Source organism: Aotus nancymaae, unplaced genomic scaffold, assembly GCF_030222135.1.
Source record: "Aotus nancymaae isolate 86718 unplaced genomic scaffold, 86718_ANA_hifiasm-v0.15.2.pri h1tg000008l, whole genome shotgun sequence".
Classification (NCBI taxonomy): Eukaryota; Metazoa; Chordata; class Mammalia; order Primates; family Aotidae; genus Aotus; species Aotus nancymaae.
Window position 1 is genome coordinate 17,633,076 of NW_026988419.1, and position 144,179 is coordinate 17,777,254.

At 42.4% G+C, this 144,179-nt stretch overlaps 4 protein-coding genes across 10 annotated transcripts in view; 2 read left to right on the forward strand and 2 right to left on the reverse strand.

Moving 5' to 3' along the window:
• Nucleotides 1-1,390: 1,390 nt before the first annotated feature.
• TMEM169 (transmembrane protein 169) lies at nt 1,391-18,814 on the reverse strand. Of its 2 annotated transcripts, none has more exons than XM_021666898.2 (3): nt 18,749-18,814; nt 8,532-8,928; nt 1,391-4,453 (listed from the first exon to the last, which is right to left on the reverse strand). In XM_021666898.2, exons 2-3 carry the CDS (start codon nt 8,800-8,802, stop codon nt 3,831-3,833), a joined length of 894 nt encoding a protein of 297 aa, XP_021522573.2. In that variant the 5' UTR covers nt 8,803-8,928; nt 18,749-18,814; the 3' UTR covers nt 1,391-3,830. The 2 variants fall into 2 exon arrangements, with proteins under 2 accessions (XP_021522573.2, XP_021522579.2); XM_021666904.2 differs by lacking the exon at nt 18,749-18,814 and adding an exon at nt 18,158-18,657.
• A 101-nt stretch (nt 18,815-18,915) lies between these two features.
• PECR (peroxisomal trans-2-enoyl-CoA reductase) lies at nt 18,916-81,337 on the forward strand. Of its 4 annotated transcripts, none has more exons than XM_064373010.1 (8): nt 18,916-19,079; nt 26,852-26,985; nt 34,121-34,286; nt 45,213-45,294; nt 54,145-54,241; nt 56,587-56,697; nt 64,106-64,217; nt 80,331-81,331. In XM_064373010.1, the coding sequence occupies exons 1-8, from the start codon at nt 18,956-18,958 to the stop codon at nt 80,396-80,398; spliced, it is 894 nt and encodes a 297-aa protein (XP_064229080.1). In that variant the 5' UTR covers nt 18,916-18,955; the 3' UTR covers nt 80,399-81,331. The 4 variants fall into 4 exon arrangements, with proteins under 4 accessions (XP_064229080.1, XP_021522587.2, XP_064229082.1 ...); XM_021666912.2 differs by lacking the exon at nt 80,331-81,331 and adding an exon at nt 69,377-70,078; XM_064373012.1 differs by lacking the exon at nt 54,145-54,241 and having other exon boundaries at nt 80,331-81,337.
• A 9,516-nt stretch (nt 81,338-90,853) lies between these two features.
• Nucleotides 90,854-144,179, forward strand: part of MREG (melanoregulin) — a 73,358-nt gene continuing 20,032 nt past the window's right edge. Inside the window, exons 1-2 of one of the 3 annotated variants that reach the window (XM_064373014.1) lie at nt 90,854-91,090; nt 117,713-117,872. In XM_064373014.1, the coding sequence (XP_064229084.1) occupies nt 117,780-117,872 (93 nt within the window). In that variant the 5' untranslated portion in view covers nt 90,854-91,090; nt 117,713-117,779. Of the gene's footprint in view, nt 91,091-95,968; nt 96,092-117,712; nt 117,873-135,396; nt 139,899-144,179 lie in introns of those variants that run through there. The other 2 variants (XM_012446342.3, XM_064373013.1) reach the window with 2 other exon arrangements.
• Nucleotides 108,085-108,547, reverse strand: LOC105708345 (coiled-coil-helix-coiled-coil-helix domain-containing protein 2-like). The gene has a single exon (XM_064372812.1). The coding sequence runs from the start codon at nt 108,545-108,547 to the stop codon at nt 108,092-108,094; it is 456 nt and encodes a 151-aa protein (XP_064228882.1). The 3' UTR covers nt 108,085-108,091.

A 144,179-nucleotide genomic window follows, 5' to 3' on the forward strand; every position in this document is an offset into this window, starting at 1 on the left:
AGAGCTGTTACAATGGTTATATGGGTAACTGAGAAAATAGGTAGGATATTAACAGGGGACAGATATGAAATAAAAGCTTATATCCCTGCCAGGTACGGTGGCTCATGCCTGTAATACCAGAACTTTGGAAGGCTGTGGCAGGCGGATCACCTGAGGTCAGGAATTCTAGAGCAGCCTGGTCAACATGGTGAAACCCCGTCTCTACTAAAAATACAAAGATTAGCTGAGCATGGTGGTGGCATGCCTGTAATCCCAGCTATTCAGGAGGCTGAGGCTGGAGAATCGCTTGAATCCAGGAGGTGGAGGTTACAGTGAGTGGAAATTGTGCCATTACACTCCAGCCTGGGTAACAAAAGCAAAACTCCATCTCAGAAAAAAAAAAAGTTTATGTCCCAAACAGATGTGAGTAGTGATGGTACACCACATTCCACCACTTCCATCAAATATCATTTTTTAAAACCCACATAACATTGAAAGGCTTATGTTAGTAATTAAATTAATTGAGGTGAAGAAGAGAAGTCTTTGATGTTGTCCACTAATCTTTTTCAACACTGCACAAATTAAGCTCTGGGTGGCCATTCCAAAACAGCAGAATGAAACTTTCACATCATCTGAAATTAGGTCTTTTTAAGATTTAGAATCTTGTTTTATAGGAAATCATGGGTTTTATTCCCCTTGGATATGAAGTGAAATGAAGGGTGCTACCTAATGTCAATAGACAAGATGGCTTAGAAACATCAGTATCACCCTATGGGCCAGATAATGGTTTATCCAGCTCAGCACATTATGCCTGCTAAGCAAATGGAAAATATAGTAACTGTGAGCCAAAAGAATTGTTCAAATATGGTATTGAACTCTCCAGTTTCTCCTCTCATGCTCTCTAGGTGTTTGCTGAGAGCAAAGATGAGACTGCTTTGGTTCTGTTTTTCCTTCCTCTAGTCTAGGCTTTTACATACCTCTATAGAATCTCTTTGAAATGATTTTAATTTACAAGCCTATTTCTTCCACTAGATGATGAGCCCAACTAGAGTGAAGGCCATGTCAACTTAATCTAGTGTCTCTCAGGTATGAGCTCATCATCATCCCACACTCTTCCCTTGTACCACAGCCACTCCACCTGTGTCCTAATCATGACTTTTGGACTTTTCCCATTGGTTTCCCAACCCTAGAAAAATGGGACAAATGTGGTTGCAAGTTTCTAATGTGGTTTGTGAAAACAGTCTACATAAATAGAATCCCCCCAAATTAGTGGAACATAGAAAGAACGCAGACATAAGGATTCATATTAAGTTCATTACATATATATAGAACAGCCACCATGCTCACCCTTTTTCTGCAAGCCATAGCATTCAAAGCAATTTTGAAGATCCTTAAAGACAAAATAAGCAAGTGTTAGTCAGACTTTATTTTTATTTTCCTTGTCTTCATTTTAGTTGCTAGTATCTCTGCAAATGCACCACAGAGCACCAAGGTTAACTTTAAAACTAATGGGCACTTTTTTCCTTGCAAGCTAATAATAGTTATTTAAAAAAAAAAAAAAGAGTTCCTCTGAAGGTGGAGCTCAGCACCATACATTAGGCAAATGTCCCAGGCTCTCTGGTGGAGCATGGCCAGCTCCTCAGGTTTGATTCATTGCAGCAGTTTTTTTCAACAGCTTTGTTCTTCGACATGAACAAGAAAAGAGCACCAGCTATTCTCATAAGGACCCAAGTCTCCAAATTCTTCTGACCTCTTAGGAGTTGATCTTTTAAAATTAGGACACCCTTAGGAATGATTGTTTTTTAAGTTCAGAGTCTATTAATCTGGATTAATCTGGTTTGCACTCCCTACAGGCCAGGAAGACACAAGTTTCTCAACAGAGCAAAGATCATGTCTGTTGTTAAACTCAGAATGGTCTGAGGGATTAAAGTTCTGAGTGAGGTTTTGCCAAACAACAGAAGGCAAAATCTGGCATCTTTGTCCTTAGGGCTACTGATCCCTGTTGGAGGAAACTTTGGCAGATGCAATCCCTCCCTTCCTGATCTTTAATCTAGGTTAAATATCACCACCCCTGTCCCACCTACACCACCAGGACAAAGAGTTATGCTACTATTACACACTGTACTCTCCTGTCCACTATTCCTTTCCAAAAAAAAAAAAAATCACATGACATTAAGGAAGTTTAATTGTCAAATACATGAGGTGCTAATATCTATGTATAGCATATATGAAGTATATGTAGCTAATATATATATATAAATTATCTGTGTAAGATTCAGGCCCAAATAAATGAATGAACAAACGAATGAATAAATAAATAAATAAATAAAACTATATTAGCAGTTTGGAGTCTGAATGTATTTAAATGATCTTTGTGAGGCCGAGGCAGGTAGATTACTTAAGGTCAGAAGTTCAAGACCAGCCGGGGCAACATGGTGAAAACCCATCTCTACTAAAAAAAATATAAAAGTTAGCCAGGCATGGTGGCACACGCCTGCAATCCTAGCTACTTGGGAGGCTGAGGCTAGAGAATTGCCTAAACCCAGGAGGCAAAGGTTGCAGTGAGCCGAGATAGTGCCACTGCACTCCAGCCTCAGCAAGAGAGTTGAGACTCCACCTCAAAACAAAAAACAAAAAACAAATAACCATTCTTCCTTTTTCTCTCCAATTAGTGCCAACCCAATATTTAGCTGAGCATATAGCTACCCAGCCAAACAACTACATTTCCAGCCTCTTGCTTGTGAGATCAGGTGATTGAGGTCTTGCCAATGAGACATAAGAAGGATTTAGTGGGACTTCTGGGAAGTCTTCTTGAACAGGAAGGGTGTGAGCTTTCTCTGCCCCTTCCTCTATTTTATCAGAAACATGGATGTGATGGCTGAAGATGTAATCAGCCCTGGGATGTTGCAGATAAGGGTGAGAAGGGTCACATCCTACTAATGGTAGAGAAATAAAAGAAGCCTGGGACCTGAATTACTTCATAGGGTCCTAGGATGGTCTGCCTCTGGGCTTCTTCTCTACAAGAAAGAAATACACTTCTTTAATTTTAATTTTTTTTTTTTTTGATACAGAGTCTTGCTCTGTCACCAGGCTGGACAGTAGTGGCACAATCTCGGCTCACTATAACCTCCGCCTCCCTGGTTTAAGCGATTCTCCTGCCTCAGACTCCCAAGTAGCTGGGACTATAGGCACGTGCCACCAGGCCCAGCTAATTTTTGTCCCTTTAGTGGAAATGGGGTTTCACCATATTGGCCGGGACCTTGTGATCAAGAGGTCCTGCCTTGGCCTCCCAAGGTGCTGGGATTATAGGCATGAGCCACCGCACCTGTCTAGAAATACACTTCTATCTTGTTTAAACCACTGATATTTTAGGGTTTTAATTCTATGCAGCTAAATCTAAATGATACACACAGATCTTTACCTTCTGATACACTGTAATAGCCCAGCTTCCTAAATGTCTCACTCCATCCCTATTATCTTGGTGGATGTGGTTACCCCTGAGGTTCCTTATTCTCCCTGACACATTTAGTCACATACTCCCCTCAGTTCCAGGCACCAGTAACATCTTCAGGCTCCCAAAAATGACATACAACAGAGTTCCTTGTCCTAGATACATGGTGATTTTAGGGCAGGGACTCAAGAAGAGTTTGTCTATTGCATGAACTGCTTTGGTGCAATTGCTCTTCCGCTCCCTGCCCTCCTGGAACCCTCAAGATGGTAAACTGATCAGTATGGACTACAGTTTCCCAGAAGAACTGAGGAAAGTTGGGGGTAATTTAAAGAAAGAATCTGCTGAAATTATAAGATTATATATAGGCTACTGGAGCCAGAGAAGGAAGTAAGTTGGGAGTTTAGACCGTGGAGGTTTCTACTTCTTGGATGGGATCCTTGTTGGAGAGAGTGCTTGAGATATTGTCGGATTCAAGTAGCTCCACAATGCTGTAGGGAGAACAGTCCTCCAGACCCAGCTTGCTGCAGAGCCAGCCACAGAAGCCTTTCTCCATGTCCCGGGCAGCTTGCCACCATGCTTCCCAGGACCACGAGAGCTGGACCACAGCGGCATAGAGGCCCAGGGAAGACGCCATGGCCATGATGAGCACTGGATAGAAGAGAATGAGGCAGGGGCAATATGAGATCTTGTGCCAGAAGGTCCTCTCCTCATTATACACGAGGAAGATGTTGTACCAGGTGATAGTGCCGTAGTAGAAAGAGACAACGAAAGAGAGGATGAAGACCACAGGCAGGCAGACCAGCGTCCAGAGGACCACATGGGGCCCACGGTCGGCTCCCATCTGGCAGGCCATTCTTCCTTCAGGTGTCGTTTCCCTTGATGACTCTTTAGGCTTGGTCAGTTCCTGCAGCTCCTTCTCTGTCAATGTGACATGGATGTCTACCATCTGACCTTTTTTCTTCCCTCGTGTGATGGTCCCAGTTAAGGTGACATAGCGGCTGTCCAGAGGCAGGTTCCACATATCTGCAGGATACAAAGAAGGTGAGAGTCAAGATCGGAAGAGTGGGCATTGCATCTCCGTGTCGCACCCCCGAGGCTGGGGATGAGGACAAGAGTAGCCTTTTTTACAGCACTGGCACGGTCCTGAGTCGGTGATTCAATGGTGGACTGAGTAGGTCTCCCTAGGGAGGGCGACCGCTGGTGTTATTGCTCCCACATGAACTCTCACTCCTTGTTCCTGGGTTCTGATAAAATTGTGAGGCAGGTTAAGCTTGTTTTTCATGTATCTCTACACTTTTTGGGGCCTCAATCTTGGCACGATCTCTGTGGCATTGAGGAGTGTGAAGAACTTTGCTACAGCCATGATGCTAATGATGATCTTATTTCTAGGTAATAAGTGCTGTGAAGATACTGCTCATGTGTGTCAGCTACTGTGTCAAGATTGCATGTGTACGTGCTGGGCTGATGGACGGTCGCTACCTTCCCTTCTCATGCCTGGTTCTGTGCTTCCCAAGGGGGGGCCAGGCACATGCCTGATCCAGCCCTCACATCCAGAGGCTGCACACATAATACACACATGCATGACATATATGCCACACACATACACCCTCTCACATACTACACACACACACAAGCCATCTCCCACACACATGCCACAAACACACACTACACTATCCCATACACACACCACACACCATGCACATCACATACACACACCACACACATCCCCCACCCACACATACCACATACAACACATACATACATGTATCATATACATACCACACACCCATACATACCACACATACATGCACCACACATACCACACACACTCCACACACATACACATCACACATACCACACATACATATACCACACATGCACACACATGCTATCCCCCACACATGCCACATATACACACTACACATACCTGCCCACATGCCATATGCATACGCCACATATGTACATATTCTACACACACACCACATACCCATACATACCACCCCACACATACCACACCCATACCCACATCACATACACACCACACACACACATACATACACCATATACTCCCCCATACCACACCACCTGCACTCACCCCCACACACAACACACCACACATTACACGCACATATCGTACAACACACAAAAACAGCCCACACGCTCCCACATACACCACACTGACACTGCATACCACATACCACACATACACACACACATACACACAACGCACCCACATAGAACCAATAGCTATCTTCTGGCCACCCTAGAAGTGTGGGTGGGGATGGGAAAGTACCAACTTTAGGCAGGCATGGCCCTTGGGCCCTGTGGCCTCCTTGCCCGACGCTGAGAGGTAAGATGAAGCCACCTAAAGAGCAGAGCCCTGGATAGTGGCAGGGACTCTGCTTACCCAGAAAAAAGGAATGTGCAGTCCCCAAACCCCATCTTTTCAGTCTTCATCTCAGTGAACAACACCACCATCTATCCTCCCCATCGCTTCTGTCAATCACCCAGAAGTCATTATTGATTCCTCTCTTTCCCTCACTTCCTGCCTCTGATCAATCAGCAAGTTCAGATTGCATCCTGAATCCAGCTTCCCTTCTCCAGCTATCTCCTGCTATCACCCGAACTTCTCCATTAGTGCTAACGTGGCTTCAGGGACACAATAATTTCCCATCAGCATCCAGTCTTAACCTTTGTAATCCATTCTTTATAGAGAAGCCAGAGTGATCTTATACAAATATAAATGAGATGATGTCTCTGCGTAAAAGTCCTCCATTGACTTCCTCTTTCACTTGGAACAAATCCCAAACTCTTTACTGAGACCTGCAAGGGCCACCACAACCCAGCCCCTGCCAACCTTCCTGTCCTCTTCTCACCATCCTCCCTCTTACTCTCTATACTCCCTGCACTGAAATAATGCCTTTCTAGAAACCAGCCAAAGCTGCTCTCACCTCAGGGGCTTTGCCCTTGCTCTGGGTGACAGAGAAAGACTGTCTCTAAATAAATAAAAGACAATAATATTCCAAGAAGAAATGTATCACCTGCTCTAAAAGCTCTGCCCTAGAACTTTTCAGGGTGGCTCCCTCATGTCATTTGGATCAGTTCAAATGTCACCTCCTCAGAGAACCCTTTCACAACATGCAATCTCTGCCCCACCACCTTCCAGCCTCCACCAGTACTCATCTTCTCATCAGTGTGGTTTTGTCATCTCTGGAACTCGTACCACTACCTGAAAGTATCTCTTATTTGTTGACTTGTTCACTGTCTGTCTTTCCTTGCAGGTCAACTGCAGGAGAGCAGGGAGACAGCTTATCTTGTTTACTGTGAGCGAATGTCTTACAGATCTATCCATCTCCACAAATAGATCTGCCTCATCTCTCTACAGCTGCACCATAATCACAATTATTATGTTTTTGAGATGGAGTCTTGCTCTGTCACCCAGGCTGGAGTGCAGTGACGGGATTTCAGCTTGCTGCAACCTCCATCTCCCAGGTTGAAGCAATTCTCCTGCCTTGACCTTTCAAGTAGCTGGGACCTCAGGCACACCCCACCACACCCAGCTAATTTTTGTATTTTTAGTAGAGATGGCGTTTTACCATGCTGGCCAGTCTCAAACTCCTGTTGTTGGTGTCAAACTCCTGACCCCAAGTGATCTGCCTGCTTGGGCCTCCCAAAGTGCTGGGATTATGGGTGTGAGCCACCATGCCCAGCCTGCAAAATAATTCTTAATGCAAACACATCATAGTTTCTTTTTTTTTTTTTTTTTTTGAGACGGAGTTTTGCTCTTGTTACCCAGGCTGGAGTGCAATGGTGCGATCTCGGCTCACTGCAACCTCCGCCTCCTGGGTTCAAGCAATGCTCCTGCCTCAGCCTCCTGAGTAGCTGGGATTACAGGCACGCACCACCATGCCCAGCTAATTTTTTTGTATTTTTAGTAGAGACGGGGTTTCACCATGTTGACCAGGATCGTCTCGATCTCTTGACCTCGTGATCCACCCGCCTCGGCCTCCCAAAGTGCTGGGATTACAGGCGTGAGCCACCACGCCCGCCCCCGTAGTTTCTTAATACAAACATATTTCTTAATACAAACACAAAATAATTCTTAATACAAACACATCATAGTTTCTTAATGCAAACATATTTCTTAATACAAACACAAAATAATTCTTAATACAAACACACAATACTTGTTTTGCAACAAGTATTCTTATACATGCCTCTTTATACCAGGATAACATGGGCATAAGTTTCATGAGGTAGATACTGAAAATTTCTGGATCATGGAGTATGCATGTTTTAAACTGTGACTTTTACTAAATATTTAATAAATGTTGACAAATTTCTTCCACAAAGTGGTTGAAGCAGCTTCCACTTCCACTAAGGAGTACGAAGTATATCCATTTGCTCATATTGATGTAATCATATTTTACCCAAGTTTTGGCAAGCCTGCATGTGAAGGAATACTATATCTCATTGTTGTTATAAGTTCCATGTTTTTATTCATATGAAAGTCAACAATTATTTTTTATTTTACATACATTAAGTAGTTAGCATAGTCTGCTTGTGTTACCAATTTTTGTGTATAAATCAGCCTCTTCCATTACATTAGGAATTCTGAAAGGGTGGAGATTTCTGTATCATCTAGAAAAGAATATAATAGGTGCTCAGTAAATACTGATCATTTGTTGAATGAAGACTGTAATATTGCACCAGGCACAGTGGCTCAGGCGTATAATCCCGCACTTTGGGAGGCTGATTACTTGAGGTCAAGAGTTCAAGACCAGCCTGGCCAAATACAAAAATTAGCTGGGTGTGGTGGCGCGCCTGTAGTCCCAGCTACTCGGGAGGCTGAGGCAGGAGAATCACTTGAACCCAGGAGGTGGAAGTTGCAGTGAGCTGAGATCACACCACTGCACTCCAGCCTGGGTGACAGAGCAAGACTCTGTCTCAAATAAATAAATAAATAAATAGCGATGATATTGCAAGAAGAAATGTATTACCAAGAAGAAATAGGTCAATAAGCATATGCCTGTCTGTTCTGGAAGATCCTCTTTTGGTTTCCTTCCCATGGCTTTAAACAAGTGGCCCTAGAGAGACTCACCATCATCCACCGGATAGTCTAGGAAATCGTCTCCCTCCTCCTCTTTAGGCCGATCTCCACCTTCTGATTCCCCGGGTTCGTCATCTGTTTTCTCATTGTCTGAGCGGTAGATGATGATTGATTCTGGGCGAGACTCTTTCCTCTTCTTTTTCCTGCGCCCCATTGTGGATTCCCCATCCAGGGCCAGGGCAGCAGCCACAGCCTTCCTGAGAGGACCCTGGTGGGGGCTTGGGAGCTGACCCTGGCCTTCTACTGCTGCTGGCTCTTCCATCCCAGCCCTGACATCTACCTATGCCTTATAAAGAGTCAGACTTGTTTGAGCAAACTCACAATTCACACATCACAGAGCTTCTTCCTAGATGGGGCTATGCAAAGATGTCCCAAGGATGCATTCCACCTGAAAGACAGGAAAGCAAAGCAAATGAGGTGAAATGGACAGGGATGTGCGAAAGGATCCTCAACTTGGCAGAAGCCTTCCTCTCCCTTTACTTCTAGCAATACTTTATTTTGGGAGTGCAATAGAAATCTCTTATAAGAATAGATAGTGAATAAACTTTTGCTACAGTAATATTTTTGTCATTTATACAAACATACAATATTAGGCAAAACCCATGTGAAGGAATACTATATCTCACTGTTGTCATAATTTGCATTTTCCTTATTCATATGAAAGTCAACAATTACTGTTTATTTTACATACATTAAGTAGTTAGTATAGTCTGCTTATGTTACCAGTTTTCATGTATAAATCAGCCTCCAGTTGGAGCGTTTAGAGTATAAGGAAGTTGGGTGAGGAAGCCTTACCAGAAGATGAGAGTTAAGAACCATAGGTAGGCTGGAAATGGTGGCTCAAGGCTGTAATCTCAGCACTTTGAAAGGCCAAGGCAGGTGGATCACCTGAGATCAGGAGTTTGAGACCAGCCTGGCCAACATGGTGAAACCCCATCTCTACTAAAAATAAAAAAAATTTAAAAAATAATAATTAGCTGGGTGTGGCAGTGGGTTCCTACAATCCCAGCTATTGGGAGGCTGGGGCAGGAGAACAGCTTGAACCTGGGAGGCAGAGGTTGCGGTGAGCTGAAATTGCTCTGTCTCAAAAATAAAATAAAGGGCCAGGCACAGTGGCTCATGCCTGTAATTCCAGCACTTTGGGAGACTGAGGCAGGAGGATCATGAGGTTGGGAGATTGAGACCATCCTGGCCAACATGGTGAAACTCTGTCTCTACTAAAAATACAAAAATTAGCTGGACGTGGTGGCGCGTGCCTGTAATCCCAGGTACTCGGGAGGCTGAGGCAGGAGAATCGCTTGAACCAGGGAGGCGGAGGTTGCAGTGAGCCAAGATCATGCTATTGCACTTTAGCCTGGTGACAGAGCAAGACTCCATCTCAAAAAACTAAATTAATTAATTAATTAAAATAAAATAAATAAAATAAAGATAATTAAGCCAAATTAAAAAATAGAAGAAGTCAAGTGTTAGTAGCTGCAGTGAACAGCTGATGGTTTTTGGTTTTTGAGTTTTGTTGTTTGCTGTCTAAGACCCTATTTCTCCTTCATTTGATGACAGATCCACTCATTTCAGTGAGAAACAGTCTTGAAAGTGCCTTATGTGATCACAGTGACCTCTTCACCATTCTTATTCTCCTTGTCACACCAGAGCTGTTGAATCCACTAATTTCCAAATCTTTCTTGAACCTTTCCTCACCTCCTTTAACTTTCTACTCTTATTCTCTTTTACTGCTCAAACCTTCCTTCTGTTTCTTTTGCTCCCTTATCTGTCTTCTCCAGCCCATAATTGCCAGTGTTTTCTAGGCCCAATTCTTATTTCATTGTCCTCCGTTCTCAACAGCACATTCTGTTCCTCTTGTGAAATATACAGCCTTCCTGTCCACAGCTGCAGGACCACTTCTGTGCCAAGAACACCCAAATCTAGATCTCAAGATCATATCACCAGTAGTGTGGGGATCACTCCAGCGTTGAGACCCCTAAGTGTCTCCACCGTAATGGAGTTTGAGCCCAGACACATTTCTCCCCCCTGGAAGCAGTCGAGCTGAGGGAAAGAAGGAACTGAAAGGAGTTTGATATTGCAAAAGTCTATTTTTGATCGGCCGGGCGCGGTGGCTCAAGCCTGTAATCCCAGCACTTTGGGAGGCCGAGGCGGGTGGATCACGAGGTCAAGAGATCGAGACCATCCTGGTCGACATGGTGAAACCCCGTCTCTACTAATACAAAAAATTAGCTGGGCACGGTGGCGCGTGCCTGTAATCCCAGCTACTCAGGAGGCTGAGGCAGGAGAATTGCCTGAACCCAGGAGGCGGAGGTTGCGGTGAGCCGAGATCGCGCCATTGCACTCCAGCCTGGGTATCAAGAGCGAAACTCCGTCTCAAAAAAAAAAAAAAAAAAAAAAGTCTATTTTTGGTTCACTGACCTAATATTATGGCTGGGTGAAGGCTGTGTGGTTTTATTAGACATTGTGTTTCTTGAAGTTTTTGTACTGGGCTAGTTTTATCACTTTGTTTACCAAGTATTCACTGAAGCTTGTGACTATTCGCATGCCATTTGAAATTGTTGTCCTCAAGATTTATCGCTTGCTTTGACAGTTGTAAAATGTTATCTTATTCCTGTAAGTAGAAAAGGTCATCTGTTTGTTTTATGATTTTTTGGATCAATCTTTATGTACTAGTTTTATCTTGATCCCCAGGCTTGCAATGTTCTGTTCCCCTTTGTTGTAATGATTTACTGATTGTGTAATTTGGTAGGTTTTGTGTTAATTGATTACATAGGCTGGGTGCGGTGGCTCACGCCTATAATCCCAGTACTTTGGGAGGCCGAGGCGGGTGGATCACGAGGTCAAGAGATCGAGACCATCTTGGTTAACAAGGTGAAACCCCGTCTCTACTAAAAATACAAAAATTAGCTGGGCATGGTGGCATGCGCCTGTAGTCCCAGCTACTCGGAAGGCTGAGGCAGGAGAATTGCTTGAACCCAGGAGGTGGAGGTTGCGGTGAGCTGAGATTGAGCCATTGCACTCCAGTCTGGGTAATAACAGCAAAACTCAGTCTCAAAAAAAAAAAATTGATTACATAGACAATATATATAATAAATTATATATATAATCTCACTTAATTACACATTCAAAAAATATTTATCTATTCATTTATTTTTAGAGACGGGGTCTTTCTATGTTGCCCGGGCTTGACTTGAACTCCTAGGCTCAAGCAATCCTCCCACCTCAGCCACCCGAATAGCTGGGTCTACAGTCATGTGCCACTGTGCCCAGCTTCAGTAAATATTTATTAGGCAAAAGTATGTGCTGGATATTGCACAGTTATTCTAGGTACAACAATTTTTTTTTTTTTTGTGACAGAGTCTCTCTTGGTCACCCAGGCTGGAGTGCAGTTGCACAATCTCAGCTCACTGCAACCTCCGCCTCCCAGGTTCAAGTGATTTTCATGCCTCAGCCTCCTGAGTAGCTGGGACTACAGGTATGCGCCACCCGCCCAACTAATTTTTGTATTTTTAGTAGAGACAAGGTTTCACCATGTTGGCCAGGCTAGTCTTGAACTTCTGACCTCAAGTGATCCATCTGCCTTAGCCTCCCAAAGTTCTTGGATTACAGGTGTGAGCCACTGTGTCCAGCCTAGGTACAACAATTTTATGAAGCAAGTATTTGTAAGGTTTGTTCTTGGGTTCTTGCCGAGTTTAAAAGGAAGAAACAGGCCAACACAAGAAGATCCAATGTGAAGGAATTTATTCAGCCTCCCGGGCGAGGTTCTGCGGTCCGACAGGAGGGGCCGGAGAAGTCGCATGGACTCCTCTCAGACGTGGGGTTTTCTAGGGGGTGAAGGAGCTCGATTGGTTGTGAGAGAGCAGGACTACTATTGGGTAAGGTTACAAGCCTTTGTTTGCATACAGGACTTGGCTGCTATTGGTTAGAATTACTCAGCTGCTATTGGCTAGAAATACTTGGCTGCTATTAGCTAGAATCACAAGACCCCGCTTGCATACTGGGTTCTTTAAGGGAAATCCAGGCTGTGTGAGAAGGAGAAAAGGGAACAACCTGAGCATGTCCCAGCTTTCGGACAAAAAGAAGAGGGGGGTGGTGTGCGTCTGAACTCCTGGCGAGGCAGCCGGCCTTACAGTATTATTTTGCATAAGAGGACATTTGGACTTAATAGTAACAACTGAAACTTACTGGATGTTAATTGTATGCCAAGTGCTGCTCTAAGTACTTTACAATAATCATATTGTTCAATATTCACAACAAACCAATGAAGTAGGTGCTTTTATTATTCCCACTGAGAGGAGAACACATACAAGCTTATAAACAAGCATACAAGAATACTTACTAGTTTACATAGCTATTAAGTTTCAGTGGGGCTGAAACTCACACCCAGGTTTGCTAATTTCAAAACCCATGTTATTTTCACTGTGCCATACTACTTGCCAACATTTACCCAAAGATCTATAACTTAAATTTCTAGAATGTTCTTTGATGAACTCATTTCCTATATTAAGGATGTATTCCCATATACCTAATAATAATCAGTTTCTAAGTCCTGCTAGTCATTCCTATGAAATCTTTTTGTTAATTTGAATTTCTACTATCACCATATGCCAGAATACAGCCTTCATACTACTTCCTATAAACTGGAAGACAGTCTGAAATGGAAGACATTCCTCTACCATTTTTACCATATTAATGGTGATTAATAAGCAAAACAAAACAATATTTTTATTTCTTCTTGCCATTACTGACTAAAATATATCTGACAACCTGTCTGATATTTGAGCCTCTCCATATTTGTGCCCCACCCCAGGATTCAGTAGCAATTTTCCCCCTTCCCTTTCCCACATGACTACTCAGCATCTGCTTATGTTGGTTTCTTCATCTTTGTCACGTTTCTCCATCTCTTTCAAGCTTGGCTCAAGACAGACTCACTCACTCACATCCCCTTCTGTGACCACCCCAGCCCCCATGTCTTCTCCTCCCACCATAACCCTATTGTTATAGGAATATGGTGAGAATTCAATGAATGGCCCAGTGTAAAATGCCTAATATGCGAGTGATACTTCATAAATACTAGTTTCTATTCCCTTTCTTTTGCGTCCTTCTATTTGTAATTTAATAGCATTTGTCATCTGAACCATACTCTTAATACTTAATTATGTGGCATTTCATATCATTGTATTGATTATAGATGGCATCATGAGTTTTCATTCATCTTTCCAGGTAGATAACAAATTTCTAGAGATCAGGAACTGTCTTACTCTTCTTCACCACCAATGGGAAAATCCCAGGGCTGGACATGTAGTACAAAGTCAGTATGTACTTGTTGACTTGATGGGACAGAAATATGATACAAACAAGTGTTAAGAAAGAAAGGCTAATTCTCTTCCCCATTTTAATACACTTTATTATGCTGTTAATATTGGATCTGAGAAGCAGGTTCTAAACATCTCTCCTTCCTTCTAGATTTCACAAGAGAGAGGGTAAAAGAAAATTTTACCCAATCTCTAAGGCTTTAATCCATAGACTTGAGAGAAGAGGGAGGACTTTGTTTTTTTCTCTGGAAGTTAAGCTGTGCCCATCTTCCACTTCCACTCCCAGTCTAAAGATTATTAACAGGCTGGTCAAGGCGGTTCATGCCTGTAATCCCAGCACTTCGGGAGGCCAAGGCAGGCGGATCACCTGAGGTCAGGAGTTTGAGACCAGCTTGGCCAACATGGTGAAACCCCCTCTACTAAAATTACAAAAATTAGCTGGGCATAGTGGCACACACCTGTAATCCCAGCTACTCGGGAGGCTGAGGCAAGAGAATCGCTTGAATTTGGGAGGCAGAGGTTACAATGAGCCAAAATCTCACCACTGCACTCCAGCCTGGGTGGCAGAGCGAGAATCTGTCTCAAAAAAAAAAAAAATTATTAACAAATGTGATATGGTAGAGTATTAACTTCAATCAATCATTAGTTCTGGACTGTTGGTCATTGTACTGCGGAAAATAGGTTTTAAAGAACATACTCATTCTCTGGAACGCTTAGAATAACTGGTTTTAAGCCACTCTTGAAGAAAATTCTCCAGATAATTCTTTTTTTTTCTTTTTAAAAAAAAACTAGTGGGCCTATTTGGACAGATAATTCTTTTTTTTTTTTTGAGACAGAGTTTCGCTCTTGTTACCCAGGCTGGAGTGCAATGGCGTGATCTCCGCTCACTGCAACCTCCGCCTCCGGGGTTCAAGCAATTCTCCTGCCTCAGCCTCCTGAGCAGCTGGGACTACAGGCATGTGCCACCATACCCGGCTAATTTTTTTGTTTTTTTTGTTTTTTTTTTTTGAGAAGGAATTTCGCTATTGTTACCCAGGCTGGAGTGCAATGGCACGATCTTGGCTCACTGCAACCTCCACCTCCTGGGTTCAGGCAATTCTCCTGTCTCAGTCTCCTGAGTAGCTGGGATTACAGGCACGCGCCACTATGCCCAGCTAATTTTTTGTATTTTTAGTAGAGACGGGGTTTCCCCTTGTTGACCAGGATGGTCTCGATCTCTTGACCTCGTGATCCACCTGCCTCGGCCTCCCAAAGTGCTGGGATTACAGGCTTGAGCCACCGCGCCCGGCCCATTTTTTTGTATTTTTATTAGAGACGGAGTTTCACCATGTTGACCAGGATGGTCTCGATCTTTTGACCTCGTGATCCACCCGCCTCGGCCTCCCAAAGTGCTGGGATTACAAGCGTGAGCCACCGTGCCCGGCTGGACAGATAATTCTTAAATTCATCCACCCAGCTTTCCCATCTCCACTGCTTCCACTCTGGTCTAAGAGGCCATTGTCTCTTAACTGGGGTTATAAAAAAAATTCTCCTACCTTCCAGCTTCCACTGTTGCTGCCTTTCAATCAATTCCTCACTGAACAGTAAGAAAAATCTTATTTAAAAATTTTTTTTAAAAAATTTTTTGAGACAGAGTGTGGCTCTGTCATCCAGGCTGGAGTGCAGTGGCATGATCCTGGCTCACTGCAACCCCCGCCTCCTGGGTTCAAATGATTTTCCTGTCTCAGTCTCCCGAGTAGATGGGATTACAGGCACGTGCCACCACGCCCAGTTAATTTTTGTATTTTCAGTAGAGATGGGATTTCACCATGTTGGCCAGGCTGGTCTTGAACTCCTGACCTCCAATGATCTGCCCTCCCTCCTCAGCCTCCCAAAGTGCTAGGATTCCAGGCGTGAGACACTGCACCTGGCCAGAAACATCTTTTGAAAACATAAAGAAAATCAGGCTGTTTGCTGCTTAAAATCCTCCTGTAACTTCCTACTGTTATACATGTGGAAGGCCACGTGGCCTAAGGACCTCCCCATCCCGCTATCCCATCTATACCACCATAGCAGATATACTGTGCTCCAATCACACTGGCTGTGTATTTATTCCTCAAGAGCACCAAATGCTTTCAAATGCTTGGGATCTTCTCAAGTACTGTCCACCTTGCTGCTCTGCTTCTCCACCCCTGCCCCTTCCTATGCCTGTCTTTGTTTTCTAGAGTCCTTGTTCAAATGTTTCCTCCTCTGAGCCATTCTTGACACACCCGAACTAAAAACTTGACTCCCTGCTCTACCTTTCATTATTCTTTATCATAACAGCTTGTTTCCTGTATAAGACTTATCAACATTTGTAAGTAAGTATTTTTCTTTTACTTATTTATTGCATATCTCTTCTACTAGACTCTAAGCTCTATGAAGTGGTACCATAGACGTAGGCCAACAAGTAGACGTTCAATAAATCTAATGGCAGCAACTCAGGACTGGCTTACTTTTGTCAAAGACTGAGACTAAGGAGAAGTTTAATAAAAAGACATTAATCAGCTCCTTGATATGCTTCGTTATGGTACAATTGCTAGGTAGTTTTGCTTCAAGGTGGGGGCAGGACCAGATGCCTCACTGACATTCCTTCAACAGTGAGATTCCGGGAGTTGAAATGTTGAGAATCCCACAAGCCCCTGTCAGTCTGAGCTAGCAGCTGCTTTGCAGAGGGGAGAAAATAAAGTTACCAGGCAGATGGGGTGGGGGAGGGGTGGGAAGATGAAGGCAGTCATTGCTAATGGGGTATGACAGAGCTGGGGGGAGCAGTTTGGGGGTGTGGGAAGACCTTGGCCACAGGAATGCCTTTTTCCCCAGGACAAAGGGGACAGTGACGCAGAGCACAGGGAAGAGCGGCATTTGATTCAACCAAAGGAGAGGTCAATGCAGCCAGGCGTGGTTGCCCTGGGAAGAGATGCCTCAACCTGAGGCAGAATTAAAATATGAAAACAAAGAGCAGAACTATTGCTGTGTCTCCAGGCCTTTTGGGGTTAGCTGACTTTGAAACCCTGACTGAAGTCAGAGGCAGAGGCAAAGAGATAATGTCTCCTAATTTTAATCAAAAGATCACTTAAAGAGACCCTAAAGTTGTCTTAATTGCAGATTCTGCCTGGATCATGAAAAATCGCTTTTCTGCATGAAAAATACTGCTCATCCTGCAACTTCCTTGCAGCTGAGGGGTGGCACCTTATCCTCCTCAGTGGGCATAACTGGCTTGCAGCCCCCAGTGCCTGTTTCACTGGAAGACATCAGAATTCCGCTCTCGGTCTACTCAGCAGCCACATGGAAGCTGCGGCACACCCAGATTCCCACTGAGCCACCCTGGCATACCTCTGTGAATCTACAGGTCCAGACCAGGGCATAAATCATGTTAAGTTATATCTTCAATAAAGTTATCATTTAGAAGAATTTAAAGTGTCCTCACCCACAAGAAAGAAAGCCTGGACTTTTCTTGAACAAGATACCCCTCAGAACTGAATCAGTATTTCTTTTTCTTAAAAAATACTTTGTCATTGGGATCAAACCAAAAGGAGTTATATTTTTCTGCAACAGTACTTTGAGCTTTCCTGTTTGAATTTGCTTTGTTTCAAAGGAGGTGATGGTGTTGTAATCTTAAAAATTTGGTCCTAACTACAGAATTGACTTAAGTAGTAGAGGTAAGTGATTTCTGGATAAACCATCCAGCAAATGGTAACCAGAAGAAATTTATTCCTTTCTTTAATGAGTGTGGATTTCAATCTATCGGCAACAAAGATAGAGGGAGAAGGAGATCAGAGAAGGGCAAGAGGATGGAGGAACAGGGAAGTGTAGCTGTCCAACAAGAACTGCAGCCTTGCTGGTGGGTGGGACCTGGTGGAGGAAGTGATGTCCGATTCCTCTGTCAACCAGACCCATTTCCAATTGGCTTTGTGAATCTTAGGTGGTAGCCCAAACAAAAGGATGATGGCATTTACTTGCCTTTACATTATTTTAATACCTGGCAGGGGAAAATGCAACACTCTGAAAACAACCTTAGAAATAGCATACTGCCTGGATTGTTAAGACCACAGCAACTGACACATTCGGCCAAGTTCTTAAGGTGAAGTCCCAGTAGGCCAGTCCAGGTGTAATCTCACTCTGGTGAGTTAACAGCAGGAAATAAGATGAAAAATAAGGAGCAGATCTGAATAATAAATCACTGTTACTGGTCACCATAACACAGATAAGAAAATTTCCCCATCCCGTGCGGGCTCGCCCTCCTGCGCAAGGAACGAACTACAGGACAGGATCCCAAACACACACCTATAGATGCATCTTGCAGGAAGCGTGCACCCTTCAATGAAAGATCCTCTTCTGCACTTGCTATGCAGCCCGGCTGAAATGGATCTGGTCTCAAATCTGGTAAAGACGGTATTTCCCCTTGATTCTCGGGTGGAGAGTGGGAACTGAGACAGAGGTGGGCCCGAGTTTATTTTTTAAATCATTTATTTTCTTGGTTTTGTGGATAACTGCAATCGTATCTCCTTTTCCCCTTCACTCTCTGTCCTGGGCTTCCTCCCGAAGGATGAAAGGATCTGGAAGCCGCATTTCTTCCCCTCAGCTAAGCCTGCCTCTTCTCCCCTTCCCAGACAGCGGCACACAGCACCTGGAGCCCCAGCATCGCCGACGTTCGACCCCAGAAGGCGGGCGCAGCGAGGGGGCCGAGCTGCAGCCTTTCTTTTTCCAGCTGCACAGGAGATTTAATTTTAATTAATCGTGAGAGCTACAGCACTGAGGATAGAATTTTCGAAACAGAGCACACCCTGCTGTTTCTTTCTTTCTTTTTTTTTTCATTTCCCTTCCATCCTTTTCCCAATGGCATCGAAATTTAAAGAAACGAACGAGAAGTCTCACCTACACCTGCCCAGGGACCGGCGCTGGCGGAGGATGCGGACAGCCGGCGGGTAGCAGTCCTGGTCCGGAAGGATGCAGGTCTGCAGCGGCGCGCGGGCGGGGTCCCTGCGGTCACGTGGGCTCGGGCACCGCCCCGCCCTCCAGCCTCCAGTTGTCCTGCAAACCCGAGGGGCCAGCGCACGCGTGCTCTGGCACTCCAGTGCAGGGATGGCGGGCTGGGCTAAGGGCAAGAGCTTCCTGGCGCCTGGTTTGCTGCAGGGCCAAGTGGCCATCGTCACTGGCGGGGCCACCGGCATCGGAAAGGCCATCGTGAAAGAGCTCTTGGAACTGGGTACGTGAGCGGGCAGCTGTTGCAGAGACGTGGCTGGGGTGACCTGGGGTAACCCGGGGTCGGGAGCCAGGGGCTCTCGGCGGGGCTTGGGGAGTGTGGAGCTGCAGAGCAGAGCGGGGGCAGGTGAGCGCGAAATTACGACCACTAGGGGTACAGAAGAGAGCAGCTCTTCCTAAGAGCTAGTTTTTTTTTGTTTTTGTTTTTGTTTTTGTTTTGAGACGGAGTTTCGCTCTTGTTACCCAGGCTGGAGTGCAATGGCGCGATCTTGGCTCACTGCAACCTCCGCCTCCAGTGTTCAGGCAATTCTCCTGCCTCAGCCTCCCGAGTAGCTGGGATTACAGGCACGCGCCACCATGCCCAGCTAATTTTTTTTTTTTTTTTGTATTTTTTTTTTTTTTTTTTTTGAGACGGAGTTTCACTCTTGATACCCAGGCTGGAGCGCAATGGCGCGATCTCGGCTCACCGCAATCTCCGCTTCCTGGGTTCAGGCAATTCTCCTGCCTCAGCCTCCTGAGTAGCTGGGATTACAGGCACGCGCCACTGTGCCCAGCTAATTTTTTGTATTAGTAGAGACGGGGTTTCACCATGTTGACCAGGATGGTCTCGATCTCTTGACCTCGTGATCCACCCGCCTCGGCCTCCCAAAGTGCTGGGATTACAGGCGTGAGCCACCGCGCCCGGCCCTAATTTTTTGTATTTTTAGTAGAGACAGGGTTTCACCATGTTGACCAGGATGGTCTCGATCTCTTGACCTCGTGATCCACCCGCCTCGGCCTCCCAAAGTGCTGGGATTACAGGCGTGAGCCACCGCGCCCGGCCCTAATTTTTTGTATTTTTTAGTAGAGACGGGGTTTCACCATGTTGACCAGGATGGTCTCGATCTCTTGACCTCATGATCCAGCCGCCTCGGCCTCCCAAAGTGCTGGGATTACAGGCGTGAGCCACCGCGCCTGGCAAGAGCTAGTTTTTAGCCACTGGTTAAAAACTAAAGGGAACACTGAGGCCAAAGAGATTACTGAGGCCAAAGAGACTGTGCCCGAGGTAGGCAATGAGAAGACCAGTGAGAAACATGCTGTACAATTACTTTTATATTCAGATTTAAATAAATCCATTCTATATGTTTAATTTGAGTGATTGGGAAACGTGGGAAGACTTCATTTAACTGGAAAAAGTTGTAAACGTACTGGGAGTCTCTCACAGTATCTTCTCACATCTCTTAACATAACCCCAGCAAGGAAATATACTGAATATTTACCTTAACTTGGGTGAAGGCCTTTGTAAACACACAAATGAGAGAATAAACCACAAAGGGGAACATAAATAAATCTACCTATATGAAGATATAAATCCTCATTGAATTAAATAAAAATATAAAGTTTAAGGGCATATGAAGAAAAATGTTTACAACATCAGATAAATTGTTGTTGTTGGTTTTGAGATAGGGTCTCACTCTGTTGCCCAGGCTGGTCTCGAACTCCTGGGCTCAAGGGATCCTCCTACCTTGCCTCTGACTCCCAAAGTGTTGGGATTACAGGCTGCACCACTATACTCGGTCAACAGTCTTATATATAAAGAGCTCTTACAAATAAAGAGAAAAAGCAAACACACTGATAGAAAAATTAGACTAATGATGTGGACTAAGTGTTCTAAAAGAAGAACTACAGACAGGCAAGAAACATATGAAAAAATAATCAACTTCATTGGTAATAAAATATAAAATACTGTCAGTAAGATGTTATTTTTCTAACAAAATTTTGAAACACTGGGAAAAATTAAAGTGTTGATACAGGAGTGACAAGGCAGGCAGGAATGTAAATTATTACAAACCTTCTGGAGGGCAATGTTCACAATGTTCATGCTCTTTGACAGTAATTCCTTTCTCAGTTATTTAAGGAAACAGAAACAAGTAAAGATTTTCATGCAAGGAAAATCGTATTTGAGTAGTGAAAAAATGGAAATTACCTGAAAGTCCAATATGAGGGAAATATTTAAATCAATAACAACGAAATATAATGTTACCATTTAAATATCTTGCTATTGGTTCTGGCACAGTGGCTCATGCCTGTAATTTCAGCACTTTGGGAGGTCGATGCAGGCAGATAACCTGAGGTCAGGAGTTTGAGACCAGCTTGGCCAACATGGTAAAACCCCATATCTACTAAAAATACAAAAGTTAGCCTGGCATGGTGGTGCACACCTGTAGATCCAGCTACTTGGGAGGCTGAGGCATGAGAATCACTCGAACCTGGGAGGCAGAGGTTGCAGTGAGCTGATATCATGCCACTGCACTCCAGCCTGGGCAACAGAGCGAGACACCATCTCATTAAATAAATAAATGTCTTGCTATTGAAGACTTATTTGGAGAAATGAATACCATATATTGGGAAAAGCAGGATTCTAAACTTAATAGCATTCCAATTTTACTTTTAATAAGAAATATATAGGCTGGGTGCGGTGGCTCATGCCTTTAATCTTAGCACTTTGGGAGGCCAAGGCATGTGGATTACGATGTCAGGAGTTCAAGACTCAGCCTGGCCAAGATGGTGAAACCCTGTCTCTACTAAAAATACAGAAATTAGCTGGGTGTGGTGATGGGTGCCTGTAATCCCACTACTTGTGAGACTGAGGCAGAGAATTGCTTGAACTCGGGAGGCGGAGGTTGCAGTGAGCAGAGATTGCACCACTGCACTCCAGCCTGGGCAACAGAGCAAGACCCCGTCTCAAAAAAAAAAAAGAAAAAAAGAAAGAAAGAAATATATATGCAGGGCTGGGTGTGTTGGCTCATGCCTGTAATCCCAGCATTTTGGGAGGCTAAGGATCACGAGTCATTTTGGGAGGCCAAGGATCACGAGATCAAGAGTTTGAGACCAGCCTGGTCAATATGGTGAAACCCCATCTCTACTAAGAATACAAAAATTAGCCGGGTGTGGTAGCACGTGGCTATAATCCCAGCTACTAGGAAGGCTGAGGCAGGAGAATCACTTGAACCTGGGTGGCTGAGGTTGCAGTGAGCCGAGATCATGCCACTGTACTACAGCCTGGGCGACAGAGCAAGACTCCATCTCAAAAACAAACAAATAAACAAACAAACAAACATATACAATCGTGAGCCATTGCACCCGGCCATAAAAGTCATTTTTATAATGACTTTCTCCTCTTCATTTTTTAATGCCAGAGTTAATGGCTATTTCCACAACATTGTTATATACACCCAAATTGAGCAAAAAAGAAAATGTTAACCGTTTTTTTTTTTTTTTTTTTTTTTTTAGACGGAGTTTCGCTCTTGATACCCAGGCTGGAGCGCAATGGCGCGATCTCGGCTCACCGCAATCTCCGCCTCCTGGGTTCAGGCAATTCTCCTGCCTCAGCCTCCTGAGTAGCTGGGATTACAGGTACGCGCCACCGTGCCCAGCTAATTTTTTTTTTTTTTTGTATTAGTAGAGACGGGGTTTCACCATGTTGACCAGGATGGTCTCGATCTCTTGACCTCGTGATCCACCCGCCTCGGCCTCCCAAAGTGCTGGGATTACAGGCTTGAGCCACCGCGCCCGGCCTTTTTTTTTTTTTTTTTGAGATGGAATCTTGCTTTGTTACCCAGGCTGGAGTGCAGTGTCGTGATCTCATCTGACTGCAACCTCCACCTCTGAGTTCAAGTGAGTCTCATGTCAGCCTCCCAAGTAGCTGGGACCACAAGCATGCACCACCATGCCTGGCTAATTTTTATATTTTTAGAAGAGATGGGATTTTCCCATGTTGGCCAGGCTGGTCTCAAACTCCAGACCTCAAGTTATCTGCCTGCCTCGGCTTCCCTAAGTGCTAGGATTACAGGTATGAGCCACTGCACCTGGCCTCTAGTTAGAAGGCCACTGGTTTTTGTTTTTTTTGGTTTTTTTTGGTGTGAATTACATTTTTTTGGCATGAATTTTGAGGCATGACTTTTTTTTTTTTTTTTTTTTTTTTTTTGAGACGGAGTTTTGCTCTTGTTACCCAGGCTGGAGTGCAATGGCATGATCTCGGCTCACCGCAACCTCCGCCTCCTGGGTTCAGGCAATTCTCCTGCCTCAGCCTCCTGAGTAGCTGGGATTACAGGCACGCACCACCATGCCCAGCTAATTTTTTGTATTTTTAGTAGAGACGGGGTTTCACCATGTTGACCAGGATGGTCTCGATCTCTTGACCTTGTGATCCACCTGCCTCGGCCTCCCAAAGTGCTGGGATTACTGGCCTGAGCTACCGCGCCCGGCCCGGCATGACTTTTTAAATGATGATTACTGTATTGTCTTTCACATTCATAGGGTTTTGACTTTTCATTTTGCTAAGAGGACACAGACAGCTTTAGCTCACAAAAGCAGGATATTGTGGGCAGAATTGGATCTCCTTCGTACCTTTGAGAGGTGCTGTTAGGTGGAGAGAAACCTGATTTCATCAAGGAAAACCTAAGACATCAAGTTGAACTCATATCAGGTCCTTTTTTTTTTTTTTTAATCTTCAAGTTAATCATTCACTTTCTGTTACCACAGTAGAACATAAAGTAGGTCTAGTAGATAAAATGAAATTAGGAAATGCAAGTGGAAATTAGGAGCCACAACAGCACTTTTTCTTGATCTAGTCTAGTCCAACTAGTCTGTTACCAACACCAGGGACCAAGAAGGTGCTTAATAAAAATACTATTCTGAGTTGAAGATGGAAAGGGATCAGTATTAGCCTAAGCAGGAACACAGCATACTGGGCTACAAGCCTCTGATGCTGAAACAACTCCTTATCCAAATGATTTAGCGTGAGAGGTAAGGATGATATCTAATAATTTTCTAGTTTATTATAAGGTAGCATAAGAGGTTTGTAATACATTAAAATAGTATAGAAGTATATAAAAGAAAAAATGAGCTTTACCCATTCTTCCCTTTTTCTAAATTCTCTTCTTGGTGATTTTCTATAAATCTAATATGCACATGTATACACACACACACACACACACACATACATGTCTGTTTTGTTTGTTTGTGAATGGATCGGACTGTTAACAGGTAATTATGATACAGTGAAGGTCTAAATGCTGTATTAGGATGAGAACAGTCTATAACTATACTGCCTCACATAGAATTTAAGACTGCAAAGCCACTGCAATCCAGCTTGGGCACCACAGGGAGACCTCATCTCTAAAAATATATATGTAAAAGAACCACTTAACAGTTCATAGGTAGTCTTTGCTTTTGCATGGCATTGTAGCATTGTAACAATGATTGTGCAAGCTGAAACCATGCGAAGCAAAAATAGTCAATGGGAAAAAGTACACGTGTTTCATGACCGTCAAAATTTTTGTCAAAGCCTTAGAAATTCTCTTATTGTTAGTTACACATGTATAGGGAAATGAAAAAAAAATAGTAGACCTAGACCAGTTTTACTGGGGAGATATTTGTTAGAGTACAAAGTTTCATTTAGACAGGAGAAATAAGTTCTGATTATCTATTGCACAGCATGACGGCGATAGTAATGCATTGTGTATTTCAAAATAGCGAAAATAGTGGATTTTTAATGTTCTTAAAGAAATGATATAAGAGGTGATAGATACATTAGCCTGATTTCGTTATTCCACAATGTATTTATATATCACAATATCACATTTTACCCCATTAAAATGTTTGGTTAAAGTTAAAAAATTAAAGTGTTTAATTTCCATGTGAAAAGTGTGTCAAGAGTCATTTGATTAGTGCTTACTTTCTCATTGTATACCTTATGATATGGAGCAAGCATTTTTTCTATATCTTGTTGAATTGTTTTACTCCCTTCTATGTTTGGATTAGCTTTTAATATTTTATCCTTTATACTTTCAATGTCATGAAATATTTCCAAAAGTGGTGTTTTTTTTTTTTTTTTTTTTTTGAGATGGAGTCTCACTCTGTCACCCAGACTCATCTCTATTAAAAATAAAAAAATTGGCCAGGCATGGCAGTGTATGCCTGTGGTCCCAGCTACTCGGGAGGCTGAGGTGGGAGGATCAGTGCAGCTCAGAAGGTCACGGCTGCAGTGAGCCAAGACCGCCACTGCACTCCAGCCTAGGCAACGGAATAAGATCCTGTCTCAAAAACAAACACACAAATGAACATTTTTAGTTTCTTTCTTCTTTTGCATATTTTTAGATTTTTATCTGGCATCATTTTCCTTCTCCTTGAAGGACTTCCTTTCTTCTTTTTTGTAGTTCAGATCACTTTGATGAATTTTTCCGGCTTTCATAGGTGTGAAAAATGTCTTTATTTTCCCATCATTTTTGAGAGATATTTTCACAGGGTCAAGATCTCTAGGTTCACAAACTTTTTCATTGCTTTCAGTTACCGTAAAGATGTTCCACTGTCTGCTGGCTTGCATTGTTTCTGAAAGAAGTCTTTATCTCTTGTTCTATACTTAATGTGTTGTTTTTCTCTGGCTGCTTTTAAGATTTTCCTCTTCATCACTGGTCTGTTTAATTATAACATCAGTGTCATTTCTGGGTCTGCTTTTATTAATTGACTTTTCTCCTTATTATATGCTGTTATTTTCCTGCTCCTTGGCATACCTGGTAGTTTTTTTGTTGGATGCCAGATACTGAATTTGACCTTGATGGATGTTGACTATTTTTACATTCTTATAAATATTCTTGAGCTTTGTTCTGAGATACAGTTCAGTTACTTGAAAACAATTTGATACTTTAAAAGAGGTTTGATCTGAGCAGTCTTTAGTCTATGGTGAATGTTGCCTCGCTGCTGAAGCCATCCTCTTGTGCGTATTTTACCGAATGCCCCATGAAAGGTTTTTTTTCTGGTCGGCACACCGACCATTCCCAGTGCTGTGTGAGTGCCAGGATTTGATCTCCTTGCCCATTTTTGGTGGTTCTTTCCTCTTTGATTTATTCCCAAGCATTGATCAGTACTCAGGCGAAGATTCAAGAGAGACCCTTCACAACTCTGGAGTTCCTCTCTCTCTGTATATCTTTTCTCCCTATCCCTGGGCAGTCTCATGACCTTGGCTGCCGGGACGCCCAACTTCATCTCTTCCACAGGGAGACTTTGGTCTCTCTGAATGTGTTTCCTTCTTTTGCTTTAGTCTAGACCATCTCACCAGGCAGCAAACAAGGGCTCATATTTGTTTTCACTCTCCCAGAGGTGACTGTCCAGTGCTACTTGACATCCGGTGCCTGAAAACCATTGTTTCGTATATTTTGTCCATGTTTTTACTTGATTCAGGCTTGAGGGCAAGTTCAGTTCATGTTTGTTTTCACTCTCCCAGAGATGACTGTCCAGTGCTACTTGACGTCCAGTGCCTGAAAACCGTTGTTTCATATATCTTACCCAATTTTTCAGTTGATTCAGGCTTGAGGGCAAATTCAGTTCCTATTAGTCCATCTTGTCCAGAAGCAAAAGTCCTAGTTTATCTTTTTTTTTAAAAAAACCAACAACATAGGAGCACACACGACCAGGAGCAGTGACTTGTGCCTGTAGTCCCAACACTTTGGGAGGCCAGGTGGGAAGATTGCTTTATCTTGGGAGAAGTTCAAGGTTACAGTGAGCTATGTCAAGCCTCTGCACTCCAGCCTGAGTAACAGAGTGAGACCCTGATTCTAAAATAAAAAAACATTTAAAAAATGGAACACATGATATATTTTTTCAATATTATTATTGATGGAATTTGGATGACTCATGAAGTCATATTTTTTTGTTCTCTGGCTATTTACTTCTCAAGGTATGATGTGTTCTTGGTGTCCCGGTTTATTTACTTGCTCTCTGGCTGTTTCTCCTCAGGGAGTAATGTGGTCATTGCATCCCGTAAATTTGAGAGACTGAAATCTGTGGCAGATGAACTGAAGGCCAGCCTACCTCCCACAAGCCAGGAGCGAGTCATTCCCATACAATGCAACATCCGGAAAGAAGAGGAGGTAATGCAGATATATTTATATCGTTTATTCGTTCATTGTAGTTTGCAGTAGTGGTTCTTAAACCTGGCTATGCTTCAGGTTCTCCTATTATAGCTGTCTTAGATAAGGTTCACTAGAAGCAGAGGCTGTGAAGGAGATTCTCATGTTAATGATTTACTGAGCCAGTGACCCCTGGAGAAGGAGAGGAAGGGAAGCAAGAATGTGGTCTCGAGATCGATCCAAGATGGCCACTTAGGAGGAAGTCGGGATTGCAGCTCCGAGAGAAGGCGCAGAGGGTGAGTGGACGCCGCATTTCCAGACGGACTTTTACTGCCCGCAGACCAGGAGATTCACAGGAGGAAAAGCCCCACGGGTCGCCAGCACCACTGGTTTGAGCGGAGTGGCCGCTCAGCCTACGCCCTGGAGCGGGAGGCAGTGGCTTCTTGTGCAGAGCGAGAGAGACAGAGTTCCCTCTGAGCCAGAAAGGGGAGCTGAAGCAGGGAGCCAAGCCAGGAGACCCCCGGGCAAAGGAGTGCCACGAATCTCAGAGCCGCTGCTTTGGCTGACGCAGCGGCACACAGGGCAGCGGATTTTAACTGCCCACAGACCAGGAGATTCACAGGCGGAGAAGCTCCCCGGGTTCCCAGCGCCGCTGGTTGGACCGGAGCAGCCGCTCGGCCTGCACGGGGGGCGGTGGGGAGCAGCGGCTCCTTGAACAAAGTGAACGAGACTGTGTCCCCTCTGGGCCAGCAAGGGGAGCTGTGGCAAGGAGGCAAGCCAAGAGATTACTGGACAAACAGGGCCCCTCTGGAAACACGGCTGAACCCGGGATGGTCCAGCTCTGTGGGGGAGGGGCATCCTCCATCGGGAAACACCCTGCAGTTCCGGGGCAATTTTCCGTAACCAAGACAACCCGCCACTACAGAGACTCCGTCACTACAGGGGTGGGCCAGCATAGCGGAAGCAGTTCTAACTACACCCACAGGACTGCAGGGAAGCTCACACGGAAGCTGGGCGGAGCCCACAGCAGCTCAGCGAAGCCTCTGCAGGCTGAGTGTGACTAGACTGCCACCTTGTGGGCAGGGAAAACGGTAGCAACACAGCTGAAAAGCATAAAGTGCTAAACCCCTGGGCCAGAACACATGGGGAGAAGAAAAGGGGGTTTATGAGTTCAGCTGCTGCAGACTTAAAATTACCAAAATCAGAAAGACAGCAACTACAAAGTCAATAGGCGGATAAATCCACAAAGATGGGAAGAAACCAGCGCAAAAAGGATGAAAACACCCAAAACCAGAACACCTCTCCCCCTACAAGGCAGCATAACTCCTCACCAGCACGGGAACAAGACTGGATGGAGAATGAGTGTGATGAAATGACAGAATCAGCTTTCAGAAAATGGATAATAAGAAACTTCTGTGAGCTAAAAGAACATGTTCTAACCTAATGCAAAGAAACTAAGAACCTTGAAAAAAGACTTGATGAAATGCTAACGAGAATGGACAACTTAGAGAGGAATATGAGTGAATTGATGGAGCTGAAAAACACAACACGAGAACTTTGCGAAGCATGTACAAGTTTCAACAGCAGAATTGACCAAGCAGAAGAAAGGATATCAGAAGTTGAAGATCAACTCAATGAAATAAAATGAGAAGGGAAGATTAGAGAAAACAAGGTAAAAAGGAATGAACAGAGTCAAGAAGAAATATGGGACTACATGAAAAGACCTAATCTACGTTTGATAGGTGTACCTGAATGTGACGAAGAGAATGCATCCAAGCTGGAAAATACTCTTCAGGATATTATCCAGGAAAACTTCCCCAACCTAGCAAGGCAGGCCAATATTCAAGTCCAGGAAATACAGAGAACACCACAAAGATATTCCTCTACAAGAGCAACCCCAAGGCACATAATCATCAGATTCGCCAGGGTTGAAATGAAGGAGAAAATACTAAGGGCAGCCAGAGAGAAAGTCGGGTTACCCACAAAGGGAAGCCCATCAGACTCACAGCAGATCTCTCAGCAGAAACCCTACAGGCCAGAAGAGAGTGGGGGCCGATATTCAACATCCTTAAAGAAAAGAACTTTCAACCCAGAATTTCATATCCAGCCAAACTAAGCTTTATAAGTGAAGGAAAAATAAAATCCTTTGTGAACAAGCAAGTACTCACAGATTTCATCACCACCAGACCAGCTTTACAAGAGCTCCTGAAGGAGACACTACACATAGAAAAAAACAACCAGCACCAGCCACTCCAAAAACGCACGAAATGGTAAAGAGCAGCAACACAATGAAGAATCTGCATCAACCAATGGGCAAAACAGCCAGCTAGCATCAAAATGACAGGACCAAACTCACACGTAACAATATTAACCCTAAATGTAAATGGACTAAATGCCCCAATCAAAAGACACAGACTGGCAAATTGGATAAAAAGCCAAAACCCATCAGTGTGCTGTATCCAGGAAACCCACCTCACATGCAAGGATACACAAAGGCTCAAAATAAAGGGATGGAGGAAGATTTACCAAGCAAATGGAGAGCAAAAAAAAAGCAGGAGTTGCAATTCTCATCTCTGATAAAATAGACTTTAAAACAACAAAGATCAAAAGAGACAAAGAAGGACATTACATAATGGTAAAAGGATCAATGCAGCAAGAAGAGCTAACGATCCTAAATATATATGCACCTAATACAGGAGCACCCAGATACATAAGGCAAGTTCTTAAAGACTTACAAAGAGACATAGACTCCCACACATTAATACTGGGAGACTTCAACACACCATTGTCAATATTAGACAGATCAACGAGACAGAAAATTAATAAGGATATCCAGGACTTGAACTCAGACCTGGACCAAGCAAACCTAATAGACATTTACAGAACTCTCCACCCCAAATCCACAGAATATACATTCTTCTCAGCACCACATCACACCTACTCTAAAATTGACCACATAATTGGAAGTAAATCACTCCTCAGCAAATGCAAAAGAACGGAAACCATAACAAACAGTCTCTCAGACCACAGTGCAATCAAGTTAGAACTCAGAATTCAGAAGCCAACCCAGAACCGCACAGCCTCATGGAAATTGAACAACTTTCTCCTGAATGTTGACTGGATAAACACTGAAATGAAGGCAGAAATAAAGATGTTCTTTGAAACCAACAAGAACGAAGACACCACATACCAGAATCTCTGAGACACATTTAAAGCAGTCTCTAGAGGAAAATATATAGCAATAAGTGCCCACATGAGAAGAAAGGAGAGAACTAAAATTGACACCCTATCATCAAAATTGAAAGAGCTAGAGGAGCAAGATCAAAAAAACTCAAAACCTAGCAGAAGACAAGAAATAACTAAGATCAAAGCAGAAATGAAGGAGATAGAGACACGAAAAACCCTACAAAAAATCAATAAATCCAGGAGCTGGTTTTTTGAAAAGATCAACAAAATAGACAGACCACTAGCCAAACTAATAAAAAAGAAAAGAGAGAATAACCAAATAGATGCAATAAAAAATGATAAAGGGGATATCACCACAGATGCCACAGAAATTCAAACCATCATCAGAGATTATTACAAACAACTCTATGCACATAAATTAGAAAACCTGGAAGATATGGATAAATTCCTGGACAGTAGTCTCCTCCCATGCCTAAACCAGGAAGAAGTCGAAACCCTGAATAGACCAATAACAAGGGCTGAAGTCGAGGCAGCAATTAAGAGCCTACCACCCAAAAAAAGCCCAGGCCCAGATGATTTCACAGCCGAATTCTACCAGACATACAAAGAGGAACTGGTACCATTCCTACTGAAACTATTCCAAATAATCCAAAAAGAGGGAATCCTTCCCAAATCATTTTATGAGACCAACATCATCCTAATACCAAAACCCGGCAGAGACTCAACAAGAAAAGAAAACTACAGGCCAATATCCATGATGAACATAGATGCAAAAATCTTCAATAAAATACTGGCAAGCCGATTACAACAGCACATCAAAAAGCTTATCCACCATGATCAAGTAGGATTCATCCCAGGGATGCAAGGCTGGTTCAATATACGCAAGTCTATAAATGTAATTCACCACATAAACAGAACCAAAAACAAAAACCACATGATTATCTCAATTGATGCAGAGAAGGCCTTCGACAAAATTCAACAGCCCTTTATGCTATAAACTCTCAATAAACTAGGTATCGACGGAACGTATCTCAAAATAATAAAAGCTATTTATGACAAACCGACAGCCAATATCATACTGAATGGGCAAAAACTGGAAGCATTCCCTTTGAAATCTGGCACTAGACAAGGATGCCCTCTCTCACCACTCCTATTCAATATAGTACTGGAAGTTCTAGCCAGAGCAATCAGGCAAGAAAAAGAAATAAAGGGTATTCGATTAGGAAAGGAGGAAGTCAAATTGTCTCTATTTGCAGACGACATGATTGTATATCTAGAAGACCCCCTCATCTCAGCCCAAAAGCTCCTGAAACTGATAAGCAACTTCAGCAAAGTCTCAGGATACAAAATCAATGTGCAAAAATCACAAGCATTCCTATACACCAATAACAGACTTAAAGAGAGCCAAATCAAGAACGAACTGCCATTCACAATTGCTACAAAGAGAATAAAATACCTAGGAATACAACTAACAAGGAACGTAAAGGACCTCTTCAAGGAGAACTACAAATCACTGCTCAACGAAATAAGAGAGGACACAAACAGATGGAGAAACATTCCATGTTCATGGTTAGGAAGAATTAATATCGTGAAAATGGCCATACTGCCCAAAGTAATTTACAGATTCAATGCTATCCCCATCAAGCTACCAATGACCTTCCTCACAGAACTGGAAAAAACCACCTTAAACTTCATATGGAACCAAAAGAGAGCCCGCATAGCCAAGTCAATTCTAAGCAAAAAGAACAAAGCGGGAGGCATCACACTACCGGACATCAAACTCTACTACAAGGCTACAGTAATCAAAACAGCATGGTACTGGTACCAAAACAGAGATATAGACCAATGGAACAGAACAGAGGCGTCGGAGGCGACACAACATATCTACAACCACCTGATCTTTGACAAACCTGAAAAAAACAAGCAATGGGGAAAGGATTCCCTGTTCAATAAGTGGTGTTGGGAAAACTGGCTAGCAATATGCAGAAAGCAGAAACTGGACCCCTTCCTGACACCTTACACTAAAATTGACTCCAGATGGATTAAAGACTTAAACATAAGATGTAACACCATAAAAACACTAGAAGGAAACCTAGGCAAAACCATTCAGGACATAGGCGTAGGCAAGGACTTTATGACCAAAACACCAAAAGCATTGGCAACAAAAGCCAAAATAGACAAATGGGACCTAATCAAACTCCACAGCTTCTGCACGGCAAAAGAAACAGTCGATAGAGTGAATCGGCAACCAACAGAATGGGAAAAAATTTTTGCAGCCTACCCGTCTGACAAAGGGCTGATATCCAGAATTTACAATGAACTAAAACAGATTTACAAGAAAAAAACAAACAAGCCCATTCAAAAATGGGCGAAGGATATGAACAGATACTTTACAAAAGAAGACATACATGAGGCCAACAAACATATGAAAAAATGCTCATCATCACTGGTCATTAGAGAAATGCAAATCAAAACTACATTGAGATACCATCTCACGCCAGTTAGAATGGCGATCATTAAAAAATCTGGAGAAAACAGATGCTGGAGAGGATGTGGAGAAATAGGAACACTTTTACACTGTTGGTGGGAGTGTAAATTAGTTCAACCACTGTGGAAAACAGTGTGGCGATTCCTCAAGGACCTAGAAATAGAAATTCCATTTGACCCAGCAATCCCATTACTGGGCATATATCCAAAGGATTATAAATCGTTCTACTATAAGGACACATGCACACGAATGTTCATTGCAGCACAGTTTACAATAGCAAAGACCTGGAACCAGCCCAAATGCCCATCGATGATAGACTGGACAGGAAAAATGTGGCACATATACACCATGGAATATTATGCAGCCATTAAAAAGGAGGAGTTCACATCCTTCGTAGGGACATGGATGAACCTGGAAAACATCATTCTCAGCAAACTGACACAAGAACACAAAATCAAACACCACATGTTCTCACTCATAGACGGGTGTTGAACAAGGAGAACACATGGACACAGGGAGGGGAGCACTATACATGGGGGTCTGTTGGGGGGGAGGGGGGATAGTAGGGGGGTGGGGAGTTGGGGAGGGATAGCATGGGGAGAAATGCCAGATATAGGTGAAGGGGAGGGAGGCAGCAAATCATACTGCCATGTGTGCACCTGTGCAACAACCTTGCATGTTATTCACATGTACCCCAAAACCTAAAATGCAATTAAAAAAAAAAAAAAAAAAGAATGTGGTCTCAGCCAGAGACGGCCTTTCACCCTTTAAGTCTTTTTTTTTTTTTTGAGACAGAGTCTTACTCTGTTTCCCAGGCTGGAGTGCAGAGGCGCAATATGGGCTCACTGCAACCTCCATCTCCTAGGTTCAAGCGATTCTTCTGCCTCAGCCTCCTGAGTACCTGGGACTATAGGTGCGTGCCACCAGGCCCAGCTAGTTTTTGTATTTTTCGTAAAGACAGGGTTTCACAATCTTGGCCAAGCTGGTCTCAAACTCCTGACCTCAGGTGATCCACCCTCCTTGGCCTTTCAAAGTGCTAGGATTACAGGCATGAGCCACCATGCCTGGCCCTTTGAGTCTTTTTTTTTTTAATGTTCATTTTAATCTGATTTCATCACTGTTTATTCTGGGTTGGTAGCTTACAAAGTAATATATAACTGAGGCCTGCCCTACTTAAGAGTGTTCCAGGCCGTTGGATATATCTTGTCATCAAAATTACAATTTTAGTATTGTGATCTGTGGATATTGGATACTGGTACATTACTAATTGGTGTAGAATTTTTAGGTTTATTCATTGCTGCATATTCATTCATTGTGGTACTTGGAGTCACTGTACACTGTGAGAGATTGCAAACTCTGTCTAGAGCAAGAAATCAGGTGAGGTAACAAGTTAGGCTATTAATCTTTTACTTTTAATAACTTCCAATATTATTATTATTTTTTTATTGGAATGTTTCTAACACAACCAATGTTCTTCTTTAGGTGAATAATTTGGTCAAATCTACCTTAGATGTTTATGGTAAGATCAATTTCTTGGTAAACAATGGAGGAGGCCAGTTTCTTTCCCCTGCTGAACACATCAGTTCTAAGGGATGGCACGCTGTGGTTGAGACCAACCTGACGGGAACCTTCTACATGTGCAAAGCAGGTGAGTACCATCGGTATCCACAAGCCAACATATTTTTATTTAGAGATCTCAGGAATCCTGTTAGAGATCCAGAAGCCCCATGTTATTAACATTTATTGCCTAGATTTCCTCACTTACAACATAGGAATGTAAATTGGTACATTTCTGTATAGGCAATGTTTATGAAATGTGGATATCCTTCAATCACATCATTTTGTTTCTTGGAATTTATTATGAGAAAATTATTAATGATCTGTACATAAATTTAGCTATAAAGTTGTTCATAAAATTGGAAAAAACTCTAACCCTCATTTTGTTTTTAAGAAATGAATTGGCTGGGTGTGATGACTCACACTTATAATCCCAGCACTTTGGGAGGCTGAGGCAGGTGAATCATGAGGTCAGGAGTTCAAGACTAGCCTGACCAAGATGGTGAAACTGAAACCTCATCTCTACTATAAATCCAAAAAAATTAGTTGGGCGTGGTAGCAGGCACCTGTAATCCCAGGTACTCAGGAGGCTGAGGCAGAGAATTGCTTGAACCTGGGAGGCGGAGGTTGTAGCAAGCTGTGATCGCACTACTGCACTCCAGCCTGGGCAACAGAGTGAGAATCCATCTCAAAAAAAATAAATAAATGAAAAATAAAAAAAATTAAAAAATGAGTCTGTTAAATCTTTTAGCAGGACCAATTCATAAATTCGGGGAGAATACCAGAGACAGAGTCTATGTTCTCTAACAACTAATTAGCATGCATGCATAGTCTTTGGATTAAAGGTTATGTTTCATGGGTGGTTAGTACTAAACTCTTGAGTTGGGTAACTCAAGAAACTCCTTAAAAACTACCTAAGTCTTTCTTTTTTTTTTTTTTTTTTTTTTGAGACGGAGTTTCGCTCTTGTTACCCAGGCTAGAGTGCAATGGCGCGATCTCGGCTCACCGCAACCTCCGCCTCCTGGGTTCAGGCAATTCTCCTGCCTCAGCCTCCTGAGTAGCTGGGATTACAGGCATGCGCCACCGTGCCCAGCTAATTTTTTGTATTTTTAGTAGAGACGGGGTTTCACCATGTTGACCAGGATGGTCTCGATCTCTTGACCTCATGATCCACCCGCCTCGGCCTCCCAAAGTGCTGGGATTACAGGCGTGAGCCACTGCGCCCGGCAGATCCCTAAGTCTTTCTTATGATGAAAAATATAGAACAAGTACAACCCTAACTCAAAGGGTCTTCATCCCAGCATGAATTAGGCTTTATATTCTTAGTATCTGCAAGTCTTGCAGACATCTCTACCTAACTGGGAGAATCAAGCTCTGTCTAAGTTGTGATACAGGTTTGATTGCTCCAGTGGAAAAACCCAGAAACAAAAAGTTTATTTTTCTTACATAAAAAGTACGGGTAGGTAGTCTAAGGATTATACGGTGGTTTCATAATCATTACGGACTGAGGATCCTTCTTATTGCTCCACTGTTCTTGACCTGTGGTTTTTATTTTCTGATTCAAGAGGCTACTCCAGTTCCTGCTATCGAATTTGCATTCCAGACAGCAGGAATGGGGAAAAGTGTAATGGTCACCTATTCCCTTTACAGGCACCATCTGGAAGTAGCACCATGATGTTTGCTCACATTCATCAGCTAGAGTTCAGCTAAATGATCATACCTAGCTGTAAAAGAAACTAGGAAAGAGTCCTTAGGTTGGCAGCTATGTGCCTAATACAAATTCAATTTCTATGGAAGAAAGGGAGAATGAGTATTGGGAGACAACTGGTGGTCTCTAACCCAAGCTTTATAACTTGATGCTTTCATTCCTTCTAACAGGTAAATCAGCAGTTTCTTACCAATCCAAGATTCCTTGCTAACAACTGTCAATTAAAAGTCTACAGAATTGAAATTCAGCCATGACTTTTATTAGTCAAACTGAATTAAACAATACAAGGCTGGCAGGATGCGGTGGCTCATGCCTGTAATTCCAGCACTTTGAAAGGCCGAGGTGGGCAGATTGCCTGAGCTCAGGAGTTTGAGACCAGCCTGGGCAACATGGTGAAATCCCATTTCTACTAAAATACAAAAGAAAAAATTAGCTGGACATGGCGGCATGCACCTGTAGTCCCAGCTACTCGGGAGGCTGAGGCAGACTTGCTTGAACCTGGGAGGTGAAGGTTTCAGTGAGCCGAGATTGTGCCACTGCACTCTAGCCTAGGTGACAGAGGGAGACTCTGTCTCCAACAACAACAACAACAAAAACAAACAAAAAAGAATATTAGGGCTTTTAGTTTTTAGTTTTTATAAGTTATATTTTTCTAAATCATGAAAATAATCGTGAAAAACTGAAAATTATATAAATATTCTGGAGTAAAGTATTAGTTGAGTAAAGTTTTATAAATCTGTATGATAAAGAAGTATGCAGCCATTAAAAATATTGGCATAAAAATGTACTTATTGACATAAAAAATACTCCCAGATATCACTGCAAGAAAGCAAGTTATAAAATATTTTATCCAACATGTTCACAATTCTGTAAAAAAATAGTATGTATTTGGGCCAGGCGTGGTGGCTCACGCCTGTAATCCCAGCACTTTGGGAGGCTGAGGTGGGCGGATCACAAAGTCAGGAGATTGAGACCATCCTGGCTAACATGGGGAAGCCCCGTCTCGACTAAAAATACAAAAAATTAGTCAGGTGTGGTGGCACACGCCTGTAGTCCCAGCTACTCAGGAGAGGTTGAGGCAGGAGAATCGCTTGAACCTGGGAGGCGGAGGTTGCAGTGAGCTGACATCACGCCTCTGCACTCCAGCCTGGGCAATAGAGCAAGACTTTGTCTCAAAATAACCAGAAACCAACCATAGTATGTACTTATGTGTGCATATATATGAATATAAATGATTCTGGAAAAATTTATACCAAAATACAATCATGTTGTTTAACAACAGGGATTTGTTCTGAGAAATGTGTGATTAGTCAATTTCGTTGTCATATGAACATCGTGGAGTGTACCCACACAGACCTAGATGATATAGCCTACTACACACCTAGGCTACAAACTTGGATAGCATATTGCTGTACAGAATACTACAGGCAATTGTAACACATCAAGTGTTTGTTAAGTATTTGTGTATCTCGACATAGAAAGACTAGAATAAAAATGTGGTATTATAATCTTATGGGACCACTGTTATATATGCAATCTGTCTTTGACCAAAACATTATTGTGACACATGACTGTATGACATCTCTAGGAAGTAAAATTACATATTATTTTTATTTCTTTGTGCTTATCTGCCTTTTCTACTTTTGCTAATATGATCATATATTACCTATGTAATTAAAATGATTCAAAACATGACTGGCCTAAAGTCCCCAGTCTCTTTCAGCTTGTACTCTGTGACACAATATGCTATTGTTAAAGAATTGCGAAAAAAATCCACATATAAATTATTGATGATTTTGGACTTTCCTATAGACTTTTTTATTCATTTTACTGATACAGGAATTTTTACCCCAATTTATTTTTGGAAAAATGTTAAATCTGTGGGAAAGTTGAAGAAATAATACAATGGACTTCTATATACCTATCATTTAGATTCACCAAGCATTGCCAGGTGTGATGGCTCATGCCTGTAATCCCAGAACTTTGCAATGCTGAGGCAGGCGGACCACTTGAGGTCAGGAGTTTGAGATCAGCTTGGCCATCATGGTGAAACCCTGTCTCCACTAGAAATACAAAAATTAGCTGGGCGTGGTGGTGCATGTCTGTAGTTTCAGGTACTTGGGAAGCTGAGGCAAGAGAATCGCTTGAACCTGGGAGGCGGAGGTTGCAATGAGCTGAGATGGCGCCTCCAGCCTGGGTGACAGAGTAAGACTCTGTCTCAAAAAAATAAAAAAATAAAAAAAATTAAAAGATTCACCATGCACTAGCATTTCAATTTACATGATCTCTCTTTCTCATTCTCTCTACACGCATGCACGCACATGCACACACACACACTCTTTTTAAATAAACAATTTGAAAGGAAATTACAGATACTATGGTACTTTATTTATAATCTCTTAAGTATAAAGACATGTTTTCTATATAATTACAATACCATTATTATACTTAAGAAAATTAATGGTAATTCAATAAAACCACTCATTGTATAGTCCTTATTGAAATTTCCTTAATTGTTTTCCCACTTTAGAAAATCCAAGATGTTATCAAATTCATGTATTACATTTATTTATGTCTCTTTAGTTTCTTGTAATCTAAAAGAAAATCCATACTTTTTATATTTCACAACAATGACTTATAGAATGTCCCGAATTCTGGATGGATTTCTCTAATTGTTTTGTGGTGATTGTATTTATTTAAATATTTCTGGCAAGACCCCTTCATATATGGTATATATATTTCTTACTGCATTACACCTGTAAGTCTGTAGTTAAGGTGATTTTGCTATTGGTCATCTTAAATTTTTTCACTTGTCGAAGATTCTGACCACCAAAACCTTCTATTGTAAAGATATATTTTTCTATTAGTAAACATAAGTAATCTGTGGATGATACTTTGAGACCATGTGAAGATTCTGTTTTCCTGTGTACTTTTATCCAATGGGTTTAGATTCCGTTTTTTTTTTTGAGACAGAGTCTCACTCTGTCACCCAGGTTGGAGTACCGTGACATGATTGTGACTCACTGCAGCCTCAACCACCTGGGCTCAATCGATTCTCCCACCTCCTGAGTAACTGGAGGTACAGGTGCCTACTAGGCTACTAGCTACCATGCTCAGCTGATTTTTTTTTTTTTTTGTAGAGACAGGGGATAGGGTCTTCCTATGTCTCAAACTCCTGGGCTCAAGCCATCTACCCACCTCTGTCTTTCAAAGTGCTGGGATATAGGTGTGAGACACTGCTTCCAGCTGATTCCATTTTTGATCCTTGCCCAATTCAGTTTCAGAATTTGGTAGATGCAAAATGATGATTTTTTAAAAATTGTATTTATTCCTTATTTATTTATCAATTGGCATTCTTTTATAAAGATGAGTTTTTCCTTTTCTCTTCACCTCCCTAGCCCCACCTCCTAAGCATTACTATCGATGAATGGAATTTATTTTTATTCAATATTTCTAAGCCATTATTGTCATTTTCTTTCTGATGTTCTAATTGTCTGGCTAGTATGGCGTCTGTGTCTTTTTGACATGGCTCAACCAAGAAGCACTAATTCCCTTTAGTAGGGAATGATAATTATTGTTTGTTTGTTTATTTTTTGGAGACCAAGTCTTGCTGTGTCACCCAAGCTGGAGTATAGTGGTTCAAGGCTGCATAGAACTCCTGGGCTCAAGCAATCCTCTCTGCTTCAGCTTTCTTAGCAGCTGCTACTATAGGCTCATGACACCATACCTGGCTGATTTTTAAATTTTTCATAGAGGCAGAGTTTTTCTGTGTTGCCCAGGCTGGTCTTGAACTCCTGGCCTTAAATAATCCTCTCACCTTGACCTCCCAAAGTACTGGGATTACAGGTGTGAGCCACCACTCCTGGTGAAGAACGATTTTTAGAAGGCGAGACTTGGGTACTACATGTGTTCAATACTACTGGGTAATCATTACTTCTAGACATTTTCAGAAATAGGAAACAAATAAATTTATGTATATAGTGGTATTTGTCCAGAAGCAGAAAGTCTGTGTAGAATAATTTAAATAAATGGTTATTCTCCTTTATTATGCTAAAATCAAATGGTTTGATATGGTTTTCAATATTTGATATGGTAAATATTGCTTTATTTTTATTTCCAAGCTTTTCTTGGCTATTCATGACCGTTTTTTTTTTTTTTTGAGAGATGAAGCCTCTGTTGCCCAGGCTGGAGTGCAGTGGCACAATCTCGGCTCACTGCAACCTCTGCCTCCCTGGTTCAAGCAGCTCTCCTGCCTCAGCCTACTAAATAGCTGGGATTACAAGCATGAGCCACCATATCCAGCTAATTTGTGTATTTTTAGTTCAGATGGGATTTCACCATGTTGGTCAGGCTGTTAGTGAACTCTTGGCTTCAACTGATCCATCCACCTTGGCCTCCCAAAATGCTAGGAATACAGGTCTGAGCTACCACAGCAGGCCTATTTCTTCTTTATTTTTCTCTTTTTTTTTCTTCTATTCTTTGTCCCTCTAGAGAACCGTTTATTCTTCCTTTCTTTTCTTTCTTTCTTTTCTTTTTTTTTTTTTAGAAAAGATAGGAAAACAAAGATGGTTGAGAGATCTTTAAAGAATTCAAGACAAAGGAAGTTTCTTTTTTTTCTTTTTTTTTTTTAGAAAGAAAGAAAATAAAGAATGAAGAAGAGGAGGAAAAAGAAAGAGAAAAAGAGAGAGAGAATGGGAGTATTGCTTTCTTGCCCAGGCTAGAATGCAATTTAGTAATGAGTTTTGAAAACCTCTTTTATACCAATAATTATACTTAATGATGTAGTCAGGAAAAAATAAGGGAAGAAAATAACAAACAAACAGCCAACCAATATTTCATTTAACCCTATGATATGCTATGCGATTACTGAGGAGTGATTTACTTCCAATTATGTAGTCACTTTTGGAATAAGTGTGAGGTGGTAATGTATGTTTTGTGTATTTGAAGTGGAGAGTTCTATAAATGTTTATTAAGTTTACTTGTTCCGGGTCTGAGTTCAAGTCCTGAATGTCCTTGTTAATTTTCTGTCTCGTTGATCTGCAGAATCGTTAGCTCTTCTTGTTACATTAATCCTTTTGCCATTATGTAATGTCCTTCTTTGCCTCTTTTGATCTTTGTTGCTTTAAAGTCTACTTTATCAGAGGCGAGAATTCCATTTCCTGCTTTTTGTTTATTTATTTTTACTCTCTGTTTGGTTGGTAAATCTTCCTCCTTCTCTTTGTTTTGAGTCTTTGTGTATTGTTGCATGTAAGATGAGTCTGGATGCAGCATACCGATGGGTTTTGGCTTTTTATCCAATTAGAATATATATAAGTTTAATACTGGTATTTGATGCTAGCTGGCTGTTTTGCCCATTAGTTGATGTAAATTTTTCATTGTGTTAATGTTCTTGCTTTTTGATATATTTTTGGAAAGGCTGATATTGGTTGTTCCTTTATATGTATAGTGCTTCTTTCAGAAGCTCTTGTAAAGCAGGCCTGGTGGTGGTGAAGTCTCTAAGTATTTGTTTGTTCGCAAAAGATTTGATTTTTCCTTCGCTCATAAAGCTTAGTTTGGCTGGATAGGAAATTCTGGGTTGAAGGTTCTTTTCTTTAAGGATGTTAAATATTGGTCCCCACTCTTTTCTAGCTTGTAGGGTTTCTGCTGAGAGATCTGCTGTAAGTCTGATAGGTTTCCCTTTATGGGTAACCTGACCTTTCTCTCTGGCTGCCCTTAGTATTTTCTCCTTCATTTCAACCCTAATAAATCTGGCGATTATGTGCCTTGGGGTTGGTCTTCTTGAAGAATATCTTTGTGGTGTTCTCTGTATTACCTGAAGTTGAATATTACCCTGCCTTGCTAGCTTGGGAAAGTTTTCCTGAATGATATCCTGAAGAGTATTTTCCAACTTGGATTCATTCTCTTCATTACATTCAGGTACACCTATCAAACGTAAATTAGGTCTTTTCACATAGTCCCATATTTCCTGGAGGCTTTGCTCATTCCTTTTTATCCTTTTTTCTCCAATCTTGTCTTCTCGTTTCATTTCACTGAGCTGGTCCTCGACTTCTGATATCCTTTCTTCTGCTTGATCAATTCGACTGTTTAAACTTGTGCATACTTCGCAAAGTTCTCGTGTTGTGTTTTTCAGCTCCATCAATTCACTTATGTTCCTCTCTAAATTGTCCATTCTCGTTAGCATTTCATCAAACCTTTTTTCAAGGTTCTTAGTTTCTTTGCATTGGGTTAGAACAAGTTCTTTTAATTCACAGAAGTTTCTTATCACCCACATTTTGAAACCTGCTTCTGTTATTGGAACACACTCGTTCTCCATTAAGCCTTGTTCCGTTACTGATGAGGAATTGCGATCCCCTGTAGAGGCAGAGGCACTCTGATTTTGAGTATTCTCTGCCTTTTTAGGCTGCTTTCTTCCCTTCATTATATATTTATCCCTCTGTCGTCTTTGTAATTACCAATTTTCTAACTAGGTCTCTGAGCGGACGTCCAACTTTTTGATTCCCAGCGCCGAAATCTGAGCAATCCACTGCGCCAGCCATAACAGCGATGTTAAGATTGATGGTGCTTTTCTGCCCGGGAATCTCCGGACTCTGCACCAAGAACTGCTGCTCTAAGGCACCAGCTAAACCACTGCACCGGCCACAAGAGTCGCCCTGGCGACCCGTGGGGCTCCTCCGCTGGGAATCTCTTAGTCCGTGAGCAACAAATATTCGTCTGAAAATGTGGCATCCTCTCGTTCTCTGCGCTTTCACTGGGAGCTAGGTGCCCGAGCTGCTAGTGATCAGCCATCTTGGATCTCTCTCGAAAAAGGAAGTTTCTTGAACTGCCCCCCGTCTTTTTTTTTTTTTTAAAGATGGGGTTTCACCATGATGGCCAGGCTGGTCTTGAACTCCCAACCTCAGGTGATCCATCTACCTCAGCCTCCCAAAGTGCTAGGATTACAGGCGTGAGCCACTGCGCCTGGCCAAGAACCATTTATTCTTTTACAGGAATTTTATATTCAAGCTTCTTCCTCAGAAATATTGGAGAAATTTGATTGGGATTGTGTTAAATTTAATGATTTGGAAATAATTGACATGTTTAAATATTGAATCTTTCCATCATGACGTGTCTTTTCATTAATAAATTATTATGTCCTTTGGCAAAGGTTTGTGGTTTTTATCACATAGATCATTTTTTAAATAAAGATTATATGCCTAGATATATTTGATGGCTATTGCTATTTTGAATGGACTCTTTTTTTCAATTTATCTTTCAGCTGGACTATCGTTGGTTTATTGAAAACTTATTTTTTCAAATTTATCTTATAGCTTTAACTTATAATTTGCAGCTTTATTTAATAGTTTGTCAAACTACTCTTGGGTTTTCTAGGTATATGATCATACTGTCTAAAAATAACTGTTGTATTTCACTGAGCCAAAGACATAATAAATTGTGAAATGCACCATAATTTTATATACCATTAAGAAAGTAAAAACACTGCTATTTATAATGGTAAGATACCACCAAGTGTAAGGCATCCCAATTTTAGCAATGTGAAAATAATGTGAAAAAGTTGTCTTAGATTCAAAATATGTTTTATTTTATGTCTTCTTTTTACTGGTTTTACCTTATTTTTTTCTGTTACATATAATGAATTGGTAAAAACTCACAGGGAAGCAGTAAGTAATAATGGTAAGGTATTCTTATTTTTGCTTAAGCCCTTAATAGGATTGAGTATTGAATTTTCTCTGATCTTTAAATTCCAAGAATTCAGATTTCTACTGAAGAGAGACTGGAGATACATCTCTAACATTATCTTGATTTGTATGAGTGGAATTGGTACCAAATATCAAGTGGAGCTTCGAGCATAATAAAATATTTGGGCCGGGTGCGGTGGCTCACGCCTGTAATCCCAGCACTTTGGGAGGCCGAGGTGGGTGGATCACGAGGTCAAGAGATCGAGACCATCCTGATCAACATGATGAAACCCCATCTCTACTAAAAATACAAAACATTAGCTGGGTATGGTGGCGCGTGCCTGTAATCCCAGCTACTCAGGAGGCTGAGGCAGGAGAATTGCCTGAACCCAGGAGGCAGAGGTTGCGGTGAGCCGAGATCACGCCATTGCACTCCAGCCTGGGTAACAAGAGCGAAACTCTGTCTCAAAAAAAATAAATAAAATAAAATAAAATAAAATATTTAACGATGAGGTTAACAAAAGAAGTGTGTAAGACTTGTATTCTACAAACTGCCAGACATTGCTGAGAGAAATCACAGAAGATTTAAATAATGTAAAGATATTCAGTGTTGGGGTTAGAAGTTTCAATATTGTTAAGTTGCTGGTTCTTCCCAAATTGATCTGTAGATTCAATGCAATCCCTGTCAATTTTTGTAGAAATGAACAAAGTGATCTTAAACTATATATGGAGATGCAAAGGACCCAGAAGAGCCAAAACGATTTTGCAAAAGAAGAAAGTTGGAGGACTTGATGCTTCTTGATTTCAAAACTATTTCTTGATTTTTAGACAGTGTGGTACTGACATAGGATAGATGTATAAATCAACATCATTAGTTATTAGGGAAATGCAAATAAAAACTCTAGCGTGATACCACTTCACACCCACTAGAATGGCTGTTATCAAAAAATCAGACAGCAATGGTGTGTAGAAACTATACCCCCCATGCATTTCTGATAGGAATGTAAAATGGTGGGGGCACTTTGGAAAACCATTTGGCAGTTTCTTTAAAAGCTAAACAGAGTTAACATATGACCACACAAAGATTCATATTCATACTTGCCCCAAAGTGGAACTATCCAAACGTTTATCAACTGATACATGGATAAATGTGGCATATCCGTGTAATGGAATACTACTCAGCAATCAAAAAGGAACTATTAATACATGACAACATGGATGAACCTCACAAACATGATTCTAAGTGGAAGAAGTTAGACACAAAAGACCACATATTGTGTGATTCTCTTTACGTGAGATTTTCAGAAAATACAAAGGTAAATCTAGAGAAATGGAAACATGAGTGTTTGCTTGGGGATGGGCTGGGCTGCAAATGAGTGTGAAGGAACTTTTTGGGGTGATGGAAACGTTCTAAAGATGAATTGTGGTAATGGTTGCACAACTCCATATATTTATTAAAAGTCATTACATTGCACACTTAAAGTGTGTAAATTTTACTTCAGTCAAACTTTTTATAAAGAAATGTAAATGAACATGTAAAACATGTCAAACAGGCAGTGTGCTGAAAGAAGGTATCAGGAGAGTCAGGACGCTGTTTAAAAATTTAATGATTGAGTTTGTCTCTATCCTGCAGTTTACAACTCCTGGATGAAACAGCATGGAGGATCTATTGTCAATATCATTCTCGTTACTAAAACTGGATTTCCATTAGCTGCGTAAGCATTTTTGTATTGTTTTATTCCTATGTCTTTGAGTTTTCTCTTCTGAATGGGGGAAGCGGGATAGGGAACATTTCTTAGATTAAGATCATTAAGCTGGGCAAGGTGGCTCACACCTGTAATCCCAGCACTTTGGGAGGCCAAGGTGGGCGGATCACCTGAGGTAGGGAGTTCGAGACCAGCCTGACCAATGTGGAGAAACCCTGTCTCTACTAAAAATACAAAATTAGCCGGGTGTGGTGGCACATGCCTGTAATCCCAGCTACTCGGGAGGCTGAGGCAGGAGAATTGCTTGAACCTAGGAGGCGGAGGTTGTGGTGAGCCGAGATCGTGCCATTGTACTCCAGCCTGGGCAAAAAGAGCAAAACTCCATCTCAAAAAAAAAAAAAGAAAAAGAAAAAAGGAAGAGATCATTAATACCTTTAATCAGTTGTGATCCTAATAGCTAGCTAGCGTTTCCTTTTATCTGAACTTAAAACTCAAAGTATTTCTAAAACATTCCCATTCAGATTCGGACTGCTAGATTTACCAAGGAAAGGGAAAATATTACTTGTTGTTTGTCTGATATTCAGATTAAACTGGATGTCTTGTGTTTTGGTGGGCAACTCTAATCCAGATGCTACTGAACTGGCCATCACTGTCTGGGAATAGCTTATTTGTTAAAAGTGTAGAAATGAAACTAATCTATGTTAATTTAGATTTGAATACCATTAATATATGTTCTTGATTTTAGACAGGACTGCTAAGTTGTTGCTCCTAACAGATAACTCAGGATTTTTTTCCAAAAGTTTCTAAGGTTTTGTGCTTCTGATTAGCTACTCTGTATGCAGACAGCGTGTCTCCTTTATGCAAATTCTAGCACCCTGCTCATTTCTTATATTATTCAGAATTCCCACAGATGTATAGGATAGAAATAACATTCAACCTGGCTTTAGTAAAAATCTAGGGCAGTGGTTCTCCAAGAGTGGCTTCCAGACCAGCCACATCATCATCACCTGGGAGAAGTTGCACAGCAAATTATCCAGCCCCACTCCAGATCTGCTGCAAGAGAAACTCTGGTGGCAGAGTGCAGCAGCCATCTGTACAAGCCCCGAAGGGGATCCTGGTACCTGCAGAACCATTGTCCTAAGGGCATGTTAGGTTCAGCCACAATGTTAGAAGGAAGCTGCCTCTCCCTTTGGTTTTGCTTTCTTCATGTCTGCCTACATTCTTAGGCAGGCTGTCTCTAGGTGTGGCAAAAAGAGAGTACTAGCAAGAGTTAGAGGTCAACACTGTCGCTGTTTGTAACTCTCCAATGAGAGACTGCCCCTTAAGTCATGCCAGCAAAATCAATAATAATACGAGCGGTGTCAGCAGGTCCCAGAGAGGATACTCATTAGCTGACCCTGTTTGGTCATGTGTCCAGCCATTAACCAAATACCGTAGAAATGTGGTTGCTCGGCCGCGTGCGGTGGCTCACACCTGTAATCTCAGCACTTTGGGAGGCTGAGGCAGGTGAATCACGAGGTCAGGAGTTCGAGACCAGCCTGGCCAATGTGGTGAAACCCCTGTCTCTACTAAAATGCAAAAAAAAGTAGCTGGGCATGGTGGTGCATGCCTGTAGTCCCAGCTAGTCGGGAGGCTGAGGCAGGAGAATCGCATGAATCTGGGAGACGGAGATTGCGGTGAGCCGTGATTGTGCCATTGCACCCCAGCCTGGGTGACAGAGTAAGACTCTGTCTCAAAAAAAAAAAAAAAAAAGAAAGAAATGAGATTGCTCTGCTATACATGGTCAGCCTGAGGAACAAGGAACTGTGGTCTTCACCACTTGGGCATGGACTGAGAACAGACAAGAGATACTTCCTCAAGTGGAAATCAATGTGATGTTACTAAAAACAGTAAAGAAATGCTGTGCAGGCCAATAACAGCACTATACCTTCTTTTCCTGCTCATTATTCTTTATGGATTTACCTATTTCAGCATCTTGGGAGAAATAATTCAGATTGTAGGTTCTTTTTGGCATTTCCCATCTTCACAGGTAGCTACTGTTAGTTTTGGGGGCATATCTTTTTCCTACATTTTAAAAAAAAATTTAGGATACTATAAACAATATTCTGTATCTTGATGTCCTCAAATGAAGCAAATATCCTGGAGATATTTTCTTAACTGAATCTAAAAAGATTTCTTCTTATTTGTTATGGCTGTCTAACATGCCACTTTATGAACCGTAAGTAAAGTATGATTTATGGAACCATTTTCCAGTTGGTGAGCATTTGGGTTGTTTCCAACCTTTTGTTGTTACCAAAACCAAACTAAAACCAAACTAAACACCTTTTATGTACATCAGATAGCATGTGGGCTAAATTGCAAGAAGGATAGTTGCTGAGTCCAAAGCCAAATGCCTTTGTAATTTTAATAGATACTGCCAAACTGCCCCTTAGAAAAGTTGTAGTTCTTTTATAATGAGTGAAATTTATCCTCCTTCATGCATATGTAAGAAGTAATGAGAGTTTCTTTGCTTAAAATACATTTTTGACATGAAATCAGTGGCTTTTCTGATATTCAGTTGACTAGAAAAAAACCACAACTTGTCTTTGCTATGGAAAAGAAGTGTTTCAGATATTTGTTGCTTTTGTTCTCTTAAGAATCGTTTCCTTTTCCAGTGGCTTTCACACTTTTGACCAGGACTCATAGTAAGAAATAAATTTCATATCTTGACCTAGTAAACACATATATTTATATGTGTTTGTTTGTCTATAGGCAAAACAACCTTCATGAAGCAAATCTATTCTTACGATATATGGTGCACTCTGATTTTTATTTTTATTTTTTTGAGTCAGAGTTTCGCTCTTATTGCCCAGGCTGAAGTGCAGTGGTGTGATCTCAGCCCACCACAACCTCCGCCTCCCGGGTTCAAGCGATTTTCCTGCCTCAGCCTCCTGAGTAGCTAGGATTACAGGCATGCACCACCATGCCCAGCTAATTTTGTATTTAGTAGAGACAGGATTTCTCCATGTTGGTTAGGCTGGTCTCGAACTCCTGACCTCAGGTGATCTGCCCACCTCGGCCTCCCAGAGTGCTGGGATTATAGGTGTGAGCCACTGCATCGACCTACAAGTTATTTTTACGTTAAGTATCTTTGAATAACTCCAAATTCATTTTTTAGCTAATGACTAACAGCCTCTGTGACTATAGAATTTGGAATATCTTGTGAAGTTTACCATAATGGAATTTGACATATTTGACTCTTATTCTGATTTTGATTAATTTTTCCATTGGTAATAGATATTTATTTTTTCAGAAAAGAAGTCAGTGGGGCTGGGTGCAGTGACTCCTGTAATCCCAGCACTTTGGGAGGCGGAGGCGGGCTGATCACCTGAGGTTAGGAGTTTGAGACCAGCCTGGCCAACACGGTGAAACTCCATCTCTACTAAAAATACAAAAATTAGTTGAGTGTGGTAGCATACATCTGTAATTTCAGCTACTTGGGAGGCTGAGGCATGATAATCACTTGAACCCAGGAGCAGTAGATTGTAGTGAGCCAAGATTGTGCCACTACACTCCAGCCTGGGCTACAGAATGAGACCCTGTCTCCAAACAAAAAAAAAGAACTCAGTGACTTTATTTAACCTACTATCTCAATCATTTCTTTTCTTTTTTCTTTTTCTTTTTTTTGAGACTGAGTTTCACTCTTGTTGCCCAAGCTGGAGTGCAATGGTGAGATCTTGGCTCACTGCAACATCTGCCTCCCGGGTTCAAGTGACTCTCCTGCTTCAGCCTTCCAAGTAGCTGGGATTACAGGCATGCACCACTATGCCTGGCTAATTTTTTGTATTTTTAGTAGAAACGGGGTTTCACCATGTTAGCCAGGCTGGGCTTGAACTCCTGACCTCAGGTGATCTGCCCGCCTCAGCCTCCCAAAGTGCTGAGATTACAGGCTTGAGCTACTATGCCCCACCTATCTCAGTCATTTCTTTAAGAGTCTAAAGGTCATCCAAATAGAACAGGGAGAAAAACAGTATGCCAGTCATTTCTTTCATAAGAGTCTAATGGCCATCCAAATAAAACAGGGAGAAAAACAAAAAAACAGGCTGAGGCACGAGAATCACTTCAGCCTGGGAGGTGGAGGTTACAGTGAGCTGAGATTGTGCCACTGCACTCTAGCCTGTGCAACAGAGCAAGATCAGACCCTTTCTCTAAATACATACATACATACATACGTACATATTTTTTTTTTGCTGATTTCTTTAGTATATTTTCAACGTTCTGATTCCTTCCATATTTAGGGAAATGCATTTTTAAGAGGCAATAGGGAAGATCTTTTTCTACAACCTTAGATAACAGACACTGAAAATCAATTACACAAATACAGGTTGAGCATCCTGATCTGAAAACTCAAAATTCAGAATGCTTCAAAACCTCAAAAATTTTAAGTACCAATGGGATGCTCAAAGGAAATGCTCTTTGGAGCATTTCAGATTTTGGATTTTCAGATTAGGGATGCTAAACCAGGTAGTATATATAAATATTCCAAAATCTGAATGGATTTGAAACCCAAAACACTTCTGTTCCCAAGTATTTTGAATAAGGTGTACTCAACTTGTAAAATGTTCATTTGAGGCTGGGCACAGTGGGTCATGCCTGTAATCCTAGCACTTTGGGAGACCGAGGTAGGCAGATCATCTCTGAGGCCAGGAGTTCAAGACCAGCCTGGCCAACAGGGTGAAACCCACTCTCTAAACAAGTTAGCTGGGTGTGGTGGGGCATGTGTGTAGTACCAGCTACTTGGGAGGCTGAGGCACAAGAATCACTTGAGCCTGGGAGGTGGAGGTTATGGTGAGCTGAGATCGTGCCACTGCACTCTAGCCTGGGCGACAGAGCAAGACCAGACCCTTTTTCTAAATAAATAAAAACAAATAAATAAATAAAATGTTTATTTGAGAGAAGGTCAAAGATACTTATTATCAATTTTTTTTTTCTTTGTAGAGACAGGGTCTCGCTCTGTTGCTCAGTCTCCTGGCTTCAAGTGATCCTTCCAGTATTTAGTAGGTCCAGGGCTGCCTTTAGTCTAAGACTATTTTGCCCCACCATTGAAGTAAGACCTTTTTTAGTACTGGAACCAGGTTTTCCTGGCATTATTGTTCTGCGGGAGATTTCCAGTCTGCTGTTGGGAATAGGCACCATTCTCGGCCCCATGTGAATACTGGGCACTGTCCCCTCCAGTCCCTGCAGGTAGCTCTTAGCCTGGCCTCAGCTAGTTTCTTACACACTCACTCTCTTCACATCTCCAGGCTTCTCTCTTATTGCAGTGCTCTCCTCTCTGGTATTCTTCCCTGCAAACTCTGGCTGCCTGGGTATGTCTGGTCTCTTGGTGTCTTCCCTCAACTCAGGGAGACTGCCAACCTCTGCCTCACTTCCCCTATCCCAAGGCATGATTCGGAAACTTTCTCCAGGCAGTCAGTTGGAATAATCACAGAACTCATCTCATTTGTTGCCTGCTTTCAGAGATCACCATCCTTCCCTGCCTAATGTCTTAATGTCTTGAGTGCCATCAATTCACATATTTTTTTTTTGTTCTATAGCTTTTCAGGAAGGAGGTTAAATTCTGTCCTTTTTACTGCATCTTGACTTACGTTAGAAATCTTGATACATTTTGCCACAAAATTGGTTCAAAATTTAATATTAAGTTAAAAAGTTGAAGAATACTCAAAATATGATTCCACTAGTGCTTTTAAAAAGGCACATAAGCTGGGCGCGGTGGCGCATGCCTGTATTGGGAGGCCGAGGCAGGCGGATCACCTGAGGTCAGGAGTTTGAGACCAGCCTGGCCAACATGGCGAAAACCTGTCTCTACTAAAAATACAAAAATTAGTTGGGTGTGATGGTGGGCAGCTGTAATCCCAGCTACTTGGGAGGCCGAGACAGGAGAATCACTTGAACCTGGGAGGCAGAGGTTGCAGTGAGCCAAGATCGTGCCATTGCACTCCAGCCTGGGCGACAGAGTGAGACTCCATCTCAAAAAAAAAAAAAAAAGGCACATAAATATACTCATATGTCTGTCATTTCTTCAGTTTGTCCATCTTGCTTAAAATCTTTAACTTCAGAGAGTAGGATGGTATAGACCGGGTAAGGACATGGGACTTACATTTTGCATTTGTGCACTTCTTTAGTTGAACACAAAATAAGAAACATAAACACTCACAGGCTAAACTTTCTTTAAGTAGCTTCTTAGAGATTATCTCTAAGTGACAGTAGAAAGATTTTAGGTTTTAAAAATAACCAGACGCTGGGTGTGGTAGCTCACATCTGTAATCGTAGCACTTTGGGAGGCATGAAAGGCGAGGCATGAAAGCATCCTACTTTTTTCAAGTAATTTAAGTCTCCCAGAGCAAAGCTTAACAATATTTATAGGAATATCAAAATATCTGACACCCAATGAAAGATTATTAAGTGTACAGAGAAATAGGAAAAATACAACCCATGATGAAAAGAAAAGTCAATTAAAAATGACAGAGATGGTAGAATTAATAAACAAGGACATTAAAACAGTTATCATGGCCAGGTATGATGGCTCATGCCCATAATCATAGCACTTTGGGAGGCCATGGTGGGACGATTGCTGGATCCCAGGAGTTCTAGACCAGCCTGGGCAACATAGCAAAAGCTTGTCTCTACCCAAAAAAAAAAAAAAAAAAATTAGCTGGGCATGGTGGCACATACCTATAGTTCCAGCTACTTGGGAGGCTGAGGTGGGAAGAGTGCTTGAGTCCAGGAGTTTGAGGTTGCAGTGAACTTTAACGGTGCCACTGCACTCCAGTCTGGGCAACATTGAGATCCTGTGTCTGAAGCAAAACAAAACAAAACTCCCCCAAAAACATTTATGATGATTGTATCCCATGTGCTCAAGAAACTAGAGGAAAGATGGAACGTGCTAAATAAAGACAGGGAAGATATTTTTAAAAGACCCAAATCAAACTTCTAGAGATAACACTACAGTGTCTGAGATGAGAAAAACACTGGATGGGATTGAGGCAGATTAGACACTTTGTAAGAAAAGATTAGTGAACCTGACTACGTAGCAATAGAAACTATCCAAAAATGAGAAAAAAATACTGCAAAAAACAGAGCATCAGCTGGATGTGGTGGCTCACACCTGTAATCCCATCATTTTGTGAGGCTGAGGCAGGCAGATCACCTGAGGTCAGGAATTTGAGACCAGCCTGGCCAAGATGCTGAAACCCCCTCTCTACTAAAAATACAAAAATTAGCTGGGCTGATGGCACACACCTATGATCCCAGCTACTTGGGAGGCTGAGGTGGGAGAATCGCTTGAACCCAGGAGGTTGCAGTAAGCTGAGATTGCACCACTGCACTCCAACATGGGTGATAAAGCAAGACCCCGTCTCAACAACAACAACAACAAACAGCATTTGTGAACTGTGAGACAGTTGGAGTCTTTGGAGGAGAAATGAGAAACAGGGACAGAAAAAAAATTGGAGACACTGCGTGAACATTTTCCAAATTTTATAAAACTATAAACCTATAGATCCAAGAAGCTCAACAAACTCCAGTGCCAGAAATGTGAAGACAAGTGTACAAGGCACATCATAATCATATTGCTTAGAACCAGTGCTAAAGAGAAAACCTTAAAAGCAGCTGGAGGAAAAAGACATTGTACACAGAAGTAGATTTCTCATCAGCACCAATGCAAGTTAGAAGTTAGTGGTGTAACATCTTTAAAGTGCCAATAGAAAAAAACATACCAACCTGGAATTCTTTATCCATTGAAATATCTTTCAAAAACTAAGATGAAATAAAGGCTTTTTCTACATATAAAATGTGAAAGAATTATCACCAGCAGACCTATGCTAAAATAACTGTTAAAGGAAGTCCAAGAAGATTTACTAAATAATCTGTTTTTTTTTTACCAGCTGATTTCAAATGTCTTTGATTGGAAGAATTTTCCTAATTAGTTTTATACGTTACTCTTTTCACATTGAATTATCCTATATTTGGTTTTGAAGAGCTTGTAATCAGAAATTCTAAGCCATAGTGTCTATCTACACAAGACTCCATACAGATGCAGACTTAAATATTTTGAACCTCCTTATCTGGAAATGCATTCACATTTATTTAAACTTTGGTATGTCTAGAAATTGTATTGATCATATTTCTTGCCTGATATATGAATTTTATATCCTTATTTATTTATCTTTGAGATAGCTTGTTCAACAGAATGAGAATTCTGTTGCCCAGGCTGGAGTGCAGTGGTGTCATCTCAGCTCACTGTAACCTCTACCTTCTGGGTGTAAGTGATTCTCCTGCCTCAGCCTCCTGAGTAGTTGGGAATACAGGTGCTCGCCACCATGCCTGGCTAATTTTTGTTTTTTTAGTAGGGATGGGGTTTCACCATGTTGGCCAGTCTGGTCTGGATCTCCTAACCTCAGGTGATTCACCTGCCTTGGCCTCCCAATGTGCTGGGATTATAGGTGTGAGCCACTGCGCCCAGCCTCCTTTGTTATTTAAAATTGATTTTAAAAAAAACCACATGCTTGAAATCCTTAAAATTACCAATTTGTTTTCCTCTATAATCAAAGTTCTTCAAAATATTTCTCTTACATAGTGATTTGGGGAGCCTTATCTAGGTTTACGCTGTGTGGGATTTGCTTGATCATCAGCTGTGGCTTGGATTTAATATTGAAGGACATAGTTTTTTCTTTGTTGCTTAGACAGAAGCTCAACAAGACAGACTCCATAGCAAGAAGTCTGGTGGATTTCTGTCAGGTAGCTGGCATACCTGTCAGCTTAGTGAGGAAGAGAAATATTCAACACAAGCTGATTGTCCTGTTTATGTTTTATCTTTCAAAGGCACTCTGCAGCTGCAAGAGAAGGTGTTTACAGCCTCACCAAATCTTTAGCTTTGGAATGGGCCTGCAGTGGAGTAAGGATCAATTGTGTTGCCCCTGTAGGTAAATGTTCTATATTAAAATTTATTGACAAATTATGCTTTTCTAATTCCATCTGTGGTGTCGATAGAGGTGTTTGGGAATATGCAACTGTAGCATAAAAGATTGACTTTAAAAACAGATAAAATCAGAAAGTCTGATTTTCTTTTTTTTTTTTTTTTCTTGAGACGGAGTCTCACTCTGTAGCCCAAGCTGGAGTGCAGTGGCACGATCGTGGCTCACTGCAGCCTCCACCTCTGGGGCTCAAGCAATTCTCATGCCTCAGCCTCCCGAGTAGCTGGGACTACAGGTACACACCACCATGCCCTGCTAATTTTTTGTATTTTGGTAGAGACGGGGTTTCGCCGTGTTGCCCAGGGTAGTCTCACACTCCTGAGCTCAGGAGATCCGCTCACCTTGGCCTCTCAAAGTGCTGGGATTACGGGCGTGAGCCACGCCAACACTCCCAGCCCAGAAAGTCTAATTATCATTACGGAAGTTTTCTGATTTACAACCAGATTGTCAAGAATGTTAAATTAAACCAGTGATTCTCAATTCTGGCTATATATTAGAATTATCTGTGAAATGTCTAAACAATAGTGATATATGAACTTTACCCCAAACCGTAGGATCTAGGCATCTGAATTTTTTAAATAGACTAGAAAATTCAAATGCAGCGTAAAGGTTGAGAGCGACTTGAGGGAATATTTCCAGATTATTTTATTTCCTGGCATATCACTAACTCTTTTTCAAGACAAAGAAACTTAAAGTCAGAGTTCTAACAAGGAACTCCCAGTTTAAGATGGACTAGAAGTCAAAGGAAAACTTCTCTGAATAATACAGATGATAGGAGGGAAACTCACAATGTTGTCAACTTCAAAAACTATCATTTTTGTGAAATAAGAAACGTAGGTTTCTTTGTTATTACATAATGGCCATGTACTCTAAGAGGGACATTAAATGAAATACCTCACTTGTCTGGCATAACTCAACTCAAATCCCACTTCTGGGATGTTTCTTCGTCATTACTAAGGTAGTAATCACCGCTTCATCTGAAACTCTGTAATATTTTTTGATATATCTGTAGGTCTTATCTCTGTAATGTCAGTAGGTGTTATCTGTGCCACTCAGTGAAGACTAAGCATGACTGACTTCAAGCATGAAGTTAGTAATCTCATCCCTGACAAAGGCGCTCCTACTAATACTAATTCATGTTTGTCAGAGACATTTTTAGTTTAATGACTAAATTTTAATATTTCTAGATTTTATCCTCTTTAAATAAAATGCTACACATTGTTTAATTGGAAACCAATTTTTTTCCTCCAGTATCATTTGAAGTAATTAATACTGCCAGAATTTCTAATTTTATTTTAACGTATCTTTCCTCCCCTTCTCTCCGTAATCTGTGTAACAGTTTGAATTCATTACAAATAGCTGTATCCTGTGAGACACAGTTTTTTTTTTTTAATGTTTGAGACAAGGTCTCGCTCTGTTGCCCAGGCTGAAGTGCAGTGGTGCGATCACAGCTCCCTGCAGCCTCAACCTCCTGGGCTCAAGCAATCCTCCCAACTCAGCCTCCTGAGTAGCTGGAACCACAGGTGTGTACCACCATGCCCAGCTAATTATTTCTTATATTTTTGTAGACATGCAGTCTCTCTATTTTGCCCAGGCTGGTCTCAAACTCCTGGGCTCAAGCCATCCTCCTGCTTTGCCCTCGCAAAGTGCTGGGATTGCAGGCATGAACCACTGCACCTGGCCTGGGATACAGTTTTTGAGTAATTTTCCTAACTTCAGAAAGCTAGTGAGAAATACATTTAAAAATTTTTAAACAATTACAATTTTAGTTTATTGGTATTGGATTCAAATGCTTTATTTGTGATTTCAATCTAGGTGAAAAGCCAAAAAATAATTACATTTTTCTAAGCCTCACGTAGCCACTGCCCAGTCTTCTCTTGTAAAGCAGAGAGGCCAAGTGGAAGATAAAATAGACAGAGTCCCCTCGTCCATTGTTCCCAGTTAAGTGCCTCTTTCATTTATATAATTATAATTTATATAAATATATAATTATCTTTCATATATACAATTATATGTATGCCCTTCGGAAAGCAAGTTTTTGATGAAAAAATCCGGGGCATGGCCAAGAGGAAGAGGAGGTCGAAAAATAACCATTCAGATCATCCATTTGTGGATGGTGGGGCCTTTACTCCTTTGACACCATTGAGAAAAATTAATATCAGCACTGTTAACTTTTTTTTTAACTTAAGCTACTTATTGTTTGAAATGCCGGTAGACTATCTTGAAATCTTTACAATTAACATTTAATGTAATGCACTTTATTTTGTCCCTGTTTTATTTTTAAACATAGGGAGCTATTTATTCCCCCACTGCTGTGGAGAACTATGGTTCTGCCGGGCAAAGCATTTTTGAAAGTTATTTTCAGAAAATCCCCGCTAAACGAATTGGTGTTCCTGAGGAGGTAAGGTATATTCCTAGCATTGATTAGAATTGCCGTGTATGTTGTACTTTGAAATTTGTAATTCAGTGTCCTTTTTCTTCTTTCTTTCTTTCTTTCTTTTTTTTTTTTTTGCGATGTAGTCTCACTCTGTTGCCCGAGCTGGAGTGCAGTGGCATGATCTCGGCTCACTGCAACCTCAGTCTCCGAGGTTCAAGAGATTCTCCTGCCTTAGCCTCTCTTGTAGCTGGGACTACAGCTGTGCACCACCGCACCCAGCTAATTTTTGTATTTTTAGTAGAGACAGGGTTTCACCATGTTGGTCAGGCTGGTCTCAAACTCCTGACCTCAGGTGATCCACCTGCCTCAGCCTCCCAAAGTGCTGGGATTACAGGCGTGAGCCACCGTGCCTGGACTTCAGTGTCCTTTATATGTGTTCTTATTATTTCTCGCACTGCCACCAGACCATTTCCCCTGTTCTTTCTGGCTCTCAGGGATATTCTGGTTGTACTTTGATTACTGACAGCAATCTATACTCAAGAGTAGATGTGGTATACATTAATAACAGCGGGTTTTTTTTGTTTGTTTGTTTTATTGTATTTTCAGCTACGTTACTTTATTACATGGCATTTGTTGGTACAGAGGACCCTGGGACCCTAAGCAAGTCAGATGAGTATGGCTATATGAAGTTCCACATGAGATTTCAGTAAGCTTGAAGTCTGTAAAATCAGCAGCTTTCCAAAATATGGGCAGCAGCAGTCTTTTGTTTGTTTGTTTGTTTGTTTGAGACAGGGTCTCACGCTGTTATGCAGGCTGAGTACAGTGTCACTATCATAGAAGGCCCACTGAAGCCTTCTTGAACTCTCACCTTGGCCTCCCAAAGTGCTAGGATGATGATGATAATGGTGGTGGTGGTGATTTTTTTGACAGAGTCTCTCTCTGTCACCCAGGCTGGAGTGCAGTGGCTCACTGCAGCCTCCATCCCCTGGTTCAAGTGATTCTCCTGCCTCAGCCTCCCGAGTAGCTGAAATTACAGGTGTGTGCTACCATGCCCAGCTGATTTTTGTATTTTTAGTAGAAATGGGGTTTCACCATGTTGGCCAGGATGGTCTCAATCTCCTGTCCTTAAGTGATCCACCCACCTTGGCTTCCTGAAGTGCTGAGATTACAGGCGTGAGCCACCGCACCTGGCCTTGCATCAGTCTTGAAATGTAATTTTTTTATAAGAAAAGGATGTCTTTTTCACAATAACCAAAATGAAAATACCCAGTAGTAAACTTACCACTAAATGGAAAAAAAAAGTCACCTGCCTCCTTAGGGCAGTAGGCGGTGTGTCAGTTTCACAAATGAAAAAAAAATTTCTTTTTCTGAGCAGCAGCCAAAAGACCAGAATAACTAGTGGCATATAATATTTCTTGATGGGGAGAACCAATTTTATTAAAAAGTCAGGTTTCCCTAAATTATTTAAAAAATTTAATATGTTTTGGGAATTTAACATGCTGATTCTATCAAAAATATATATTTATTTACATACTGTGTATTTACATACTATGAAGCTATATTTATTTAAAGCATCTGGTGCTGGTACTGAAAAACAAAACAATAGTAGGGCAGAACAGATTCTTGCCTTGGAACCATATGTGGGAGTTTATGGCGTCAAAGTAGCATTTCAATCCGTAAGGAAGGGATGAACCACTCAGCAAAGTGTTGGGGCATTTCACTGTTTAGTAGTAAATTAGAGTCCCTATCTTGTATCACATACAAAATAATTTTCAGATTTATTAAAATGCTAAATATAAAAGCAAACCCATAAAACTCTTTAAAAGAGTTCTCATTCCTAGAACTAGCTTTTGTTATGTTTGATGAATGTCTTTCCAGAAATGTACTATGGATGCATGAAAAATTTGTATTTATTGACTTTTTTTTTGAGAAGGAGTTTCACTCTCATTGCACAGACTGGAGTGCAATGACACAATCTCAGGTCACCACAACCTCTGCTTCCCGGGTTCAAGTGATTCTCCTGCCTCAGCCTCCTGAGTAGCTGGGATTACAGGCATTCGCCACCATACCCAGCTAATTTTGTATTTTTAGTAGAGACGGGGTTTCTCCCTGTTGGTCAGGCTGGTCTTGGACTCCCGACCTCAGGTGATCCGCCCGCCTTGGTCTCCCAAAGTTCTGGGATTATAGGCGTGAGCTACCGTGCCTGGCCTATTTATTGACTTTTTTACAAAAACAGGATCTTGCTGTATGTTATTTTCTTGTTATGGATATACTGTAATATAATCAAATGCCATTATGATTTGGATTCTATTTCTATTTTTGTTCTTGGGGTAATTCTGCAGTGAACATTATGAATATAATCATGTACTCTTGTGTGATGGGATATGTTTCTAGAAACAGAGTTCCCAAACCAAAATAGACTTGCATTATATTTTTGAAGATATTGTTAAATCAAACATTTGATGAGCCATGTCAACCAAGGTGTTTGGATTTTTATTCTGAATACTAAGAGTAATTTTTAATGAATTTTAATCAAGGGAATTATATTAAATTTTTATTTTGGATAGAATACTTTGTTTACAGGGCTGGGTACTGTGGCTCATATCTGTAATCTCAGCACTTTGGGAGGCTGAGGTAGGTGGGTCACCTGAGGCCAGGCATTCAAGACTAGCCTGGCCAACATGGCGAAACCCCGTCTCTACTAAAAATACAAAAATTAGCCAGGCGTGGTGGTGCGTGCCTGTAGTCCCAGCTACTTGGGAGGCTGAGACAGAACAATTGCTTGTACTCAGGACGTGGAGGTTGCAGTGAGCTGAGATCACGCCACTGCACTTCAGCCTTGGTGACAGAGTGAGACTCCATCTCAAAAAAAAAAGAGAATACTTTGTTTGTGGTTTACATTATCTATATTTGCTGTATTAGAAATTAAAACCAAAATTTAAGAAATGTTTAATTCATTTAAAAATAGTAATAAAGCAGTACTTGTTAACATGAATAACATTTAATTAAAAATAGCTACATAAACCATTGTTTTTTGTTTTGCTTTTTGAGATTAAGTCTTGCTCTGTCACCCAGGCTGGAGTGCAATGGTACGATCTTGGCTCACTGCAACCTCTGACTTGGAGCAAGCGATTCTTTCATCTCAGCCTCCTGAGTAGCTGGAACTACAGGCACACGCCACGACGTCCAGCTGATTTTTGTATTTTTAGTAGAGACAGGGTTTCTCCATGTTGGTCAGGCTGGTCTCTAACTCCTGACCTCTGGTGATCCACCCACCTCGGCCTCCCACGGTGCTGGGATTACAGGTGTGACCTACCGAGCCCGGCTGAAAACCACTGTTCTACATTTTTACAAATCTCTTTAATGTATGACTTAATAGAACACAGCTGGATTCTCACCTCTGCATCTTATTGAGTCTATTGCAATATGTTGTTTTGGTAAAAGCCTCTAAAAAAATTTTGGCTTCATGCAGATGTAAAATTGGAAAAGGAAGAAACATTTTAATAGCATTTTTGGATAATTGTGGATTTTCTTTGATATTCAACAAATGGCAGTTTCTTAAGGATTCCTTGCAATATGGAATCTGAAACCATGCCAATGAACTTTTTGTACTCTTGCATTAAAATCTTGTTGTTTTAGTTAATTGGGAGGATGAGGAGGGAAGATCGCTTGAGCCTAGCTTGGGCAACGTAGCAAGACTCTGTCTCTTAAAAAAAAGTCCTTATTACAATTCGATGGGATCTTTCCCCCATGTATGGTTTTGTACCATCAGACATTGGTCTTTTAGAATTTATCGGTTCACTTTGTTAGGCAGATCTAAATGTTGACACAATTCATTATACAGTATCAAAAGATTACATTGTTACTGTCTCCATTAATCTGTTCTGAAAAGTCTTTTAAGTGTTAGGAAGCTAGCAGGCTCATGGTGACAGGTGTAAGTTTTCCAAAATTCTAATTTTCACTTGAAAGCTCAAATTTTATCATTAATAACAAATTCTATCAGGTATTTTTTTTTTTTTTTTGAAGTGACAGTCTTGCTTTGTTTAGTTTTGAAACAAAAAAATGTTTGCCAAATACCCAAGTGTGAGTAACTCATAGTTTGTTAGTAATTCTTTCAGGTTAAAAAAAAATGATGTTTCCTGAAAAATATGGCTAGTTTATTTCTCAATTCAATCACACTTTCCTTTCTTTGAGACAACCATTATACTTCTCTATGCATCCAAAGAGCTTTATGTGTATATTTCCCATTTCATCACAAAGATTGTTAAAAAGATGTGAACTCAGTGGTGGAGATTTAATACAATTCATATTTTTTATTGCTTCATGCAGAACATTCTAAAGTGAAACTGGCTTTCTTTCCCCCTCATTTGTACTTGCCAGTGAAAGATACAGTGATGACTAGTATAATAACTACTAGCACACTTTTGTGTATCTGCCATGAGTTGTGACAAGACTCTAGCATTCTTTCCCATCATTGCTTTGACACCATTAGTGCAAATGTCAAAACAGTGAAAAAGACAAATAAGGACTTAGCATTATTATGAACATAGTTTTGATCTTGCAAATCCCCCAAAAGTTCTTTGGGACACTCGGGGTTTGTCTGGCCATGCTTTGGCAATTGCTCATGTAGGTAGTTAATTCCTGCAAAGTTTGGTTGTGGGCCAGGCATGGTGGCTTATGTCTCTAACCCCAGCACTTTGTGGAGCCCAGGCAGAAGGATCACTTGAGGCCAGAAGTTTGAAACCAGCCTAGATGGTATAGCAAGACCCAATGGAGATGGGAACTACAAACAACTATTTTTTTTTTTTTAAGATGGAGTCTCACTCTGTTGCCCAGGCTGGAGTGCAGTGGCGCAATCTCAGCTCACCATAACCTCTGCCTTCCAGGTTCAAGCGATTCTCCTGCCTCAGCCTCCTGAGTAGCTGGGACTACAGGCGTGTACTACCATGCTCAGCTAATTTTTGTATTTTTAGTGGAGATGGGGTTTCACTATGCTGGCCAGGCTGGTCTCTAACTCCTGACCTCAGGTGATCCACCCGCCTCGGACTCCCAAAGTGCTGGGATTACAGGTGTGAGCCACTGCATCTGGCCCGATTTTTGTGTTTTTGAGGGAGTGTGATTTAGAAACTGTTGGAGGTCATGATCACTTGGGTGAGATGGTTATTGTCTGGCTGGCATTTCAGAAAGGAGCTAATTGGAGCGAGTCTCTTTTTGATGGACTGACTAACAAAACATGTTCATTGGGTCAGTTGTCACTAATGGATTAACAGGGTTAAAACCAGCTCTGTTGCTTGTTACCATGGCTCAGTTCAATCTGCCTTTTGCAGCAATGTGGGACCTTTTAAATGGTGAATTCTATACTGGCTCTGTCCAATAGAAATAAAATAATAGTCTGGTTGGGCATAGTGGTTCATTGCCTGTAATCCCAGCACTTTGGGAGGCCGAGGTGGGTAGATCACAAGGTCAGGAGTTTGAGACTAGGCCAGCCAATATGGTGAAACCCCATCTCTACTAAAAACACAAAAATTAGCAGGGTATGGTGGTGCATGCCTGTGATCCCAGCTACTTGGGAGGCTGAGGCAGGAGAATTTCTTGAACCCAGGAGGCAGAGGTTGTGGTGAGCCAAGATTGTGCCATTGCATTCTAGCCTGGGCAACAAGAGTGAAACTCTGTCTCAAAAAAAAAAAAAAAAGAAAAAGAAAGAAAGAAAGAAATATAATAATAGTCACATTTACAATTTTAAACTTTCCAGGAGCCACATAAAGTAAAAAGAGGTGAAATTAATTTAAATAATATGTTTGACTTAGCCTAATACATCCAAAACATCATCATTTCAACATGCAATCAACATAAAAAAATTGAGATTATTTTCTTTACCCCTTGGAGCATTCAGGATTAATAAGATATTTTACATTATTTTTCCCATATGGAGTCTTCAAAATCCAATGTGTGTTCTACACTTACAGCACATCTCAATTTGGACCAGCCATATTGCAAATGTTAGAGTAGGCGTCTATGGCTAGTGGCCTCGTTTTAGACAGTGTAGTTCTGTACTAGCTGCTGGGAATACAAGGATGGAGAGACGGCTTGGCTGCTCTCCAGGCTCTCAGAGTCTCAAGGAGGTATAGCCTTGTAAATGTAGGACTGGGACCAGGATGAGGTAAGCAAGGCACGGACACAAAATTTAAGGACACACTCTCTTAGGGAAGACTTTGCACTCGCTTGTGCAAAGCTGAGAGTGAATAACTCCTTAAATCTTGCACCCTCTGCACCTTATTTGCCTCACTCTAGTCCTGGGCCTGCCTCAGGACCTTTGAAACTGCAGATTCTGGGACCCCAACCCCAGAGCTTACAATTCCTATGATCCTGGAGGGATCTAGGAATCTGGAGTTTGAGTAAGCATCCCTAGCGATTCTAATGCAGGTGCTTTGGATTATCACCCTTTGAGAAACTCTGCCTCTTCCCACAACCTCAAATGAGAGCTCCTTTACAGTCAGTGAAATAACTTCTTTCTGTTTGGGTTGGGAGTGGATGTTGCTGAACTCATCAGTTCCCTATTTGAATTTTTAAGGGGTGCAGTGGGAGTCTGAAGTGCTCTTTTATTTTTTTTTTGAGATGGGGTCTTACTTTGTCACCCAAGCTGGAATATAGTGATGCCATGTTGGCTCACTGCAGCCTCCCAGGCACAAGCAATCCTCCCACTTCAGCCTCCCAGGGAGCTGGGACCGCAGGTGCCTGCCACTGCTCCCAGCTAGTTTTTGAAGTTCGTCTTGTAGAGAGTTCCTTTGAGTGTGTGTTGCTGGGCTTTTAGCCTGAATGGACCATAAATTCTGAACAAACCAGAATACTAGTTTATTGCTAAACAGACATGTTGACTATTTCAGGAATCAAAATATAAAAGGCATGAGGTAGTGATGGAAAATGGGGTTGTGGAGGACAATGAAAGATATGGAAGGAAGTGAATTGTTTGAAATGGGAAAGAGCTGAGCTGAAGCACTGGGTTCACTTTTGGCTTCATCACATCGTGTAGCTTGCTTGACACCGTCTAAGGCTCCCTCATACTTTGCCACCTTGACCCTAGTCATCTACCTGATTTCAGTGATGCTCAGGTAGAAAGGGGAAGTTGTGGAAAAAGGAAGTTGTCTATGTACTGTGTGGTTGTGGTGCACACTGTTGTATTGACATTGTGGTCATGTGCTTTGACTTTTTTTTTTTTCTTTAAATAGAGATGGGGTTTCACCATGTTGGCCAGGATGGTCTTGATCTCCTGACCTCGTGATCTGCCCACCTCAGCCTCCCAAAGTGCTGGGATTACAGGCGTGAGCCACCGCGCCCGGCTCATGTGCTTTGAGATGTCTTTACTAGGGGATGTGAAGCTGTTACTAGGGGAGTGTTCGCTTTTACATATGCATGTGTGTGTTTCTCTTTCCAGGTCTCCTCTGTGGTCTGCTTCCTACTGTCTCCCGCAGCTTCCTTCATCACTGGACAGTCGGTGGATGTGGATGGGGGCCAGTGTCTCTTTTCTCATATGTATGAGGTACCAGGTGAGCAGCTGAGGAGTGAGCAGTCACCACCTTTAAAATGCATTATACGTAGTTACTTAGGCGACGAGGGTGTTCTCTTACAGAACATCAAAATGTACAAAATGTTTATATTCATGAAGTGATTTTTTTGTTTGTTTTGAGACGACGTCTCACTCTGCTGCCACGCTAGAGCACAGTGGTGCGATCTCTGCCTCTCAGTTCAAGCGATTCTCCTGCCTCAGCCTACAGAGTAGCTGGGACTACAGGTGCGAACCATCATGCCCGGCTAATTTTTTTGTATTTTAGTAGAGATGGGGTTTCACCATGTTGGCCAGGATGGTCTCGATCTCCTGACCTCATGGTCCACCCACCTCAGCCTCCTGAAGTGCTGGGTTTACAGACACATGAGCCACTGTGCCAGCCCATGATGTGATTTTTAATGAAATATTCCTAGTCATAGAAAATATCAAACTATCTTTATTAAAGAACTTAGCTTTTTGTGCATGCATAGGTTGGTGGAATTTGAACCCTGAAAAATATTTTCAGTATGAGTATATATTTCTAAAGAGGAGATAGAAAAGAGGCAAGATCGTGCTATAGTTTTAAAGATTTAATTCCATTTTGTTCCTCCAATAAGTGACTTACATATCTGAGCAGAAGAATCAGACCTGCTGAGTGAGGTGGGGTGCTGTGGTGCCATTTTGCATTCTCTTTGGGATATATATTGAGTGAAACCATATGAAATTTCTGTATTCATCATTTTTGATGTATAAAAACAGAAGTTTGGCCAGGCATGGGGGCTCATGTTTGTAATCGCAGCACTTTGGGAGGCCGAGGCGGGTGGATCACTTGAGGTCAGGAGTTTGAGACCAGCTTGGCCAGCATGGTGAAACCCTGTCTCTACTAAAAATATATTTAAAAAAATATTAGTCAGGCATGGTGGCAGGTGCCTGTAGTCCCAGCTACTTAAGAGGCTGCGGCAGGTGAATCGATTGACCCTGGGAGGCGGAGGTTGCCATGAGCCGAGATCGCATCACTGCATTCCAGCTTGGGTGACAGAGTGAGACTCTGTGTCAAAAAAAAAACAAAAAACCCAGAATTTTTATAAGTTTCAATCAAATATTGATATTGTGTGCAATGTCTTTGTGTGTGTGTGTGTGTGTGTGTGTGTGTGTGTGTATCTCATGACTAGACAACAGAACTGGCGTCTGAAGGGTCCTAAAAGATCAGAAAGTCCAGTATACTAGTTTTATAAACAACAAAACAAATCCACAGAAGTTTAAAGGTTTGTCCAAGCTAATAACTCTAAATCGCTCCAAAAATGTAGAAAAAGATATAAAATGCAAATGTATTTGAACTTCTGTTGCTAAAGATAATTAAGTGACTACTAGCAAATTAACATGTGGTTGATGTAACCCAGGCGAGTTTGAATTTCATATCAAGGACCCAGGTTCTTCCCACTCTTTTAGGTGCTGTCTGATCAAGGCTTAAGACGTTTTTTGCATTAATAAATGATGGATATGTCTGAGAGGCGAACAAAAACTCAAACTGGTTTTCCTCTGCTCTCACGATGCGATGACCACTAGCACTGAATATTTCTGTGGCCAGTTTGGGGTTACTTCCCCCACACGCCAAGTAAGCAAGAAAGCGGTTCTGCAGCAGACCCCAGCTGGGCATCCTCTCATTCGGTTCTGACACTGGAGATAGGGTCAGATCCCAGAGGCTCAGGCCTCAGTTCCACAAGATGCCCCCTGCTTTGGACACAGTCATAAAATTGGGTCTCCAAAACTTCTGACTGACCAGCTTCAAGTTGGGGTTCCCATGACCCCCTCTTTGGGTTGGAGCAATTTGCTACAGCAGCTCACACAACTCAGGAAAACACTTAGACTTACTAGTTTATTGTACAGGATATTACAGGAGATACAGCCGAAGAGGCACACAGGGCAAAGTGTGTGAGAAGGGGTGCATGGCTTCTGTGTCCCTTTTGGCCCCACCACCTGCCAGGAACCTCCATGTGCTCAGCTCTCTGGAAGCTCTTGAACCCAGTCCTTTTGAGTTTTTATGGAGGCTTCATTACATAGGCATGGTTAACTAAACAATTGGCCATTGGTGATCGACTTAACCTCCAGCCCCTCTCCCCTCCCCAGAAGTTGGGTGGCGGGTATGGGCTGAAGGTCCCAACCCTCTAATCATGCCTTGGTCTGTCTGGTGACCAGCCCCTATACTGAAGCTAACAAGGGACTGCCAGCCATCAGTCAATCATTAACATGATTGTGTATGCAGGAAATGAGGCTGAAGACCAAATATATATGCCACAATATTATAGAATAGAACTTTAATTTTACTTATTATTTTCCCCTTCCACATGTATTTCATTACTAACAACATCAATGTGGTGATGTCCATAAGATACTGTGGTTTTCAGGATCTCAGTTTGTAAGAAGAAATACCTACATGGTTATGCAGTATTATTTTCTGAAAGTATTCAAAGTAGTGAGGGTGGAGAGAATCTTTCCACTTCCCTCACCAGTAGAATTCAGTCAGTATTTTTTTTTCTTTGAGACAGAGTTTCCCTCTTGTTGCCCAGGCTGCAGTACACAATGGCGTGATCTCTGCTCACCGCAACCTCTGCCTCTCAGGTTCAAGCAATTCTCTTGCCTCAGCCCCCGAGTAGCTGTGATTACAGGCTTGTGCCACCATGTCCAGCTAATTTTTGTATTTTTAGTAGAGATGGGGTTTCACCATGTTGGTCAGGCTGGTCTTGAACTCCTGACCTCGTGATCCGCCCTCCTTGACCTCCTAAAGTGATGGGATTACAGGCGTGAGACTGCATCCAGCTTCAGTCAGTATTTCTTATGGTGGGTTGCACTGTTTTTCCTTTAGGAAGGGAAAGAAATTTCAAATAGCTGCTTCCTCAGGCCTTCAGTGAAATGATTTTCTTTTTATAATTCTAACATTGTTTTTTGTTATTGTTACAAAATGCTTTTTTAAGTTTTTTTTTTTTTTTTTTTTTTTGAGGCAGAGTTTCGCTGTTGTTACCCAGACTGGAGTGCAATGGCGCGATCTCGGCTCACCGCAACCTTCGCCTCCTGGGTTCAAGCAATTCTCCTGCCTCAGCCTCCTGAGTAGCTGGGATTACAGGCATGCACCACGATGCCCAGCTAATTTTTGTATTTTTAGTAGAGACGGGGTTTCACCATGTTGACCAGGATGGTCTCGATCTCTTGACCTCATGATGCTTTTTTAACTTTTTGAGGAAAGCAGCTGCAACTATCTTTTAAGAATATACTGCCCCCGAATAATGGCTGGGAGTATTCAGCCTTTCATTATGGTGTTTTCTTTAAGATTGGCAGCTCCAAAGTGAGAATGCCTAAGATGGAAACTTGGCTCTACCCTTATTATAGATAGAAAGTTAATTTCTATGAGCCTCTATTTTTTTCCTATATGCAGGGACACATATAGTATTTATTTCATAGAGTTGTTGGGGAGGATTAAATTAGATAATGCACACTTAAAGCCTTATGTCAGGGGCTGGGCACCTTGCCTCATGCCTGTAATCTTGGCGCTTTAGGAGGCTGAGGTGGGTCAATTGCTTGATCCCAGGCGTTCGAGACCAGCCTGGGCAACCTGACAAAACTCTGTCTCAACAAAAAAATGAAAAATATTAGCCGGGTGTGGTAGCAAGTGCCTGTAGTCCCTGCTACTTGGGAGGCTTTGATGGGAGGATCACTGGGGCCCAGAAAGTCTAGGCTGCAGTGAGCCATGATCGTACCACTGCACTCCAGCCTGGGTGATAGAGTGAGACCCTGTCTCAAAAAATAACTAAAAATAAAAAATAAACTTCTTTGTCGAATTCAATGCTTTTAGTCACAACTCAAAATGGCCTAATCAGTTAAGGAATTCGCTGGCTCACATAACTGAAAAACAGATAAGACTTGACTGATCTTGTCAAGCTGTCATTGCAGGTTGGCTACCTGCTGTTTCTATTTGTAAGGCTGCATACTTCTGTGTTCACACCCAGATGGACTGGGGTCGGCAGTGTCGGGGGGAGGGGGCAGTGACTTTGTTCCAGATTTTCTAAAATTCTGAGATCCACTCTGTATTACATCAGCTTACGCAAATGTCCATATCCAACCAATAACCGTAGCGGGGTTACAGTGCACTGACTAACTTAGCTTAGACCACGTGCCCTGGTGCCAAGCTTCCTTGGAACTGCATAGATCCTCAAATGGAAACAAGCTGTTGGAAAGAGGAGATGGGGGCCTGGATGCTGGAGAGGCAACTAGCAGTCCCTGGTACAAAGTAAGGACACTATTTTTAAATTGTTATTATGAAGGAGATGCTATTGACGATCCACAGTATGCCAAGCACTGCACACATGGTGTCATGTTTAACCCTCACAACTTTTTTTTTTTTCTTTTTGAGACAGAGTCTTGCTCTGTCACCCAGGCTGGAGTGCAGTGGCATGATTTTGCAGTGGCACAACCTCCACCTCCTGGGTTCAAACGATTCTTCTGCCTCAGCCTCCCGAGTAGCTGGGACTACAGGTGTGTGCCACCACCGGCTAATTTATTTTTTATTTCTTTTGGAGATGGAGTCTTGCTCTTGTCACCCAGGCTGGAGTGCAATGGCATGATCTCGGTTTACCACAACCTCCGCCTCCCGGGTTCAAGCGATTCTCCTGCCTCAACCTCTCAAGTAGCTGGGATTATAGGTGCCTGCCACCATGCCTGGCTAATTTTTTTGTATTTTTTTTTTTCTTTTTAGTAGAGACGGGGTTTCACCATGTTGGCCAGGCTGGTCTCGAACTCCTCACCTTGTGATCTGCCTGCCTTGGCCTCCCAAAGTGCTGGGATTACAGGTGTGAGCCACTGCACCTGGCCTAACCCTCATAATTTTAAAAGGTAGACATTGATATATCCTTTAATAGAGGACAAAACTGAGTGAGGCTCAGGAAGTGTCATGCCTCCAAATTCAGGAAAGTTAACTCGTGGCAGACCTGAGATTCAAATCCAAGTCTTTTCTCAAATGTTTGCCCTAAGGATTTCTCTTTTGGTGCTGAGAAAATGAACCAGGGAATGTGAACCAGGGAAAATAACAAGAGGATTTGGTGGGAACCAAGAGGACAAATGAGATTAACAGATTTAGAAGTAACAGGAGGCTTTCCATTTCCTTCACAGATCATGACAACTGGCCCGAGGGAGCAGGGGACCTTTCTGTTGTCAAAAAGATGAAGGAGTCTTTTAAGCAGAAAGCTAAGCTCTGAGCTGAGGAAACAAGGTGTCCTTTGTCCCCTAGTACCTTCTCATCTTGAGGATGTGCTTCTGTACATTTTAAAAGCTTGCAGTTAGTATGGAAAACATCTTTCTGATTTTTAAATGTTACTAATTATATCTGTGGAAAAACTATTCCTGAAATATATATATTTTTATGTCCCAATGGAAATCTTTTAACCTGTGATTTAAAAATGTTTAACAGAAATTAACATATTTTAATGATTTTACTTTTTATTTCTAGGAAAAGTATTTGAAAAATGGAATAATTTTAAATCAATAATAATTCTAGGGATCATGAACTCCCAGAAGATTTTATTTAATTATAAAGATAGAGGCCAGGTGTGGTGGCTCACACCTGTAATCCCAGCATTTTGGGAGGCTGAGGCGGGTGGATCACCCGAGGTCAGGAGTTGAAGACCAGCCTGGCCAACATGGTGAAACCCCGTCTCTACTAAAAACAAAAACAAAAAACAAAAAAACAAAAAATAATAACAGCAGAAGATAAATCCTAATTGTGGCATAATTATGATTATTATAATTAGAATTACACAATAACTTATTTTTGGTGGCAAATACTTTTGGAACAATAAAGCCTTATGGTAATTAGTGATGTGTAGTTTGTTTTGTTCACGTAGTCAAATTTGTATAAATTCTCTTAATTCAAAGAAATAGTTATGTGTGTTTCTTTTGACAGTGCCTGATTTGTGTCTTGATTTCCTACCCGAAGTATTTCCTTTTCTTCATGCACCTCCTTTTGTAGGCAAAAACAAAATTTAAATTGTATGCAAATGCATTGTTTCCATATTCTGCCTTTAATGGCTCCAGTCTGGTAGTGAGACCGTTATTTAAGAAATGTCTTTAGCAGACTGAATATGTTCATTCTTTGTCTTAAAGTTCTTTCAAGTGTCTGAGGTGAAGTGGCTATTTTCTCTTTTTTATCATTAACATTCATTTTATTTATTTATTTAGTTCTGAGCTGGAGTCTCACTGTGTCACCTAGGCTGGAGTGCAATGGCGCAATCTCGGCTCATTGCAGCCTCCGCCTCCCATGCTCAAGCAATTCTCCTGCCTTAGCCTCCTGAGTAGCTGGGATTACAGGCGTGCGCCTCCACGCCCAGCTAATTTTTGTATTTTTAGTAGAGCCAGGGTTTCATCATATTGGCCAGGCTGGTCTTGATCTCCTGACCTCAAGTGATCCACCTGCTTCGGCTGCCCAAAATGATGGGATTACAGGCATGAGCCACCACGCCTGGCCTGTCATTAACACTCATTTTAAAGTGTATGATTTACCAACCTCTGGGGTTTGGGACCCAGAATCTGCAGCTTTCTCATGCCCTCAAGCAGCACTGGCAGGAGGGAGAGGCTAATGAGGTACCCAGGGTACAACATTTAAGGAGATATTATCCACTGTCAGGTTTGTGCCCAGGCAAAATGGCCCTTGAGAGTGAGTGTGTCCTTAAATTTTGTGCCCATACTAATAATGTGGGAAGATCAGAAAGCTTTCTTTTCCTCCCAGATAGCTCTTTAACAGTGGCCTTCTGGAACAACTGAGAATTATAAGCCCCGTTAGAGGGCAAAGTGGCCCTAATACAGGTTGGTGGAGAAGATGGAAAAGACAGGGCTTGCTTTCACACGACCTGCGTCGATGACTGGCATCAACTCCTTAAATCTCCATAGCGTTGCCATTGATTTCTGCTTAAGGCACAGAACCTGCCTACGTAGCAGTAACCTTAGCTACAACTCCTTATTAGAGCTTCTTCTTAGACTATCACTGGACAGCTGGTCATTATTGATATTTTAGAATTATGAATTTGTTATCATAATAGTATCCTGTCAATAATATTCTTTTGCCACTACACTTAGTGAGCTTTGTTGTAGGGTGACTGTTCTTGAATAGGCTGAGTGATTTTGAGCTCCTGCTATGTATTTAGGATTATGCCAGAAGTGAGACATGCAGTGGTGAAAAAATACACACAGATCTTGCCTTACTGAGCTTACAATACAGAGAGAGTGAGAGAGCAGGAGTGTTATAGACAATAAGGCCATGATGTCCACAGCATATAACTGAAAGAAAAAGACATCTGGAAAACAAAATGAAAACAATTGTATATTTATATTAAAAGAAGTTGTTGATAAAGATGACCCTTATGAATATTATCCCTCCCCCACACATGAATCTTTTGGTTTGTGGCTTATGTTAGCTCAGGTCCTCTGAAAAGCAGGTGCCCAGACATGTTGGAAACAGACGCTCGGTGCCACAAATAAAAATTAGCACTGAGACAAAGGATCTTTCAGCAACGCAATTTTTACTTCCTGGACTGCAGGAAGGATACTCCCACCAGCCATCATGCCAGAGAATACAGTGAACAAAGGAAAACACACAAATTTATCCCTTACGCATTTGGGGTCGTCTTTACTGCTGTGTTTGATCTCCATCGGCTGGAACCAGACCTCACAATTTAAACTAAAACCCTACGGCTAACAACTTAAAACTTTTCTAAACACGTAAAAGCAGTGGAGAGCTGGGACATGCCTGTGAGCACGTCCAGCACAGATATCTTGGTCAGAGTACAAGGAAATAGAATGTACTATGTGCCTGTAAGCATGGCACGTCTAACAGCTACATAGGATAGGGCTTAGCAAAGAGTTGTTAGCACACTTATGGTTTATTTTTAAGAAAGGAAACTTTAAAAAAGAAACTTTTCTACTTCCCACAGACATAATGCGATTTGCATGACACTTATTGGGGACCATGCCTGTGGAGGATAAGTGTGGGGAGCCAAAGAAGGCAGTGATGGCCTTCAGACCATGCTGCAAGGCTGATCCCTGTAAAAGAGACGGGAGAAAGGATTGGGCTGGAGGCATCTCAGACTGCAGCAGTGATGCTTTCTTAAGACAGGCTTGCTGAACATGTGTGTTCACATTGACAGCGGCCCACGGGAATAGCAGCAGGCACTCAATGGATCACGTGGATTCCACCTGTATTGCTCCCTGTCCCTACTGTGAAAAAGTAACTCTGTCTCCTCCTCCTGGTTCCTGGACAAAGGGAGTTCAAAGTGCTCTGGCATCAGACAGTTTGTAGCTCAATGGGACCTTGTGGCATAAGACGTAGTTTGTAATTCATATCGGGACCTTATGTCCCCTGGCAAGAGCCTCCCTCTTTGGGACCAGGATTTCCAGTGCTGCTATTCTCCTTAAATCCTGCAGCAGATCATTGGAAATGATAGAAAGCAGGGCCACTCCTGATTTCACCCGCTGGACCCCAGACACGGTCCCAAACCTACTGATGACACACATCCTTGAGGATAACACTCCATCCTGGCCCTTCAGCCGGGTCTCGGTTGTTCAAGTCCTCCATGAGGCTGGCTGCCTATGGATAGTGCGGGGTGTGGACGGACGCTGGTTCCACAACCAGGGGCTCACTCTTTCATCTCCTTCACTGGGAAGTAAGTCACCTGATTGGATTGGGACCTTGCCTAGCGACCAGGCTTTCTGTAAGCCCCCAGATAGTCATGGTGTCTGAGTCCCCGCAGGCAGGAAAGCCAAACTCTTGCTTAGAATAGGTATTTGTCACTACGAGGAGTGACACAGAAACCACCAGCAATTTGAACAGGGAAAGTTAAATGTGAAGAGCGATTATCACAGCAGATTGGAGTAGTGAAGGACTGGCTAGTAGGAAGTAAAAAGAACTTGAGCATGAGAATAGCAGATATCAGGAGTAGCCTGCACTACTAGGGTTAAGACTGAGCGCTCAAAGAAGAGCCCTGTCTGGGCACGGTGGCTGATGCCTGTAATTCCAGCACTTTGGGAGACTGAGGCAGGCGGATCACCTAAGGTCAGGAGTTGAAGACCAGCCTGGCCAACATGATGAAACCCCGTTTCTACTAAAAATACAAAAATTAGCCACTGGGCATGTGGCAGGTGCCTGTAATCCCAGCTACTCAGGAGGCTGAGGCAGGAGAATCGCTTGAACCTGGGAGGCAGAGGTTGGTAGTGAGCCGAGATGGTGCCACTGCACTCTAGCCTGGTTGGTGCTACTGCACTCCAGCGAGACTCAGTCTCAAAAAACCAACCAACCAACCATCCACAGAGCTCAAAGAAGAGCCCTGGCCGGGCACGGTGGCTCACGCCTGTCATCCCAGCACTTTGGGAGGCTGAGGTCAAGAGTTTGATATCAGCTTGGCCGACATGGTGAAACCCTGTCTCTACGAAAAATACAAAAATTATCCTGGCCGGTGGCAGGCATCTTGAAGCTGAGACAGGAGGATCGCTTGAACTTGAGAGGCGGAGGTTGCAGCGAGTTGAGATCGCGCCACTGCACTCCAGGCTGGGCGACAAGAGCGAGACTCCATTTCAAAAGAAAAAAGAAAAGAAAGATTTTCCGGCTCCACCATCATAGGGCCACTCCTGAATAGGGCTATCATGAAGCTCTGACAACTGTGAAGGAGAGAGAGAAGGAAGGGGGATTGGGTAGGAAAAAATCCACAGACCGCAGTACAGTCCAAGAAAGGGAGGACCAGGCAGATGGGAAGTCCTCAAGCAAAAGTCACCCGTGGGAGCCACCCTTGTCCCAAGGGAATAGCTTGGTGTGGACAGCAAGACTGTGTTTGTCATGGGCCAGGAGCAGCCAGAGGGGGAAGACCGTGGTGGATGTAGAGGGGCAGCAGCTGGGACCCACAGCCAATCACTTTTGTTTCCCATAGCAGGAGGTCTAAGGGGTTTCTTTTCATGGCTGCCACTTGGCTATTCTGCAACTGTAAAACTTCACCATTGATCTCATTTATTTTTTAACATACCTGGGGCTTGGCTCAAAGCAGTGCCACCTTGTGGTTAGTTGTGGAACACCAGTTTGTCTGGGCCGTGCCTTAGGATTCAAGACCCAGCTGCAACTTGAACTTTAGTTTCTTCCTTTGGCATTTCTTCTGCACTCCTTGTTTACAAGGATTTCATTTCGGCAAAGGAGCTGTCTAGTGAAATGAGACCCACCAGCAGGAAGATTCTAAACCGTATTCTAGAAAGGTTTGCTGCATCAAAACTAGTGATTATTGAGCCCGTGTTTTAAGACAGCCAAATCTCTGGGCTATTTTGGATTTTATCTTGGACAACACCGTTTCTGATTTGTATGGCAACCAAGGCCCTCTGTGGGTTAGTGCCAGCTTTCAGGCAGCCGTGGCTCAGTGAGAGGCACGCTTGCGTTCTGCCGGGTAGGAGTCAGAGTCTTAGGATCTACCAAGTCCTGATGCCATCAGCATTCACACTGCCTTATCCCCTTCCCACGCTGGGATCGGTAGGCCCACCACCTGTTCTTGTCTGCAGCCTTCAGACTTGTTCTCCTTGAGACTGTCAGTTCTCCAAAAGGAAATAACTTGAAATCCCCTTCTTGACGGAGGCCACCCTCTGCTGAGGTTACTAACCTTCCTGCTTGCTGCTTCCTGGCATCCTGTCTCTCTGCTTATTTTGCCCTTTTCTGCCACTTTCTGCAGAGCTCTTGTTGGACTCTCTCTTTCCATGAATTAGAGATTTTAGAGTGCACTGGAGTCCAACTGCTTGTGTTCGAATCCCAGCTTCTACCACTTACTTGCTCTTGTGAGGGTATTGAGACAGTTGAGGAATTTGTATAGACACTTACTGGTCATTTTGTTTGATGTGATAATGGCATGGCAGTTATTATTTTTTAATTAACAAATATTGATGTCTAGGATTTACTTTAAAATATTTCAACTTAAAAAAATGGAGGAAGAGGGGTTGGTGAAATGAGATTGGCAGTATGGTAATTATTGTCTAAGCTGGGTGACAGATACATTATACATTATCTGTATGCGGCTATATTATACATTATATGGTTAATTCTACTAGTCTCTCAATCTTTGGGTAAGTTTAGAAGTTCCCCAACTAAAAAGTGTAAGGGTCTAAAATGTGTAAAATGAAAACGGCCTCATGAATTACTTGGATGTGGGTAACATGGGGAAGAGTTAGCTGACTACATATAAACGTTACTGGGGAGAGACAGGAGGGAGTTTGCACTGAGCCTCCCACAGTTTATAGGGGTTCATGAGTGTCGCAGAGAGAGTAGAAGACCAGGTCCCAAATAGAATATATGTTTGATGGTGCAAAACGATTGCCTTCTGACCTGGATTCTGCTCTGCAGGCCCTGCAAAGACCCCTGTAACCCTGATCAGCTAACCCAGCCAACTAATGCTGGGTTAGCATTAGTTGGCTCCAGCATAAGCCAGTTGGGTAAACAGAAGCTTACAAGAAATGGACAATACCATCGAATTATTCCATAGCATTGTTGTACCTGAGTTCATGTGCTTTGAGTGGGGAAATTATATCTAGTTGGTAAATTTGGAAAAAAAAACTCAAATCAGCAAAGTAAAGACAATTTTCCTTGTTTCTCTTGCATATTTTGGACCATTTGGCTTTTGTTTTCATTTGTCTGGACTGAGTCACAAGTTTAGTCAGAGTTTGTAGTTCTAAGTATGACTCAACAGAGTCAGCTTTTTCAGATGCAAATGATTATCATGGACTTAAATAGCAAAGATTTGAAAAAAAAAAAAGTCATTTCTGTAAGTGATTCAGAGTAGATGTAAGTCATAATTTCTTACCCTGTAATTTTATCTTCTGCGTGAAAAGCTGCCTACCAAAGGCTATTTTGTTCTATTTCTTTGACTTCCTGTTCTCAGATAAACCAAGAAGAGAGGGACATCCTATTTCTGGTTTTGCTGAAGCCTTTTAAAAATTCTTGATGATTTAAGAAATACAAAAATACAGAAAAGTAGAGAGGTTCAATCTGAGTTTATAGTAAAAGACAAGGAGGAAGATAAGGTCATCAGAGGAAGGTAGATAAGACTTGCTGGGAGATTCAGCTGTGAGACATTGAATCTGGATTTGGGATTAATAGGATTGATTGTGAAGTAGAGGTAGGCTGGTATGGACATTATGGGACTTGGGGTGAGTGGATGCTTTTATCCAATTCTTTCTTTTTTTGTTTTTGAGATGAAGTCTCTCTCTGTTGCCCAGGTTGGAGTGCAGTGATGCCATCTTTGCTCACTGCAGTCCCTGCCTCTTGGGTTCAAGTGATTCTCCTGTCTCAGCCTCCCAAGTAGCTGGGATTATATGCACCCACCATCACACCCAACTAATTTTTGTATTTTTAGTAGAGATGAGGTTTCACCATGTTGGCCAGGCTGGTCTCGAACTCCCGACTTCAGATGATCTGCCCACCTCGGCCTCCCAAAGTGCTGGGATTACAGGCGTGAGCCACCGTGCCTGGCTCTTCTGCCTAGTTTTTATCATTTTGCCTTTGCTGTCCTAACTCAGCAGCGTCAATCCTTCCTTACACACCCCCTGCCATCAAGCTGCTATCATCCTTTTATTTTAAAAGGAAATTATTTACTTCCTTTTAAATAAAGATGAATATGACATCTTTTTGATTATACTGGTATTTATTTTGGAATTGCTCCTGTAAGTGCTCTGATCACAAATTTGAATATCTTGAGTGGTCTATACTTAATTCTATATTCCAGTGGGGGGAAAATCAAAATTGTGTCTCTCTCTTTTTGTCTTTCTGATAGAAAGAGCCTTATTTTTTTCTTCCCTTTTCTTTTTCTTTATTGTGATATAACTGATATATATAACATAATTTTTGCCATTTTAATGATTTTAAGTGTGCAATTCTTACTGTAATTATAGACAATTACAGAATTGTCTGTAATTGGTAGAATTTCAATTTCTCAAATAGCAAGATAAACTCAAATATGCATTACCTTAACACCATACAAATTTGAATTCTCAAAATCCAAGTATGTTTGAGAAAACATCTAGAGTACATCGAGAAAAATAGGAATTAAATACATAATTACTGGAAAAATATGTCAGCTATCACACATTTAAATCCTGCCTACAAATGTCAAATGGAAATTTTTCTATTGATTTGTATATATTTTCAGATTATCTGTTTTTTTTGAGCAAATTCGTGAAAGACATCTTTGATTTACAACCACATCAGACTTTAAATGTCATTTATTTCCACTTAAAGCCTATGTTTTACATTATATTTACATGAAGCATTAGCAATTTGGTTTTAGTGTAGATGTCCAAACTCTTGTATGGAAGTCAAAATGTCATGCCCAAATGCTAAAATTTTTATTCTGAAGTAACTATATTTAATTAGAAAACTCAGAAAACTACAATGTGGAGAATTAAACATGAAAATTTCAAGTTTTATTAAATAACAGACTTTAAGTATGTTTTGAAATTTAGTGTGTTTGAATATTTATGCAAATTTTTCAGATTTAGAATGCATTTAGAAAAACAATGCAACTTGTAAATGATTTTTTATCACGGAGAGTGGGGGAAGGGATAGTTGGCTGGACTTACTTTTTCAGAATGGAGAGTTTTGATAGTAGGCAAATTTTAAACTGACACTTTCTGTTTCTTTCCTTTTTTGAAGGTCCTAGTATCTTAACTACCTCATGGCTTTTTTTTTTTTTTTTTTTTTTTCTGAGATAGATTCTTGCTCTGTCATCCAGACTGAGGTGCAGTGGTGTCATCTTGGCTTACTGCAACCTCCTCCTCCCAGGTTCAAGTGATTCTCATGCCTTGGCCTCTCAAGTAGCTGGGATTACAGGCATGTGCCACCACGCCCAGCTAATTTTTATATTTTTCGTAGAGATGAGGGTTTTGCCATGTTGGCTAGGCTGGTCTTGAACTCCTGGCCTCAAGTGATCTGCCCACCTTGGCCTCCCAAAGTGCTGGGATTACCTTGTGGCTTTTGGACTATCATTCTTACTTTAAAGTTAAATTTCTTTTAGGGAGCTTCTAACTCTACTGTGTAATAGTGCTGAAATGGTGGTGGCACGGCATTATTTATTTAAAGATAGTTTAATTCACGTAATTTTTAGCTTCCAACAAGTATATTCACACCATTGTTTTGTCTTTCTGTCACCAAACACCAAATATATAAACACAAAATATTCACATACCATCTTTCACATTTTACCAGTAAGAGATGAATGATTTCATCAAGTATTTTTGAATAGTTTGGAGTGTGCCTTTCCAAACAGATAATTATTTTGGAGACCCTGAAATCTCTGAACATCATTTTTATTTCAGGAAACTTTAAAGAGTATGTGATCATAACACTTCAAACTCCTTTGGAAGGACAATACTCTTTACATGTACACAGAAGTTATGTCTCATGTAAATTATAGATTTACATAATTTGGCTATCCAGAGCCAACTACATGGATAGGATGCTTGATTTTAAGCACAAATAGTTTTATCTGATTTGCCTTGCGTGATGTAAGTTTACTCTGAAAACAGAGTAACAACATTTTAATAATTCCTAGTTATTAAAAAAATAAAGTTCTTACAGTAAAGGGTTAATTTCCATATAGTCTGCTGTTCCCAGGGAAGAGATTTTTTTGTGTTTAGGGTGTCTGTGTGTGTGTGTGTGTGTGTGTGTGTGTGTGGTTTTACCCCATTTTATTTAATTGAGGTGAAATTGACATAATATGAAATTAACTAATTTAGCCAGAGGTGGTGGCTCAAGCCTGTAGTAATCCCAGCACTTTGTGAGGCAGAGGCAAGTGAATCGCTTGAGCTCAAGAGTTTGAGACCAGCCTGGGCAACATGGTGAAACCCTGTCTCTACAAAAAATACAAAAATTGGCTGTTCATGCCTGTAGTCCCAGCTACTCAGAAGGCTGAAACAGGAGGATCACTTGAACCTGGGAAGGTTTCAGTGAGCCTAGATGGTGCCACTGTACTCCAGCCTGGGCAACAGAGACCCTGACTAAAAAAAAAAAAAAAATTAACCATTTAAAAATGAACGATCCAGTGGCATTTAGTACATTCACAATGTTGTGCAATCATCATCTTTGTCTAGTTTCAAAACATTTTCACGTGCTTTTGCTGGGCACAGTGGCTCATGCCTGTGATCCCAGCACTTTGGGAGGCCAAGGTGGGAGGATCACCTGAGCTCAGGAGTTCGAGACCAGCCTGGTCAACATGGCAAAACCCTGTCTCTACTAAAAATACAAAAATTAGCCTAACAAGAGCAAAACTCTGTCTCAAAAAAAAAAAAAAAAAAAAAAAGAAAGCCACCAGTTTCAGCCTAAAAACTTCCGGAATGGTCGTTGGAGATCAGAGTGGAAGTTCACCATCACACCACCTATGGCCCAGGTGGTTGGAGTGCTTAAGACTCAGGTTCTTTATTATGATGATGGCAATGCTCAGTAGGTTAGTCATAAAGATGTATAGGATTCACTAACTGTTTTGAATGAAGCCCAAACTGCCAAGGAGTTTATTAAAATCATAGAGAATGCAGAAAATGAGTATCAGACAGCAATTAGTGAAAACCATCAAAGTCAGATACCACATTCAAGGCCTTGGCGCTGGCAGCTTCCAGTTACCCGCACCAAAATCAACTGGAACAAAATACTTGGCTACAAGATTGGCAAAGAAATGCAGAATGCTTAAAGGCTGAATGTAGAATTCTCCAGTATGTGGAAAGACAAGGATTCAACGTGTGGTCATATGATAAACAAGTGATTTATAAAAGAGTAATATTTTGCTAGGGCTTTCAAAGTTAACTGGTTTTCTAGCCTCATGGAATACTGTGGAACCTATAGCGTTGCCTTGATTCTTTTGTGTTCTCTGCCTTGTAATTTTCTGTTATTGCTATATCTACGTGTAAATCTTTTTTTTTGTTTTTAATTCTGCCACATTTAATGCTGGAGAGAGAAAGATCTATCCTAGAGACATTTTATTGTTTAAAAAAGTTTCCTAGCCATGAAGCCCTGCTACTGATTTAGACAAGGTATTATGGTCATTACTTTTTACCCCTGTCCTTCCAGGCACTTCTGGTACTTCAGTGGTTTTTACTGATCACCAACACCTAAAGAGACTGTGCTGCAATCTATAGCTAAATGGAAGACACATTCATCCTTCTCCCTCTGCCTGCTTTGATCATCATTTATTGCATCTGATAACTGTAATTTTCCAAAGACTTGAACCACATTCCCTGCACATGAACATGTTTGCTTTTACCCCTTCTCTCATTGTCTCCTTCCCATTTTAATACCATTGTAATTATAGACATCTGCGTTTTAATTTTTTAGTTTTTTAATTTTTTATTTTTTAAAATTTTTAAATTTTTATTTTTGACATCTGCATTTTTAGAAGGGTTTTACCCATGTATTTATTTATTTTTAACATCCAAGAACTGCTGACATACTGTGGATGTAGAGTATAAAACTTGAAAAATGCAGATGTTGAAGGAATAATAGGTATCTTGTGCTTTAATACTTTATGGCAGGATTGTACTATAAGCAAATGAATTAAACAGCTATGTAAATCATAAACAAAAACTAAAAACGAACCAAAGTGAAAAGGATAACTTCCAGGCACTATCTTTCTATTGTAACCTGTTATTTAAGGAAATACTAGTTATTTCTTCTAAATAGGATGTAAAACTTTTTTCAAATTACTCTTCCTCTGTCCTGTCTGCCAAGAACTCAAGTGTAATTGTGATAAAATAACCTTTCCCAGGTATATTGACAGGTATGTGTGTAATCTCAGAATACACAGGTGACATAGTTATATGACAACTGGTAATGGTGGATTCATTCACATTGTTTACACTTCTATGACCAGGCCTTAAGGGAAGGTCAGTTTTTTAAAAAACCAAGTAGTGTCTTCCTACCTATTCCCAGATACATGTTAAAAAAGAAAGGTGTTTTTGCTTCAGTTTGTTTTTGCTCAGTAATTTAGTCAAGTAACAGTTTGTTTCCAAGTGACCCCTTGAGCTGTGTATGCATTTTTATTTCAAATAAAATATATTTGTATTATTTGTCATTCATACTATTCATCCATACCACACTATCTTCTGTATCAGGTAGCCTAATAGAAATATACCTGTTTTGGCTGGTCGTGGTGGCTCACGCCTATAATTCCAGCACTTTGGGAGGCAGAGGCAGGTGGATCACGAGTTCAAGAGATTGAGATCATCCTGGTCAACATGGTGAAACCCTGTCTCTACTAAAAATACAAAAATTAGCTGGGCATGGTGGTGCGCGCCTGTAGTTCCAGCTACTCAAGAGGCTGAGGCAGGAGAATTGCTTGAACCCAGGAGGCAGAGGTTGTGGTGAGCCTTGATCGTGCCATTGCACTCCAACCTGGGTAACAAGAGTGAAACTCTGTCTCAAAAAAAAAAAAAAAGAAATATACCTGTTTTGTTCTTTAAAAAACCCAAAAAAACCCAAAACACCAAAACATTTTATCATACCAAAAAGAAACTCTATATACATTAAGCAGTTGCTCTTCTTATGCTGTCCTCCACCCCTGTCCCCAGCAGCCACTAGCTGGAATTACGTCTCTCTCTATGGATATTTAATGTATAGTGAATCATCTAATATGTGACCTTTTGTGTCTGGCTTTTTTCACTTATCATAATGTTTTTGAGGGTCATCCACATCGTAGCATATGTCAGTACTTCTAGCGAAGAGTTTTCATCATGTTTATGCGAGTGAGACTGCTTCTACCTGTGGACAGTTTCCTAGACCTTATTTCTAGAATGTTCCCTCCAAAGAGCTGAAGGTTTAAGTGATCATGCATGGAGGACTTAATCTTATGTTAAAGAAATCTGATAAAAGAATTCCTGGCATTTTGAGAGGAAGGAAATCCTGAGCTTGTGTGACTGCCCACAAGGATGGATTTTGGTGCAGGGACTGCCGGGCAGTGGCTGCTGGGATGCAGCGCACAGAGCCTCCCTCCGGAAGGAAGACGCGGCACACAGAGCATCCCTCGGAAGCAAGGAGCTGCTGGAATAAAAGAGTATTTTGAGTGTGATTATATTCAAAATAAAAGAGTTATTTGAGAGGGAGTATATTTTTTATAAAAGAGTACTTTGAGTGTGATTATGTTGACAACGGATGGCCCTAGCTGTCAGCCCGCTTCCGGGACGGCCTCCGCTGAAGACGGCTGCCTCGGCCAAGGCCATGTTCCTTCCCAGGTAGACCTCATCCAAAGACTGATTGTCATGGAGGGGACAGAAAGGGCCAGTTCTCCCTCACCGACTCAGAACAGCTCTGAATTGTCATTCTGTCTTTAGAACTCCCCGTAGGGTTGACTGAGGCCCAGTCACCTCCTTTCTGCCCTTCTTTTCCACAGGTGTTGGTTCCACGTGCGCTCGTAGTAAATCTCCTGTACGCTAAATTCCATCACAGAGTTAGCTTTCCTGGGAACCTTATCTATAGTCCTAGATTTTCTGCAGAGTTACAGAGAAGGAAGGAAGGAAGATCTGCGCCTCCTCTAAGCTGAGAAGCTTTGCGTTTCGGCTACTGGGCTGTCTCTGGGTAGTAGAGGTCTTCTCTCCTAGTTTTACAATTTTGTTTTTCCTTTTGAGGTCTTTAAATCAATCTCTTTTGGGCATTGGTGGGGTGGCAGCTAAGGATTTTGCCTTTATTAATGAGTTTTACACTCCTATGAAACCATTCTCCTATGTTGCCATAGGAGGAAGCACAAGCATTAAAATGAGATGTGCATTTTCATACATTCTCTTGCTTTTCAAGGATATCATGGTGCCAGGAATCATGAAAACGTACTCAAATTTTGAGTCAAACTGTTATACCAGTTTATCTTTATAATGTATTTTCTTTTTCTTTCTTCTTCTTCTTTTTTTGAGACAGACTCTTATTCCGTTGCCCAGGCTGGAGTGCAATGGCATGATCTCGGCTCACTGCAACTTCTTCCTCCCGAGTTCAGACAATTCTACTGTCTCAGCCTCTCAAGTAGCCAGGATTATAGGTACGCACCACCATGCCCAGCTAATTTTTTTTTTTTTTTTTGTATTTTTAGTAGAGACGGAGTTTCACCATGTTGGCCAGTCTGGTCTTGAACTCCTGACCTCAGGTGATCCACCCACCTCAGCCCCCCAAGTGTTGGGATTACAGGCATGAGCCACCACATCTGGCCAATACATTTTCTACAGACAAGAAACCGTATTTGTTTAACAACAGCTGGACAGGGGCTGCTTTCCCTTGGACTGAGGAATACTCATTATGAGTCAGTTAGCCTAGGGACAAAAGAGGGGACACTGGGCCTCCTTTTTTTATATTATTTTATTTTAATTTTTTGAGACTGATTCTTGCTGTGTCACCCAGGCTGGAGTGCAGTGGCGGGATCTTGGCTGACTGTAACCTCTGCCTTCTGGGTTCAAGCAATTCTCCTGCCTCAGCCTCCCGAGTAGCTGGGATTACAGGTGCTTGCCACTACGCCTGGCTAATTTTTGTATTTTTAGTAGAGATGGGGTTTCATCATGTTGGCCAGGCTGATCTTGAACTCCTGACCTCAGGTGATCCACCCTCCTTGGCCTCCCAAAGTGCTGGGATTACAGGCGTGAGCCACCATGCCCTGCCGGCACCTGGTCTTCTTATGGGATACGAAGATATGAGAGATAGGGACGGGTGGCTCAATTTAAATTCCCTGTCTGAAGTGACAAGGCCTTTCTAAATTGAAAACAGCTCATGGAGAGTAGACCCTGCAAGGCTTGGCATGAGAAGGGACAGTGGAGCTTAGAGATGTACATTTTAAACTCCACAAAGCAACTCAAAGGGATACTCATGGCATAGACTTGAAAGGGCCCTCTACTTTGGTCAAGCAAAATATTTAACATTAAGCACTTAGCAATTTGAAAGGCTGTCTTTTCCCTCATCTAAGTGCTGGGTGTTGTGCTGTCCTGTCACAGCGGGGCTGACTACCACCTTCCTTTAGAAGGGCTTGCTTCAATTCTTCTGGTACTTCTCTCTCTCCTTCCTGCTTCATCTTCTCTATTCCAGCTTCTCCCCATTCCCTGCTCCTCACATTAACCCAGAAGTTTTTCCATTACCACACAGAAAAATATGGCTCTCTTGGCCAGGCGCTGTGTCTCATGTCTGTAATCCCAGCAGTTTGGGAGGCTGAGGTGGGTGGATCACGAGGTCAGGAGTTCAAGACCAGCCTGGCCAAAGTGGTGAAACCCCATCTCTACTAAAAATAAAAAATTTAGTCAGCTGTGGTGGCGGGTGCCTGTAATCCCAGCTACTGAAGAGGCTGAGGCAGGGAATTCCTTGAACCCGGGAGGTGGAGCTTGCAGTGAGCTGAGATTGTGCCACTGCACTCCAGCCTGGGCAACAGAGCAAGACTCCATCTCAAAAAAGAAAAAAAAAAATGGTTCTCTTTTCCTCCCTGCTTGCCCGTTTATCTGAGAGGATTTTTTTGCAGCCAAAGTGGTCCATTAATGCATTTCCTTAAACAAAAGGCAGTTCTTTCTCTTGAGATTTGTACTACTCTTTTAATCTATGTTATCCAGCTGTTTCCAGGATAGATTTATTTAAATAAATAAAAGGCAAAATAAAGAAAATTTAAAAACTGCCAGGTGTGGTGGCTCACACCTGTAATCCCAGCTCTTTGGGAGGCAGAAGTGTGCAGAGCACTTGAGGTCAGGAGTTCGACACCAGCCTGACCAACATGGTGAAATCCTGTCTCTACTAACTATATTAAAATTAGCTGGGCTGTGGGGCACGGTGGCTCATGCCTGTAATCCTAGCACTTTGGGAGGCCAAGCAAGGTGGATCACCAGGTCAGGAGTTTGAAACCAGCCTGGCCAACATGGTGAAACCCCATCTCTACTAAAAATACAGAAAATTAGGCAAATGTGGTTGTGCGCACCCATAATCGCAGCTACTCAGGAGGCTGAGCCAGGAGAATCACTTGAACCCAGGAGGCAGAGGTTGCGGTAAGCAGAGATCACACCATTGCACTCCAGCCTGGGTGACAGAGCAAAACTCCGTCTCAAAGAAAAAGAAAAGGCTAGGCAAGGTGGCTCAGGCTTGTAATCCCAGCACTTTGGTAGGCTGAGGCAGGTGGATCACGAGGTTAGGAGTTCAAGACCTAACTGGTGAAACTAACATGGCCAAAGTGAAACTCCATCTCTACTAAAAATTAAAAATTAGCTGGGCATCCTGTAATCCCAGCTAGTCAGGAGGTTGAGGCAGGAGAATTGCTTGAACTGGAACCTGGGAAGCAGGCAGAGGTTGCAGTAAATAATCATACCCACTGCACTCCAGCCTGGGCTACAGAGCAAGACTCCATCTAGAAAAAAAAAAAAGTTAGCTGAGTGTGGTGGTGGGTGCCTGTAATCCCAGCTACTTAGGAGGCTAGGGCAGGAGAATCACTTTAACCCTGGAGGCGAAGGTTGCAGTGAGCATAGATTGTGCCACTGCACTCCAGCCTGGGCAACAGAGTGAGTCTCTGGCTCTCTCTCTCTCTCTCTCAATCTCTCTCTCTCTCTCTTTCTCTTTCTCTCTCTCTCTCTCTCACACACACACAGAAATAAAATGTAAAAACAAGTTTTAATGTTTCATTTAAATTGCTTCCCTTATATTATTTAAGAAATATATGTAGTGGCCTATATACTTTCCCATGGTTTTCAGGCTAATAAATTAAATACCAATTCTTACTAAGATGAAATGAAATAGGAATACAATAATCAATGCTATTTGGCACGTGGTAGCCAAGAGAAGAGAGGACTTATTGCTCAATTTAGCAGTGCCCTAACAGGTTTAGAGTTTGGTTTACAACTAGTTTAAATCTCCCACTTAAATATTACTATGGCTAAGCTCTAGGCTCATATAGGCATCGTGGCCACAGCAACTTTCCATCTGTTGAGTAAAAGAAAGCTTTAGATCTTCAGCTGCATCTCCAAAGAGCTTGCAGTGAATTTACAATGGAAGGCCAGGAGGTGGCAGCACAGAGGATTACAGGAAGGTCTGTATAAAACCTTTGTGGGGAAGTCTACCTGCTGCCTTTACTTTCGTAGAACTTGTCCGGGAGAGTTGCAGGGTTCTGACCTGTTGCTGTATCTCCTGAGTGTGAAGAAAGAAATCATATAAAGGAGTGGTGAACTAAAAACCCACAGGCATAAATTCAGTTATCTTTAACATTCAGATTGGTAGGATCTGGGCTTAAAGTTGAGGCAAGCCTTCGGTGGCCTTTCATAGCAAATGTGAATGATGCTCAGCTTTTCTCCTACTACAGTTTTTGCTGCATTTTTTTCTCCTATTTTGTAACGTCGAGTCACCTTGCATTGAGCAAGTGCTTAATACATGCTTCTTAGAGTTTAATTGAATTGGAAAGAGGTGTGGCATGATAGCTGGGTCCAAGCTTATGTTTAATTTTGGTTAGGTATAATATAGAGAGACTTTGGAGAACACAGAATACTTGGAATTGTAGAGGGGCTTGTCTTCTGGAGGAAGAAAGAGGGTGGATTCTAAATCTCGTCTCCGGGACTGAGACTTGAGACTGTTCTGGGCATCTGGAAAGTGTTTGTTATGGAGGGGGAGTTAGCTGTGACAATAGAGTCTATATAGCAGTATAGTTAGAGATGGAGATATAAATCAAGTGGGAATATTGTTCAATGTAGCAGTATAGTTAGTAATGGGAGTCTAGAGATGATAACATGGTTAGCTGTAAGAATCTGCTTAGGTGGCCAGGCTCGGGGGCTCTCACCTGTAATCCCAGCACTTTGGGAGGCTGAGGCGGGTGGATCACCTGAGGTCAGGAGTTTGAGACCAGCCTGGTCAACGTGGTGAAATGCTGTCTCTAAAAATACAAAAATTAGCCAGGCATGGTGGTGGGTGCCTGTAATCCCAGCTACTCGGGAGGCTGAGGCAAGAGAATTGCTTGAACTCAGGAGGCAGAGGTTGTGGTGAGCTGAGATTGCACCATTGCATTCCAGCCTGGGTGACAAGAGCAAATTCTGTCTCAAAAAAAAAAAAAAAAAAAAGAAAAAAAGAATCTGCTTAGAGATGGCAGCATAGTTAATCATGGGAAAGACACGAGTGAGGTAGGGGAGAGCACACGGTAGGAACTGAAGGATGGGTGCCTCGAGGCACAGATGAATACGGAACATTTGAGTTTTATAATTTTCTATTTTTGGCTCTGGGTAGTACTCTGAGATAAGTACTGTTATTATTAATTAACTAATTTTTTTTTAAGACAGAGTTTTGCTCTTGTCACCCAGGCTAGAGTGCGGTGGTGTGATCTCGGCTCACCGCAACCTCCACCTCCCAGGTTCAAGCGATTCTCCTGTCTCAGCCTGCAGAGTAGCTGGGATTACAGGCACCTGCCACCACACGCAGCTGATTTTTCTAATTTTTGTATTTTTAGCAGAGACGGGGTTTCACCATGCTGGCCAGGCTGGCCTTTAACTCCTGACCTCAGGTGATCCACCTGCCTCGGCCTCACAACATGTTGGGATTATAGGCGTGAACCACTGCACCTGGCCAAATACTGTTTATTTTTCATCTTTGCATTCCACAGTGCCATGCCTACACAGTTGATAATAAAGACTTGTTGAGATGAATAGTTTCAGATGGTCATAGTTGGCTATGGAAGGTGATGGGGTCGGGCCTGACTAAAGGATGAATACTTAATAATTGCAGCTCACGTTTATGCAGTGCTTTCCGTGAAACTGTCCTAAGTGCTTTCTGTGTATTATTTTAGCCAATCCTGACAGCAGCCACAGGGAGGCACTGTTATGCCAAAGGCCATGCTCTAAGCCATCCTGCCAGTGGTTCATAAATTAGACATGCCTCAGAATTCCCAAGCCTCTGGAACAGAGGTGAGAGGGTGAGAGGTGAGGGAGGGGCCTAGGGAATAACATTAAAGGAGGCACTCACTTTTGGGGTTGTGCAGTTGCAGAATGGGCCCCAAAAGTGAGTGCCTCTTTACTTGTGGCACTCTAACCTCCTCATTTGTCTCATTCTGGTCCCTGCCCTGCTTGGGAGCCTTTTAAAAATGTAGATTTGGCCGGGCGCAGTGGCTCATGCCTGTAATCCCAGCACTTTGGGAGGCCGAGGCAGGTGGATTGCCTGAGCTCGAGAGTTTGAGACCAGCGTGGGCAACATGGTGAAACTCCGTCTCTACAAAAAAAACCCAAATGTTAGCTGGGCATGGTGGTGCATGCCTGTGGTCCCAGCTACTTGGGAGGCTGAGATGAGAGAATTGCTTGAGCCCAGGTGGTGGAGGTTGCAGTGAGCTGAGATTGCTCCACTGCACTCCAACCTGTGTGACAGGGTGAGACCACATCTCAAAAAACCCCCAAAGCCTAACAAATGCTAAAAACACAGATTCTTGGGCCCCTACCAAAGAACTTACAATTCAGATGATGTCAAATAGGGTCTAGGAATCTAGAGTTTCAGTAAACATCCCTAGGGATTCTAGGGTCGGTGTTTAGGACCGTCGCTCTTCGAGAAACTCTGCTTCTGCTGACAGTCTCAGATGAGAGTTCCCTTACATTTGGTGAAATAATTTCTCTCTGTCTGTTTGGTCTGGGGAGTAGCTGTTGGCAATGTCACTAGTTTTCTATCTGCATTTTTAAGGGACACACTGGGAGTCTGATGTTCCTCTTGCAGAGAGCTCTGTAGTGTGTTTTGCAGGGCTTTGGGCTGACAGGACTCTTCCTTGTGGGGTTCTTTCTGTCCATTCTAGATGGCAGTCCTCCTTGGATACACACACCATGTTTAAACTAGTGCATCAGCAGCTGACGTTACCAAGTGCAGCGGATGTTTTCTTTGGCCTTGCCAGTATCCATTCCCTTTTTGTGTTTCCAGTTGATTTTCCTCTGGAAACGAGAGCTTTCCCACTCTCAGTCCAAGTGGCTTACCTTTCCTGTCTCCCCAGTTCTTCTTCACTTGAGCTCTGCAAGGGTGTGTGTGAGACTAGAACCGGCTAGGTAGATGCATTTCCTCCCTCTGAGCAGAGCAATTGGTTCCATTTGGGCCAAGAAGAGTCAAGCCTGGGCCTGTTGATCAACTGAGAAGGAGCTATCTTCTTTCTGCTAAAATCACAAGCAGAAAAGGGGGCGCAATTCAGGCCTAGTAGGGGCCTGAGAATGCCATAACTCAGAGCTCAGAGATGAAAAGAGAACAATTTTGATTTTTTTTCAGATGGAGTCTTGCTCTGTGGCCCAGGCTAGAGTGCAGTGGCACGATCTCAGCTCACTGCAACCTCCACCTCCCGAGTTTAAGTGATTCTCCTACCTCAGTCACCCGAGTAGCTGGGATTATACGCGTGTACCACCACGCCTGACTAACTTCTGTATTTTTAGTAGAGATGGGGTTTCACCATGTTTGTCAGGCTGGTCTGGAACTCTTGACGTCATGATCTGCCCACCTCGGCCTCCCAGACAGCTGGGATTGCAGGTGTGAGCCACTGCGCCTGGCCGAGACCAATCTATTTTATCTTTTGAGTGCCTGGATCCAGTTATGTCTAAAGCTAGCATTATGTCTGAAGTTTCTAGTTACTTGAGGCAGTACATTTCTCCTTATACTAAAACTAGTTTGAGTGATGTTTTTTGTCATTAATAATTAGATGATTAATATCCAGAGGATGAAGGTCATAAATATCTACATGAAAAGGTGTTAGACACACAACAGAGTTAGAATCCCTTCATAGAAGGGCTGAAAGAGCCAAACTTTCTGAAGAAGAACATCTTGCCATGCCCTGCTTCTTCCAGCTCAGCTTATGTGTTTTATTTTCTCCCTGGGAAAAAATGCTTTATCTTCTTAAAAGGGCAGAATTATTCCTGAATATGAAGTTGCCTAGAGAATAATCTCTACTGAATTTTGAGGAGAAGTAGTATGTTTGTTGCTTGGAACTGAAGAATAAGCAAAGATTATGCCTATTAAGGTTTTCTAGAGTATATGTTTTGGGGAAGGGAGGGAAGCGAAATTGACCAACAAACTGCACCCAATAAAAATAGTTTGAAAATTTAGAAAGTCATTTGCATTATGGGACAGATAAAAACAGACAGATGGTGTCTGTTTCTCTTCAGGAAGGTGAAGCCAAGCAGAGAAACAGAAATAAAAGTCTCACCTGACTATATCAAACTTCGGTGTGTTGTACCCTGCCTAAAAGAGGGTTGTGTTCTTTCAGGATCAGCTCTCTCTCTTATCATAATTACCTTTTTCCTGCCCCTTAACCCACTTCAGGGGACTGTATGGGGTTAGTTCTGAAGCAACAGACTCTAACATTGGTTAAGCCAAAAAAGAAAAAAAAAACAGTGTTGATTAACAAGTTATGGAGTAACCCATAGAATGCTGGGAACACTAAACAGCTAGAATAATAGACATTGTTTCAGAAATGCAAGAGCAGGAAAGCTCTAAGCATCTAAAGCCTGGAACGATTGTGGTTGAGCCTGCTCTTCAAGATGCTACCCTTTAAATCATGCCTCAACTCCAGCTGTTTTCCAACTTTGAGTCTTTGCCCTTAAGATGCAAATTATAGAACGAGTATTTGATTGGCTCATCTGATCACATGTCAATTTCTTGGTCACATGTTCTTTTCTTGTTGGGGGTTAGAGGTGTGGGATGGAGGGTACCTTCATTGTTACAGCCAACCTATGGAACTGGGAGCGGGGTGTTCTTCAAAGGAAAATAAAATGCTATTATCAAAAGGCAGAGTGAGGGATACTACAGAGGCAGAAACAAGAGACTCTTTAAGGACCTTTGGCTGGATTTTACTTCGGTGACATTAGTCATGTCACTCCCTGATGTGACTTCTCTGGAGATGTGAGGTATGTTGCTTCTCTGTCTTGGATCACTTGGGGTGAGTGATGATGCTTGGCTCAGAGTACTGGTTTGTTTCAGAAGCTCTCTTTTTTCTCTAAGGAAGACAGTGCTTGTTAGTTTTTCTCTGCTGGATTTGGGCAGCTCATAAATAGACTCCTCAGAATTAAACATAACTCCCATGCAAACACTAAATAGCTCTTTTTTTGTTTTCTTGCATATATTCAGCACATTTGTTAAGTGCCCACTATGTGCATAGATTGTTCTAGATGTTGTGATATGGCAAGGTCTGTGGTGTTCTAGGTGTTGGGGATATTGCAACGAACAAAACAAAGTCTTTGCCTCCATAAATGGACCCTACATTCTAGTTCACCATTGTATTCCCAGTGCCTGGCTCAATACATTTTTGTAGAATGAATAACTGAATGATACCAACTCATGCTATGTTATCTATATATATGTGTATATATATATATATATATATATATATATTTTTTAAGATAGTCTTGCTGTGTCACCCAGGCTGGAGTGCAGTGGTGTGATCTCAGCTCACTGCAACTTCTGTCTCCAGGGTTCAAGCAATTCTCCTGCCTCAGCCTCCTGAGTAGCTGGGATTACAGGTATACACCACCACTTCTGGCTAATTTTTATTTTATTTTATTTTTATTTTTAGTAAAGTCAGGGTTTCACTATGTTGGCCGTGCTGGTCTTGGACTCCTGACCTCAGGTGATCTACCCACCTTGGCCTCCCAAAGTGCTAGGATTACAGGCATGAGCCACCGTGCCCAGCCGGAGCTTAAATGTTTTGAATTTCTAATTTTTCCTCCCTGCCTATATCTTTTCCTCCAACTCTCAGAAGTTGTCAAAAATTTCTTAAAGAGAGGGGCCTCCAAACTATGCGAGTTGTTTTCAAACCAGACTCTAGAGTTTTCCCTGCTATGGGGAAATCTGAAAATAGGACCCAGAAGGTCTGCCTTGGAAACAAGCAGCTGATAGGGCTGTGAGTCACTAGGTGCCCCAGGGGACTGCTTACTCCCTAGACATCAGGTGCCCAGGGGCTCTTGGTAAAAGTCAGATGCTGCTGCTTGTGGTTGGCTGTGTTGGCGTCAACTCAGGCAGCAGGAACCATCTAGCACCACTCTAAAAAAGGGGAAGCTTGCTACTCCCCTGCGAATGATATCTGAACTAGGAAATGGGATTGCTAAAATGTGAATTCATCTGAATGTGAAACTGGAGAGTTTGGTCATGTTTTAATTCCTATCAAAGTTCTAATTTATCAACAAGGAAATCATGAAGGTATTCAAATTCTGGGAAGATGCTAAGAAAGACATTTAGATAAAAATCCCTAAAAGCCTAATAAGCAGAATACTTATATCAGTTAATAAGAATGAGGTAGTATTATGTGTACTAACAAGCATTGCTCTCCAAAACATATTATTAAGTAGAAAAAGCTTGCAAATAGATGCATGCATGCCTTTCAGATAAACAAAACAAAACTCACTACCGATAATAACATCACACACAATGATGGTACATCACAAGTACACATATGTGTTTATGTGTCCAGAAAAAGGTTTGTACCATATTGATAATAATGGTTAACCTGGGTGATATAGGGGGTGGAGGTAGAAAGGTGATTAGGATTGTGGATAGTCAATTGAGGAAATCTGTACTGTAATATTCCAATATTTTAGAGGACTACTTCATTTAGAAGTTTTACAACTTAAAATTAATCTTAAAAAAATGTTAGTAACTGTTAGAGTTGGCAGACATTAGATATGATCCATAGTAAGGCAGGACATTAACCTCTTGATCAAGTCTGTTAAATAGATGTGGTTCTGTGGCTTTCTATAAATATCCTGTCTGAAACAAACAACATAAAAGATGCCTGCATATTGCAGAGGTACAAATGTCATATGCAGGCTGAGTAGTGTTAGAGCAGACATTTCCCCCAACAGGCCTCCATTATTTGAATTTGATTAATAATATTCAATTCTGATATTTCTTCAGAGATAAAGGTTTTAAAACTATCTCATTTGTGTCTCATAACTGTGTTGAATAGGGTAAGACTTGTCACCTCCATTTCACAGATTAGAAAACTGAGGTTCATAAAATTAGATGACATGTTTAAAAATCAGAGTTAGTAATGGGGCACAGCACCTCTTTTTTCCAGGAGTTGAATGTTCCAATTTCTCCATTCTCAGCAAATCCAACTCCAATAGTTACTAGTAGCTATCAGTCCCTAGATTTCATTTTCTTGCTAGCTGAGTTCACATTTTGGGAACCTCCTTTACCCACTTTCTACTTGAACCTAGGTGGGTTATCTCAAAATCCAAAATCTAATTTCAGAATATAGTCATTTTTATCAGGGGATTTTCCAGCTAGTAGGAAGTGTGGTTTCTAAAACCACACTCAGCCTCCATCCTGGCACCAGGTGCAAGTGATAAGTGGCATAGTGTGGGCTTGACACCACAGTCCTGTGCTGTCTGGTGACAGCTGGTACTCTGTCACATCCTGTTAATGTTTTATGATAGGTCCATATCCTGTCTCCCCAGCCAAGCCAGAGGCTGCAGGGACCTTCTGTTATTTTTTCTTCTCCCTTCGTAGCCTCTTAATGAATATGTACTTGATAAGTCCCTTCAGCCTCACACTGTAGCTGGAACAGAACAAACCTATGTGTAGTAAGACACTTTTAAAAATAATAACAACCCATGAGTATTGACACTTTCATAAGCTCTTGCTCTTCCTCCTCCCGCTCCAAGCTGGCTCCTCCCACACTCCTCTATCTCAGCCAGTGGAGACTCAGCCTCCATGTTTATAAATCCAAAACTTGGGACTCACTTTTTTCTTTCTTTTCACACCCTACTTATAATCCTCCAGCATATCTTGTTGGCTCTACCTTCAAATTCCATCCAGAGTCTATCCGTTCCTTACCATCTCAACTGCTACCACCCACCACCCTGGTCTATCTAAGCCACCGTCATCTGTCACCTAGATCATTAGAATGGCCTCCATTTGCATATCTTTGACACTTAGGTTTTTCTCAAGACAGCAGCCAGTGGAGTCTGTTACCATCTCGGTCAGAACATATCATTCTCTCTACTCAAAAACCTCCGAAGATTTACTCGGCTCATGTGGAGCAAAATCTAGAGTCCTTGCAATCAATGTCCTACAATGTCCCACCTTCCTCTATCTCCTATGACTCTTCCTCATTCATGGCCCCCTTCTCTCTAGGGCCCCTGGAGTCCATACAGGAACACTATAGTTTATTTTCTCTCCTCTGGGATTTGGCCCATAGTGTTCACTCTGCCTGAAATACTTTTCCTGGTGGTACCATGGCTAGCTTGCTCACCTCCTTCAAGTTTTTGCTTACATGTTACAGTCTCAGCGAGGCCTTCCCTGATCACCTTATTTAAAAGTGCAGGCACCACTTCCCTCCACCTCAATGCACGTGCACGCACACACACACACCTGGCTCTCCCTGGCACTTCTTATTCCCTTCCCTGCCTTATTTTTCTCCATAGTCCATATCAACTCCTAACATACTAGATAACGTTTTATTTGTCTGACTTCTCCACTAGAATGTTTGCTCCATGAGAGTAAAGATTTGTATTTGTTTCATTCACTTGCATTCTCAGCTCTTAGAAAATGCCTGGCACCTAACAGATGAGATGCTCAATAAATATTTGTTGAATAAATCAGACTGGAAAAGACAAAACTTTAGATTGTACCTTGTATTTGGTGAGGGCTTAGGAAAGTAGATGCTTTCATATGTTGCTGGTCAGAGTGCAAATTCGGATTCTTTCTTTGGGGAGCAATTTGGCAAGATCCATCAAAATTAAAAAGGCATCTTACCAACGACCCAGCAATTCAACTGCCAAATATTTATTCAATAGATATTCTTGCAGATGTGTGCAAATACGTTGGTTCAAGAATGTTGACTGCAGCATTATCTTAATAATGAAAGCTGGAATCCACTCATATGTCCATCAATAGGGGTCTGGGTAATTAACACGTGGGTATCTTTAAAATGGCTTAGCCTACAACTGTTAAAATGAGAGGAGGATACCCATGCGCGGACGTGGGACAGCCTCCATGATACGCTGAACCGAACAAGCCAGGTGCAGAAATGTGTGAAGTGTGCCGCTGTTTGGGTCAAAGGGAGGAGGACATATATTAACAAGTTTGTACAAGCACAAATAAATACACTATATATAAATAAACAGCTCTGGAAACTCTCAAGTAGTTGCCTCACATATAGGGGCTATTTAAGGACTAGGAGGTTTGAAAAGAAGTTTTCAAATAATTGTGAGTATATTACTTTAAAAAAAAAAAACACCACTACGTCTATATGCATCAATCCATGGTTTACTCTGTGTGGGGCTGACGTCAAAAACATGCCCAAAACTCTGCTTTGAAGGCGTGTGGGGTTGAGGGAGGATCTTTAATTTCCTCGAGTAGTGAAGCCAATAAAAGGTATGAATAGATTCAGCCCAACCTCGTGCTCTGTGGCTCCAGGGCTTTCCCCTCCCCGCCTTTCCCCAGCCGGGCTGCCTGCTGTCGGCGCCCTGGGATTTTGCGGATTGGCTGGAGTCCCTGCTTCCCCCTTAGGGGGCGACAGCGGGGCGTCTCGGGGACGCATGCGCCCCAAATTGCGGTCGGGGAATTTAAAGAGAGGAAAAAAAGCCCCAAGAAAACTCACGCCCCAAACAAAACGCAAGCAGAGGAGGGCGCGCGGCCTGCAGCCCTCGCCCGCGTCCCCGGCCGCGGCGTGATGCGCGCGGATCGGCCCGCGACGCTCGGGCTGCCGCTGTCCCCGCACTTGGACGCCGGCCCTGTGGCCCCGCCTCAGCCTCGATCTCCCGCCGCGGCGACTCGCTCCCAGGCTTCTGGCGCCGGTGGGGGCCCTCGCTCTCCATGGGGCTGAGGGACTGGCTGAGGAACCTGTGCTGCTGCCGGTGCAAGTGTCTGGAGGAGCGCGCTCTGCCTGAGAAGGAGCCTCTGGTCAGGTGGGTGCGCCGCCCGGACGGGGATCTGGGCTTACTTGGGCCGCCGCCGGGCATCAGCAGTGTGGACACCTGTGTGCTTGTGTGATTAGGGAGGTGGGCTTGCTATAAGGGCACGGGGAGGCGCCATCTCAGCCCTTTGGTTCCTTATGGGATGTTTTGGGTTTGTTCCTTGAGTAAGATTTTTGCCCAAAAGCACAAATCTTCGGAGACACCTAAGACCCAGCTGGATGACTGTGCCAAGTGCCAAGAATTCGAGTGTCCTGCCTGGGCAGGGAAGTAAGGGAGAGAAGTTTATCAGAAGTTTCCTTAGACGTCTGATATAATGCACCTGTAACTGGGTATTTGATCAGTGTATTACAGTGAAACGGGTGACTGTGGATTTCTGTGTCACTCAGCAAAAAAGTTGTCTATTTCTCATTCAATTTTATTACTCAATAAAAACGATTCCAATGACTGAGTACAAGGAAATATTTTTCACATGAAAAATATGCATGTTTCATCAAGGGGCAGCCTATTCACTAGGATGTTGATTCATTACAGGTTAAGCTATGAAGTGTGAGGAAATGCTCATTAGCAATAAGCTAAGAGGCTTTGTGAAGAGACTCTACCACCCCAGTTTTGTTCAGGGCTGTGATTTTAAGCAATGATTTTCTATCTTGAATTTGCTGAAATTGAGATTGGACTAGGTCATGCCTCAGGGGTAGACATGACAGAAACAGAATATTTAAAATGGAATTAGGAAACAGTACTTCAGGTGGAATTCCAGGGTTGAGTAAGCAGATACTAAAGCCAGAGTTTCTTTCTTTTGAAGTAGGCAACTCATGTAATACAGTTTGCACAACTTTTTCTAAGGAATGACTTACCTTTTCTTACTTTATCAAGTCCAAACACCCCCTTGACTTTGGAGATCTTACATAACCCCTTCCTGCCTGTCCACTCTGATTTTCTAGTACATTAAACAGTGTACACTCCTTAAGGCCGTGGGAATAATCCACTCATTCGCTCCAACCCTCCCTCAAGTGGTGACCTTTATCCTTGCCCCTCCTTCCTAAAATCTATTTTCAAGGCCTTCTCAAGCAGTCTTCTTTGATTACTTTGCCCTTATCCATCTTCCTCTTCTAGGATTTAGGACTTAGAAATTACCATCTACTCCTTGCTGTTTGGTGAGCACACGTGTATATAAACATGTAGCTCATGTATATTATATATATAAAGTCATACACACAATACACAGTGTTTTTGATTGCTCTTGTCGATGGCACTCCCACTTAGATTTTTAGATTATTGTGGGTAGGGAGAAATGGAATAATGTATCTCTAATCTAATATGTAGTGGGTAATACAATCTAGAATTTTATGCTTAGGTTATACACTGAACTTGTCAGGGCTCTTAGTAACATGAAATACAGTCTTGAGCTTAGTTTCATCCTCAGAGGCCTGAGTATTTCCAGGGGTCTGTCCAGGATTGCTGTTTCAGTTAATAGTTCTGATTGTTTTAAAATGTAGACCCTCTCCTGTCTTGGCTTATATCCAGTGAATAAAGTCAGTGAATTTTGCATGTGATTTTAAGAAGCCCCAGGGTCGATTGGAGCAGAATAGCATAGTGCTTGTGAATCAGTTTGCCTGGAATGAGTCTGCTCACCCATCTGAGTGACCTGGCACAAGTTATTAAAATTACTTGTACCTCAATTTCCTCATCTGTAAAATGGGGATGATAATAGTACATACTTCAAAAGGTTGCCCTGAGAGATGAAAGGAGATAATACATTTAAAGTGCTTAGTAAAGAGTGTGACAAATAGTTAACACTCAATAAATTCTGGTTATTATCATTGTTATCCTGAGCATGTGGATATTAGCGGACTGGTCTCATGTGGTTTAGTGTCATTCTGGCACCATTTCCATATAACAATATTTGGGAAGAATAGCTTATTAATGAGTATGTGGAACAGTGGCGTGTGTGTATATGGGTACCTGCAGGTTCTTTCCTATACAAGTCATGTGAAGGTTGGATCTGAAAACTTTTTTTTAAGTTGATTTAAAATCAACTAAAATTCAGTAGTTTTTAGTATATTCACAGAGTTGAGCAACCATCTCCACTATCTAATTCCAGTGGGTTTCATCACCCCCAAAAAGAAACACCACATCCTTTAGTGGTCACTCTTTCCTATCTCTCTTCCCCAACTCAGGCAACCACTAGTCTACTTTTTGACTCTAGATTTGTCTGTTCTGGACATTTTGTTTAAGTGGCATTATGCAATATGTGGCCTTAGGTATCTGGCTTCTTTCACTTCACAGAATGGTGTCAAGTTCATTGTGCTTTAGCATGTATTAGCACCTCGTTCCTTTTTATGGCTGAATGTTTCGTTGTATGGATATATCACAGTTTGTTTATCCATTCATTAGTGGATTGACATTTGGATTGCTTCTACCTTTTGGCTATTATAAGTGCTGCTGTGAAATTCAGGTACATACAGATTTCTGTGTTGATGTTTCAGCTCCCTTGGGTAAATACCTAGGAGTGGAATTGCTGGATTGTATAGTAACAGTATATCTAACTTTTTGAGGAACTGGCGAACTCTATCCAAAAATGACTGGTTTGAAATTTTCTTTTTTTTTTTTTTTGAGACGCAGTCTTGCTTTGTCACCCAGGCTGGAGTGCAATGGCACAATCTTGGCTCACTGTAAACTTTGCCTCCGAAGTTCAAGTGATTCTCCTCCCTCAGCCTCCCGAGTAGCTGGGATTACAGGCATGTGCCACCATACTCAGCTAATTTTTTTATTTTTAGTAGAGATGGGGTTTCACTGTGTCAACCAGGCTGGTTTTGAACTCCTGACCTCGTGATCCACCTGTCTTGGCTTCCCAAAGTGCTGGGATTACAGGCGTGAGCCACCATGCCCAGCCTGGTTTGAAATCTTGATGTGGTAAAATCATGTGGGAAGATGGTCCAAATTATTATTTTATTGAGAACGTCATTCTTCATGTCATTTTTTTTCCATCTATAAAAAAATTTTGTTCAGACATCTTTTATTCTCAAACCAAATTCTTTACTGTTTACAAGAATGGTTTCCATGTTTTCACTCCCTAAGACAATAGTGCCTGGAAGAGGTGAGGTCAGGGAAGACATCTGTCACCTGTGTGCATGATCACCCCAGTCCTTTTCCAAAATGCACCAGGGACTCTTGTTCATTGAGGAAAAACAACGCTTGGTTCCAGCTCATTTGCCAGACTGCCAGTGCCACTGATGTTTTTGACCTTGGTCTTTTTTGCTTTTTCTGGAAACATATCTCTGAGGGGGAATGCCTTTTCTTTTCTTTTTTTTTTTTTGAGATGGAGTTTCATGCTTATTGCCCAGGCTGGAGTGCAATGGCGTGATCTCAGCTCACTGCTACCTCTGCCTCCCGGGTTCAAGTGATTCTCCTGCCTCAGCCTCCCGAGTAGCTAGGATTATAGGAATGCATCACCATGCCCGGCTAATTTTTTGTATTTTTAGTAGAGATGGGGTTTCTCCACGTTGGTCAAGCTGATCTTGAACCCTAGACTTCAGGTTATTCGCCCGCCTTCGCCTCCCAAAGTGCTGGGATTACAGGCATGAGCCACTGTGCATGGCCCACTTTTTCTGATTTGCATCTGTATTTCTCTCTGGCCTGCTAGTTTTCTTTCTTTCTGTTTTTCTTTTTTTCTTTCCCCTTTCTCTAGAAATCTGCTGAGGTCTCCCCCAACTAAAAATTCATCTTGCTATGGTCCTGCCCTTCAACTCTTATTCTCTGTTGTTCTTTGTATAAGGCACAAATGTCTTTAAAGAATAGTAAACTGCAACCCCACCTCCTTCTTCACCTTTGTTTTTTCCCCCCACTTAGAATGACCTGGTAAATTTGCTTTGAATGCAGCTTTTGGGACCCATCCTAAAGATTGTGACTCACTGGGTCTGGGATGGAGCCTGGAATTCTGCATTTCAGTAAACATGCCAGGTGGTTTTGCTGCAGGTGGTCTAGGAACACCCTTTGAAAAGCACACCTCTAAATACTGATGCTCAAGATGGGACTGAAGGATTGCAAACCCATTTGTGTAGCATCCATTTATTAAGTGAGTAGTTATTGGGCTCCTACTGTTTGCCAGGCAATGAAATCTGGTTTCTGCCCCCTGTATATTTTCATGAAAATTGCACTCTTGAAAGATACTCTCTTGAAAATTGCTCTCTTGAAAGATAAATAAATTGAATGTTCTTTTCTCAGTGTACATGGAATACCTCTGTGCAGACTATTCATCCTTCTTTTACATTTCCTGCTGCCCTGCTTCTCTGATTTTGCTTTCTCTAGTCTCTTTGTCTGTGATCAGCCTCATCATGTGGGTTTTCTTCCTGGTGTCATTGTCAGTGCCATAATTGTTAGCAGAGACACCTTTTTGTTTTCTCTACTTCTTAAAACTCTGCTCGGATTTTAAAGACTACCTTTTCAGTAGCCACCTTTTTAATGAAGCCTTAGAAAGTCTCCCCAAGAAGTTGGCCAGGTGCGGTGGCTCATACCTGTAATTCCAGCACTTTGGGAGGCCGAGGCAGGTGGATCATGAGGTCAGGAGTTCGAGACCAGCCTGGCAAACATAATGAAACCCATCTCTACTAAAAATGCAAAAAATTAGCTGGGTGTGGTGGCGGGTGCCTGTAATCCTAGCTACTCAGGAGCTGAGGCAGGAGAATCATTTGAACCTGGGAGGCAGAGGTTGCAGTGAGCTGAGATCGCGCCACTGCACTCCAACCCGGGTTACAGTGTGAGACTCTGACTAAAAAAATAAAAAGAAAGAAAGTTTCCCCAAGAAGTTATGGTGTCTCATTTCTTTATTTTTACCCCTCAGGTCACTTACTGCATTTTGCTTAGTGTTACAGTTATGAGGTGGGTGCTACAGCCCCAGTGTCCCCTGTGGTGCCCAGTACAGTGCTCTACATTGAACAAGAATTGAATAAATCCTTTTTTTTTTTTGTTTTTCCCCGAGACAGAGTCTTGCTCTGTTGTCCAGGCTGGAGTGCAATAGCATGATATCGGCTTGCTGCAACCTCCGCCTCCCAGGTTCAAGTGATTCTCCTGCCTCAGCCTCTTGAGTAGCTGGGATTACAGGTGCACACCACCATGCCCAGCTAATTTTTGTATTTTTAGTAGAGACTGGGTTTCACCATGTTGACCAGGCTGGTCTTAAACTCCTGACTTTGTGATCTGCTTGCCTCGGCCTCCCAAGGTGCTGGGATTGCAGGCACGAGCCACTGCACCTGACTCATACTTTTTCATTAATAATAATTATAACAACTGTTCATTTATCAATTGCTTTCTATGTGTAACATTTTAAATGGTATTTAAGGCAAAACATTGTGAAGAATGATAAAGCTAATACCATATACCTAGCACTCACATTAAGAAAGAAAACTTTAAATAGAGTTGAGTCACCCACATATTTCTCCATAGCTGCATCCAGCTGTCACCCCCAGTGGTGACCTTTACACTGAATCTGTGTTTATTTTTCTTAAACATGGCGCATACTGGCATATAGGCTCTTGTGTAAGTGAGGTTTCTTTACACACCTTGTCATTTGATTGCCACTGTGACCAAATGACGTAGATGTTATCTCCATTCATAGATGAGGAACCCAGGACTTAAAGAATTTAAATAATTCAAAGTCACAGCTGAAAGTTGGAAAGCACATGGACACTTAGAGGGAAACAACACACTGGAGCCTTTCAGAAGGTGGCAGGTGGGAGGAGGGAGAGGACTGGGAAAAATAACTAATGGGTATAAGGTTTAATACCTGGGTGATGAAATAATCTGTACAACAGACCCCCATGACACAAGTTGACTTATGTAACAAACCTGTATTTGTACCTCTGAACTTTAAAAAAAAAAAAAGAGGGCCAGAATTTGAATCTGTGTGTTTGACTTCAATGTCCACGCCTTACCTTGCAGGACATTCAGATAACTACCAGATGCTTTCCAAAAGTAGCATCATATTTATATACTAGAAATTATTGGATATCACTAGCCTCAGCCCTGACTATTCTGGCTCCCTTCTCCTTTCCTTTTTTTATTCCTTGATTGTTATAAGTTTTCCATCTAGATGTGGAAGCCATCTAGCTCTATGAACCAGGCCCAGTGGGAGTTAGGAGACCAGATTCCTAGTCCCAGCTATTAGCCAGCTTTGAGATCCTGGGAGGTCTCCTAACTTCCTTGAATGTGGTTTCTTCTTTTGTAAAATAAGACAATCAGACTTTAATCATGATCTTGAAGGGTTGTTCCAGGATTGATTGTCCTCTGCCTGTGGACTTGTGTTAGCCAACACTGTGTTTGACCCGACATGGAATACAGAGCCGTGAGGCTGGCTGTAGTGCCGGGAGGAGCCTGATATGTGAATTCTGACCTTTGTCTAACTCTTCTGTCCAGGGCTGCCTCAGCAGTGAATAATTTTGAGTGGGCCATTTTTATGGAAGGAAGCTTAAGAACAAGTCTGGGTCTGGAGAGAGGACACATGGCCTGATTCTCACACAGGCTTGATCCTAACCCAGGCTTTAGTCCCAAAGAAAGTCAAAGGTTTTGTTCGATCTTTGAATCATCTACTCACTGTTTTCTCTTGTGTTCCCCAATTTTAGGACTGAGCCATGTAGGAGTTGCATTATCAATCGTCTGTATAAGGTTTGAGGTTCTGTGTCAAGGTTTCGGCTTCCACAGGGTCTAGGGGAGAATCATTTTTCACTGATTCCAGCTTCTGGTGGCTCCCAGTGTTCCTTGGCTTGTCGCTGCCCAGTTTCAGTCTTTGCCTCCCTCATCTCTGATGTGTCTCTCCTCTGTGTCTCAAATCTCCCTGTCTTTTCTCTTATGAGGACACCAGTCATTGGATTTAGGGCCCACCCTAAAACCTAGGATGACTTCGTCTCAAGATCCTTGACTTAATTATATCTTCAAAGCCCTTGTTTTCAAATAGGGTCAAAATTATAGCTACTAGGGATTAGGATGTGGACATATCTTTTGGGGCGAAACTATTCAACCCATTACAGAGTACTTTTGGAAAAATGTGTGAGCCCAAAGCATTCGTTATTATTTCACTTTTGTAGCATGACTTTCTTCCAACAGTGATATGAGCATGCTCTTGCCATATAAAAGTCTACCTGAGGCCAGGCGTGGTGGGTCACACCTGTAATCCCAGCACTTTGGGAGGCCGAAGCAGGCGAATCACCTGAGGTCAGGGGTTCAAGACCAGGCTGGCCAACATGGTGAAACCCCGTCTCTATTTAAAAAAAAAATTAGCCAGGTGTGGTGGTGGGCACCTGTAATCACAGCTACTGGGGAGGCTGAGGCAGAAGAATTGCTTGAACCCAGGAGGCAGAGTTTGCAGTGAGCTGAGATCATGCCACTGCACTCCAGCCTGGGTGATAGAGCAAGACTCCGTCTGAAAAAAAAAAATCTACCTGAGCATGTTTGCGTTCCTGGAGTCACAGCGGCAGTCACCTTTAAGGAGAGAGATCCCAAGTCCTCTGGAGTCTACTGCCATATCGGATCTAATACAGACAGCAGAGGCCTGGGAGATGCTGAATCAGAACACAAAAGAGCTGGCAGTGGTGTAAATGCCATGCACCAAGGCATCTTTCACAAGGGTTACTTTGAACTTTTTCAGGGAATTACAGTTGTCACTCTCTAACTTCTATTAGCTGTTACTAACTGATAAACATCATTACAACTGTCTGGTTTTTGAAAAGCAAAAGAAGAAATGCAAAGAGTGGACAACGATAGCTATGTTTTCATGTGTGGCTCTCTTTGAAGCTACCCAAGTGGACTATATAATGAGCTTCCAAAGCTATTTTGTTCCTTGTTCATCTCGATGCCCACCTGAAGCTTCCATTCATGATAACAAACTTGATCCCCTCATCTGAAGGCAATGAATGAAGAACAGACATCAGTGTTTTATTGTTCTACAGTGCCTGAATTTCTGTGAGGGAAAAGTAAAATAAAATCTCAGTTTGCTCTAGATGACTATTTCGTGCCCACACAAAGGGTCATTCTAAAAAGGAATTGATCAGGGCCTTCGGGTGTGGGCCAAACTCAAACTGAAACAGAATATTGCAAGCACTAAGCCCAGCCTGTACAGGATCAGGAGCATGGGGGCAGGGAAGATAAACTTCCTTGTCAGAGACATTTTCCTCCTCAGCTCAGCCTCTCCCCCAAGCAGCGTGGCTCATGCTAAACCATTTCTTCTATATTGGTTAATGAAATCCCGACCATAGCCCTAAGGGGCACAGCTGATTCTTATTGTCTGTGATAGTTAGGTTCTGTAAAGTCACTTGAACCCAGAATTAGTGAATACTGAACCATCGTTCCTAGGGGAAATACAGGGTTAGTGTGAGCTGATGGCAGGATTAGATCCCTGTTAACCAATCACTACATAACTTTTTTTGTGTGTTTCTGCCTAAAGACACCTTATTTAATATATAGTGTTGATCCACTAACATTGAACTCACGGCCAACACCCTATATCTCACATCTGAGTAAAGCTTATCTAACATGTATGTTAGCACTTCAGCACTACACTTGGGAGATATTCTAAACAGTGAAATTGCCAGCCAAAAGTACAAACATGCCAAAAAAAAAAAAAAGCCACTAAATTGGGTGCCGGACATGGTGGCTCACACCTGTAATCCCAGCACTTTGGGAGGCTAAGGCAGGTGGATCACTTGAGGTCAGGAGTTCAAGACCAGTCTGGACAACATGGTGAAACCCCATCTCTACTAAAAATACAAAAATTAGCTGGGCATGGTACCACATGTCCATAATCCTAGCTACTTGGGAGGATGAGGCAGGACAGTCACTTGAACCCAGGAGGCGGAGGATGCACTGAGCTGAGATTGAGACACCACCCTCCAGCCTGGGTGACAGAGTAAGACTCCGTCTCAAAAAAAAAAAAATGCTACTAAGTGATCACAAAAAGAATGCTTGTTTCCAGTCTGAGAGCTGAACTAAGAAGGCTGAGCGTTGTGCGTCTCAGGCAACTCTACATTTTTTGCCACTCTAAGCATGTTCATGAATGGCTTTGGAAACGTGGCTAATATTGATTTTGGGGTTACAGGTAAATTTTGATGAGTGGGAGAATTTGCAAATAGAGAATCTGCAAATAATGAGGATTGGCTGTAATTATGTCGGTCATCCCCACTTGGCCATTGAAGAAACTGAGGCACAGAGAATTTCAGTAACTTGCTTAGAGGTACACGTGGCCGAACTGAGATCCACATCCTAGTATATTTCAATGCCGTAGAAAGAGCAGAGCCCTTCTGGTGCGCAGAGAGGTATGGAACTAGCGGCTTACGTGGTGTGTGTTAGAAATTGTGTTTGAAGTTTGAATCTTTCCGCAAATTGTTACGGGGTCTAGAAATACTGGGCCTTTTCCGGCATCGAAGCTAGAAAAACCAGCTGCAGTGGGAAAGAAGGGTGAGGGTAAGGGAGGGCTTACAACATTTAAGAGGGAATCACCACCAGCTCTAGAAGTATAATAATCTTTTATATTTGTAGAATTTTACATTTTACAATGTGGACTCACATGACCTTGGAGCTGATCAAATAGTCTTCTCTTCGTGGGGAGGGCTTTTAGAAAGTGTTGACGGGTGTGTTTATGTCAGTGAGATTTCTCAGACCAGGGCCCAGATGGCCTGACTTTTTTCCCACCACATGCTATTGGGTTTTCCGGAGCCAGGTCTCTGAGCAGATTGGGAAGATTGGCACACCTCATCTGTGGCTTCCTGCAGAAACCTGCAGTTCACAAAGCCAGTAGCTCCATAGCCAGGCAATGATTCACAGGAAGCCCCTGCAGGGGCACCAAGGGTTTTTACTGAAGGCAAGTGCCCTGGCTGGAAGATTCCCATTACAAGGCTGGTACTTTTGCCTTCTTGAAAGACAGGAGAGGATCAGAGGGGGCATACGTGTTGTCCCGGTGACAGGGCTTCAGGTCCAACAAGTAGGAGGGAAGCTCTTTGTAAGAAGTCAGCTGTCCAAAATTCACAAGGATGACTTTTAAAGGTTTTCTTCCCAGGAAAGCCACAGCATCCCTCTTCTCTTTTTGTGACCTGCATTAGTCAGTCTTAGTGCCATTGAAGTCCCCGAGAAGATGAAATTTCTTTCTCCTACACATCATGTGAGAGTTTTCTGGAGCTTTTTATTCTCTAGAATCTTGAAGTGACCTTATCACTATACCTGTGTTTAATAAGTAAACTCTGCTTAAATGCTGGGTAAAATAGTTTAATCTGTTAGCAACCAAAGTCCTTTTTAGTTTTGTTAATAAATCTGTGTTTTGCGTCAGTTATATACCATGCACTCTATTCTTTTGTGCCCTTTCAGGAAATAATTTTGGTGACACAGTGCGCACCTGAAGAACCCCTGAGCTGTGTGACACTGTCCTGAATTGCCTCTTACTTAGCTTTTTTTTTTTTAAACAAAAATCTTTTAAAAACTTGTGCTCAAATGTGCGATGTTACAGACCATACACAAATATGTTCAGTATAAAGAAAAGCTATAGGCTGGGCACGGTTGGCTTATGCCTGTAATACCAGCACTTTGGGAGGCTGAGGTAGGCAGATCACTTGAGGTCAGGAGTTCGAGACCAGCCTGGCCAACAGGGTGAAACTCTGTCTCTACTAAAAATTAAAAAAATATATCTTGTTGTGGTGGTGGGCACCTATAATCCCAACTACTCTGGAGGCTGAGGAAGGAGAATCACTTGAAGCCGGGAGGCAGAGGCTGCAGTGGGCCAAGATTGCACCACTGCACTCCAGCCTGGGTGACAGAGCTAGACCCTGTCTCAGAATAAAAAAAGAATAACTCGAAAGAGAATACTCCTGTAACCACCTCCCATGGCAAGAGATAGCTATTGCCAGCCCCTTATCTCCTCCTTGATTATGGCTAGACTTTTGTGATAGTCCTTTCCTTGTTTTTCTCTATAGCTTTCCCACCTATGTGTGCACCTTACAGATGCACTTTTGTTTTGCCTGCCTTTAAACTTTGCATACATGGGATCAAACTGTGTGTTCTCATATAACTTACTTTGTTGGTGGAGCTTTTTGAGAGTCCTCTGTGTTTTGTGTAGCCGTGGTTCATGGTTCTTACTGCTTTAGAATATATTCCATTTTGTTCCCCCATTCTACTCTTGGACTTTTGGGTGGTTTCCAGTTTGGGGCTATTAAGTATGGCTTAACGTCAGCATATAAGGTGAAATTAATTGTTCATCCTTCAGTCATACTGGCCTCTTCCTGGTTCCTCAAACATACCACCCACACCCCTGCCTCAGGACTTTACACTTCCTGCCCGCCCTGCCTCGAAGATTCTTTCTCCAATTCCCTGCGTGGATAACTCCTTCACTTTTTTCAGATCTCTGCTCAAAGTCATTTTACCAGAACATTCTTCCCTGACCGCCCTCTTAAAACAGTGCCCCACGCTTCACTGTGTCCCCTACTCACTGTATTTCTTTATAGTCCTGATTATCATGTGACATAAACATATGTGCTTATCATCTGCTTCCTCCCACAAGACTGTAAGGCCAATTTTCACACATTTAAACCGCTAAAAAAATGTTAGGGGCTTGTCTGTGAGCCTGAAGACACAGAGTCCATACTCATCTCTACAGTTTAGAGTCCCATGAACTTGGTAAACAAGAGTGCATTGGTTCATCAACTATTTATTGAGCATTTACTATGTGTCAGGCACCGTTTTTTTTTTTGGAAGAAAATCACTTTATTCTAATTAACTCACTAAGAATAAAATCATAACAGCTACTTTAAGGAGGCCACACAAACATTTGACCAGCTCCAAATTCTACAGAGTAGGAACACCCCCTTCCATTTCAATTCTGAAGCAAGGAAGCTAGGAATGACAGGAGAGGTTTCACTGATGGCTACACTTTATACCTTCACTATTAATTAAATTTTTATATTAAGTTAACTTGGTTATGAGAGCTGGTTTTCCATTTCTCCAGTTTGAACTTCTTGATTAGGCCAGTCCGTTTGCAAGTCGGCACTGTTTTAGCACCTCACTGAAACCCTCACAGAGCTTGATGTCACCCTGGTTCTGGGCACACTCCAAGAACTGTTTGATCTCATAGAAGCAAGGCTGCTGCTGCTGTGCCGGCTGGGTTCCCTGAGGCTCCTGGTAAGTGATGTCAGGCCTCGCAGGCTCAGGATCACTTCCTCCACTGAAGCCCCCAGTAATGGCATGGCCCAGTGTGTGCCCCACAGCAGAGCCCACAGCCATGCCAGCTGCAGTGGTTGCCATCTGGGACAGCAGACCTGGCTGCCGGGGCGCAGCAGCAGGAGAGCCAACTGCAGAAAGGGGTGCCACTGCTGGTGGCTGAGCGGCTGGTGCTGGCCTGGGCACAGCTCTCATCTGAGGGGCTCGGCTGGCCGGAGGGGCCACGTGGGAGGTGCGGCTTCGGCTTCCACGCGGCATCCTGGCTATGGGGCTGCTCGGCCTTTAGACGTGCGACAACCAGAGAAGAGCTCAACGGCTGCTATGCTTTTTTTTTTTTTTTTTTGAGATGGAGTCTAACTCTGTCACCCAGGCTGGCCTGCGTTGACATGATCTCTGCTCACTGCAGCCTCCGCCTCCGGGGGTCAACAATTCTCTTGCCAGGCACCGTTTTAAGCCCCTGAGACACATCACTGAGCAAAGTATATACAGATCCCTGTCCTTGTGGCTTTATTCTAGTGGCGGTGGCGGTAGTGGTGGGGGGCACAATAAACAGTGGGAAACAAAAGCAGATCAAGGAAGGGGGCATGTTTGCAATTTTAAATGGTCAGGGCAGGCTTTGTCGAGGAGGTGGTGTTTAAACAAAGATTTGAAGGAGAGGGAGGAGTGAGGCATGTGTCTGGCTGGAGAAAAAAATTCTAGGCAGATGAAGATCAGCCAGTGCCAGGGCCCTGAGGTCAGAGTGTGACTGATGGGTTCAGGGAACGGAAGAGGGCAGAGTGGTCAGAGTGTCACTGCAGGCCTGTGGACCACTGCAGGACCTGGGCTTGTACTCTGGGCCAAATGGGTTAGCCACTGGCAGGTTTTGAGCTGAGGGATGACATGATGTGATTTCCATATTAAAAGGATCACTTTAGCTGTTGTGTTAAGACTAGAAAGAAATGGGTGGGTAACAAAGATAATTGCAGAAATTCTTATGCAACACATAAGAAGCCCTGGCCCAGGGTGTAGTGGTAGAGGTGGATATTTTTTAATGTAGAGCCAATAGGATTTTCTGATGGACAGGGTGTAGGGATGAAGGAGTGGGAGATGCCCTCCAGGGTCTTGGCCTGAGCAATGGGAAGGATGGAGTTGCCATCATCTGAGTTGGAAGCCTGTGGTTGTGTTTAGTGGGAAGAGCAGGTGCTTGGTCTGGACCACGCTGAGCTTGTGTTGCCTGTGAGACATCCCAGTGGAGATGGGAAATTTGAAATTTGGGAGAGAGTACTGAGCTGGGGATTCAGATTTGGGAGTCCTCCTCATGTAGATGATGTTTAAAGTCATGGAACTAGATGAAGTGACCAGGAGTGAATGAAAGCAGAGGAGAGACCAAAGACTGGGTCTCATCTTCCTGAGCCCTCGTGTTTCCTCGGCTGGGTGACACAAATACAAACAGTGCTTGCTTGATAGCGTGCCTGTCAGGATTGTCCTCAAGCCTTGAAAGCAGGGTACAGATGTGTGAAGCGGGATCACACAGGGCTCTGCCTCAGTGTGAGAACAGAAAGCCCAAAGGGTAAGGGCACATCAGAAAGGAGTGCCAGCAAAGGCTTCCCAGGGCTTTTCTTCCTTCACACTGAGCCAGGTCACATCTCTGGGGTTGAAGGAGATCATCAGTGTAGGTGGTGAGTGCTAAGGAAAGCTCCAGAACAGATGGAACAATTGTGCCACTGCACTCCAGCCTGGGCGACAGAGCGAGACTCTGTCTCAAACAAACAAACAAACAAGTAAATAAATAAAATTAAAAAAAAAAAATTGGGGGATAAGACATGTTTAAACACTGGATCACAGGTAAGAGAAAGCCAGTATGTGTCCCGGAAGCAGTGAAGATAGAAAGAATGAAAGAATGAAGGAAGGAAGGAGAGATGGAAAGACAGAGAGAAAAGAGAGAAAGGAAAAAGAGGAGGAGAGGAAGAGAAAGAGAGAAGAGAGAAAGAGGAGGAGAGGGAGAGAGAGAAACAAAGAAAGGATAGGATGGGAGGAAGAAAGAAAAAAGGAAAGAAAGCAGGAAGGGGAGAAAGGAAGGACTGGAGGAAAGACAAAGAAAGAGAGGGAGGAGGGAAGGAAGGTGAGGCTGGCGACGGAGAAGATCTCAGGTTCACCTGCTCCATCCCAGGGAGGTCTTAGTAGAGGGAAGAAGGGTAAGGTCTTGAAGCCAGGCGGGTAGCAGGCCAGCGACTTCCTAGCAGGAAATCAAACCAAGAGTCTGTGAGTGTCAAGGGCGTGGACCTGGCAGCTTGTGTTTTTGGACCATTGGTTGCTGTTGACTGGAGATTTTTTTTCTTTGCTGTTTTCAGAGTTTCAGTCTTAAGCTAGTGGTCACTGCCACATGGCCTGTGGGGAGAGCAGTAACGTCACTGGAACTGCTGGTGCGGCAGCCAGCCTGTGTGCACTGCATTTTGTGGAGCCTGCCAAGGTCTTTTACAGGCAGCTCTTGTTAGTAGTGAGGAATGGGGGGAACTCTTGGTAAATTGCTTCAGGGCTGACTAGCACTTTGCAGCCATATCCCCAGGCAGAAGTTAATGCTTATAAACTTCGAGTTTCTTTTTTAGCTAGCGATCCTGTTGAAAGAAAAGACTCTGGATTGATGGGGGCTTGTGCCCCTGGGTGGGATTAAGGGTGAAATCTGAGACTTTTCTCACCCTTCCTTTTAAGAGTAAAAGCAGCTTAGTGTGTCACATCAGAGCCACCTCTCAAATGCCTGATGTTAATAAAATATTTATCATCAGCAGATGGTGGCCAGGGGAAAAACAACCACTCACACTTTCTTTCTTTCTTTTTTTTTTTTTTTAAGTGACCTAGTCTCACTCTGTTGCCCAGGCTGGAGTGCAGTGGCACAATTTGGCTCACTGCAACCTCCGCCTCCTGGGTTCAAGTGATTCTCCTGCCTCAGCCTCCTGAGTAGCTGGAACTACAGGCACATGCCACCATTCCTGGCTAATTTTTTAGTTTTAGAGATGGGGTTTCACCATGTTAGCCAGGATGGTCTTGATTTCTTGACCTTGTGATTCGCCCGCCTCAGCCTCCCAAAGTGCTGGGATTATAGGCGTGAGCCACCAGGCCCGGCCTTCACTCTCACTTTCTTTAGAGCCTTTTAGAACTCATTATATGGGGGAGGGAGAGAAAGGGAAGCTTCTGACTTGTGTTCCACTTCCCTCCATCTGTCCTCCCAGGGCTCAGGCCCAGACCTCAGGGCCTTTGCACTACATTCTCCTTACACAGGCCCCAGAGCCTTTCATGGTCTGGGATGGACAGAGGTTCCAAAGCTGCTTCTCCTTAGGCCCTTTGCTGTATGCTTTTCTCTGTTCTAGTTTCTCTGTTTAAAGAGTTGAAAGTTTTAGAACAATGTGGCTTGATACCGTGACCTGGTGACTGTGCAGGAGTGAAAGCGGCAGGCCCAGAGAACGGGACCCAGGACCTGGTGAGCCAGGCCAACTCTCACAGAGGCTTCTGAGGCTGCTGAATGAGCTCACACCCCCTGTGCATTTTCGCTGGGATTTTTTTTTTTTTTTTTTGAGGTGGAATCTTGCTCTGTCACCAGGCTGGAGTGCAATGGCGCGATCTCGGCTCACTACAACATCCGCCTCCTGGTTCAAGTGATTCTCCTACCTCAGCCTCCTGAGTAGCTGGGGTTACAGGTGCATGCCAACGTGCCCAACTATTTTTTTTTTCTTTGTAGTTTTAGCAGAGACGGGGTTTCACTGTGTTGGCCAGGATGGTCTTGATATCTTGACCCCGTGATCCTCCCGCCTCGGCCTCCCAAAGTGCTGGGATTACAGGTGTGAGCCACCGTGCCTGGCCCATTTTCACCAGTATTTTGAGAAAACTTATTTATTTATTTATTTAACAGTTGGCACCCCACCTTTCCTATGCCCCAAAGAAACTTGACTTGCAACTACTGAATAAGAACAAAGCAGGAGCCAGGTCTGGGTCTGGAGAGGCAGCGGGGCAGAGTGGAGGAGGCTGCTCTGTGGCCATGAGCAGGTCAGAACCTGCTGGGGAGGGCCCAGGAGCTCGCAGAGAGCACGCTGCTGGGAGGCATTGCCGGCCAGGGGCACAGCGGTTGGTTCTCTTCTCTGGTTTACATCATCCCCTGAATATCAGTGACTATGCAGAGGGGGAGGCTTGTTAGGGGAACACTGCTTCTGATTTGGGTAGGGCTAGATATGGTGAGAACCCAGGAGGCACTCACCTTCTGGAGACATGGGCACTTCTAAACGGGCTGGGGTTGACCTTCCTACAGAGCTTTACTTGGACTTGTAGATTAAGGATGAGTGGCTAGTGTTTTATTTTGGCTGAAGTCATGCATGTATGTGTGTGGATGGATGAGATAAGCGAGAGAAAGAGGGGAGAGACAAATACAGAGACAGCTAGAGAGAGGAGAGGAAAAATAGAGAAAGAGGAAAAGAAGCAGAAGTGAGACAGAACAAGACAGAGGAAAGAGAGACAGAGAGAGAGATAGCTAGAGAGAGGAGAGGCAGAGAGAGAGAGGTTGTGAGACAGTGAGGAATTGACCAGGGAGGCAGCTGAGATCATTATTTTATTATTTTACTTTATTTGAGGTCATTTTAAAATAGGAAAAGAAATTGTGGCTTAGTAAAAGGTGGCCACATTATTCATGGTCTAATGTAATTTTTACTGATTTTTCAGGTACATACTGACTCCTTTCTAAACCTCCTGCTTTAGAGAAATTTTTAAAAGGTGGTAACAATGAATTATATCTGGGATTTCCTTCAGCAAATTGGGAATCACAGCACAGTTTGTTGCATTCAACAAGTACTTTTTTTTTTTTTTTGAGGCGGAGTCTCGCTCTGTCACCAGGCTGGAGTGCAGTGGCGTGATCTTGGCTCACTGCAACTTCTGCCTCCTGGGTACAAGCCATTCTCCTGCCTCAGCCTCCTGAGTAGCTGGGACTACAGGTAGCTGGGACATCACTATACTCGACTAATTTTTGTATTTTTAGTAGAGATGGGGTTTCACCATGTTGGCCAGGATGGTCTTGATCTCTTGACCTCATGATCCATCCGCCTCTGCCTCCCAAAGTGCTGGGATTACAGGCGTGAGCCACCACGCCCAGCCTCAACAAGTACTTTTAAGGCAACTGCTATGTCCTTGGACCCTGCTTGGTGATGTGGGGAGTAGAAGAAATACTAGATACAACCCTTGCCTTAGAGGAGCTTACCCACCTGTTGAGAAAAGACATAGAAATGAAACACATCTGGGAACGATGGAAGATGTCCGGAAAAGTACCGGGGTTTCATTGCCCCAGAGGTGCATTTATTGTGATGTCGGAAGCCATGGCTACAGCGCCTGGTGGAAGCTCTGCGCCAGGTCTGGGTGACTCAAGGAGAATGTGTCCTGGGGACAAGCCCCAGGGGAAGGAACCTGCTGGTTTGTCCAGGGAGCATCCACACAGGTAGTCATTATCTCAGCTGCTTTGCTGTGAGTGCATCCCTGTCACAGCATTTGGATGTTAAGTTATCTGACAGTGGCTGCTCTGAGATACCCACTGGGGAACTCATGTTGGGGGACTGTCAGCTGGCTGCCTGTCCCAGAAGAAGTCAAGCACTGCAATAATCTTGTCCCTATCTGCAAAGTGGGTCAATGCCATCCATCCTTCTTACCTCAGATGCTTGTGTAACATGAGGGGTGGAATGCAGGAGCCCTTGGCTCAAGCACTGAATATATTATGCAGTGGTTGTGTATCATTGGCTGCAGAAAGAAATTGGGGTCAGCATCCTTTGTCATTGACACGTCTCTGGTGTCCACCTCCTCTTTGGAATTCCTCCTTGTCTTGCCTGATCTCTCTTTCTTGACTCACCTACTCTCTTCCCTCTCCTATTTTGCTAAGACCGTTCCTCTGATCCTCTGACCTGCTTCTGTGAGGCCATGAAATGCTGTGTATTGCCCTCACCTTAGATCTCTGCCCTGTCCTCGCTCCTAAACCCGGATCCCTAACATCTCCCTGAACATCCTGCACTCGTAAGGTCAGCCTTGGCTTCTGCTCCACATGCCACAGTTAAAGGCATCACCCTTGCGGGCACCTCTGTGCCTCCTACCATGGGCTGCTGTCGCCCTCTCTCAGGTGCTGCTAGAATCGGTCCTCACTTCCACGCTCATTGCTATTTCCTTCGCTCTCAACCTTGCTTACTTTTATCTTGGTCATGATTTCAGAACGTTCAAAATTAAGTATTTGTTTAGCAGTAGAACCCCACCTTTCCTGTGCCCCAAACAATCTTCCTTCTAGTGCTAACAAAGAATACTTGAATAGAGAAGCTGCTCTGGTTGTGGTTGGTTTGTGGGCTTCTGTCTCTTCCAGGAAAGCCCTGCTCTTCCTCCACTCTTGCCCCACCATGGTCCCAAGGCCCCCTGACACCAGGAACTTGAAGAGCATGGTTTGAAAATTAACCTTCCCGCATGTGACAGTTGATTGTGACACCCTCCTAAGCCATCTTCTTGTTCTTCCTTCGTCCAGAGTTATTCCTCTAAAATCCAGACCTGACAAGGCTCAAAATCCTGTTGATAATGTTGCAGTTCACAGAATGATGCGTGGGCACCAGCACTACTTTCAGTCTGACCCTGTATTACCTTTTCTTCTTTATGTCCCTCTATTTCCCCTGCTCTGTGCACCACGTGCGGCAGTCATGCAGGAATACTTCAATTCCCCAACCCTGTGGTTCCTGAAGCCTCCATACACTGCTTTGGCTTGAGGTGATCCTTCTGCAAGGAATAACTCTGCCCTTGCTTCTCTTCCTGGTGGAAGCCTGGTCAGTCTTCAGGTCTGGTTAGATGTTGTTGTCTCCATTTTTCTTGAACTTCCTTCTCATTATACATAATTTATTACTTCTTCCTCTTTGTTCCTACAACAATCTGTGTATACTTTTTTTTTAAAATGTACTGATCTCATTGCATTATAATTATGTTAAAGGCAGAGATGATGTCCTATTTATCTTCATGTCTCCACAGCACCCAGCCCAGTACTCAGTATACAGCAGGCATTTATTCCACATTTGCTGAATAAACAAACAATGGAATGAATGAAATGAATGAATTTGACATGCTCATTAAAGTTCACATGGGCAGGGCCCAAAGGCCTAATTTCCCTCCTCTTTCACTGGTTCATCATTGTTAGGAAGGGCCAGGCTGCTGGGCTGCCTGTGTTCTAGCCTTTGTAGTATCAATCAGCAAAAACAGTGTGGTTGTGAGCATAGTGTGCTTGAGCTGTGTCTGATTCCCCATCAGCTGTCCCTTTCCCCATAGGGCCAATTACTGTGTTCAGTCCCAGACCCTAAACTTCTGACCTGCAGCCAGAGGGATTTGAGGAGCACTGTTCAACATCCAGTCTCTAAGCCCCATGCCGATTCAGGTAGCTGGCCTCCTGCTAGCCTTGGTTCCAACATCCCGTCCTCACCTTTTGCTCTATTTTCCTAAGTGGGCCCTGGTTTTCATCCCAGATTGTGTGTGTGTGTGTGTGTGTGTGTGTGTGTGTGTGTGTGTGTGTGAGTGAGAGAGAGAGAGAGAGAGAGAGAGAGAGACAGACAGAGTTTTGCTCTTGTTGCCCGACTGGAGTGCAATGGCGCGATCTTGGCTCACCACAACCTCCACCTCCCCGGTTCAAGAGATTCTCCTGCTTCAGCCTCCCAAGTAGCTGGGATTATAGGCATGTGTCACCATGCCTGGCTAATTTTTGTATTTTTGGTAGAGATGGTGTTTTGCCATGTTGGCCAGGCTGGTCTTGAACCCCTGATCTCAGGTGATCCACTTGCCTCAGTCTCCCAAAGTGTTGGGATTATAGATGTGACCCACCACCCCCAGCCTTGTCTTCCCAAATTTGAGGCTACGATTGGCAGTCTGACCTGAGTGATGGCAGAGTGACCCCCATCACTCTAGGGCTGGAGCCCCTCCCTGGTTGAGTGGGATTCTGCTGCTGAACCCCAATCTGGGGACTGGCACTTTGCTTCCTGTTGCAAGATTTCCTGAGTGCCAACTTCTGAGCATCCCATATTTGTTGACATCTTAACACTTCCGGTTTCCTTCCACTCCAGGCCTTTGAAGATGCTGTTCCTTTGCCTGCAACTCTGTTCATTTTTCCACTTAAATCTCCAGCACCTCTTCATGACGCCTATCTGATGTCTGCCTTCATGAGGATTTTCTCTTAGCAGCTTGCATATGTTCTCATGGCCTCCTGAGCTCCCCCTTAAAGGCAGTTATCACAATTTTTACTATATAGTCATGTGATCACTCATTAATGTATTTCCCATATTTCTAGACTCTAGTGAGGTCCAAGGACTGGGACCATGTCTGTTTTGCTCACAATTTTATTGAGCCCTGTGATTAGCATGTAGCCAGTGCTTTGTACACATTATTAGATGAAGTGAATAGCTTCAGTGTGACCCTACCTGTCCTTCCCACGGAAGTCAACTGGGGGTCACAGAAGTTGACTGGGGCTGTGTGCAGGCATGCCCCAGATGTGATGCTCTGTCACTAATCTTCTCTGTAAGTCCACACCCAGATACCACCTTGTAAGGGATAAATCATAAAACAAATGTACAGAATGGGGCTACTGAAATTCTCACTCAACATTCTGCCTTGTTTATTGAAAGTCTTTGGGTATGCATATTTATTACTTAATTTTCCTGGTGTAAGGAATTTGATAGATATTATACATCATTGTACTCCAAGTTTACTGTGTTTCCTTGAACTCAGAGCCAGTTAAACATTCACCCCTTCATGTTAATAGTTTTCTTCTCTTAATCATACAAGAATTCTATTCCTGGCTGGGCACCGTGGCTTACGCCTATAATCCAAGCACTTTGGGAGGCCGAGGTGGGGAGATCACTTGAGGCCAAGAGTTCAAGACCAGCCTGACCAACATCGCGAAACACTGTTTTTACTAAAAATACAAATATTAGCCAGGCATGGTGGCAGGTGCCTGTAATCCCAGCTACTTGGTAGGCTGAGGCAGGAGAATTACTTGAACCTGAGAGGTGGAGGCTGTAGTGAACCGAGGTCGTGCCACTGCACTCCAGCCTGGGTGACAAAGTGAGACTCTGTCTCAAAAACAAAAACAAACAAAAAAAGAAGTGGATTTTCTTTGTTGTCTTAGCTTCTGGGGTACTCGGTGCTGAATTTCATATTTAACTGTAGTAATTACCTCTGCTCAGGTACATCTGTTCTCTGTTCTTTACAAAGTGATTTATTTATATTTTTGGTTTGTTTTTACTGTTCCATTGTGTTATACTTAATTATCAAAGACAGTTCAGACCTTTTGGACAATATAGTTATATATTGTATTATATAAGTTTTAATTTATATTGCATATTGCATGCATATGATATATAACATTATATATATTATAAAACCCTAATCTTTCCTTTTTTTATACCACAGTGACAGCAACCCATATTCCTCATTTGGAGCAACTCTGGTGAGAGATGATGAAAAGAACTTATGGAGTATGCCCCATGACGTGTCCCACACAGAGGCAGATGACGACAGAACTCTGTACAATCTGATAGTCATTCGTAATCAGCAGGCCAAAGACTCAGAGGTGAGCACTTTTTGGTGTCTTATTGTGTGCAGATGATGCTGTATAGCAAAATTCCTTAGAAGATCAGCTTGAAATAACAAAAAGAATGAGGGATGAGATATTTGAAATGAAAGGCAGGTACTTTAGCAGCATATATTATCACTGGTTGCTAATTATAGCTAGTCTTGATTGACCTACTTGATATACAGATAAGACTCATTTCTACTTCCTACTTTAATGGCACAAATTGCGTGCAAGGCAAGGCTGTTGAAGAGTGTGAAGATAGTTTATCATCTTAAATGGCGTAAACAGTCCATCTCGAATCTTTCCAGTTGTTTAGCAAGCTGCAGTTAGTTGATTCAGACTGAAGTTTGAAGGGTAATTTGCATTATTGCTAATTTTGAATTAGTGAAGCCTGAATTAGTTTTCTCTTTTTTCCTGTTTAATGTCCTTAAATAGTGCATATTGATCAGACAGCAGTGGATCCATTATATATTTAAGATACTTCTTGTGATAAGGCTTGAACCCTTGCAATAACTCTACATCCAAAGTTATTGATTTAAGAACACTAGAATATTAAAAAGGAGAGAGCTGTACATTAAGAGAAAACAGCAAAGAGGATCATAGGTTTTTTTTCTCCTTTCTTTCAAAAGTCGTGTTTGAGTTAATCAGCTAGCTCTGAGGAGAAACCTGTATTAAATATAGCCTCCATGCTTCTTTGTATCTAGAGGAATTGAGCAGGGTAGGGAGACTTACAGTTGGGTTTAGTGTGTATGTTTCAGGGGATGCCATGCAGCTCGTCTTTTCTTTATGGAGGTTTTTTAATTTTGGTAATTCATTGCTAATTTTTTTCCCCAAAAAAACATATTTTAGCAGGAGGTGATAACTTTTAGAAGTGCCATGTGTCCCGGTCCTTTTATTCTGATGTGGCTTGGATGCTCCGTAGGGTTAGAGATGTGGATCACAGGGTGGGGGAAGGGCAGGCAGTTGCCTCTGCTCTTGAGGCCTGGGGAAGGGTGGGCTGGGAGTCCCACAGTGGGTGTTGTGTAGCATCCCACTAGTGGCCGAGCACCCACTACCTCTGGCTGCCCATGTTCCCAGCAAAATCCCCTCTGTGATGGGCAACACTGAAGGCAAGTCAGAAAGCCTGCTGCTGCCAAGAACCGCGCTCCCTGGCTGCCCTTTCTGAGCATATAATTGGGAATGCATGGCCTTGTTTTCTGTTTAGTGGAAAGAACAAATTCGTACACTCCTGTATTACATTAACCCTAAGGTTTCTGCTGGTGAAAACAGAGTCAGTTCTTCTCTTTTCTTCTTCATCCCTGACTCTGTCCAAAGCAGCAACAGCAATACAGAAATAACATATCATGTCTCTCTCTCTCTCTCTCTCTCTTTCTCTCTCTGTCTCTCTTTCTGTCTCTTTCTCTCTCACTAGGGCCCCATGCAAGTGTGAAAGGGGCTGGAAAAGGTATTTGGAGCTGAGTTTGGCAGCTCTCCCTAGAGGAGCTCCTGCCTTTCTGCCCACTTATCTCTACTTTTCAAAAGACAGCAGAGGAAACATGAACTACAAAGCCCTCTTGAAAAGCACAGCTTCCAAAATGGCCCATTGTGTCTTTTTTATGTTGGTCCTTGGGCCCGGTGTGATGGGTCCTCTAGAAGCCTTCTCCTTATCCTCCTCCTTCTCCTTCTTTTTTTTTTTTTTTTTTTTATTATACTTTAAGCTCTGGCATACATGTGCAGAATGCGCAGGTTTGTTACATAGCTATACACGTGCCATGGTGGTTTGCTGCACCCATCAACCTGTCATCTACTTTAGGTATTTCTCCTAATGCAATCCCTCCCCTTTCTCTCAACCCCCTGACAGGCCCTGGTATGTGATGTTCCCCTCCCTGTGCCCACATGTTCTCATTGTTCAACTCCCACTTATGAGTGAGAACATGCTGTGTTTGGTTTTCTGTTCCTGTATTAGTTTGCTGAGAATGATGGTTTCCAGCTTCATCATGTTCCTGCAAAGGACATGAACTCATCCTTTTTTTATGGCTGCATAGTATTCTATGGAGTTTATATGCCATATTTTCTTTATCCATTCTATTATTGATGGGCATTTGGGTTGGTTCCAAGTCTTTGCTATTGTAAACAGTGCTGCAATAAACATATGTGTGCATGTGTCTTTATAGTAGAATGATTTATAATCCTTTGGGTACATACCCAGTAATGGGATTGCTGGGTCAAATGGTATTTCTGGTTCTAGATTCTTGAAGAATCACCACACTGTCTTCCACAATGGTTGAACTAATTTATACTCCCATCAACAGTGTAAAAGCATTCCTATTTCTCCACATCCTCTCCAGCATGTTTCCTGACTTTTTAGTGATCGCCATTCTAACTGGCATGAGATGGTATCTCAATGTGGTTTTGATTTGCATTTCTCTAATGACCAGTGATGATGAGCTTTTTTTATATGTTTGTTGGCTGCATAAATGTCTTCTTTTGAGAATTGTCTAATTTTTGCCCACTTTTTGATGGGGTTGTTTTTTTTTTTAATAAATTTTTTAAGTGCTTTGTAGATTCTGGATATTAGCCCTTTGTCTAATGGATAGATTGCAACATTTTTCTCCCATTCTGTAGGTTGCCTGTTCCTTCTGATGATGGTTTCTTTTGCTGTGCAGAAGCTCTTTAGTTTAATTAGATCCCATTTGTCAATTTTGGCTTTTATTGCCATTGCTTTTGGTGTTTTAGTCATGAAGTCTTTGCCCATGCCTATGTCCTGAATGGTATTGCCTAGGTTTTCTTCTAGGGTTTTTATAGTTTTAGGTCTTACATTTAAGTCTTTAATTTATCTTGGGTTAATTTTTATATAAGGTGTAAGGAAAGGGTCCAGTTTCAGTTTTCTGCATATGGCTAGCCAGTTTTTCTAACACCATTTATTAAATAGTGTTGGGAAAAATTTTCCCCATTGCTTGCTGTTGTCAGGTTTGTCAAAGATCAGATGGTTGTAGATCTGTGGCACTATTTCTGAGTGAGACCTCTGTTCTGTTTCATTGGTCTATACATCTGTTTTGGTACCAGTACCATGCTGTTTGGTTACTATAGACTTGTAGTATAGTTTGAAGTCAGGTAGCATGATGCCTCCAGCTTTGTTCTTTTTGCTTAGGATTATCTTGGCTATACGAGCTCTTTTTTGGTTCCATATGAAATTTAAAGTAATTTTTTCTAATTCTGTGAAGAAAGTCAATGGTAGCTTGATGGGGATAGCGTTGAATCTATAAATTACTTTGGGCAGTATGGCCATTTTCACAATATTGATTCTTCCTAACCAGGAGCATGAATTGTTTTTCCATCTGTTCTTGTTCTCTCTTACTTCCTTGAGCAATGGTATGTAGTTCTCCTTGAAGAGGTCCTTCACGTTCCTTGTTAGTTGTATTCCTAGGTATTTTATGCTCTCTGTTACAATTGTGAATGCGAGTTCACTCATGATTTGTCTCTCTATTACTGGTGTATGGGAGTGCTTGTGATTTTTGCACATTGATTTTGTATCCTGAGACTTTGCTGAAGTTGCTTATCAAGCTTAAGGAGATTTTGCACTGAGATGATGGGGTTTTCTAAATATACAATCATGTCACCTGCAAACAGAGACAGTTTGACTTCCTCTCTTCCTATTTGAATGACCTTTATTTCTTTCTCTTGCCTGATTGCCCTGGCCAGAATTTCCAATACTATGTTAAATAGGAGTGGTGAGAGAGGCGTCCTTGTCTTGTGCCAATTTTCAAAGGGAGTGCTTCCAGCTTTTGCCCATTCAGTATGCTATTGGCTGTGGGTTTGTCATAAATAGCTCTATTATTTTGAGATATGTTCTATCAATACCTAGTTTATCGACAGTTTAGGGTATTGAATTTTATTGAAGGCTTTTTCTGCATCTGGTAATCGTATGGTTTTTGTCATTGGTTCTGTTTATGTGATGGATTACTTTTATTGATTTGTGTATGTTGAGCCAGTGTTGCATCCCAGCGATGAAGCTGACTTGGTTGTGGTGGATAAGCTTTTTGATGTGCTGCTGGATTTGGTTTGCCAGTATTTTATTGAGGATTTTCACAACAATTTCAGGGATACTGGCTTGAAATTTTTTTTTTTTTTATGTCTCTGCCAGATTTTGGTATCAGAATGATGCTGGCCTCACAAAATGAGTTAGAGAGGAGTCCTTCTTTTTCTGTTGTTTGGAATAGTTTTAGAAGGAATGGTACCAGCTCTTTTTTGTACCTCTGGTAGAATTCAGCTATGAATCTGCCTGGTCCTGGGCTTTCTTGGGTTGGTAGGCTATTAATTTTCAGAACTTGTTATTGGTCTATTCAGGGATTCAGCTTCTCCTTGGTTTTCTTGGGAGGGTGTATGTTTCCAGGAATTTATCTTCTACTTCTAGATTTTCCAGTTTATTTGCATAGAGGTGTTCATAGTATTCTCTGATGGTCATTTGTATTTCTGTGGGACCACTGGTGATATCCCCTTTATCATTTTTTTAATTGCGTCTATTTGATTCTTCTCTCTTTTTTCCTTTATTAGTCTGATTAGCAGTCTACATATTTGTTAATCTTTTAAAAAAACCATCCCCTAGATTCACTGATTTTTTTTGAAGGGTTTTTTGTGTCTCTATATCCTTCAGTTCTGCTCTGATCTTAGTTATTTCTTGTCTTCTGTTAGCTTTTGTATTTGTTTGCTCTTGCTTCTCTAGTTCTTTTAATTGTGGTGTCAGGGTGTCCATTTTAGATCTTTCCTGCTTCCTCCTGTGGGCATTTAGTGGTGCAAATTTCCCTCTACACACTGCTTTAAATATGTTCCAGAGATCCTGGTACATTGTGTCTTTGTTCTCATTGGTTTCAAAGAACTTATTTATTTCTGCCTTAATTTTGTTATTTACCCAGTAGTCACTCAGGAGCAGGTTGTTCAGTTTCCATGTAGCTGTGCGGTTTTCTTAATCCTGAGTTCTAATTTGATTGCACTGTGGTCTGAGAGACTGTTTGTTATGATTTTCATTCTTTTGCATTTTCTGAGGAGTGTTTTTTTCCAATTATATGGTCAATTTTAGAATAAGAGTGATGTGGTGCTGAGAAGAATATATATTCTATTGATTTGGGGTGGAGTGTTCTGTTGATGTCTATTAGGTCCACTTGGTCCAGAGCTGAGTTCAAGTCCTGAATATCCTTGTTAATTTTTTGTCTCGTTGATCTGTCTAACATTGACAGTGGGGTGTTAAAGTGTCCCACTATTATTGTGTGGGAGTCTAAGTCTCTTTGTAGTTCTCTAAGAACTTGCTTCGTGAATCTGGGCGCTCCTGTATTGGGTGCATATATATTTTGGATAGTTAGCTCTTCCTGTTGCATTGATCCCTTTACCAATATGTAATGCTGTTCTTTGTCTTTTTTGATCTTTGTTGGTTTAAAGTCTGTTTTATCAGAGACTAGGATTGCAATCCCTGCTTTTTTTGCTTTCTATTTGCTTGGTAAATACTCCTCCATCCCTTTATTTTGAGCCTATGTATGCCTTTGCACTTGAGATGGGTCTCCAGAATACAGCACACTGATGGGTCTTGACTCTTTATCCAATTTGCCAGTCTGTGTCTTTTAATTGGGGCATTTAGCCCATTTACATTTAAGGTTAATATTATTATGTGTGAATTTGATCCTGTCATTATGATGCTAGCTGGTGTTTTGCCCTTTAGTTGATACAGTTTCTTCATAGTGTTGATTGTCTTTACAATTTGGTATGTTTTTGCAGTGGCTGGTACCAGTTTTTCCTTTCCATATTTAGTGCTTCCTTCAGGAGCTTTTGTAAGGCAGGATACATAGTGACAAAAATCTCTCAGCATTTGCTTATCCGTAAAGGATTTTATTTCTCCTTTGCTTATGAAGCTGAGTTTGGCTGGATTTGATATTCTGGATGGAAAATTTTTTCCTTTAAGAATGTTAACTATGAGCCCCTACTCCCTTATAGCTTGTAGGGTTTCTGCAGAGAAATCCGCTGTTAGTCTGATGGACTTCCCTTTGTGAGTAACCTGACCTTTCTCTCTGGCTGCCCTTAACATTTTTTCCTTCATTTCAACCTTGGTGAATCTGACAATTATGTCTTGGGGTTGCTCTTCTTGAGGAGAACTTTTGTGGTTGTTCCTGTATTTCCTGAATTTGAATGTTAGCCTGTCTTGCTAGGTTGGGGAAGTTTTCTTAGATAATATCCTGAAGAGTGTTTTCCAACTTGGTTCTAATCAAATGTACCTTTGGTCTCTTCACATAGTCCCATATTTCTTGGAGGCTCTGTTCGTTACTTTTCATTCTTTTTTCTCTTATCTTGTCTTCACTAAGTTGATCTTCAATCTCTGATATCCTTTCTTTACTTGATCAACTTGGCTATTGATACTTGTGTGTGCTTCACAAAGTTCTTGTGGTGTGTTTTTCAGCTCCATCAAGTCATTTATGTTCTTCTCGAAACTGATTATTCTAGTTAACAATTCCTCTAACCTTTTTTCAAGGTTCTTAGTTTCCTTGCATTGGGTTAGAACATGTTCCTTTAGCTTGGAGGAGATTGGTATTACCCACCTTCTGAAGCCTACTTCTATCAATTCATCAAACTCATTCTCCATCCAGTTTTATTCTCTTGCTGGCGAGGAGTTGTGATCCTTTGGAGGAGAAGAGGTGTTCTGGTTTTTGGACTTTTCAGCCTTTTTACACTGGTTTTTCCTCATCTTCATAGATTTTATCTACCTTTGGTCTTTGATGTTGGTGACCTTTGGATGGGGTTTCTGTGTGGACGCCTCAGCCTCCCAAAGTGTTGGAATTATAGGCATGAGCCACCATGCCTGGCCACTTCCTTCTTTTAAAAGTATAAAAGTAATGTAGTTTTTAAAAGTTGCTTATGCTTTCTTCTGAAATATTGAAATCCATTTTCCCCACAGATTGGATCACATATTATGTACTGTTCTGTATTTTGCTTTTTTCCCACTTAATGTATTCTGGACATATTTCCATTTTTATATACCTAGATTTACTTTTTGCTTTAGGGGACTCTTTAGTATTCTCTTGTATGGATTCATTATCATTTGTTCAACTAGTTCCTATTAATATTTAGGTTGATTCAATTTTTTTCCTATTGGAAGCAATATTGTAATAGACATCCATATATATCTGTATCACCTTCTGTAGATTTTTCAGTAGAATTGTTGGATCAAAGTGTGTGCATTTAAAATGTTGGAATTGTGACAGTGCTTGTATTAAGTCTCTTCTCATGCTGCTAATAAAGACATACCCAAGACTGGGTAATTTATAAAAGAAAGAAGCTTAATTGATTCATAGTTCCTCATGGCTGGGGAGGCCTCACAATCATGGTGGAAGGCAAAGGAGGAGCAAAGTCATGTCTTACTTGGCAGCAGGCAAGATAACTTGTGCAGAGGAATTACTATTTATAAAACCATCAGATTTTGTGAGCTTATTCACCACCAGGAGAACAGTACGGGGGAAACTGCCCCATGATTCAGTTATCTCCACCTGACCCTGTCCTCGACATGTGGGGATTATCACATTTCAAGGTGAGATTTGGGTGGGGACACAGCCAAACTGTATCACTTCATTCCTGGGAAACTAGGAAAAACATTTCAAGGTGGAGAACAGAAGTTGCAATCTCAGCTCTCTCCAGGGACTACTAGGCAGTAACATCAGTGAGAAAAGTGGGAACCCCCCTGCTCTTCACCCCACATCTTGAATGGCATTGGAAACTCATACTGCCTTTAATGGGAGCAGCTGTTAAGCTCTAGATAGCTGCTTGCCATGTTGAGAATGTGGACCCACAAATACTGGAACTTTTAATTTTTGAAAAGAAGCTGAAAATCCAAATTTTCATATAAAATGTCCAGATTTTAAAATAACTCAATTAAAAAATATGTCAGCTAAATAAAATATGTTTTCTTTCCAATAGGAGACAGCTTAAAATAAAATAAAATAAAATATGCCTATGGGCTACTGATATTTAAGATGTTTATAGCAGGGCGCACTACTACTTATGATTGTTGCCATTTCGTCTAGGATAATTGAAAAATGAATTCGCCATTGATTTATAAGGTGAAAGTGGGAAACTAGAGGGGGCTGTTTTAACTTTGAACGAGTTTCATATTTATTACTATTGCTTATTTTCTTTTCCACACAGGATAAAATTGGTACAGATTTTAATTTAAAAAAAAGCATTCTGGTTTTGGAAGAAAATCAAATTTCACTTACTTACTAAGGAACAAGGAACCCTAGATATTTTTTGCATGATACAATTTAGAAGATCAAGAAAGATATTAAGAAAAATGGAACATAATGTTTTTCCTTGAGTAGCAACAGCACAAAAGACCTAGGAATGTCCATATTTGGAATTCTCTGAATTATGAAAAATAATTTCAAGACAGTGTATGCACTGTTTGCATTCTCCTTTGAATCTGAAGCTGGTAGAGGAAGGACCACAAATAATTAAGGCTAAATTTACAGTGTTCCAAACAAAAAAAGTCAGGAAAAAAACAAAACAAAACAAAATAATATATATATAAGAGCAAATAATGAAACAAAGGCATGAGCTTAAAGTCACTTGGTATCAAAAACATACAAAACAACATTATTTAAATCTCACAGACAGAATCCACTTTCATTTACATAAGCCTTTCAGAGCTGATGGAAAACAGACCTTCAGCAGAAGAAATGATGCATTTGCAAACCTCTAAGTAGTGGAAAAATTATTGCTCTTGTCTTTGAATGATGCCATAAAGAACATTATGTTTGACTAAGAAGCAGTAGACAGTCTCAAAGTCATGTCCCTAAATCATTATCCTTATATTCATTTTCATTAAAATAGTTGTACTTTACATAACACACTCTGCTCTAGGGAACTTAATAATTGCTAATGAAATGTGGATGCACTTTATTATTTATTTATTAATTGTAATCATACAGAGTGAACTTATTCTCTAAGATATTAATAATAATAAAATAGTACCAGGCACTGTTCTAACCACTTTGTGTATATTAACTATGTCCTCTTTAACAACAACTCACTGAAGCAGGCACCATTATTATTTCCATTTTAAGCAGAGTATCCAAGGCCACATAGCTGTTGAGTTTGGAGCCAGGATTTGAATCTGGCTTTGTGGCTCCAGAGACATAATCAGTATCATGATTGAAACTGAGAGAAAGGAACAGATAGTGTTTGCTATTCAATATAGATTTCAAAATGTATAAGCAAAGTCTGCTTATAAGTCTGTCTCTGTGGTTTGTTGGTGCCAATGAGTATGAAAGGAATTTTCATATCAGTGGGGTGACAGCTATGTTTGGTTTGAGGATGGTGACCACATTTCAGGAAGTGTTTCCAGGCACAACACACATTTTTCCCAAGTTTTGCTTTTCCATGGTGATTGTAGCTGGTTAAGGCTAATTTCCCGGACTTCTGTTTTTTTTTTTTTTTTTTTTTTTGATATGGAATTTCGCTTTTGTTGCCCAGGCTGGAGTGCAGTGGCATGATCTCTACTCACTGCAGACTCCACCTCCCGGGTTCAAGTGATTCTCCTGCCTCAGTCTCCCGAGTAGCTGGGACTACAGGCACCTGCCACCATGCCCAGCTAATTTTTGTATTTTTAGTAGAGATGGGGTTTCACCGTGTTAGCCAGACTGGTCTTGAATCCTGACCTCAGGTGATCCACCTGCCTTGGCCCCCAAAGTGCTGGGATTACAGGCGTGAGCCACTGTGCCCAGCCCTCCAGGGCTTCTGTTTTATTACCTCCAAAAAATTTCATTCTACTCTGTTCCATCCCTTCTTCACTTTGTTTAGTGTTCTCTGATCTGTTTTAGTGCCTCTTTCTATGGTCCAGCAGTTCTTTTAGGCATTTGTACATAGCTTTCACATTTTGACTCTGCTAAAAAAGCCTTTTTTTTTTTTTTGGCTGACAGGGTCTTATTTTGTTGCCCAGGCTACAGTACAGAGGTACAGTCATAACTCATGATAGCCTTGAACTCCTGGCCTCTAGCCATCCTTTTGCCTTGACTTCCCAAAGCACTGGGATTACAGGAATGAGCCACTGTGACTGGCTGCTTTTACACTTTTGTTTAAGAAGATGTATGCTAACTGATATGGTTTGGCTGTGTCTCCACTCAAATTTCATCTTCAGTTCCCACGTGTTGTGGGACGTACCTGGTGGGAGATAATTGAATCATGGGAGCAAGTCTTTCCCATGCTGTTCTCTTGATGGTGAATAACTGTCACGAGATCTGATGGTTTTAAAAAGAGGAGTTTTCCTGCACACAGGCTTGTAGTACCATTGATGTGGTGACTTCTGCTTTGTTCTGCTCTGATGATAGCTATGCAGGTCTCTGAACTTGATTTTTTTCTGGGCTAGGGCTGCTTGAACTTAGTGAGTATATTAGTCAGCATCCTCCAGAGAAACAGAATCAACAGGATGGAGAGAGAGACAGAGAGAGCTTTATTTTAAGGAATTGGCTTACACGATTGTGGAGACTTGGCAAGTTCAGAATCTGATTGAAGGAAGCCAGCAGACTGGAGACCGAGGGAAGAGTTGTAGTTCAAATCAAAAGGTAGTCTGCTGGTAGAATTCCTTCTTGCTTGAGGGAGATCACTCTTTGGTCTATTAAGGCCTTCAACTGATTAGATGAGGCCCACCCACATCATGCCAGGTAATGTGCTTTACTCAAAGTCCTCTGATTTAAACATAAATCATCCAAAAAACACTTTCAGAGAAACATCAGACTAATGCTTGACCAAATATCTTGGCACTGTGGCCCAGCTGAGTTGACACATAAAATTAACCATCACACAGGGTTTCACTCACACTAACCAAATTCTCAAGAACTACTGTATAAACCCACATGCATATAACCCTCAGGTGGGACATAAGCTTGACTGGTCAGCATGGTCTCTCCCCTTTAACAAAATCTATGAGGGAAGACAGTGAACATACAAGAAGTGGCTTGGTAAAACAGAATCAGACAATAAGAACAATGACAACCGACATTTATGGAGCACTCCCTGAACTCCAGATGCTGCTCTCAATACTTTACATATACCAACCACACCAACTACCATTGTCCTCAAGCTATGATGACTTGACGCTTTCCTCTCCCATATAAAGTTATTCATGTCATTTGGCTAGAACCTCCTGTCCTTTGATGGTAGTAGATGGCGATTTCTGAATGTCATCCGCAGATCAGTAGTAGCCTGAAGCACTGGGTACAGGCAGAAGATAGCAGAATGTGGAATCAAGGCAAATCTAGAATAATGTCATATTGTGTGAATATGGGGCTAAGAGCAAGGGATTATTTCAAATAAAGGCTCCAGTTGAAGAGGCTGGGCAGATACCCAGACAGAACCAACAGATCTGGAATAGAAGGCAAGAAGCATGGGATAGAATGGAAGGTAGAATTTTAAGAAATTGTAGTCCGAGTGAAACATACAGATTGCTGCAAGTAGAACTTAATATACTACCAAGGCTCAGAGAGAAAATGACATCCTACTGTCCCATTTTTTTCTCATGAGACTTATTATTATCATTTTTTTGAGAGGGAGTCATGCTCTATTGCCTGGACCAGAGGGCAGTGGTGTGATCTTGGCTCACTGCACCCTCTACCTCCCTGGCTCAAGTGATTCTCCTGCCTCAGTCTGGCCCCCCGCCCACCATAAGTAGCTGGGATTACAGGTGCATACCACCACGCCCGGCTAGTTTTTGTATTTTTAGTAGAGACAGTATTTCACCATGTTGTCCAGGCTGGTCTTGAAACCTCAGGTGATCTGCCTGCCTCAGCCTCCTCAAGTGCTGGGATTACAGGTGTGAGCCACCGCACCCAGACATCGACGACCTAGCCCCTTGAGACTTCTTGACTATCTTCCCTGTCAAATAATGATATCATCTCCCTGCCCACTGATAGTAACACCTTCCAAACTGAAGGCTCATTCATTTTCTTGTTCATTGTTTAATATATAAAGCTGACTGAAGGTACAGAAACCTATGAGGTTATGAAGCTTTGGGGAATCTCTGCCCGAGTGGACTGTGGCAGTGTCTAGTAAAGATTTACATTTTTCTCTTGGCTGAGCCTGTGGGAAGTGGTGGCCCCCAAATGGTATTCCTTGTGGTCCAAATGCTCCTTGGCTTCTGTGTCAGTCATTTAGGCTGCACTCCCTAGCTCTTTTTAAGGTAGAATAGCCTACATATTGCATCTAAATTAAATCAACTCATCCAGCAGTTTTGCTGTCAATCTATCCTGTGATCAGTGGGCGCTGTTCTCACACTGTTAAACAAAGTTGTATGTTCCCTGCACTATGGTTATGAAAAGGAAAAATAGAGAAATAAAACTACCCAATGAAAGTACTGGTTAAGTAGATCTTAAGTAGCTTCACTAATGAATGCTATATACCTTGAAAAATAATGAGATAGGATTTATAGATAGTGACTTGGAAAGATGGTTATGATCTATTGACTAGTGGGTATGTATAATACTATCCCATTTGTGTAAAAGCATATATACGCTAATGTACGGTGATAAGATTTGTGGACAGTTACCCGTGAGCTTGTTAGAAGTGGATGGAAGGAAGGAGGGTTTTACTTTCCTTTAACTTTGTAGTTTTCTGTACAGTTTGAATACAATTCAGATGTATTATTTCATCTATCTATCTATCTATATACTTCATACAAAATAAAATTCTCTTCCTATTATTTTCTAACACATTCTGTGGTGGCTGTTTCCCTGGGTCTTTCTAAACTGTTTTGCTTTGATTTACTGTGGGTGGGTGTTATGGAGAAAGTGGGAGGTGGAGAGGGGGAGAGAGAGAGAGAGATAGAGAGAGAGAGGGAGAGTGTGTGTGTGTTTAGGAACTGGAGCAAGCTTTGAAGAATTGCACCAGAGCAGATAAAGCAGAAAGGCAATGAAGCATTGATCAGCATTTATCTTTTGGCCGTTTTCACAATATTGATTCTTCCTATCCATGAGCGTGGAATGTCTTTCCATTTGTTTGTGTCCTCTCTTATTTCCTTGAGCAGTGGTTTGTAGTTCTCCTTGGAGAGGTCCTTCACATCTCAAGGGTCTAAGATTCTTCCTTTACATCAGGCCCTTTCTTTGGAGCGTTCTTCCCCTCCACCTCCTGTGAGTCACATGCTAATTAATAGATCTTTGCGTGTTGCCTTTTTTACCACTGTCCCCCCGCCGCCCCCAGCCCTGCCTCTTCCCTTGGTTGGTCTTGTTCCTCTTAAGGTTAACAAAAATGGTTAACAAAAATGTACCCAGGAGAGCCCTGGATACAGATGCAATGGAACCTCCTGATGTGCGTGGGCTCAGGTGGGACATGGAGGAGGGTTCTGAGGTGCCCTCCATAAGAACACTGGGCTTGCTTTCCGGCTTTAATTGAATATGTTGGGAAATGGGAGCACCTGCCCAGTTCTGAAGGGGGCTGAGACCTGCTGCTCCTCAGACTTAAATCCACAGTGTTCTGGAAAGAGACCATATTTTTCTTGAATTGAAACTGTCCTTTCCTTTGGGTGCCAGGTACCCGGATGCCTGTGGTTACGTAATCCTTACACATCATGCTATTCACAGCCCAGCAGTGAGCTGTGTCATTTTATGGTTTTGCAATCTAGGAGGCAGGCCACACAGCACATGAATACAAGCTGGGCACACCCTCTTGAAATAATTACCATGTTGAATTACAAATTAGGTGAGGTAAAGTCACACCCAAGCTCTTTTACCAATTTGCTGTTGTCTTTGTTGTTCATAAAGCACTTAACTTGGACTTGATTTCAATGGACCCGAGTCCAAATTAACCTAGTTTCTTCTTCCATAAATAACATGGCTGGCAGTGGGAGGCCACAAGCATGCAGGAAGGGTGTTGAAGCCACAGGTTGCCAGATCTGGCTGTGGAGTTGCCTTTTTCAACTAAGAACTGGAAGGTCCAGGCGCCCTTGACAATTAACCACGCCCAGGTATTGGGCTGTCATCAGAGAGGGCTGTGATGGGAGTCAGCCTGTTGCAGCACAACCAAAATATTTTTTGTTCCATTGTACAACCGAATATACTTTAATCTGTTCTGGTTTCTCTTCTGTTTTGCCAGCATTGGAGAGTGTACCAGAAAGTTTTGAAAACAGGTCCAGGTGGTAGAGATAAAAATCGACTGCAGTTGAATTTATTGATAAGCCCAGGACATGCCTCAGGGAAGTGGCCTTTTATCCATTTGCTCCAATCTCTTTCCCAGCAATCACTTAAAATTTGGGGGAGTCGGAGGATAGCTGGGAGTGGGCGTGCAACAGCTTGTAAGGAGGGAGAGGGCTCTGGACCGTGGACTGGACAGGGTGTCCACTCTTTGAATCCAGCCTTGGCAGTCTGCAAAAATAAATTTAAAAATGTTCTTTGCCATCTTTGCTGCATGTGCTGTTATCTGTTTAATGTCAGTGAGGTTTCAGTGTTTCTTTCAATGGGGAGTGACTACAGTACATGCTCTTGAGCCATTATCCCTTTGCTTCTCCAGGCAGAAATTTGGAAGGAATGGGCTTTGGAGTAGGAGTGAGCTACCCAAAGATGTATTTATAAGCAGCATGGTGGGCCACCTTTGCATGCAAGGTCATGTTGTTCTGGTCTCTGTTGTACTGATCTCTCCTGTTCACTCCTGGAGGGCCCCTTCTCCAGGGTCATCCAGCCTCCAGGGTTCTTGCCCTATGATCCTCTGGAAGTGCCCCTTTTGGTTGCTCCATACCAGGTTTGGCTCATCCCCAAAGTACCCCAACACTCAAATTTTTTTCTCCCTTCTTTCCATTCACTCCGCCTAGGCTTAGCTCACCTGGGAATTGTTAAGAAGCAGGTATTAGGAGACAGCCAGAGGAATTCAGTGAGAGGTGTGAATGGCCAATGAATTTAACCTGCTCTGCAGTATTGGCAGAGGATCCTGTAAACCCAAATTCATCGTAATTGGTGAAATTAGGAAGAGGAGAGGTTTTCTGAACAGAGAGGCCAGTTCAGTGCTTTCTTGCTGGACTTACAGATAACCCACGGATAATGCTGATGAAGATTTTGGACTTTCCCAAGTTGGAGTTGGAGCAGCCTTATCATCTGAGAAATGCTGCCAGAGGCTTGGGATCCAGGATTCCTAGGAAGGAGACAGGCTCCTAAAGGTAGAGGACGCAGCACTGAACCATCCAGGTGGCTTCCAGTTCGAAATGATCTTGTGGAGCCCGAGGGCCGAATGGTCTAGAGGGGGTGATCCCTGGCATGAGCTGGCAATCCGCACTTGGTACATCTTTGAGTTGCACGGTCGGACAACTAACTGCGGGTGCCGGGAGTGTCTTTCCCATCTGACGGGTTAGGTAAGGCAGGGCGTTGGAGAAATGATCTCCCTTCTCGCTGGCAGATCCTTGGCTGACAACGAAACACAGATTGTCCTTCATATACTCACTCTACCTGTTCCTCTGCCCCAGTTTCGAAAGGCCTTTTCTTGCTCTTTTGTCTCTGCTGCTTTGGACTCTTCTCCTGGCTACAGTAAGTTGAGAGCAGGGCTGTGTAACACAGGCAGGAAAGGAAGCTGGCAAGACCTCTGCTCCTTTGATCCATCCTTTTCTTTATTCAGCTTGACCAGGATATTCTACCTCATCCTGTTTATGCCTGTCTTTATGCGAACTTCTCATCTGACACAGGGCAAGATCTGTTCATCTGGAGGAACTGGCTCAGGACCAGAAATATCTAGGCTTTTGATTGCTAGGTGTCCAAAAAAGTAGCATTTCATTGACTCCTTAATATTTTAATCCATGACATAGTATTTACTGCTTAGCTGTTTTGAAGTGATGTTTGGGGAATAAAAAGAACCTTAGGGTATGTAGAAACTAGAGAGAGAGCATATGTTGACATGTGTCAGAATGATGATTTTCTATTGAACTCCTGCCTCCAAGTGTGGATAGCAACTGCCACTATTTCATTTTTATTTATTTTTATTTTACTTTAAGTTCTGGGATACATGTGTGGAACATGCAGGTTTGTTACATAGGTATACATGTGCCATGGTGGTTTGCTGCACCTATCAACCCATCATCTAGGATTTAAGCCCTGCATGCATTAGGTATTTATCCTAATGTACTTCCTCTCCTTGCCCTCAACTCTCTGACAGGCCCCGGTGTGTGATGTACCCCTCCTTGTTCCCATATGTTCTCATTGTTCAACTCCCACTTGTGAGTGAGAACATGCAGTGTTCCTGTGTTAGTTTGCTGAGAATTACGGCTTCCAGTTTCATCCATGTCCCTGCAAAGGACATGGATGAACTCATTCTTTCTTATGGCTGCATAGTATTCCATGGTATATATGTACCACATTTTCAATCCAGTCTATTACTGATGGGCATTTGGGTTGGTTCCAAGTCTTTGCTATTGTAAATGTCACTATTTCTTTTTAACTCACTGTAGCAGCTGAAGCTGTGATGATCTTGTCCTAATAAGGAATATTTGCACAGCACTTTTCTTTGCAGCGCACCTTCTCATGTAACGTTTGAGCTTCACAAGCCTGTGGCATTGGCAGGCGAGTGTCTTCCACTCTACAGATGGTAAAACTGAGGTCACAGAGGCGGAAGGGCTTGCTAGTCAGGGGTGAAGCTCAGACTCAGACCGATAGCCTGTGCTGTTTCCATGCTGCCCTTCTGCATGTATGGCTGTGCAGATCAGTAAGAGACCCTTGTTAGGAAGGCTTGGGTCACAGTCCTTTGATGCCGAAGTCTCAACATAGAAAAACTTGTATTTCATGGATGGCTCTGTTTATTTGATTCATCGTGTGAGTTCAGAATGGAAAATACATTTGTTTGATGGGTGTATTGGTTTGCTGGGGCTGCCATTCCAAAGTACTATAAACTGGGTGACTTAAACAACAGAAATTTGTTCTCTCACAGTTCTAGGGGCTAGAAGTCTGAGATAGTCTGAGATTAAGGGTTGGTTCCTGCTGAGGGCTCTGAGGGAACGATGTTATCCAGGCCCCGTCCTTGGCTCGGAGGTGGCTGTCTTCTCACTGTAACTTCACGTTGTTGTTCTCTGCACATAGCTGTGTCTAAATTTTCCCTTCTTATTGGGACACCAGTTGTACTGGATTAGGGCCCACCAGAATAACCTCATTTTAACTTGATTACTTCTGTAAAAAGATTGTCTCTCAATAAGGTCACATTCTGAAGTACTGGGGCTTAGGACTTCAACATATCAATTTTGAGGGGACTCAATGCAGCCCCTAACGATAGGCATGCAGTTGATAAAATCAAAGATGTAGGCCATGGTGAGAATTTTTAACTCTGTCCTAAGAAGGATGGTGAATGCTTTCAAATGAAACGAGTAGAAAACAGTTATTTCTCCCTTTACAAGATTTTTTCTTTCCCTCTGAACCCCATAACTCCCAGCCTGGGAAGCTTACATTGGGAGTCCTAAGTAGGCCTAGCCTTGACTGCCCCCTATCCCTCCACGACCCCCACATTGGGAGGCAGTTCTCCCTGGGTCTGCTGGTCTCTGCACATCTTGTGAGCAGAGGCATCATTTGCCCTTTGTTCTGGATTATCTTTTCAAAGATGCTTATGTAATGCATGGCCTTGGGAGTTGGATATAGTGTCTCCCTCTAGTGCAAAGGGCAGACTGGATTATTGCCCATTATAAAAGATTCAGGTTCCCTAAGTTCAGGGTCTCCCCTCTGTAGTGCATCCTACAATATATACATCATTTGTTTTTCTTTGTCTTACAGTATGGAAACTGGGACTCAAAGAAATGGCATAAAAATGCTGATCCAGGAATCTTGCATCTTTTGCCAGCACTCATGATATTGGCAGGAGAACTTGTTAGCTTGTAAGGGGGTAAAATCTCAGATGCTTTACAGTTCTCGATACACTTAAAATAGCCTCTGTACTGGCATTGTGGCTCAGATCTTGATCACGGGTCACTGCTTTGGCATAAGTCTGTGGTTTTTAAGCTTTTTTTTGTTATCTCTGGAACTTTTTTCTCTCAAATGAAATCTACCAGGAAACAAAAAAATTAAAGCTTCTCTGGGTGAATGAAATAGAGGTAGAGGCCTAGATTTTCCCATCTTAGACAGCTCCCGAGACATCATTGGAGAAGCTGCTCAATTTCAAAAACACTGTGTTGGGCTACTAAAGGCCCCTTTAAAACTCAAATCTGATGTCTGGGAAGAGTAACACATTAGATTCTTATCAGACAATGCCAGGTGCAGTGGCTCATGCCCTGTCATCCTAGCAATCTGGGAGGCTAAGACAGGAGGATTGCTTGAGCTCAGGAGTCTGAGACCAGTCTGGGTGACAGCAAGACCTCATCTCTACTAAAAATAAAAAACAAAATTAGCCAGGTATGGTGGTGTGAGCCTGTAGTCCCAGCTACTCAGGAGGCTAAGGCAGGAGGATCACTTGAGCTTGGGAGGTTGAGGCTGCAGTGAGCCATGATTGCACCACTGCACTCTAGCCAGGTGACAGAGTGAGGCCCTGTCTCAAAGAAAAAGTTCTAATGGACAGATTAATTATGTTTAGCAAAAAATTAAGTTACCAGTGATTCATGGGTCAGCATGAGTTAGTTTTTCAAAGGACTGGGTTCCAGGACTAATAAGTTTTGATTGTAGGATATGGAGGGGAAGCTTGGGAGAGGGGGCACTGCATTGGTGGGCCCTAGGCATAGGGAAAGGCTGAGAGGTAGAGGAGGGAAGTGCTAGAACTGAGAGGTGCTAAGAGTATAGTAGATGGTAATTAAAATCACTTTTGAACAACTTGATTTCTGTGATCATTAGGATCCCTTCAAGCTGTCCCATAAGCTCTAAGTAGGGCCAGGTAGAGGGAGAGAGGTATCTTTCTTTCATGTGTATTTTATGTTGGGGTTCTGTTGTGAGGCATCATTTGAAAAAAATTACTATCCTACTGAAGCAAGATTAAAAGCTCATCTCTTTTACTCTGTTACCTGGGGCTGCGGTAATGGATGTTGAAAAGTTAAACAGGGCCAGGTGCAGTGGTTCACGCCTGTAATCTCAGCACTTTGGGAGGCCGAGGCGGGTGGATCACAAGGTCAGGAGTTCAAAATCAGCCTGACCAACACGATGAAACCCTGTCTCTACTAAAAAGACAAAAATTAGCCGGGCGTGGTGGTACGTGCCTGTAATCCCAGCTACTCAGGAGGCTGAGGCAGGAGAATCGCTTAAACCCGGGACGGGGAGGTTGCTGTGAACTGAGATTGCGCCACTGTACTCCAGCCAGGGTGACAGAGCGAGACTCCACCTCAAAAAAAAACAAAAAACAAAAAACAAAGAAAAGTAAAACAGATGCTTGTTCCCTAGAGCACAAGAGGAAGGTGGCTCAGCAGAAAGGGTTTCTGGGATTTAAGCCCAACTATGACTGTCTTCTGGCTCTACTGTGAATTTGCTGTGTGACCTTTGGCTGGCCATTCAACCTCTCTGGGCCTATTTTCTCATCTGACAGAAGGGATACCTCCTTCTGGAGACATGATTTCAAAAAGTCCCCATATTTAAGGGCTGATGTACTGTGAAGAGGTGATGTAGCTTTTAACCCCAAAAAACATTAAATATTGGATTCCTATGTGTTTGCATCTTAAGCTGCCAGACCTCATTCATGCCCTTTGAGCAAGATGCATGCACTGGGCCTGGAGTGGAAGTTGTGGGCATTTTTGAGAGTAAAACAGGTGGATTTGATTCTTCTGCTACGTTTCTCTTCACATTTAGGACACACAATGACACGTGGGCCAAATCCAGTTTGCCACCTATTTATAAATAAAGTTTTATTGGAACATGGTCGTGCCCATGAGGTTACATACTGTCTATGACTGCTTTTGTGCTACAAATGATGTAGCACAGAACCCCAACATAAAATATACATAAAAAGTTTGCTGGCCTCTACTTGAGGCCAAGTAGACTTGGCCCAAATGACTGTGTGGATTAAATTTTTCATACAAAAAGGACATGTGAGCAACCTCCTTGAGGAAGACTTCTTATACTCACTGATTTTTGATACTTTGGAAGAAGAGATCCTCTTTAGAAATTGAATCTTCTAGCCATTTTTCATTTACTGGTAATTTTTTTCTTTTGAAAAATGGCCATACAGTGCTCTATTATGTGAGATTAGTCTAAGTGAAAAAAATACACTGTAATTTTCAAATATGTTAAAATGCACCCTGTCTTGGACTAGTGCCACACTGCTATTTTCCCTTCACATTCTGGGGTTTTAAATCCACAGGGATTGTTTTAATGGCTTTGTTTGAAGCCTATCATGTTGACAAGGAGGCAGGCAGATGACTGAGAAGGCAAAGGTCTCAGAAACTGGGAAAGGCTGCCGAATTCAGAATTCACAAGGCAGTTTCCTAACTGGCTTGGTGAGGTGTCATTTATATGCCTATAAGAGGAAAGACTGGGGTAATTATAAACAAATGTGTTAACCAGTGAGTTTCCAGGCAATCCCAGGACTGCTTCAGCTAAAGTGATTTTTTGGCTTGAGGCTTTTGGCATCAGGGTTTGTAAGAGTAAATCCCGACACTTGAGTGGGGGAGGCAGAATCTGTAGGCTCAGTTAAAGATTATGGGAGAGTAAAAATGGACAGTGAATGGGATACTAGCATTGTAAAGGAAGATGTTTTACAAGGCTTGAATGTAAATAATAACTCTCAGCTGTTAAAGGAACCCTATTGCCATTGACAAGCACAACATGCAGTCCCTCTTATTAAAGGGTCAGCGTGACCGGGTTTGTCTGTAGGGACACAGTGTGCTCTAGATGTGCTTGGAGTGATTAGGGAAGTGGTTTAGTTTGTGGCTCCATGTCTTAAAAAAGAACATAGGTAATTTAGAGAAGATCTAAGTAGATTATGAAAATACAGAAAAATAGAAAGTAGAAATCACGCTATGGAAGTGGGGTGAGATGAGCAAAACCCATCGTCACATCAGACCCACAGGGATCATAGATTTTACTCAGTATTAAGCTTTACTAATAATTCCAAAGGTGCAGGAAATTGAGAGGCTCAGATAAAGCAGAGAGAGGTCCTGGGCATGGAGGATGTCTCCCTGGGACCCCGTTGCCCTCCCTGGACCTGCACCTCTGACTCACAATGCTAGATGGGTCTAAGGAAGGTGTACAATGCAAAGCTTTTAAGTTATAAAAGAACTCCATTTTATACTCCTCATTATTTGTAGGCTACATGACATTTTCCAGGGAGCCATGCCTCAAAGATTTTGGGTTTTACAATTCTAAGAAATCCTTTGGCCAGAGACATCCTGCTAAGGGCATTCAGTAGATAAGGTTTTTCCTCCTCGCAGGGATCATTCCTCTCATTACCTGGAGGTTCAGTTGATGAGAAATTAGATAGAATCACCTGCCTTCTTTCCTTTTTTTCCTGGGATTATTCATCCCTTCTCACCACTAAGTCCTCTACTCCCTTTAGGTGAATGAATGGATCATAGGCCTGCTGCTTAAACTTCTTCCTCCTAGGGAGTAAAGGTAAAAAGGACTGGAATTACTCAGTGTCAAGCAGAGATAAACAACTTGACAGCTTTCAAATAAAGGAAGAGCAAATATAAGTAGGGTCCATGGTGATAGGTATCCTGGAAGAATAATTAGGAAAGGGCTAACCATTACAATAAGAAGTTTTTGGGCTAAAGAATGAGAAACTGTCAGGTTTCTAGGATTGTTGGTTTTTTATTTTTTAATTTTAAAAAACACATTATAACTTTCTAATTTCTCTCTTCTCTTCCTTGCTCCCTCTGTATTCCCTGCCTATCTCTGCCGAATGTCCTCCCCCGTCCCCCGAGATGACTTCAACTATGCTGGGGCTCCTGTCCTTGGTGTCACCTTCTTCTTGCTGTCACCATGCTCCCTGTCTGCCTCCTCCCCATTGAGGCTGGCAGAGATCCTGGAATACAGAGTCAATGCCCCACAGAAGCAACAGTGTTTTCAGCTGAATACTGGGACATGCACAGGAACCTGCACATTTATCAATAGGATTTTCAGTTTAACAAAATTTTCATTGAAATCAGATGAGGTAAGGTCTGTGAGTTGTCATCTGGAACATAGCAAGAACCTTTTAAAATAAATTTAAATTATAATAGTATTCAGACCTAGACTTTTCCATTTTTGAGGCAATTAGACACTAGATTAGGTTTACAAAAGAAGCCTAAAAACAATTATTCTTAGGGATTTTAAAGTTTCTGTTCTGATTATAAAAGTATGTGAGCATTGTGGAAAATTTGGAAAATATATGAGGAAAAAAGTCACTCATACATAATCCTACCCAAGATAAACACTATTGTATCATTTTACTGCATTTTTCTTCTGGCATTTTAAGAAGAGATTATCTATCTGTCTATCTGTCTGTCTATCTATCTATCTATCTAAATTCTTGGAACTGGAATTCTTGGGTTAAAGATTTTACCCATTTTTATATGCTTTGATACATCCTGCCAAATAATTTTCACAGAAAGTGACACAAATTTTATAACTTGATCATCATACAAAATAGCCCCTTTCACTAGGCCCTCTCCAGCACTGGGCATTCTCATTTTATTTTTAATAGATAATTTGGCCAGACAACAACAGTGACACAGCGTTCATTGTTTGAGAATTTCTTTGATTATTACAGAGTGGATGTTATGTCTTAATTGATTTTTTGTGAATTATCTCAACGTCTTTTGCTCGTTAGTGTGATTTTCTCTCTCTCTCTCCTCTTTCCTTCCTTCCTTCCTTCCTTCCTTCCTTCCTTCCTTCCTTCCTTTCTTTCTTTTCTTCTTTCTTTCTTTCTTTCCTTTCTTTCTTCTTCAGAGTCTCTATTATCTGGGCTGGATTGCAGTGGTATGATCTTGGCTCACTGCAACCTCCACTTCCTGGGTTCAAGCGATTCTGGTGCCTCAGCCTCCTGAGTAGCTGGGACTACAGGCGTGCACCACCAAGCCTGGCTAATTTTTATATTTTTAGTAGAGACAGGGTTTCACCATGTTGGCCAGGCCGGTCTTGAACTCCTGACCTCTAGTGATCTGCCCGCCTCAGCCTCCCAAAGTGCTGAAATTATAGGTGTGAGCCACTGTGCTTGGCCTGATTTCCTTGCTATATTTGTATCAAACACTTTTTCTGGCGTATTGCTTGCCATTTTATTGTGATTTTTTTCCCTAATGGTATAAAAGTTTCAAAAATTTACTAGTCAAGTTTATCTTTTCTGTTGTCTTCAAAGTCTTTTAAAAGTAATCTGACATGTGTCTAAGTGTAGCTATCAGTATTAAGTGAGATGATGGGTATGAAAACATTTTTGAAGACTGAAAGACACTATTATTTCCTTCCCTTCACATATAAAAGTTTCTGATTTGTATTCAGTCAAATTTATCTATCTTTTTTCTTGTTTTGGAGGTCCCTTCAAAGCAAGGACATTTGCCTAGGTGTAGTGATCAGTTAATGAATTATGAGTATGAAAGCATTTTTGTAAACTGAGTGACATGCTTCAAATAAAGAACTAAAAGGGGGATGAATGTCCACCTTCACTGTCACCTGGAGAGGGCCTGCAGTCCTGAAAGATCCACATGAGAGTGTTTTCTGGTGGTATTAGGCTAAAGAGATGTTCCTTTGCAAGTTTTGCCATACATTACAATTAAATGATTGAGTATGATGTTGTGTAGATCAGCATTGCCCAATAAAAATACAGTGCAAGCCACATACGTCATTTGAAATTTTCTAGTAGCCACATTAAAAAGTAAAAATAAATAGGCAAAATTAAATTTAATGGTCTTATTTAACCAGTTAAATCAAAATATTTTCATTTCAACATGTAATCAATATAAAACTCCTTTTTTTTTTTTTTCTGAGATGGGGTCTCACTTTATCACCCAGGCTGGAGTGCAGTGGCATAATCACAATCTTGGCTCACTGCAATATCTGCTTCCCAGGCTCAAGCCATTCTCCCACCTCAGCCTCCTGAGTAGCTTGGACTACAGGCATGTGCCACCATGCCAGGGTAATTTTTTATATTTTTGGTAGAGGTGGAGTTTTCACCATGTTGCCCAGGTTGGTCTTGAACTCCTGAGATCAAGAGATCTGTCCACCTCGGCCTCCCAAAGTGCTGGGATTGCAGGTGCAAGCCACCTCACCTGGCCAATATAAAAACTCTTAATGAGAGATTAAACATTCTGGTTTTTTTTCTTTTGAGACAGGGTCTCGCTCTATCACCCAGATTGGAGTGCAGTGACATGATCATGGCTCACTGCAAGCTTGACCTCCCAGGCTCAAGCAATCCTCCTGCCTCAGCCACCCAAGAAGCCGGGGCTATAGGTGTGCGCCACCACACCTGGCTAATTTGTATTTTTTGTAGAGACGGAATTTTGCCATGTTGCCCAGGCTGGTCTGGAACTCCTGGGCTCAAGCAATTCACCTGCTTGGCCTCCCAAAGTGCTGGGATTACAGGCGTGAGTCACTGTGCTTGGCCCCCTACCCCTTGTTTTTTAAAGTTTTCAAAAATTTAATGGGTATTTTACCCTTACAGCCCATCTCGGTTTGGACCAGCCACAGTGAGGTGCTCAGTAGCCATGTGTGGCTATTGGCTGCTGTATTGGACAGCACAGGTCTGGATGTGGAGGGCCCCAGTGCTAGACCTGAATACTCTGAATACTCTGGATTCAGAGTTCAAGCTAAATTTGGGTCACTACTTTGAAGAACTGGCCTTTCTCAATGGAACATGCTTAAACTAATTGAATGAATTGTCTATTTCTGCCTTGTTAGAAACTAAGTCTTCTTTTTCCATCCATGAGCAGGAATGTAGTCATATTATCTTTTGTCTTTGCTGTAATTAATTATCCTTCTTCCTTGCAGCAACTGGAGCCCCAGAACTCAGAGTTGGTTCCAACTAGTTGATTAGGAATAACAATGTCACATGGAAAATGGCAAGCCCCGGCCCTCCCACTGGCAGCATTAGCAAAATCTCCTCCTGAGTTTTGCTCTTTTAACTCTAAAGCTGTACCTGAGGTGAGAGTCCCCAAATTAGACAAAACTGGCTCGAATCTTACTGCTTAGTGGCCCCTTCACATGGCTTTGCAGTCACACTTGGGCAGCAGGAGCTGTGAGCTATCCCTTGGCTTAATCTGGTTAAAACCAGGATAAAGAATTAGGTCAGGGGCCTCTGGCTGCAAAGCAGTCTGTTTCCAGAACTCAAGTGGAGCTGTGGAATAAAAATAAATAGAATTGGAAAAGCATTACTCAGCCTTCGCATTTGACCGGTTCTAGGTCAAAACTCTAGCTCTGATTCGGTGTCTAAACAGATGAGCATTGCAAAGAGTAGTGGGACTGCATTAGCAACCAGGCTATGGATGTGCCTGTCTAAGGTGCTCTAAGCAGTAACTCCAAAATGCTATTTGGGGTTTGAGGCTCTGCATGGTATATAGAGATGAACTGCCCCCAAATTTCACTTTAATAATCTTTTAAGTATCAGAGCGTCTGGGGTGGGGCCTTAGGGCCTGGTAGTGGAAGCAGCAGGTGGTCCTAGGCCTGGGGACATGGTGAACTCCTCTAAGACCCAGTTTTTTTCTGAGATTCAGAGAAAGTGCAAGTAGATAGCTCTGGGTCAAAAAGGAGGAGAGGCTGGGCACAGTAGCTCATGCCTGTAATCCCAGTACTTTGGGAAGCTGAGGTGGGCAGATCATTTGAGGTTGGGAGTTCAAGACCAGCCTGGCCAACATGGTGAAACCTCATCTCTATTATAAAATACAGAAATTAGCCAGGCATGGTGGTGGGCATCTGTAATCTCAGCTACTAGGGAGGCTGAAGCAGGAGAATCACTTGAACCTGGGAAATGGAGGTTGCAGTGAGCCAGCATTGCACCACTGCACTCCAGCCTAGGCAACAGCGCAAGACACTGTCCCCCCCACCGAGAAAACAAAGGAGGAGACCTAGATGTGTATCTGATACCTAGAAGCTGGTTCTCATGTCACTGAATGGGTAGGTCTAATGAGGCATGGAGAGAGATACCTACTTCTGAGTTTGACCTGCCCAGCCAAAAAGGCTCATTTTCATCAGCTCTGGTTACCAACAGATAAACCTTTCTTAAAGTGAGTGCTCCAGGGTGATGAGACATCCAGGATAAAGCATAAAGCCAACCATTGTTGGGAGTTATTGAGGTCCCCTCTAAGTCCTGAAAGTGCCAGGCCCCTGGGCACAGGCCCCTCCTAGCCTCCACCCCCTCCTGACCTCCACTCCCTCCTGGCCTCCACCCCCTCCTGACCTCCACCCCCTCCTGGCCTCCACCCCCTCCTGGCCTCCACCCGCTGCCGCCTGCTCCTCCAAGGTTAGT

Excerpts from the sequence above, each read along its gene's own strand:
- TMEM169 (XM_021666898.2), bottom strand. The coding sequence starts at position 8,802 with ATGGAAGAGCCAGCAGCAGTAGAAGGCCAGGGTCAGCTCCCAAGCCCC. Across the intron at positions 4,454-8,531 it reads AGACTATCCGGTGGATGATG|ATATGTGGAACCTGCCTCTG; the intron begins GTGAGTCTCTCT and ends TGTATCCTGCAG.
- PECR (XM_021666912.2), top strand. The coding sequence starts at position 18,956 with ATGGCGGGCTGGGCTAAGGGCAAGAGCTTCCTGGCGCCTGGTTTGCTG. Across the intron at positions 34,287-45,212 it reads CTTCTACATGTGCAAAGCAG|TTTACAACTCCTGGATGAAA; the intron begins GTGAGTACCATC and ends TCTATCCTGCAG. Across the intron at positions 45,295-54,144 it reads ACTGGATTTCCATTAGCTGC|GCACTCTGCAGCTGCAAGAG; the intron begins GTAAGCATTTTT and ends TATCTTTCAAAG.
- LOC105708345 (XM_064372812.1), bottom strand. The coding sequence starts at position 108,547 with ATGCCGCGTGGAAGCCGAAGCCGCACCTCCCACGTGGCCCCTCCGGCC.